This window comes from Paralichthys olivaceus, chromosome 15 (assembly GCF_024713975.1).
Source record: "Paralichthys olivaceus isolate ysfri-2021 chromosome 15, ASM2471397v2, whole genome shotgun sequence".
Classification (NCBI taxonomy): domain Eukaryota; kingdom Metazoa; phylum Chordata; class Actinopteri; order Pleuronectiformes; family Paralichthyidae; genus Paralichthys; species Paralichthys olivaceus.
The window spans coordinates 16,852,856-16,997,034 of NC_091107.1; the positions used below are offsets into that span (position 1 = coordinate 16,852,856).

The 144,179-nt window shown below is 39.8% G+C and overlaps 5 protein-coding genes across 6 annotated transcripts in view; 1 reads left to right on the forward strand and 4 right to left on the reverse strand.

Moving 5' to 3' along the window:
- Positions 1-206, reverse strand: part of vamp2 (vesicle-associated membrane protein 2) — a 6,773-nt gene extending 6,567 nt beyond the window's left edge. Inside the window, exon 1 of the mRNA XM_020086063.2 lies at positions 1-206. This exon is cut by the window's left edge and continues 76 nt beyond it. The gene's annotated coding sequence lies outside the window, so the exon portion shown is untranslated.
- Positions 207-4,507: 4,301 nt separating this feature from the next.
- mpp1 (MAGUK p55 scaffold protein 1) lies at positions 4,508-14,243 on the reverse strand. The gene is made up of 12 exons (XM_020086037.2): positions 13,853-14,243; positions 9,236-9,364; positions 9,047-9,125; positions 8,546-8,631; positions 8,397-8,465; positions 6,629-6,825; positions 6,405-6,508; positions 6,235-6,315; positions 5,896-5,976; positions 5,607-5,809; positions 5,385-5,459; positions 4,508-5,304 (listed from the first exon to the last, which is right to left on the reverse strand). Exons 1-12 carry the CDS (start codon positions 13,973-13,975, stop codon positions 5,128-5,130), a joined length of 1,404 nt encoding a protein of 467 aa, XP_019941596.1. The 5' UTR covers positions 13,976-14,243; the 3' UTR covers positions 4,508-5,127.
- A 198-nt stretch (positions 14,244-14,441) lies between these two features.
- Positions 14,442-25,698, forward strand: tmlhe (trimethyllysine hydroxylase, epsilon). The gene is made up of 10 exons (XM_020085379.2): positions 14,442-14,459; positions 17,075-17,168; positions 17,636-17,843; positions 17,906-18,248; positions 18,335-18,511; positions 23,205-23,484; positions 23,623-23,742; positions 23,901-24,137; positions 24,809-24,947; positions 25,112-25,698. The coding sequence occupies exons 4-10, from the start codon at positions 18,107-18,109 to the stop codon at positions 25,241-25,243; spliced, it is 1,227 nt and encodes a 408-aa protein (XP_019940938.2). The 5' UTR covers positions 14,442-14,459; positions 17,075-17,168; positions 17,636-17,843; positions 17,906-18,106; the 3' UTR covers positions 25,244-25,698.
- Positions 25,699-27,919: 2,221 nt separating this feature from the next.
- LOC109628411 (V-set and immunoglobulin domain-containing protein 1-like) lies at positions 27,920-34,936 on the reverse strand. Its single transcript, XM_020085494.2, has 7 exons — positions 33,930-34,936; positions 33,675-33,829; positions 31,981-32,188; positions 29,308-29,463; positions 29,100-29,216; positions 28,864-29,008; positions 27,920-28,781 (listed from the first exon to the last, which is right to left on the reverse strand). The coding sequence occupies exons 1-7, from the start codon at positions 33,973-33,975 to the stop codon at positions 28,685-28,687; spliced, it is 924 nt and encodes a 307-aa protein (XP_019941053.2). The 5' UTR covers positions 33,976-34,936; the 3' UTR covers positions 27,920-28,684.
- A 14,954-nt stretch (positions 34,937-49,890) lies between these two features.
- Positions 49,891-107,730, reverse strand: gabrb4 (gamma-aminobutyric acid type A receptor subunit beta4). 2 transcript variants are annotated; one of them, XM_020085707.2, is made up of 10 exons: positions 106,584-107,726; positions 104,697-104,791; positions 76,396-76,463; positions 74,032-74,252; positions 64,953-65,035; positions 61,569-61,706; positions 59,624-59,776; positions 58,024-58,280; positions 57,289-57,378; positions 49,891-56,991 (listed from the first exon to the last, which is right to left on the reverse strand). In XM_020085707.2, the coding sequence occupies exons 1-10, from the start codon at positions 106,661-106,663 to the stop codon at positions 56,638-56,640; spliced, it is 1,539 nt and encodes a 512-aa protein (XP_019941266.1). In that variant the 5' UTR covers positions 106,664-107,726; the 3' UTR covers positions 49,891-56,637. The 2 variants fall into 2 exon arrangements, with proteins under 2 accessions (XP_019941266.1, XP_069395642.1); XM_069539541.1 differs by lacking the exon at positions 57,289-57,378 and having other exon boundaries at positions 106,584-107,730.
- Positions 107,731-144,179: the final 36,449 nt, after the last annotated feature.

The following is a 144,179-nucleotide window of genomic DNA, read 5'->3' on the forward strand; positions in this document are numbered from 1 at the left end:
GATCTGCGCTCCTCTCAACCCTCTGGCACCCTTCGCTTGGTTATTGTGGCGTTTCCCTGCCTATATAGCCGAGGAGGAGCACTGGCTTCTATCTCCCACTGAGACGCGTCCCTTATTCGCTATTTAAAAAAATACCTCTCTCTGTTTAATTTTATTTTTTTTATCGGATCTCTCTTCCTCCTACTTCTACTGAGCGGAGCCCGGCGCTGTGATGGAGGAGGAATAAACAGGCGCCTGGATTAGCTGGACAAAGATGGCTCGGTGACGTCAATCGGGGAGAGTTTCATGTCGAAGCGGGCGGCCGCAGACTGTAAACAGCGGAGTAATGTTCGGAGCTGCGCCGCTTTTCTATCCGCACACAGTGGCAGCGGGTCTCAGGGAGTGTTCCCCCTCACACACGTTACATGTCAGGGTCGTGCTTTGGTTTTCTAAACTCCACTAAAGGAGATTATTTGTGATGGCGAGTCTGTGTGTCAACAAAATGGCGTTCCTGGAGAGGGGGTGTGGCGAGGCTCGCTGTAGGTGCCTGGTTATCATTCATAGTAAATATAGATGTAGTATAATTGACCAATATTTGTTTTCTTCCTCTGCTGTTTCAGACTGACAGTGGTCTGCATTATATTAATGCTGTAGTACATTCAAATGTGTGAGTATATGTTCTGAAGCTTTGCCCCTGGGGCCCTGGTGACCCTCACTGCTTAGACTATGATGTGATGGGGACTCTAGTTTCCCAAGCAAAGTAAAATAGAAATGTAAATACTTCATAAGTAAATGGAGGATGGGTATCAATTCTTCCCAGAAATTAGATGGGATCTGATGTGACGATCAATGGCATAATAAACTAAGACTGAACTATAAGTTTGACGTTTTTATGTCATTTTTTATGTTTTCTGAGATCGATGGCACTTTAGATTACTGATGTGTATGGTATGCAGTGTGTATGGAATATCTTGTGTCTTTTTTCTGTATATGAAGTGTACCATGCACCAAATGGAGCGCTATTCTACTCTATTCTATTATATGGGAAGTGTTGTGCTTCTCTATAATTTTGTAAGGAGGAATACAATTACAGATTAAATTGGATTGAAATTATTTCAATCTTACAAATTCTTGTTTTAAAATATTTATTGAAATTATAGAATTTAAAGAGTATGATCAGAGTATAATGACTGATTTTTCTTTTATTTATTTATTTTTTCTATGTTCTGATAAAGGTTATGCTTTGTCAAATCCGACCTGGAGAGCATCCCAGAAAACATTTGGATGTGAGCCACTTCCGGCAATGATGCGTCATTTCTTGCCTTCTTGTGGCTCAGACATAATGAATGTGAGCCTAACATTGCCAACTTGTAAAATAGCAAAAGTGGCCCAAATATCCCCCAAAACATGCAGGACTCTAAGCAACATGTCATCTGGATGTAACCTAAAGTGGCCCATGTGGTAAATTGTGACTATGGCCCAAATAGCACAAAACTAATTCGGGCCACCTTTGATATTGATATTTCTTACTTGTGGGCCAGATCTGGCAAACAAGAGTGAACTGTGTGAAGTGCCATCATTTAGTATACAGGCCAGGTGACATTGTTTCTGGGCAAAAACAATTCTACCATGTGGGATGGCATAAAAGGCCTTTGGCCTAACGATGCTAACTAGGTGACAAATTAAAGGAAACCCCAATATAAGGGGTCATAGTGAGGTGTAGCCAGTGTGCCTTAGAACAAATTCTACAAGTGTCTGCAACTTTACCGGAAAGAAACACCATTCCTCTAAAAGATGTTCCCTTATATGTTCCTTCAGTTTTATTAAATTCAAATAACTTTATCACACTGGGGGCAATTAATTTGAAACGGCCTGAAGAAAACACACACACAGACAGGAACAAGATATAAGGGAGCTTAATGAAGGATAAGAAATGAGTTAAGTTAACGACAATAAAAGAAGCTGATGAAATTATCAGCTACAAAGAAGGTAGGGGTCAACGGTCAACAGTCGATGTAAAAAAAGGATTGTTGTATTGATGATGGTGAAGAGATCTTTGTAGAACTAAAATCTCTCATAGGTGTTCATCTGGATTGAGTGGGAAGGCCATAGTGTGATTCACATCATTCTCATACTCATCAAACCAATCAGTGACGTCTCGTGCCTCATTGAGGACATTGCTCATCCTGTTTCTCCACTCAGGGTTTTCTTTTCATTGTCACCCATCTGTACATACATACATGTTCGTGTTTCTTTCTCGATTGGTTGGTGTGATCATAAAAGAATTCTGCAATGAGATAAATGTTTAAACAAGCAGCGTCTGTTGAATCAGGCTCAGGAGAGAGCCATGTGCACACCAAAGCTACCATGACACATCAACTGACACAGGCTGAAATCTTACGTGAATAAAACCAATCTATTTACACCGAACTCCAATTAAACAAGATACCTGAATGTGTATGTCCAAGTATTACTCATGTGCAGTCACATTATGGGGATTAATCTTCCTTGTGGGGACAAAAAACAAGTCTATATATTGTAAATCATTGAATCTGAGTTAGTTAAGTTATAATAATGTTTAAGGTTAGAGTTGGTCTTCAAGAAATCAATGTAAGTCAATGTAATGACCTCAGAGGCACGACTACATGTGTTCTGTGTGTGTGTACTCAGAATAGTCTGACTAAACTTGGGTGAATAGCATGTTTATTATCCTCAGGATTTGTGGAGGAGTCTGTGAATCACATGCTTCACAGCTAACAAATACCTACATGCTGATTTAGACGAGGGCCTCGAATCAGCAGTGAAACGAAGCAGCTGAATGTGAGATTATTTAAAGAGGCTTTGCCACTCTGACAACTGTGTAACATGGTTAAATGAAAACAAATACTGAATTCAAATCCTGCTTTTTTTCTTGACCTGCATGTTACAATTATAAACATCTGAGAAACTCTAAAGATGATCTGAGCCAAGCGCTGCAGTTCTACATATGTGTTCACTATCTAGATGATTATGCAAGAAACTTCATACAAAAGTGTTTATCTGAGCAGGGGAACAGATTAGCTGAAGTGTTTAATTACCAGCACTGTGGTTAATAATTAAATGAACAGCTAATCCTCAAGTAACTGTGTTGAAACTTGATTAAAAAATAGTTCAAATGTGAAAGATGAACAAAGATTTCCGAGCTTCTGTCTGACTACTGACATATTCACTCATATTTGTTTAGTTAATTATCACCTTATTTAATCCCCATTCTGGTGATGGGCTGTATAATACATTTATTGCAATTATTTACTCTGTATTTTATATTGTCAATTATTTTCCTCAGAACTGTCTGTCTTATGATAATGATTTATCATGCATGAAATAACCATGATAATAATACTGGTTAAATGCCTTATACACAAATCAAATTCACAAAATACTTAACAAAAGAAAAAATAATAATTGTGTGTGTTTCCAAAATAGCACATAGATTCAGTGTGTTAGTTCATGGGGTGAGAGTAACACATATTGTGTTCTGAGTGGCTGTGGTTGTGCAGACAGCCACATGATGGCGTCATTAGACAGCTTAGTTTCATTGCCAACACTACATGTATTTATGGGTGCTGCTTTAGAGGCTGTTCCCCACCATTAAAGTCTTTTGTCTTTTTTGTTAATTATGTGTTTAAATTCATATTGTGCTGTTTTTTAATAAGTCTAATTATCTATATGTAATTTCCTTTGATAGTTTCTCTCTAATTTAATATTTATATCTAAATGAATTAGTTGGTTATGGGAATAACTATGATAATATGTTCCTGCATCACTTGATTAAAGACCTAACACTTAAATTGCAGAGTTGTTTAATGATCATTTTGCGTCCATTAGTACATCTACCTCCTCCCTGTCTCATTTGATAATTATTTCTGAATATTAAATGTAACTAATTCATACTAATGGAATGATCTCAGATGTTTGCAACACAACATATTTTTGTACCTTCAGTTTGGTGAACACAAGAGACCATAAAAGCAGTTTTTCACCATAGAATGATATATTTTGAGTTAATAAAGAAGACATCTCCAGCCATGCAACAGGAAATTAAGGATGGAGACTCTGAACAAATCCATTGTCACATATAACCTGCAAGAATCTCTCCTCCACTGTGGACGAGGGAGGATTGGTAATGTGGAAGATACATGTACAGATCCAGGTCTTGATCTATAACTGATCAAAGCTATGAGCTTTTTTCCCTGAAAAAATGAACCCCCCACCCCAACAATTCTCCTGCTCTTAAATATTAGTGGAGAGATTTTAAGTGTGAGGAACCACAGAGGCAGCAGACAAATGTTTCTTAGCATATATCAACATTTACAGTTCAGTTACGTCTCTGGTTTAGCTCCTTATGGACACTGACGTATGTTCCTTTGTGCAACGAATGGAAGGATTTTTTTTAGTACTTGGGAAATTTTCTGTTGACATTAAACTGCCACCCCCCCCCCGAGGGCTTTGAGGAACAGGTTTCTATCTGAAAAACAGTAGACGATGCTGTTGCAACAGAGCAGGGAAATTTATTTTCTGTTTGAAAGTGCCTTTACAGTATCCCATGAGGTATACAATTTTTTATGAGATCAGACAAGAAAGGATGTCACTGACTGACTGAAAGGTTTTGTGTAAGAGGACATTGTCTCAGAATGGAGTTACACACACTGCATGGACAGACAGTTTCAGAATATCAACTTCATGGCACAGTTTAATGAGGATGAAGAGAAAGAATCCAGAATCGATGTTTTACATGACAAAATCCTTATTTAAAAGTGAGGATTTCATTCACAGTTGTGGTCCTATTTTGCATTCGCTCGCGTTCCAAGCATCACAAAAGGTGTGCGGCACCAAAACTATCCCAAAAGCCTGAAGCACAAACATATAAACCACCAAAATAAAACATCCCTGGTGAGGTTCTCCACTTTCTAAAATAAACCTTTCTACATATTGCTTATTTTTTTGGATGCACTTGTGGAAAAAATCTCTGTGACAATCAACATTAACCAAATAGTAAAACCCCAAACACGACTGGGAGATCACTAACTGAGAGGTTTCAGGTAAGTGAGAGTGATATTGCACTGCTTTTCATCAAACTAAAGGTGCTACACTGGAGCCGGACGGCCGTCAGTACACCCAAGATACAGGCACCCACTGCGGGGTGGAGGTGGCACGCTCCATGGCCTCCTCCACACCTTTGACGCTTTCATCCACGTCGTTGTTGACGAGAACCACATCAAAGAAGTGTCCGAACGTGGTCAGAATGGCGTCCGACTCTTTCTGGATCATCAGCAGGTTTTCCATCTAGGACACAAGACACAGAGGGTGAGGATGGAGTTTGGTCTTTGAGGATATTTGAGCATATTCTGATATAGGTGTAGCACCTGGGAAGCTGTGTTGGTCGGAGCGATGAACACCACAAGGGGCGCAAAATCAGCCGTCCGCAAGAGTTTCAGGGTCTACATTAAAAGATGAAGAGGAGAATTAAGTTTGAGTGTTTCCATTTGGAGCATGCGCAAAACAAAACATTTACAACCTATGGGCAGTGTTGAAAAATTCAGACTACAATGTTTCCTTTCTTTCCTGAAGACCCTGTAAATGCTGACCTGTGGTTCCACGTCCACCAAGGCGATTTTTTCCTGCTCATGGATCTTCTGGATGGTCTCGATTTTGGTGCCAAACATGTTTCCCTGGAAGCTTCCGTACTCCAGCAGCTCATTCCCAGAGATGCACTTGGTCATGGCTTCGTTGGAGATGAAATAATATTCCTGCCCGTTCTCCTCATCCTTACGCTGGGGTCTGGTGGTGTCTGTGTAGGAAATGAAAGAATAAGAAAAAGGACAGTTTGGAAACATTTGCTGCTGCTCATGTGGGTAAGCATGTGCGTCTACTTACGTGGTGCTGGGTAGGAAAATTTATCCGGGTATTTGGTCAATAGTGCATTTTTGATATGTCTCCTTCCTACACCAGGTGCACCTAAAAGGAGCATAATTTTTACTTGCAAGGACATTTTTAATCAAATATTAACTTTTGCATCTGCACAGAAATTGATATAACACCTAAAAATTATTTAAAATATTTATAATATTTACACAAAAATCATATACTATAGATATATTAGATATATTGTGAAGTTCCAAAAACATATGTTGACATTTTTCAGTGAGGATGATCAGACATTATTTTATTTTTAAGAATATGAAATTATTGATATATCCAAATTTGGAAACTCACCAATTAGCACAAGTGTTTTTCTTTTAAAAGCCGGGAGCCGAACAACCTCCTCATAAGAAATCACATCCAGTTGATCAAAAACTGTAAAAGAAGAGATTTTATGTCAGATAAAATCACATGACAGCACATCTGAGAGGAAGTGCAGTAAGAGATTCCAGTGAGACACTCACTGGAGCTGTGCTTGGCCAGGTACTTGTCTTTGCACTTCTTCTTCTTCCCAAACGGGCTGCAGGACTGACTGCCCTCTCTGGCCTTGCTCTTACTGGCCACCCTCCTGCAGCACAAACACAGATTTAGCACAAGCCGGGAACAGTTCACACAGTTCGGAGGTCTTTGGCTTGGGATGTTAAGCACTTCAGGATTAATTGTCACATTGTATGACGGAGCTGTTTACCATTCTTGGAGCTCTGGGGAAGGTATTAGTCCAGCGAAGTCCGCAGTGTTGCTCTCCACTCTGCCCTGCCACCAGTTGGGATCCTGTTTGTTGATGATCTGAATGATGTCACCAGTTTTAAACTTCAGTCCAGCCTCTTTGCATGGGATGAGGTCATCCTTGGTGGGGTCATAGTCAAACTGGGCCCTCATGTACATCTGAATTTCAGAGCAAATATTTTGAATTTAAAAGTGGAAATATCTGGTGTTTGGAACTGAAATGTATATATACCCTTCCCCATGTGATTAATAATCTCCTATTGCCAACTGTAGCTCAGCTTTAGATACAGTCACTGATAGAAATGTGTTTGTTACAGCTGAGCAAAAATTAGTTTTACTTTTTTCCATTTTTTTTTCTATCTCTGAATGAATTGGGGCATTTTCTCAAGTTATGATTTGCCTGTTAAGCCAGATTCTTGCAGGGAAAATGTTTTTTTATGAATAATTGTTGTGAAGGGATAAATGCGCCTGAATTATAACTCGAATGGAGATACAGGTTCAACATTTTGTTTTTCTTAATGGTTTAAGCCATAAAAATGGGATACATGTTGAACACATGTTCAAAACCCCAACAACTCCTGTCTAACAATGGGTTGTGTGACAATGCACAAAATATAATTTTCTATAAACATACAGTATACTCATATACCAACCGGACTTCAGTGACTGTGAAAGCATCATAGAGATTAAATACTCATCGTGGGTCTTCAGCATGTACTAACAGTATGTTTGGAATCTACAAATGTTAAATAGGAAATTCACCCTCAAACAGAATATACACGTTCATGTCAAGATCTTACACAGTTCAAATTGAAAGAGCAACTTTATCCAAGTGATAGATTCCAGGATTGAAAGTCTATTTGTGCTGCCAACTAATTTGTTGTCTTTTTAACGTTAACCAATCATTCAGCTAAAAAAGGTTTTGTTTATGGAAACCCAGGATTAGAACATTAACTGCTCTGGGTATATACATTTTATATAACGTTTATATATTATAGAGATGAGCTTGAGGACCACGTGTAAACTGTCCGCAGGGTAAATTATTAGTATTGTTAGTAGAGTTCATGAACATTTGTGGATTCGTCCAAAGTGTCTCCAGTGGTGGTTATACACAGACACGCTGTGGGAGCACTGGAGTGATCTGGGTCACCAACACTAATGTTCATAGGGGATATAAGTTTGCAAATTATATTAACTACGCCTACTGATTAATGGACTACAAGCTTTTAAGTCGACTGCTATCACTGGCCACAGCAAAAACAGAAATGAAATCAGTGATAAACTGTATTAAGACAAGTACAACATCACCAAATACAATATAATATGCAGGCACATATATTAAAGCTCTTTTAAATCCACGTTTCCTATCACATAGTAATGTCCATGTCCAGCGAGCATTTTTACGCTGCTCGTGATTGGCTGTTGGAGAGAAGGAAGTGTTGTGACCAGTTGATGGCAGAATGAAACATACTACAACAGTGTTTCAAGTCAAGCTAGCAAAACTAATGTGAGTGATGTTCTTAATTTTATAGTCACCTGGGTTGTTCATTGACTAAAAGAAGATTCACCTAATAAAGAACAAAATGCTTTTTTAAACAAAAGGTTTCAGATCAAAGAAAAGATGAAACGAAAAGCAATCAAACCCATCAACACAACGTCCCGTCTGAGTGGAACGCTAATGCAACACAATGCAAATGCACAAGTGCTTATTGTGCCACTCATGTTACTACCTCACAGGCCCGGGATCGACTCTGCTGGTTGGAAATGATCTTCATTGTGACGACACCATTGGTTTCTTTCTGTGTGTAAAAAAAATAATTACCATTAACCATAGAGCCAAAATATATTTTCTTATCTAAGTTATATGGTATCAACCTACCAGAATCTTTTGTAGCTGGTCTACAGTTTGGTTTGTTACACTTTTCCCATTGATTTCTGCTATTTCATCCCCTTCATGTAAGGACCCTGGAGAGAAGAAGAAACCACAAGTGTACAATGCAGTTGTTATAGTCCAAATATGCACTAGCAACTACTGAGGTAATCATGTTTGAGAATCATTTATAATGCAGCCACTCATCAGGATATGAGGTAGGCCTCCCCCAGTGCACACACATGCTCCTGCTAAAACTGATCTGCATCCACTGGGACAGAATATTAGAGTCGGACCATTATGGATTTATATATATAAATATTGGCAAATGATTCATAAGAAGTCCTTATTAAACCTTTACAACTAAATAATATAATTGAGATTTTATATTTTACAGTTTGCCCACAAATAACTAAAAATAAGAAGAAAAAAACACAATTAGAACCAAACTAATATATAGAACTTTCTTCAACCCACTCGCCCAAACATATAAATATGTGATTTTCATACCTTGTCTATGGATCATACCCCCATGTAGTATTCTGGCCACAGTGCACCGTTGTTTGTCGTTCAGCTTTAGGGTGACCCCCTACAGGCAAACACACAGATAGTGAGGAGGAATCAGCAAAACACAATCCTGGAAATATGCATATATTTTTTGTTGGGGCATGTAAGTGTGTATAAAGGCCGATAGTTCACCATTGGCTCTGACGGATTCTTTTCAAATGCTACTTCTTTCATCCTGGTCAGGTCTGTACCATTCATGTGTTTCGTGCTGCCGTTGGTGAAAACTTCAGCTCCCTTATTCTCATATGTTTGCATAGTTGCCTGTTAACAAAAGAAGGAGAGGAAAAAAAGATATTCAACATCTCTTATTTTATCATTATGGAAGGAACTTTGCTTTAATATCATGCTGTTAATTTAAAAAAACATTGTTCCAAAGAATCAGTCGGTTCATCTGATCAATAACACACTGGTATTTCCAATAACTGCAGTGAAACCTCTCTGCTGATGTACGCCAACAGCCATGTTTTATTTGCAGTTTCAACATATGTTCAAGGTTGAAAATTAACCCGGCGTTATAACACCTCATTAACCCCATCCAGGGATCTGGTCCACCAGGTTCATGTGGTCATGGATACCACCAGGCTCAACAGGTCATCATCGCATTAATGTAAGGAAACAGATTCTTCTTGGAAAATCTGCATGAATCAAAGTTTGGTGTGGGAATAAAACAAACAAGCAAATAGTGACTTTGTGGATTCATGTTGTACTTTCACACTGACACTAATGTAATCTGATAGCTGTGAATCCACCGTCCGCACAGTGTCAACAGAGGTTGTCTCAGTGCTCTGTAGTAAGGTAAGGTAACGAGGGATCATACAAAATAAAAAAGTCCTGGGAAGTAAATTAAGTAGATATTCTGTATGTGGACAGCACTCGTGTAACAGAACAATGAATGCACATTATCAAAAGGTTCAGAAAACAGTCACTAAAGCGACATGATGACATGCATCAGCACAAAATGTCTGCACAAAAATGACACATCAGCAGTCCTTAAGCAAAAAATAAAAAAAGAAATGCATCTTCCAGCATCAGCACTACTATAAACCAATAAATGTCATTATCGTCCTCCTCCACCTCTGCCCCACAATACTGCCCATAACAGCAGTTTGGTACAATTGTTCTTGTGTGAGTGCACTGTATAAAACTGAGGCTATAACGAAATCATGATTTAGTAAACAGTGGCAGACGATCTTGTGATCTAGCAATTTTTGTTTTCCTATTTTTGGATCACTGGAGAATCGAGACAGGCCTGAGCGTCAGAGGCATGATAGACTGCCGGGTGTTGTTCTGTGAACCATGATAGTTATTTTGCAACACTTGTGCTGTTATATGTCAGGGCTGAGACCAGGAGGAATCTTTTGGATGAGGCGAACAGATGGAATTACATCCTCACATGAAAGGGCCCTGTACGGCACTACAGATAAAAATCACGACGTAAATCCAAAGCTTGTTTTACTCGCTATCAAGGAGCAGAGCATTTAAAGCTGCTCCAGAGAAAAGAGGAAATACAGATTTGTGGATCTGTGTCAATGTTTGTAATCTCATGACTCATGTAACATAATGTGATGAGCCACAAAGCTTAGTGAGCACCTTAAAAGTAGAGCGGCTGGGGAGTCACATAGCCTAATCAATGCAAGTCAATGTAATGTCCTCTGAAGTAATTGAGACTGTGTTGGTGGGAATGTGCCCATGACAAACAGGACTAATTATATTCTCATGTAGATGATGTAATGCTCACCCTCAGCACTGTGAGCAGGTGACAAAGGTCAAATCTAAAGGTTGAATCTTATCACCCTTCACGTGTGTGATTAGATTAGCATTAGCATTAGCATTTAAAAGCCTTTTACAGTAACTGCGTCTCATCATGGCAATGAAAATGAGCCCCGTAACTTAAAGAGATAGAACACACACAGAACACTTTTCACGTGCTTTGTCACAATGTGTTCCAATCTGTGTTAACAGTCAACACGGTGTCAATAGAGCCAGGAAACCCTTTCAGAAACCTGAATACCAGTGTGAGTGTGTGTGTGTGTGTGTGTGTGTGTGTGTGTGTGTGTGTGTGTGCGTGTGGTGGGGTGGGGTATCAAGAGAATAAACAAACAAATGGATGAAAGGCAGACTGCACTGAGGAGAGAGCGGAGCGCTTCCTGCTCTGGACGTTTGCTCGTCCTTTTATCTGGGCTAGATCAAGCAGAATGTGACGCTGCATTTCAGACAGAGAATCTCTGGAGGAGATAAATACGTTACAAAAACTCGTTTATGCTCTTCTACTTGTTTCCTGAAATTTGGTTCCATCATCTAATACGACTGATTAGGTTACAGTGCAATCGCTCTCTGTCTTATCTTTCCGTCATCTTGAGGTGATTTGTTGTTCCAGTCATGAAATATTAATTATTAATCCCTTCAACCCTGTGTAGCATTTAGGGTGGATCTCCATGACAACAGGATACGATGTATTGATCACTTAAAGGAACACAAATGAAGATCAATATTGGACCTATATGGGAACTAACAGTGCAGATTAAAGCCCTAAAGGACAAACTCGAATCTTAAACAGCTACAGGCTCTTTGAATTGATCAGGAAAATGAAGTAAGACAGTTATTTATCTCATGCTGGGGCTCATGTGACTAAAGCAGGATTTGTCCAAACTTGTAAGGATTTTAATTTCAGGTCTGACAGGGTGACTGCAGTGTGGCTAAATTAATAGTCATGTACTTGTCCTTGAGTTTAAAGGAAAGAAGTGCATGTTCTATGTAGGAGTGTTTTTGGAGACAGGACAAAACCACTCTGCAGTAAACAGAGCAGAACAGGCTGAGTCTCGACCAGAATAAAGATAAAGGATCCAGAGCTACAGTGAGTCACCCCTGACCTTTCACAGGCTACAGTCTCCACTGAGAAAGAATGCATCATGTGACTTCATTTAAGACAATGATTTCACAAATCAGCATCGAGCAGAGGAACAAACTGGCTTGATCACAGCTCAAGGCTATAGAACAAAAAACAAAAGTGCTGATAACAGGAAAGGAGTTTCTTCCCTTCACCGTTTCCCTCTGTGGCTCCAGTGCTGACTGTTGAAATTCTTCGAAGTTGTTCAGCACAAAGAGTTCCCTCAGTATCACCGGCTGGCAGATCTGAGCCCGGAGGCCGTCGAGGATTTTAATTTCACCCCCATGAGAGGGGCTGCGGCTGTTTTAAACTTTGTGGGTTTTCAAGGTGTTTCCCCATGTTGAAGGCACAGTCAGTTGGCTTTTTAAAACATTATCCTTCCCTCAGCGTGAAAACAAGTTGGAACAAAGGCCTGGCACTGTGTGATGTAGTAAACAACCTGCATGGCGTCCGCTTCACTGTTGACATTAATTTTTCATCTGCAGCCCCACAGGCAGAATTAAACAGCACTGCTGAAAATGAAAATAAGTTTGTTTACATTCCAAATGTTTTCTATTATCCTGCATTACACTGCACTGTCCTGGTGGAAAAAGGCCCATTGATGAACGACGTGACAGTCACATGTTCACATGATTATTAAGGGATTAACAATTAATAGCCGATAAATTGTATGGCTCCATGCCACTGTCTTACTGACTCATTCCCCTTCCCTGACATGTGATACAGCCTACGCTTTCTCTAATCTGTCATATGACTTCCATAAGCAGTTTTTTGGAGGAAATGCAGAAGTGAAATTTGCCAATGATATGTCTACTGGACTCCAGTTGAGGCTGACTGTGTAATACTAGAGAGGTGAATGAACTAATATACAGACTTAGATGAGAAAAGACAGATCGACATGTTTATGTAGGAGTGGTAAAAAATATCTGTATTTTGTATTTAGTTATATATATATTAAGTTTTGAAGGCACATGTATTTGTTCAAGACTAAAAGGCCCTAAGATGAGACTTAATGATCTTTTTTGTACAATTTTCTCACCTGAGTACGTCTTAACCTCTGTGAAACAGACACCGAATTGCAGCAACACGAATCCTGCACTCTACTGGTTTAGGGACATTTTGTGTTCTTCTTCATTAGACAGACTTAGTGATTGTTATATGATTGTCTAGCAATATATCAATTACCAGAGAATCTGTGTATCGTGATGTTATCGTGAGCCATGTATCACTGCATGTATTGTAAATTGCTAAAGAAAGTGCAGTGTCGAGCTTGGTGCGATTTGGACAAGCAATCACGATATTTGTTTAGCATTTAGCTATATATAGTTCAAAGCTTTGTCAGTTTATGGCTATTTCCCATTGAAGTGTGGCTCATGTGGGCAGAGTGTGTTTGTTGAAGGGGAACTAAGATCAGTCTTTTTGAACTTTTTTGTTTGTTTCATCTCACCTTGTCAAACTGGCACCAAATTGAATACAAAGCGAATTAATTCACAAATCCTGCACTATACGCCTTTAGGGGCCTTTTATATTCTTCTTTAGTTAGACAGATACCTGATGTGGCTTCCAGTATTTATCGATTATCGCAGAATCGCTGTGTCGTGACATTATCATGGGCTGTGTATCGCACATCGTACCCTGTGTTCCCCTGCGATCACCCCCCCCCCTAGTTGTGAGTTGTTTGGTGGAGACAGAGCTGGGGTCTATTTTTAGAATCCAAGTCCACGAACAAACATGTCATGTGCCCCCACGATCGCCACTTCCCGGAAGCAAACATGCACACCCAAGAAAAACAAAATATGTGGGGGTGCAAAAACAAAAACCCAGGAACAGCTAGAGAGATGTAGATCGACTGCAGCACGTACCTTGTCACACTTTGGTTTGTTTTGCAGGAGCTGCTCCAGGTAGAGATCGGAGAGGGCAGTCCGCGCGCTGCTGACGGACTCCAGGATGACAGCAGGTTCGTTCTTACTGGATTTTAACGTCATCTTTTCCCCTGTTGGCCGGAAAAAAAAAGATAGAGCAGGAAAAAAAACCCACCTATGAACCCGATGTGCCCTCCGATCAAGGTCCGCAGGAGGAAGGGCCGGGGATATAATAAAAGCCTGCGGGAGAAGAAACCGCTGATAAGGGCGATGTGATAAAGTGAGTGAGAGTCCAAGGTTTGGATGAGCTGCAGGGGAGAGAGAGGAATGAGAAGACACCGCTGACAAAGCAAGTAAACATGCGACTGACTGAGAGGGCAGGCTGCTGCTGCATTCAGGGGCTCCCTGTCAGCTCCGAAATCACAGCACTCCAGCTCCACAGCGCCACCGCTTTGACCTGGTTGTATTCTCCACACAGTCCCAGGTTTGGCCCACATTTACGTGTCTGGATCAGAAAGCTGCAGCTGATTAAAAATGCTGCCGGAGTCCTCACTCACACCGAGAAATGGTTCATATCATCGCAGTTCTCCGATCATCGCACTGAGATGTAAAGTACTTTGAATGACTTTGTGCTTGAAATGTGCAATCCAAATTAACTTGCCTTGCCTTGCCTTACATCCCACATTCAACATACTGTATCACGTGCAATAATGGCAATTGGGTGGTCCACTCCTGTTTGCCAGATCAGGGCCACAAGTGAGCCATAGCAAAACCACATGTCAATTAAAGGTGACACCATTTAACGCATGGGCCAATTTTAGAACTACACCTTGCCTAGAGCACCACGTTTGCCAAAAAGGCCTGCATTTGTTTTTTGATTTGGGCCATCACTTTAGACTGACATCTAGCTGCCCCAGTGCTATGCATATTATTCTTATGTTTATTTATACTCTGTGTTCTTCATAATATATATTACAAATAAACAGAATAATAAATAGTTAAAACCAAACGTTAAAATCAGAATACAACATGTAAAACACAAGAATAGCTAAAAAGTAAAACCAAAAGGTAAAAAAAACTGATTAGTGATGGATAGACCAGATGTAATGTAAGTTTTTGGTTTTCATTAAATGTTTCTTTTTTGTTTATTGTGAAGAGCTCTGTTAGTTTTGACACACTCCAGGATTCACAGATAAAAACTGTCTATGATGTTGTTTTTCCTTGCCACATCAAATTGTATGTAGCATGGTCGTCTCTGTTTGATTTGACTTAACATCCAAATATCAAATGTCAAGCTGACAAGGAAGTCTATTCTCATTTCGAGTTAAACATAGAATAATTATCGGTAACATATGCCTGACAATGAAACATCAGCCGTATCACTAATTTGGTTTTATTTCTCATTTGAATTAATGTAATGTAATGCAAGTCATGTTGAAAAGAAACACAGAGTTCTAAACTTCCGACGGTTAATGAACGCAGCATTACCGCAGCATTTTCAGCAGAGCCACAAGGAAGCAGAAAAACAGTGACGGTGACCCAGCAGCTCACTGGGGATGAGGCTCACACACGACGCACCACTCTGCAGTGTCACTGTGCCACTGCTGCACTACTGAGACATTTAATCAATAATCACCAGTGACTATTACATGAGTGGATTTGAGCCACATGGTGACAGTGCTGCAGATTCATGGGTGTGTTAGTGCTACTTCCTCCTGCACTGGGGGCCATAATGCACATGTACACAGATGCATAACAGAGCCATTTGTATACATTTAAGAGAAGAGGTTTGAATTTAAATTTGATATGTGGACACATGTTTGAACATTTTCCAAATTGTTTCCATTTTTATTCCGTAGATCCTAAAATAAAATTCATTTTTCTCACAAAACATGCCATATTTGGCAAAGAGAGATATAGTTCAGATTTTCCGGAGAGTCCATTAGCTTATCAGAGATTTTTGCCTGAAATATATACAATATTCCCCTTTTAATTTGACTGTATATACAAATTGCAGTGTTTGCATAACCTCCTTTTTATAGGAATGATGACTTCTTAACAAACCAGACAGACGGAGGTGAAAGGTTGTTGTTACACATTTAGTCTGTTTGGAGGCTGTATAATGTTTTTGTTCTTATATTGGACTTCGTGTTCTGTTTTTGGATCTAGCTATGTGAAATAGGGTCAAGTGTGAGCTGTACAAACAGCTGAGCTCCACTGATCTCTATTATGAAACACAGGGTAATCAACGGTGAGGGGAAACAGTTGTAGTAAGGACATGACCACTGGTATTCAGATAAGACTCCAGAGGGAGCAAGTACACATTCTTCTCCCATGAGAAAGGCCAACAAAACAAATAATGGCTTCATCTTCATTTCTGCTGCTCCTGCTAATACCCATCCTTGCGGTCGTAGACCTTTGGAAATATCTCTTGATCTGTCATAAAATTGAGTTCCAGGAATATTTTTAACAGTGAAAACAAAAGCAGATCACACACAAACATCGTGACCTGATCTGCCCTCCGGGTACTCAGTGTCATGTTTCACTCTCACATCCACCAGGATTAGCTGCAGCATTTATCACTGAGGTGGAGTACCACACCCAAAAACTAACATTATAATACAGCTATGTTGTAGGTTAAAGCAATAACCTTAAAGGTACAGTGTGTAGAATTCTCCTTCCAAACATGAAAAAGAACCTGTGGTAGCTTCAGTCGTCATAAAAACTCAAAAGATGTTTAGTTTGTCCAGTCTGGAATAATGTAAAAAACATGGCGGCCTCAGTAGAGAGGACCCCCTCGATGTAAATATAAAGTATTTAGATATAAAGGGCTTTTTCTTTGGGTAAAGAAAAGTACAATTCATACAATTTAGATGAAACGAACTAGTGAAAACATCATGAGGATTATTCTACATTAAATTTATGCTAATAGATCCCTTTCACCTAAATCTTACACACTGGACCTTTAAGAGAAAAAGAGCAGACGACTAAGGCATTGCTGGCGAGAATGGTAGCAAACAATTTTGACTAAACCATGACAAATAAACTACATTTGTTACAACACACACACACACACACACACACACACACACACACACACACACACACACACACACACACACACACACACACTTTGACACTGGAAACGTCTGTTAACTCAGAATTGGTCAAACCAACCAATGTGGTTTTTGTGAAAATAAATGCATTTGTATGTTTTGCCAGGTGTGACCAGCGCTGTCCCCTTATGAGCAGATCTCTTAGGACTGATGTTACCAGCTGGTGTGAACGGGGCTGTGGAGTCACATTCCACTGTCAGGTGTGAACTGATGAATTGAGCTGTCCGTCTTTGATTAGATCACCTGAATTAGATCATTACAGGGAAAATGACACTATTCAAACTTTGTTACAGACAACAGGCAACTACATTCAGAAACCTTATTGTTATTGTGCAAGCACAACAAAATTACAAGAAGTGTCAACCCAAAATCAAATTGTGGCTGTTATAAAGATTTACACAGTTAATGTACAAATATGAAAACAAGCTGTCAAATAAAACAATACAAGCAAAAATGAATTAAATAGAGTTCTTCAATTAAATATCAGTTGACATAAATCAGGGTAACGAGGGTGCAGAGAGCAGACAATGCTCAGCAAATGATTCTGGTGATACCACTATTTACAAAAATGAAGTAATAGTAATATTTCTGCTGCATCCTAAATTTCCCTTCTATCTATCATTCTCCATTTCTTACTTTCTAACTATCGCCCTCCCTCTCTCTCCAGATAGGTGTTGCACTTTGTGGACGGTGCCTGTGCGCACCATGGTTCACAGTTGGCTGCACGTGAGGACCTCAGTCTGCAGCTCTGAGGACAGGTCGTGAGAAAGAAAGTGATCCTAGAGAATTTCTCCTCTTTACTCTGATCGGAATGATTTAACCAGCACTAAAGAAGAAAGGCACCTACTCTCCATCTCTCTCATCAAGAGGAGGAGGTGATCCGAGCTTAAGATCCGGGTGCGCACACGTGCGTCAAACGGCTCCACCGGTGACACAGATGGTCCGAGCTGTCTAACATTAAACCGCCTCACAGGAGCTGTGCAGAGTTCAGTGATCAGTATCAGTTTATCATGTAACCAGCTGAGAGGCTGCAGTGAAGCCGGGAGAGCAATACAACTTTTCCTGGAAAGGGTCGTTTCTGCGCTTGCACGCTGACTCTGGACTATATTCTCTGAGTGTGCATAGTTTTGTGTTCGGGATGTTTGTGTGGAGGCAGAGGAAGCTGCAGACTCATCTGCTGTCTGCGCTCAGAAACACACGGACGCCATTGAGGCTCAAGCTGCAGACCCGCGCCTGTGCAGCGACCCCTGCAGCTCCAGACTTGCACAGCAACCACCTCGGTGAGTGTTATATATTAAAATGCATGTGAGGCCAACTTTGCACAAACAAATCATTCACACATTCAAATTATGTATGAATCCGCCAGTGGTCAGCTATGAGGGCACCCAGATGCGTCTGAACTTCGTGTGGCTGCGGGACCACTGCCGCTCCGCCTCGTCCTACAACTCCAAAACCAACCAGAGGAACCTGGACACCGGCAGCATAGAGCTCAACATCCGCCCTGACACTGCAGCAGTGGAGGGTGGTCGCCTCGTCCTCAAGTGTAAGTTTGAGGGGAGCTGGAATATGACACAGTTGTGAAGTCACTACAAAAGTCTGGGTTACACGAGGGCAAAGCAAGCAACTTTGGCCCCCAGAGACCCCGGGGCCCCTTTTACATTTTGATCCCTTGCATTTGTTTAATGTGGATGAATCACTGCATTATTCTTAAGTTTAACTCTGCTTTCCAGACTATGTAGTTTATTATTTGCTTACATGGTGCATCCTTTTAAATAAATTCTGTTTCATTAAATATCCCCAAATGAAGAAAACAGAAACCATAGGGCCACTAGTTCTGGGAGGTTTACAATAAAAACGTTATATTCTTTATTCTTCTGTGTACATTGTGTTTGACAAACATATTTTTATATTTGAACTAATCTGACACTGCATTTGCAACACTATCAATAAGTGTCTTTAAAAAATCTATGTGACATTGACGTCATATTGCATCGCACCTCTGACAGGGTTGAGCAAGGACAGTAAGCTCTGATTGGATGGAGTATCTAAACTTCAGCAACTCCTGAAGATACTATGACCTACTCTGTAAAAAGTGTGACTGGGTAAAATTAATATTTACTCAATAAATAATAGTACATTTGACAGTATGTGTAGTTTGGACTGACTATTCAAATGCTTTTATAGAGTTTAATCAGATGTTTGTTTTTAATCATTGTTAACTTCCACCCAAGACTTTTTTTTTGTGCCACATGGATCTTAAACATCACTTGCCACACCAGGGACTGCCGTAGCCAATTTCAAAGGTAGGACCTATTTTATAAATCTTTTACCAGGTTTCTGCGGTGGATGAACATTAAAGCAGTTTAGCAAGTTTATGATGCTTAACATGGAAACTTGTGCATCCACTACAATTTGATTTAAAAATATGGCAAGGACTGAAAAATTTTGAAATATTTAGAATTTAGCATTTTGATTGAAAGTCTGTCACTGTGCTTTTGTGCACACACTTTGTGTGTTTGGTTAATCCAAAATTCACTGAGGCTCATTAACCACACAGTGTCATGTCTCTAAAAGATCCCCCATTGTTGAGACAGTGGTGGGACTAAGCACATAAAGAAAACAGGATTACGACAGATGTATGCCACTTTTTTAAAATGCCAGGTTAAGCTTGTGTTACGCTGCTTCTGTATATATATATATATATATATATATATATATATATATATATATATATATATATATATAAAGAGAGAAAGAGAGAGAGACTTTCCAAAAATGTTAGTATCATTTTCTTATCATGGTGACAAAGGTTGTAAACCTGTAACCCACAAATGTTGATTGTGTTTCATTATACCTCTAATTTGTGCCATGTTATCTGTGTATACAATCTAAATAATAATATAATTTTCTTTTCAGGTGTATGAAGAATCGTCGTCTGTAGTTTGTCAAGTATGTATCATATGCACATTTCACATACAGTGCATGTTGGGTAAAGGTTTGTACACCATACATGTATATTTTGCATTCATTTATTTTGGAAATCCACTTTTGCCCGTTAAAAAGCGGAATGGCAACCGTTTCATTGTCAGTGATGTTCTAATCACTTATTTTTCTAAAATTGAAATAAAAGCCGAAGAAATACAAATAACATTTTTCTCATACGCACTAAAGTTAAAATAAAAATGCCTTTGTTTTCTTATGCTCCTCCTTCTGTTTAGTATTTATAATTTTTGTCATGTTGCACTTCAACACTGTTGCATTATAACGTTTGGACACAGTTGTATAAAATAAATGCAGTTGTACCTACTTTTTGTCATTGTGGTCTGTGGACCAAAATTTTGTTAACTGTTGCACTAAAAAGCCATGATATTGAGTTAACTCTAAATTAGAAAATGATGGCCACAAAGTGACTGATAGAATATCATTGTAAATGTAAATGTGTTAATATAACTCAGAAGAAGGGCTGTTATTTAGTGACTCCAAATCAATTTCACGCAGATTATTAGTGACTCTAAATTAACTTCTTGCACATAATTGGTAAATCTAAATCAAATTCACCCAGTAAATTTAGACCCAGATAGATAGTAAATCTAAACAACCTTTGCTCAGATAATTAGTAAGTGTGTTTTTTGTGAAATTCATTGTGATTTACCAAATCCTACAGATGTTTTGATTTAGATTCAGTTAATTTCTTCAAATATATTTAGAATAATTTACATTTGTAGAATTTAAAATATTGTGTCATCTTGTTGCCATAAAGTCACCTTTGGTCAAAATCTTTGCAGTGTTCACAGTATGAAGTGAAGTGGAATTTTCCTCCATGTCATGATGAGATTTTATTGGGCGAAGATTGTCTCTGTTGGCAGGTGATCCTCAGGGTGTTGTCAGCAATGAAACTAAACCAGGACTGATTAAGTTGTAAACCATCATTCACGCTTTAAAGGAAAGTTATGTAATGTGTGATTGTCAACCTTTATCTGCAACTACATAATTGAAACACTTAAAATGGCTTCATGCAAGTTTTTGCTATTGCTACACAGCCACGGTTAACATTAACAGCTCTTTACTGACCAGTGTAGCAGAAATAGAGGGCACAAGAACATCGGTAGACTTAAGTCCTTGCACACATGGTTAGACTGAACAGGTCTGTCTCTGCACATATCTCTCTATGCTCCCTCATATGTCACTAATAAGGAGCTTAGACATTCTAAAATGGCTCCAGGGGGGAGATTAAGGAGACTGACAATCTGCAGGAAACTGTAACCAGTTTGTCAGGGCAAAGATGTGTGAACAAGCTGCTGTGAAAACTGTTCCTTTGTGTTCTTTGCCTTTTTCTAGTAGAAGAACAAGCTGAAATACAGTTGCCACAGCAGTCAAGAGGTGTAAGAAGAACAATACTACCTATAAAAGAGACACAGACATAGCTGCTTCTGATTTTGCACGAGGACCATATGCAGGAATTAGTGACATTGCAAGAAATCAACCTGTGTAGATGACATCCAAAATTAAAACTATTACTCACAAAACTGACAGATTTAACTTTGCCAAAGGACACGATAGGAGGCAATGAATGTTAGCAGCAAATTCATTGCAACTGATATGGGTCTCCATGGGTGTAAAAGGTGATGACACAATGAATGCAAAGTTGAATACCCAAATATTAAATTAAATGAAGACTCAAAGTCTCAAGAAGTGATTATGACCTATAGCCTAGAATGTTCCTCGAATTGGATCCAACAGAAAAACTCTCAACTGTTTTAAAGTGGAAGCTCAAGCAACAAAAACAAAAATCCCATCAGCTGGAGAGAATTATTTGAGAAGAAAGACATCTCCCCTCAGATTTCTGCAAGACTGGAATCATCCATGTCCTGGAGCATCAGTATGGAATATCATTTATGTGTGTACTTACTTTTATTGCAAATTCATTGTTTTAAAACAGTTTATTTAGTCATAGAGTACAACATTACAGATCTTATAGATACATTGGCTTCATCATTTTACAGTTGTTGACCCGGGGTGTATTCACTTTTCGCATTTAAAGTATTCTATTCTTAATTATACTTTCTATTTGACTCAAAGAAAACTGTGTTTTATTTCTTGTGCTATTGTGTCCATTAACACTGCTCAATGCATTTATTTAGGGACACAGCCACCACCCAAGTAATATCTGAAAAGGCAGATTAATGGTTGTCTTGGGTCTGAGCTACTGTTGTAGTCCAGGTGACAGAAGCTGCAGGATTCTCCTTTCAAATGATGAAACGTGCTACACACAATGCAGCACAGCACCTCCTCCTCCTCCTCCTCCTCCTAATCACCCAGATGGTGCCGACCTCACAAGCCCCTGAGCTGTTCCCCCAAGTGGCCCCAGCAGACAGAGTTGAACTAGTTTAAGTACAAAACCCTGACTAGCTGGAGCCATCCCTCATTCTGTCTCCACCAGGAGCCTGCTGCTGCTGCACGCAGAGGCAAAGAAGCCATGAGGGATTTAGCTGCCGCTTTTCAAAGTAAGAGGAGTAAATGGTCCCACAGCAGCCAGGTGTGGAAAAGGAAACAGGTGCTACAGTGTTCCCTGCCAATGAATTACACTGGCTTCACACTAAGCTCTCACACTTGCCCCGAACTGTGTGACCCCTCCACCGAGCTGGAAGATATGGTGTTGGAACATTCAATTCTTAAAATGAGAAGCGCTACATGGGAAGGAATATAATCATCACCAGAAGCTTAGGGTTAGGGTTGATAACATATCAGTGCATTCAGAGTCAGACAGCTTTGGGATGTCCAAGCTTTTGCTCCATGGGCACCAGTTTGGCTTCCATGAACTATTTTCTGAGAAGTCAACAAAATGTAAAAAGTTTAAAAGGTTAAAGAAAGTGGGAAAAATATTCTTGCAGCTGCTCAAACATTTAATGTGTTCTTCCATTACCCATACTGCAGTCTTGCATGGTAAACTTTTCAATAATCAGTATTTATATATACTCCCGCTTCCTCCCACAGTTCAAAGTCTTGTTAGTTGGTGTTAGGTTGAATGGAAATTCTAAATTGCTCATTGGTGTGAATGTGGACGTGAATGGTTGTTTGTCTCTCTCGACCTGTCCAGGATGTACCTCAGTCAGCTGGGATCGGCTCCGGCCCCTCCATGCATAAATACTGTATATTGACTTTCATAAAAAACTAATGAAGACCAGTCAAAAGCACAGTTTTAAATGCACACCATGTTTTCCATGTCTGTTTCCCAGGGCCTGATGGCCACGTGTCCAAGTACAGCCTGAGCTGGTTAGCTCAGAACAGCTATGAGAGGAAGAAGAACAGCACTGTCCAGCCACGCTTCCTTTGGAACTCAGACATGTACAAAAACGAAAACGTACCATCAGCCAAATGGGAGAGGTTTATGAGCTGTGATGACGAAGTGAAGAAGTTTCTTCAGAACTATCTTCTGTACGGCATCGCTTTTGTAGATGATGTCCCAGCTACAGTGGAGGCCACGGAGGCTGTTTCCCAGAGGGTCAGCCTCATCAGGTATCCTAGCCTCTGGTAGAGTGAAGCTCTTTCACTTGCAAAAGACATTCAGCATTAACAAAGCACAGCAGTTACAGACAACGTCTAGCGTTGTACAATTATTCCTAAAACACTTGTGTTTTGTGTGTTACTCACCAGAGAGACCACGTATGGAAGAATGTGGTGCTTTACTTCAGACCATTCCAGAGGGGACAGCGCCTACAGCCAGCTGGCCCTGGATCGCCACACTGACACCTCCTACTTTCAGGAGCCATGTGGGTAAGTGGAGGAGTGATGGACTGATGTGGGGTTTCAAAACAGCCTCAAGAGGGGTTTTTTTTTGTGTTTCACTGACATTTGATCCAAAAAAAGTTGTTATAATAGTTGTTAGAACTCTGTTTATTCTTCTTTTTTACTTGATATCACCGTTTTTGCAGAATACAGGTTTTCCACTGCCTGAAGCACGAGGGCACTGGGGGAAGGACACTACTTGTAGATGGGTTCTACGCTGCGGAGAAGTTACGGCAGCGGTCGCCTGAAAACTTTGAGCTGCTTTCCCGTGTGCCTATCAAACACGAGTACATTGAAAACACTGACAACCACCAAAACCACATGAACGGAGTCGGGCCTGTGCTAAACGTCTATCCTTGGAACGATGAAGTTTACCTGATCAGGTATGTCTGTTCTTAAATGTGATGTCATACTCACATTTGAGCAGAAGCAAATGATCATACATTTTATCACAAGATTCATGTTTGTCTTGAAATCCCACCTAATCAGCATGTTATTTTATTCATCGTAGTATTTCTCTTATCTATAATTTCATACATATTGTAACATAGCATTGTATTTCTTTCCAAATTTTTGTTTTGAATCACAAATCTAGTTGCTTTTTGTACAATATTCAGGTTTGTTAGATTTAGACAACAAAACAAACTTTGGTTTAATAAAAGATGAATTGAGTAAAGCAGATCTTTTCAAAATGTTAGAACCACAAGTTGGAAACAATTTGTGCCAAATCTCATGTGACTCATGGATGTTTTCTCAGGAGAGGCTAAAATCTGGGTGTGAATATCCACACTGGGAGCAAACAGCTTCTGCCTTAAAGGTTTTGTGACTTCATAAACTGCGGCCATGCAACATGTATGAGATTATCACTTGAGATTTAAATAATTTTACTAACTACTACTCTTTATAAGTCTCCTCGTTTGGTTATTCATTACTGTCCTGAATAAAATATATAGATTTGGTTTAGAAACTATAATGACTTTCTTTCTGGTTTTGTTTTTTGAAGGAATATTCAGTAAATAAGGATTTAAACTCAGAGTGCTTTTTCTTTTGACAGATACAACAACTATGACCGATCAGTGATTAACACAGTCCCCCATGACGTTGTCCAGAGATGGTATGAAGCACATCGAGAGTTGACAACAGAACTGAGGCGACCAGAGAACGAGCTGTGGGTGAAACTGACTCCAGGAAAAGTAAGAAAATGACACTTTTTAAAAGTCCAGTCTAAAAAAACAACACCTGTCAGTCTCACGTATTAAATATGGAGTTTTAGGGCTTTGGAATGTAAACAGAGAGATATAAGTTTAAATGCAATTCACTCTCATCTAATGATCATACCCTCTCTCTTCTTGATTAGGTGATTTTCATAGACAACTGGCGAGTCATGCATGGGAGGGAGTCATTCACTGGCTTGAGGCAGCTGTGTGGATGTTATCTGACCAGAGATGACGTCCTCAGTGCAGCACGTGGCTTTGACCTGCAGGCCTGATCCTGGACTTCACTTCACTTCTGTGCCTTGTTGTTTAGCTTTTTTAATATAAGATTACTCAGGTCTGCACTTCAGAAAATTTAGAACAGTCTAAGTCTTTCACATGGAGCAAGTTTATGTACATTTTTTGCAGGAATTGGGTATGATCAAGGATCCAGTAATCGTTTTTCACTTTCTTCAACATTTTCGTTGATTTCTCAGAGAATACTTTGTTTATCCCGAATGAATAAAACCTGGCGTATTTAGGGGACTGACATTTATGAGAGTGAAAATGAATGCAGATCCAAATAAAAAGCCAGATCTAGTGGATTTAAATGTTTCATAAGGAGATTGTTGGGCATTGATGGAGGTTTGCACTGTACTGAGTTGTCTCATATTTTTCAGTCACCTAATCATCCTCTAATTTCCACAACACTGGTGTGATATGATATTATCAATAAAGACCCTGTTATTCAGATACTTGTTCACCTGTAACACATACACTCACTGGTCAATTTATTAGGAACGCCTAGAAAAAAACAATGCAGTATAAGGACCTGGTCACACATATGCAAAGCAAATCAAATGTCATGGTTCAAGGTCCACCAAAGTTGATATCCAAGTGAAGCCTCCCTGCGAGTTCTCTCGCCACAGGAAGCTAATGCTTTGATCGCCTCCTCGCTCACACTGATTGGAAGTGAATGTAAGGCGAAGGTCCACCACTGTTTATTCAGTGATTGCATTCTGTAGTCAAAGATAATGTCACTGCTCAGTGTTCTGTGATATAGTTATAGTTAAATCAATGCCAAGCTTTCAGGCTAATCATTCACATCTTGAAAAAGATAACTAAGAGGAATAAGGGCCCACATTCATGCTAGTTCTGTAAATCTACTTATGATAACATACTAATGTTTATTTTGATATTAAGCCATGTTCACTTTAGTGTGTCACCAGTCAAACATTGGCCAGAAACACAAAAGAAGCATTTTAGTTTTTCAATGTTTGGACAAATTGGAAATTTTGACTTGATGATTGCAGCTGGTGAAAGTGTGCCACCTCCAGAGACTGATAAAATGAACTCATATATTTGGTTGTAAAGAAGACAGCGGAATCCAAAAACAGAACAGGGAAAATACTCAAAGATTAAGGAAAACACTGAGAGATTTATACAGGCATGGATAACTGAACACAGATAAAACACATTATACACGAAAGATCTCAAGAAAGTAACTTAACTGAGGAAGAGACACAAGGAAGGGTGTGTAAGAAAAGTATATTGAAAAGCAAAAGGTACATTCCACAAGAGTTCTTATAGTGGAGCAAAACGAGTCACCAAAGTTGTTTCAGCTCATCTGAAATGGGGCATAGATATTTCAGTCTGGAGATTTGTTCTAGATCCACCAGTGGACTGACGTTGGCAATGAAAATTATAGCAACATTATGGTTTTATGACAGAAAGCTGCACCCGAGAGTCCAAGGGTGCAGGTGACACTAAGGACCCCATGTTTTACAGCAGTGAGGTGTGTACAAAACAATACCTGTGATACGTGAATCGTAGCTCTCAGGTTAAATGCTAAACCTTTAATTTCACAACTGCCTGCAGATAATCACATATAGCCATTAGATGAGACTTTGTTTGCGAAATCATTTTCTGTTTCTTTAAATGTTCAGACTAAAAATCACTTATTTTAGAAATGTCACATCTATTTGCAAATCCACACAAAACATAGAGCCAATAACTTACAGTCATTCGAGACCGATAACTTCAGAATTTTTAGAACATTGCTCATCTCCACATCTTTATAGTAACACCACAAATCAAAGATGAGCCCATGTTCATTATGACAAAGTACTATTAGATCGTCCACTGCACTGATTTCTTGCTATGGTGATGATGTGATTGTCCCACTGTGTCAGTGTGAAACTGGCCCTACATTTTGCCAAACAAGCTGTTAACAGCCTCTGGTTTATTGAACACAGCTGGGGTGCAATATGGTGTTTTATACCAGTCTAAATTAGGTAGCCAATGCCTGAGCTGGAGCCTGCGTGAATCCGATTTTAAATGAAGGTGGTGGAAGCAAACAAACCATTTGGGTCCATGAAGTTATCAAGCAGAAGAAACAGAAAGAACAATCCGAGGTGCTTTTTTGTTGCTGTTTGCATACTTGCCAAATAATAAGAAAGTTTGGTTGATTTGCATCAGATCAATGGATTTAATTGTGCCACAGAAAAGGCTGTTTAATATTTGCTTCTACTAATAGGGAAATAAACAAGGTTGGAATGACTCTGTATGAAAATCTGCAGCTGTTAATATACAGTTGTTCATACCAGAGCCAGTGATTTTCCTTTGAGCCATTTATAATTGACCAAAGTGAAAATAGTGAAAAAGAATCTGAACAGTGCATCTATTGTTGACATGTTATTAGTATACTGAGCTTTACAGTTCCCACAGTTTTCTTTTTCCTTTAACTGTGAGTAGCCACACAGCTAATCCTTAAATACACCAAATAACACTTGATGTCATCCAACCCTGAACAAATGTGACAAATCCTCCCAGAGTTCTGAGGGACACCACCCTGACTGTATAAAGGCTTTGCAGTGTGAGGCTCCACTGTAACTCTGCTGCCCCCTATAGATGACACAGCACTTGGTATTGTCAGTCATGGTCACGGTGGGAGAGTTACATGACACAATGACTCAGAAAACACCACATTTTATTTTCATCAGAATCTGTAAATCCACAAAAACACTCACTTCTTCTACAGCTGCTCAATAATTTGTGTCACCAAACATGAATTAATCAAATACTAGGATCCCATTCATCCTTCCCTTCAGGGATTAGTTTGTGGCATCGATCAACTGCAAAATATTGGTTTTAACTTCAGAAATGTTATCATTAGAAAACCTATATTTGAATATTATTGTTTCTGGGTTCAAAACCAAAGATTTGCTATATATGTAAAAGTAAGATAAAAACATACAGTGAGTCTGTTGCAGACTGCTGCAGTTATTTCAGTGACAGCTCCAATAGACCTGCAGTTTTTACAGTGCAGACTCATACTCAGACCTCATCATATCAGCATTGTAAGACAAGATGTGTTTATGCGATTCATAAAATAAATTCAAATATTGGTTACGATACAGCATAGCCTACAGCTTATTTAAAAAAGGGATGCACTGATTGTCACACTTTGAAAACTAAAAAACTATGACATGAAAACATGGTGAAAAGATGCTGTCTGTTAAAAAGATCTGCGTCTGTGCTCCTGCAAAGCTTTGAGCTCCTGAAACAAATGGTGAATGTTAAACAGCAGTAAAAGACTGACTTTATGGTAAATACACAGGATGCAGTATCATGTATTTATTGAATCTGAGAATGACGTATGTTCAAGCCTGAACTTCCTGGACACCCTCTTGTTCAGATTAGTGACGTCACTCCAGTTGTTGTCAGCAGGCCTTATTTTAGGCCTCTGGCTCATCTCCCCCAGCATGGAGGTTTCCGGCTGTGGTTGCCGTGGGAACACTCTCCGTGGCTTCCTGGGCCTGGCGAGAGCTCCTCCTAGTGGACAGAGAGAGAGTTGACGTGACTCTCTTCTATTAATCACAGGGTGAAATGCAACATGATGAAGCTCAAGTCTTACTTCATCTCGTTGGCCTCTGGTGCCTTCACTGCTTTGTATCTATGCCTCTTCACCGTGTGAGCGATGAACCACACGACCAAAATGATGAGGACGCACCCAAGTAACGCACCAATCACTGCACCAGCAATCACTCCATCTCCCACTTCTGTTCAGGCATTACACAAATTGTTACGTTCATGACATTTTTTATTCTACATATAATTGAAAAATCAAACAAACCAAAAATGTAGTCTTACCAGGTGTCAGCTCTATGGTGCAGGTGGAAAACCCTACTACATTTGTGGCGTTGCACTGGTACTCCCCAAATTGAAATTGGGAGATGTTTGTGATTTTCAATATTCCAGATGGGTTTGCTGAGGGAACAAGTGCACATATGTTTGTTTACAAATAAATCAATGTGAAGCTATTTACTATATATCACAAATACACTAAGACTGTACTCACTTTGTCCCAGAACAGGCATCCTGGTCTTAGCCTGGTCCAGTTTGGTCCAGATGTACGTGGGGGTCGGGCTTCCAAGCTCACTGTGGCAGGTCAGAGTGACCAGGTGACCCGACTCAACGTCACCGTGGACGGCGCAGTAAGGAGGAGAGGGCCTCTCTGACCACCCGTGAGAAAGATACCAGGATTTACTAGGTGACTTAACATTTGGTTTTCTAAATATATATACTTTTACGTGAGTTTTTTCCAATATACTGAATATTCTCCTACATCCTTTTCACATGCTATACTCATATGCTGTATTTGTTCAGTTTTTTTGTGGTCCTCATCCCTCTCTATATGTCTATTTATACATGTATGTAAGTTCACTGAGAGCAATTCAAAAACTGAGTCAGTATCTTTGTATATGTGCACATACTCGACTAATTAAGCCAATTCTGATTTGTTTTAAATTGTTATTATTTGGCACTTGTTCAATCAGTATTAATCCCTGATATTTTGTGTTTAAACCTTCCAGGTTCAGAACTCATCAGCTTCCCCCACAGGTTTGTTAACAGAACATGTCACACTGGTGCAGCACTGAATCTGATCAGAGTTGTATTATCGGTCAGTTTATAAAATATCAGCAACACTGGTTTTGACCGTGCACTGAAATGACTGATGGAGAACGACCTTCTACAGAGAAAAGAAAGAAGAGGAGATGACGTCAGCAGAGAGACGAGGAGTGGGTGTCCTCTTCAGAGGACACTGACAGCGATCATGTGAAATTACAGGGAGTGGGAGTGGATCATTAGTTGACAATTTACACCAGGGTTGTATTAAATTGATTCATTATTACATGGAGCCACTTGAGTATTGGTGTTAGTCTGAATAGACGTCAGTTGTAGTGGTATCTATTTGGGCAGTTTTGAAATATCTGTCTCTGAGATTTTTGCATTTTCACCAGTGTAGTAAAGGTGAATGAAATTTCCTCTTTGGTGCTCACCACATCCTGATACAACACAGCAAGCTACAGGCAAAGTGAGTAGGTGCTTCTACCAAATTTGTGAACAACTCACACAATTAGATATGATTTGTGTCTTGTTATTTACGTTAGATAACTGTATTGTCCCAAGCAGCCTATTTTTTTATTTTGTTTTTATTTTATCTGTAAAGAGCAACAGCGATGTTCCTCACATCAGTGGAACACACACACACACACACACACACACACACACATACACACACATACACACAGAGTCGTGTCTCCATGGCTTCAGAGGACATTCATTGACTTGCATTTCTTTCCTGGAGATGTACCCTTACCTTAACCATAGTTATATAACCAACTATATATACTTGCCTAACCATGACCCCATATGTCTTCACTGTAAAATGCAATCATTTACATTATAGGGACTTGCGTTTTGTCCCCAAAGAAAGGCACACATGTGATTCTGATCCCCATACGTTAGGAACACCTGGTTCACACACATACCCACTGACAGGGGGAAAAACAGGAAGGAAGGAAAGAAGTGTGTTGGGCGTGGTCTCACTCTGTTCCTACTACCATATATTTTAGCGGTGTCGGCCCTACTGATTATTAGGCTTTCAGTGTTCTGACTGGACAGTTCCGCTAAACCTCAGCAGGGGGTAAATCTTGTTTGTAAATTATGATGGACTGCTCACTTGTTAAAATATTACCACGATTCTCCATAATAAGCCGGGATGAAAATCATCTGTGACTGAATGCCAATCAGCATGAGGACGATCCATACATATTCACACAGCACTTAAGTATGTGTCACATTCAGGGTGTAGAAACCATCCTGTAAACACTTACACAAAGGCCGACTCCATGAGATACAAGATGTGTGGTTAGCACACAGTGGATATATGTTCTGTATGCAGTACAAGGATGCAGTCACAGTCCCACTCTAATTTCCAAAGCTGACAATGAGGAGACTGCTACAGTAACCATGGAAACTAGTGAGGATACTGAGGCCTGAGAGGTTGTCGTGGTAACTCGGTGAATGAGAGGATTCAAACTGAATGCAATTCCCGTACCACGCTATTCAGGGACAGTGCTTTAATGAATTTGTTAATGCTACTGTGCTGATAATAGATATGGTAATCTCAGATGTGGGAAGAGAACTAAAACACTTAATTGATGTGAACATTTTTTCACTTCAGTTAAAATTGGCCTGCTGTAATTCACACTGGGGTACTAGGTTGGAAAAAAAGACCACTTTAAATGATGGCCCCTTTATGACCTATGATTTAGAAAAATCCTAGACCTTGCACTGCTCTAAAACTGTTCCAGATTCTGGGCTACAGACAAAAGGGGACAGAACTTTTGAAATAAAAGTTCTGAGGCTCTGGAGTGCCTGCTGGGATGCGGTAGGCTGAGTCAGTAGCTTCCTATAAATCTAAGCTTAAAACGTATTTTGATAAAGTAAAGTATTGTGTTCCCAGATTTGAGCCCATTTTGTTGTTTTTCTCCTTTTATTTGTTATTACGTATTCTTACTTGTGTGGCTTTTATCTGTGAAGCACTTTGTGAAGGGCTGCATAAATAAAGTCATTATTATTATTGGCTGATACTCTCTTCTCCCTTAAGATCTTCCTTGGGGTTTTTCCATCGACGCTGCGAGTTATACTAACATCACAAAAGGTCATGAGAGGTCATGAAACTCACCAAGAACGTTCACAGCGATATTGGCCTGAGACTTTCCGTCCACATCAGGGAAGTTGTGAACCTCACAGCTGTAGACTCCACTGTCTGATGGCTGCATGTTGCGTATTGTTATCGAGGCGTTTTTGTTCGTGCCTGGCGAAGAGGGAGGCTGGATTCTGCCCTCGTACGCTCTGGGAATGACATCCTTTCCTGACTGATAGTAATAGACCTGAGGGAAAACAACACTTATTGTGGCAAATCACAATAACTGACTCTTTGCAGACTTAGTACCCTGAAGTGTTAATTTAGTCCAAGGAAAAGGTCTTATTGTCATAGGATTGGCTTGTTCGGGACTGTCTGGTGCTCTGATCAACTTAATCTGTTTTTAACATCAGCTGATCAAAGTGACAGTGATGCAGCTCTTAGATAAACATACAGATTCAGAGATCTGGGATTTTCTATTCTTTACTTTATTCTTTTAGGTGCACATAATTCAGGCAATGGCAGATAAATAAAATTGGTATTACCCAAACAGAGGTTTGTCCCTTATCAATAAAGCAAGTTTTAAAAAGTGGTAATTTGCATATTCTCAGCTATTTGCTCAGTAATAATAATCAAAAGGTACAAACCTTAATTCCATCCAGTAGATGGTACAATTTTGTTTGAAATGTAAGTTGACTGTGTTTCAGAACGTTAGTCATTAGTCACATTGTTACGATAATTCAAAACCAGCCCTTATCTGATCTCTCAGTCATAGGTTTGTTGTCTCAGCGAGGCGTGCCTCCTGACTGGTAGAGAGGAAAAGTGCACCAAGGTGTGTTTTAATAGATAATTCAATCTTTTTGAATAAATAAATGAATATCTTGCAAAATAATAATATAATAACTTAAGTTGTATAGTACTTCTCAAAACATAGTTGCTCTACAAATAAAAACACAGAGGAAAGAATAAATAAGAGAATAAAAACATTAAATGTGTGACAGAAATTTAAGCACAAGCTTCTATTCCAGTGATGAAAACTAAAATGAAGTAAAACCAGGGAATGCTGTAAGATAATGAGTTTTCAGATGAGAGTCCACCCAGTGTACATCCAGCTGGAGTGTTGCTTTACAATAACTAGAATAGCACTCAGTAAAGTGCATACCTCTGCCTGAAATTCAGTTGAGCTTCACCAATTGCACACAGTCATAGATATCAGTTCTCTACATGTGCCTGATTATTTCATGCATTATTCTCTGGGAAATCAGGGAAAATAATAAAAAGTCTCCCAAAGTTAAAGTAAGTGAAAAAGAAAGACTTGGATCCGCTTCTTTGTTCTGATGTGCACCAAAAGTTCAGGGATCTTCCTTACCTCCCTTCACCATGTATCAAGAAAATCAATGAAAATATGACCTCCTTCACAGATTGTTTAACAACAACATGCCACATTTTAGTTGAAAGCATTGATTTTGTCCTGAGCTTGTCTTTTTATATCGCTCAAAACCAAAATACACTCATAAAGCAAACACTCTGAGCTTCTCAACTTCAACTAGATGAACAGAGGTAAGTTTTCAATATGAAATACCCTGATTATTCACTTTTTATCATTGAAGAATCTGATTAAACACGACATTGAAGCATCCAAAACCCTTGTTTTATAGACATTTTACATTTGAGCACATTAAACCTGCCTAATTTAATGCTACGCCCTGATCTGAGCAGCACCGTGTATATACCTGCTTTAGGGAGGCTGATGACACAAAGTCCCACTGGATGGTGAGGCTGGTGGTTTCAGGAATAGTCACAAACACACACTGGAGGAGGACACTTCCACCCACTGTAACGTTGATGGATTTGTGCGGCGTACTGACTGTGATCAGCTCACCCCGTCCTGCAAAACAACAAGCTCGTCAGGTTCCAGGTAAATCCAAAACCAAACACGCTTTACTAAAATCTCCTTGATCAGGAGGAAGAAGCAGAGATGTTGTTACCTATGATGCTTGCAAGAACCAACAAGCCCAACATGGAGGACGTCATCGTTCACAAAATGTTGGAGCAAACTCGCAGAGCTTCTTCCGAACTGAACTCTCCGTGGTCTTGTATCTCAAGGCAGCACCGAAAGTGAGAAAGAAAAAACGTTACAGTATCACAGGCAAGGTTACAGAATGCGTAATGGACTGAAACTGCCCGCGTTGATAACACACTGTTTGCATATGCATGTTTGCCAGACTGGGTGTGTGTTGTTTTTCAAAAACTGCCCATTTGGCTGTTAATAATTTTGAATTTCGGGCGGTGGCTGATGAAATAAACTCACCTGTTTAGTTAATACAATCAATACAGTCTGTATTTGAAATCACATCAATTGGCACAACAGTCAGTCGGCCTTGCGTGTGTGATGTTGTTGACTTAATGTGACAGGTTAGGACCACAGTGTGTTGTGACAATGATAGTTCATTCATTTTTCAGCACTTTGGCAGCATGTTCACTCCTCCTCCCATTGTCTTGTAAGTCCTCCTGGGTCAGGAGGCAAAGAAATTAATGCACATTTAATCTCCACCTGGCTGCTATCGCTCGCCACAAGGAAGTGTAAGCCAAAGCTCTGCAACACGCTGCTTATCACCGGGGAGTTCACTCCCTGGTGCTGCGTGCTTAATAAAGGCCATTTCCCCTTTGTCTTTTCTTTTTCCCTTCGCACGGCACAGAGCACAATGCTGAAGGAGCTGAGGGAGTGAATCACACATGATTAATTGTCTATAATTACCAGACGCTGACATAAGTGATTAACAATGTGTAAAATGTTGATCAGGGGTGACTGGAGGGGCGAGAGGGGGGTGATGTGGGAAGTGGAGGGAGGCCTGTAGAGCTAATTATCCACAGGACACGTATTTGATAGGTTAGGAAGTGAGGCCATCTCAGTGTCTCAGGACTTTGTCTGAACAGAGCAACATGTGTTGGCAGCTGTGGACAGAGCTGCGGAGCGGAACAACAGAGGGCCGCACTTTAATTTCCCTCCGGGGATGAATAAAGTACTCTATCTATCTATCTATCTATCTATCTATCTATCTATCTATCTATCTATCTATCTATCTAAAGAAACGCCATCAACATGAGTTACTGATCCGCAAGGAAACAATTCTGAAGATTCAAGTGTGAGTAAATGAGGATGATGGAGAAGGAGGGTGGAAACACTGCAGGGGGTTCATGGATGACCAGAGGAAAATATGGAGTGTTACTGAGTTACACGTGATAACAAAACCCAGCTGACATGGTACACCCGGGAGAGGTCACCAGTGTATCGCAGAGCCAACACACGAGAGAAACAACCATTCACGCTCACATTCACCCAAACGGACAATTAATCTGTTTGTTCCTTGGACTGTGGGAGGAAGTCAGAGTACCCAGAGAAAACCAAACAGACACAGAGAGATCATGGAAACACCACACACTAAGACCCGAGCAAACACAGAAACCAATAAACTGCCTCCTGTGCGTCGACCCTGGCAACCACTGGACCTCTGTGCCACCCTATATACAAGTCAAAAGTATAATAAAGTAAAAATAAAAACGTGTTTTTAAACAAATACTGCCAGTGCTGAGGTGCAATGTCCTCCATCACATCTTAGTTTAGGATTTAAACATGCTGATATTTGCTCATTAGTATTAAAGGTCCAGTGTGTAAGATTTAGGTGAAAGGAATCTATTGGCAGAAATTTAATGAAGAATAATCCTCATGATGTTTTCAATAGTTCGTTTCATTTAAATTGTACAAATTGTAGTTTTCTTTACCCCAGAAAAAGGCCCTTTATATTTGAATACTTAATATTTACATGGGGGGGGGGGGGGTCCTCTTTACGGAGGCCGCCATGTTTTTTACATTAGTCCAGACTGGACAAACGAAGCATCTTTTGAGTTTTTATGACAACTGAAGCTACCACAGGTTCTTTTTCATGTTTGGAAGGAGAGGGTGAGGTGAGGGGTGTTCAGCTGCAACATGCAACTTCAACACTCGATATCACAAAATTCTACACACTGTAACTTCAAGAGCAAAGTATGAAAATGTCATTCATTTCGCAGATATTTGGTCGTAAACCAAAGCATTGGGCTTATATAACTTTGACCTGAAAATGGTGCTGAAAAAAAAGTGAAAGGATCCTGTTAGATTGGGTACTGTGTGTGAATGTTCCGAATTCAATTAAAATCTCAATGTCCTGAAAAATGATTTCAATCTATTGACAACAAAGAACAAATCAGAGGATCACTAACATCATTAAGGATCCTCCTCTGGGGATTGTGAAAGTCTAAACAAAATTTTCAACCAACACATCCAAGACTTCTAATGCACCAGTCACATCACTTGGCTGACAGGCTGCTCAGAATCTCTATAATAACGAACAATCTTCAAATAGTTAAGTTGACAGTTGCCATTCACAGACTGAAGCACTTCTCAGCATGAGCTATATTTAATCTTAATTATATTCCAATCACATTAATGGCTCCTCGGTTTCTATGATGGATGTGAGTGGAGGGTCAATGATGCGCCCGCCGCACAAACACGGAGAGCTGTCTCAGGCAGTGATGTGGAGGCTGCTGGTTGTGGAGCTATGGCCTGCTCAAATCTCAAGCCTCCAGCTGGTCTCAGTGCATTGCCTCCTCACACAGGCTAATTCGTCCACCCACAACAACCTGCATTTCCCTGTCCGCAGACTGAGAGGAGGTGTGAACCAGAGCTGGTGCACATTTGAGATGTGGTGTATTCTTTTTTTTCTTTCTCCTGCTTGGAGATACCATAATCGATTATTTATCAATTGATCTTTGTAGCAGTCAGTGGACTGAGCTGGTAGCAGTATGGTTTTGTTGAGATGCTGAATCTTCTGTGGTTGCTGAGGAAGGCAGGGATGCAGTTCAGGAGTTGGCCAGCAGATGACAGGCCAGGCTGTCAGATGTTGTGCGTCTCTTTGTGAATGTGTTGTGTGCTCTTTATATACAGTCTATGGTTGTGTGTCAAGGAGGCGGCCGGTGGCACCACAGCCCAGAGCACCACACTCAATGCTTCAGAAAAGCTCGCTCCTCCTCCACTTCACCCAACTGCCTCAGGAAAAAACACATATAGGGCAGACATTTAGCACGACTTCACTTATTGTCCCTGCAGCTACTAAGCAATCACACTCCCATATGCACAAAGAACAAACACACACAACTACAAACTGTGGTGTGAAACATCATCTGACCCTGCATAAAAGAAAAGGTCCCCTATGCATCGCATTTGCTTTTCTTGGCACTAAAAACCAAACACGGTGACACGGAACTATCATCGCACATCGACATCAAACATAAGCAGGAAACTGTGCTCTCACAAAGATTGACACAATTGTACCAATAAACCTTTGAAAGAAGGAAAAGTGGGACACGGAGTCGGAGGCAACATCTCCTGATACTTGTTTGTATCATCTCTGAAATTCAGAGTCTGTCATTGCAGAAGGTGACCCATCACGACCTGTCTGAGGAGGAGAGCACGAGACGAGGGGCTGAGGAAGTTGGCATCAGCAAACCATCGAAGTGACAGCGTCGCACAGTAAAACAGGAACACATTTATGTTGTTGACTCTTTCCCAAGACACACAGTGTTCCCATATAGTCTTTATGTTAATGGTTTGTGTACATTTTTCTTTAGGTGACTGACTTCAGTCCAGGGAAAATGCCAAACAATAAAAAGATTTAAAGATAATTTTACATGTTTGACTTATGATCTTCTTAAAAAGTGGAGTTGTATCCATGGCGAACAGATGTTTTTTGGGGGGGGCTTTTCTCCTTTCTGCAGTGGTGTCTCGGTGACTTGAGATGAGATCTTTTGTGCTGGTTGATATTCATTTCATGGGATAATGCAAATGTTGGAGGTCACTGATAAGCTCAAACAGAGCCAGCGTTAGCCACACTCTCAATTAATAGTGAAAATTGACTTTGACACCAGTGGCATGTGTACACATATTCTAAGTAACGTTTGTCAAACAATATCCAGTGCTCACATTTACTCTATGAACATGTATGTGACTATAATCTCACCTTTAACCGAACCTTCTTTGCTGTACACTGGGATTTTATAACCGACGCCCCTGGGGGGTTTGGATTTAGCAGTTCAGCCGTGGCCACATTGCACAAAAGAGATTTGTCTTAATATTTTATTAGACACATTATGTTTGCACTCTCCTCCGTCTCTCTTCTCTCTCTATTCAACCCCCAAACAAGAACTCCATGGCAACAAAGACCAACATTCTGTAAAAAGGAGAATAGACGGACACACAGTACTACAGGAGGGTCGTGGCTTGACATTTTTATCATGTCAGAGATGCTTGTGGGATGGAAGATTCTTGTTTGGGGCAAACTGCTGACAGATATAAATGTTTATTGACTAAATAATTGATGGTTTTAGTCGACATTATCTCAGTCAGTTATGCATATCTATACCTGAATCGATAGTGATGCTGAGAGTCAAAGCTTAGGTGTTGTTAACGTTAGCTTTGATTTAAATACTGGACTGTTTTTAAGGATTGCACGAGCATAGCAATCATTGTTATTGACCTTCTTTTTTATCATTTGCATAAGTACAAATATTCCTTTAAAGACTGTGTGTTAATCTTAATTCTTGGCTTAGAACCAGTAAAGAAAATGTATTCAGGCGACTGAAAGCACAAGCAGCCGTTCTGAGGCACAACGCCAAAGCAGCAGCTTTTTGACCACTTTTTCCCCCACATATGTAACAGCCATCAATTTCTGACCCATGTTAATGCACCCTTTCAATATTTTATATTTTTATATGGAGTGCTGACAATAGAACACGGAAATGGAAGGCAGATTTTGCTGAGCTACTTCACCGGCTGTGTTTCCTTCTCCTCAACAGAGCTATGCACTCCAACGGAGAAAGAGCCAGCGATGAAAATACAGGCAAACTCACAAATGACAAATCTTTTAGCCACACTGAACATAAAGCTGCTGTATTTTCACATATTCTGTGATGCACAAGTGTAATGTATACAATTTGATCCCTATTGAATAAGTTGGACACATATTGTTTATATACCTCAGCTCCTCTCAAGGTGAACTCGCTTAACGACATAATCAACTGTCGAAGTGACTGGAGGAGGCGACTGAGAGTAAATTAAAAGAAATCAATTAGGAGAGATGAACCTGTGCATTAAATCTGCCTGCTATCAGAGGGAGGACACACAGGAGAGGATCATTACACAGGTCACAGCTACGAGAGGAGGCTAAGCATGATGAGATACAACACACAGCAACACACAACTAAAATGTGAATGACCACATCAATCAATCAAATACATGTTGAGAACATGGAAGATGGAGGTTGGAGATCTTCAGCGTCTTCTTCTTGGTAAATAATGTGTGGTCAGATTTGATTAAAATACAAAGTTAGAGGTAGAGTAAGATATACTAACTGTTTAATACTGTTTGTGTGGGCAACTGGCTGCGCTGTGAAGGTTATTGTTAACATACTTGCTTCAGTACACGTCTTCTTGGAAGAGTCCACTAGAGAGTGCACCACAGACCTCAGGCTAAAGATTGTAGTGCGCGTCTCTCTTTAATCTATGACTCAGATCAAGTCTTTCTGCCGCTTCTTAGTTTGCATGCAGTAAACAAAGATGGCGACACTCTAGGAGATAAACAGTTAGCTAATGTCAAGATCAAGACAGAAAAGACAACATTGGTCAGTGTTATGGACCCCAAAATCAGACACGTCATGGAAACAGCGAGTTTACCTCTCTGGTTCTGCCATTGCGATGCCAACATTTCTGTCGTTTATGCCGTGTCAATGAAAACGTGCCCTTTCACCCTGTCAAGGACTTGCAACTGCCCCGTCCTTAATACGATTTTAAGGTCTTGACCTTCTATGTAAAGAGCCTTGAGATAATGTATATGATGATTTGATGCTATACAAATAAAAATGAATGGAAATTGAATTGAATTGAATCTTTCAGGTCAAGAAGCTCACCGAAGAGTTAGAGGAGATTAAATACAAGGCCAAAAGGGAGTCTGTGAGTAACCTGAAGTTCATTGGTGAGCTGTACAAACTTAAAATGCTCACAGATCGCATCATGTGCGACTGCATTATCAAGCTGCTCATGGACAATGATGAGGTCTCCCTGGAGTGCCTGTGCACCCTGATGACTGTCATCGACAAGGACCTAGACCTTGGGAACAGCAAGGTACAACACTCACAGTTACATATAGAGGAAGTGTGTGGTAGTGAGGAAATTAAGTTCATAAGCATATTCAGTACATGCATATTAGTTCTAATAATTGTGTAGCTGGATTAAGTTTTAATTTGTGCTTGTCTTCAGACTCATTTGGAAGAGTATTTTGATCGGATGAAGCTGATCGTAGCGGTGAAGAATACCAGCAACAGGATCTGCTTTATGTTGCAGGATGTGCTTGATCTTCGACTTGTAAGTTACAGAAGCAACACAAACCACAGATTTACGTAAGGATATGCACTGGCAATCATGAGACAACTAAAGCAAAGTACTTATGAACAGAACCAATCAGATCACAATGATTGATACAAGTCCATCAGTGCTGAGACCTGCTTTCAAAATTGTTATGCAAAGAAAATGAAAATGTCAGAACATATTCACTGATCCACTGTGTGGACCACTATCAGCAAAATCTGACAAAGAATGTATTAGTTCAGCAGAATCAACAGAGCATTGCACCATATTACTTGGAAATATGATTCTATGTCACATTGTGCTGATCATCAAACACTATCCTGTTTACTGAAGGATCAGTGGGTTTAATCATTCCTTACATTATTTGTCCTATCTTGTTCTCATTTTAGCCTTTTGTGTTCATGACTGTAGGTCTTATGTTGAAGAAGTTATCAGTCCCTTATTAATTCACATTTTATTTACATTTCACATAACTCATTTGCTTATTTCGGCTCTTCTAAGAAAGTATATATTTTCCAATGTCTAATATTCCTTGCTTGGGTCGATCTTGTCAAAAGTGGAACTGTTGGTAAAATATTTATCATTAATCACCTGTGTCCTGCACTCTCCATCTCTCTCCCTTCCACCCATTACAGAACAAGCGGGTGCCCCAGCACAAGGAGCAGGGCCCCAAGACCATTAGTGAGATCCGCAAAGAGACTAATCTGGAGGGCCGGTGGTTCAACCAGCAGCACCAAGCCTCCCCACCGCCCTCCAACCCCACTAAGCTCAGCGTGAGGGAGGAACAGCTTGACAAGAAGTCCAGCGCCATCATCGAGGAGTACCTGAACATCAATGACATGAAGGTACGCTGATGAGCAGTTGTTAGAAGAATGAAATGAGACCTTTAGCACCACTGTCCCTCACAGTTCTTTACCTCACTCATTTCCTGTGGCTGCTTCACAATAAAAGTCCCTGTGTAGTTTGCTGGGTGAACAATTTTAATGTGAAGTGGTAGCAGCACTTTGCCTTCTCTCAGTAATAGTTACAGTTATGACCGTTACACTGAAGTTTCTGCAAACATCATCATTTATCTCTGTCTGTGTGATCACCTCCTGTTGGGGGTGTCCATTGTCTAGATTCTATGTAATATAATGATCAGTGGATGTATTTATGAATCAATCAGTAACTATGTGTACCTTCTCATCAGAGCCATGAGCGGGCAGGCATAATGTGGAAGGAGGACGGCCTCCGGTGGAAAGACTTCCTGCCCGAGGATGAAGATGTCCACAAGTTTGTGACAGAAAAGGCGAGGGGTCGCTCTCTAGCTTCGTCACCAACTGAAAGATGGTCTGAAATTTCAACTATACTTTTGAGATATTGACAGGTTTAGAAACTAGTACGAGTGAAAGTGGAATATTGGAGGAAACGTCAGTTCCTTGGAAACTAAAATAGAGAAGAAACTGAAGATGGGTCATGATTTAAACTCTGTGCCATTTTCTTTATGGTCAACTCAAAGTTGACAGTTAGGTTTTGTTTTATATGGTGAATTAAAAGTGGGGGGAGTGGAGGAACCAGGAGGTGCAAGACATGTTGAACACTATGCCTCTATGTCTATAGAATGTGGAGTTCACTCTGGACAAGGAGACGAAGGAGAGTCAGGAGAAGAAGCTGAGCTCTGCAGAGCAGAAAAAGGAGCTGGACACATTGATTCAGGACAAGGCCGACAACCACACCATCTCTGACTGGATTGAGGTTTGTTCCTCCAGTTCAATTTCAATCTACAATCTGTTGTTGTTCTGGCTGAAAGTTTCCTCTGCATGAGAGGACTGCAGCTGTTTTCTACGTGTTAGTTAATAAACATGTTTGTGTGTAGAACAACCTCGATGAGCAGCAGACCTCCTCCAACACGTTCATCAGAACTCTGACGACCTGCATCTGCCATTCAACAATCATCGGTAAGTCAAGTTCTTCACTTTCCTTCTGAGAGAATATTGATAACAGACTAAATATGATGAGGTGATGGTCCTGACAGTGTTTAATGAAGCTTTCCTTATTTTTACCTCAGCTGGCGAAAACTACTACATTGTGGACCACGATCTGATCAGACAGCGAGCCACACTGCTGCAGAAATACCTGCAGGATGAGGAGAAGCAGCTGCAGGCTCTCTCCGCTCCTGCAGGCCCTGATGGTGCAGATGGATCACCCTAGCCATGAGTCTACTCATATTTATACTTCACTTTCAAACGCCATGAATCTGTTTCTGTGCACAATGTCTGTGTTTTAGTTTACTGCAGAAATGACACACAGGTCAGATGTCTCTTCTCGTTCAGCTCTTAGGTCTGAGTCTGAAATGATTCTAATTGTCTGAAATATCTTGTCTCCCTCCCTCCATCAGAGCTGCTGCGGATGTTCTTTGACTGTCTTTACGACTTCGACGTGATCACAGTCAGGACGTACTACAAGTGGGAGTTAAACAAGGACATGTGCCCCATCAGGACAGTTAGCAACCCAGGGTTCAAAATACTGGTGAAGACGATGGACAAGCGGTACGTGTTGCCATCCCGCAAACACTTCAGCAGAGTGGCACTGCCTGCTTTGTATGATAAATGTTGCGCTGAAGTTGAAAAAGATATCTCCACTGCCAATCAATGAATAATCGTGTTTATTAATCGTGATTTCAATATCAATCAAAATAATCGTGTTTATTATTTTTTCCAAAATCGTCCAGCCCTACTGAAACTGACATCAAATTCTCATTTCCATCTGTTTCATCCATTCCATCTCTTTTTTCCTGTGAACTGTCAGCTGTGGGTTCACTATCTCTGAAAAACTGGGTGCTCTTTTATGATTTTTTTTTAATGATAAATGGGATACAAGAATAAAAGATGATGAACACATGCAGCAGGGCCTGAGTTAGTGTTTGTCTCTGATCCAGTTTCCTTTATCAGTCTGAAAAGCTGAAACACAATGTTTGCATTTGGCTTTAGTTAAAATAAATATCGAATAATTCACTCATGAAATCATGTGGCCTTTCAAATCCTTTCAATAATGGTAAAGCAATAGGAACTTTGCTTTATGATAATAAAAGTAAAACTAAAACAACGACTGGAACATTTTGGTGTTTACGCTGAGTAAATGTGTGTGACGCTGTTGTATCAGTTTAACAGCAAATACGTGCAGAGCGATTCAGAACCTTTAAATCCCTCACGTCAGCTTTAAAGTACGACCTTTGACCTTCCAGTGGAGGAAGGTCATCTCAGCTGTCAGTCAACGACGGCCAAGCTTTTAAAAGCACACAGACGTTTTTACCGGAGCCGAACGAACAAACCTTTGCACATACGATTTAGTTTAAATGAGCTGGTTTTCACTGTGACCAGAGACATTTGATTTAAAACAACTTTACAATTCAAGTCTGGCACTGATACGGCTGCTGTTTAAACAGATCCCATGATTATGCAGGATTAAGATCTGTCACATTTCATGTGCAAAAAGAAGCATCATTGTGTGCAAGACATTTAGAAACTTAAATGTGGTGCTATGTGAACAGATATATAATATTCATACTAAATCATGACTCGTTGTTCAGGAGCAGAAACGCTGTGTGAGGGGAACTGATGCGGTTTGAGTGAAAATCTGATTTTCATATTCAGTTTAATTTCACATTCTGAGGTGGTAATTTTCTTCAATGTTCATCGTGTCATCAAGTTTCCTTCAGCATCACAATGTCTAGTGACAGCTCATCACTGGGTTCAACTGATCACAGTCAATTCAGCTGCTTTAACGACAAAAAACAACAACAGCAAGATGGCCGGCAGTTCAACCAGCAGTTAGACCGACGGGATGGTCGACAGTATGATCAGTGCCACGGTAGCTTCAGTCAGGAGAATAAGGAGCACAGTGAGCAGGGAGGGACTATCACATCTCCTCCTCCTCACCCCAAAACAACCCTCCCCACCACCCTCCCTACAACGTCACTTAACTCAAAAGTTGAATCCAGTTAATAAACTATTGAAATAAAAATAAAAACTTACTTGAGGTCCTTGACTTTGCTGGAGCACAGGAAATAAGTGCAAGCACAGAGTTTGAGCAGAGGCAGAGCAAGTTTAAGTGTAAACAGGAGCTATTTGAGTGCAAGGGCAGAGTTTTGACGAAAGGTAATGTACATTCTAAACATTAATTCAACAAGTCATGCGCTTGAACTGAAAGACCACGCTCTTGATTAAAGATATGAAAAAAACTCCATACAGTTCTGCATCATTAAAAATGTTTGAGTTGTGAATGCACAACAATGCAGTGAAGTTCATACATGACAAGCCGTTTGTAAAAGCAGGCTGGACATTTTTTTTATTTTTTTTAATGTAACATCCAAATATGTTTTCACAAAATTTGCTAATAATTCTAAATATATTTGTGGATTTCTATTTCTGTTTCATAGAGGAGAAAGAACAAAAGCAATATTATTCTTAGCAATGACAATTCCGAAGTGTTGACAAGATCCATCAGTCTTTGAGTGCTTGGAAATGCCGTGTATATGTGTTCCTCTAAGGTTAGAGGGTAAGTTCATGGAGAGGATTAGATGAGAACAACCTTGGCAGATTTCTGGCAAGACTGCTTCCATCATTGTATCAATGAGAGTACTCTGACTCACCTTGACAACAAATTAGTCATCAAATATACAAAGCCAAGCTAAATGTTGGGTGCCACTGTAATTATCAAGGCTTCATAGATTATTTCTCTTGTACCAGCATTGACGCATTGGCAAAGTCATTTGTTCTTGATCTATCTACAGCTCTGTAGGAATCGGATGAAGACCCTGGGGTAAAGACCGTCAGGGTTGGTTGGCCAGACCTTAATGAAGAAGCCCCCAAAACCCACAGACGGGGCTGGATCAGAAACTGATGCAGACTCTGTTATAGTGACAATGTCTGCAACAAACAACATTTAATATCTGCTCTGATGCTAAACATCTTGTCGGACAGAGATACTTTACTATCAAGACTTATACTGAGATATTCCAAATTGTGGAAGGGCATGGGGATTGCTCTCTAAGAAGTACAAGGCTTTTAACAGTTGAAGAGAAAATAGCTTAGCACATCTGGCTACCATATGTGAACAATATTTATACCAAAACAGTGTCATTTTCAGGGGGAAGTGACAAAGTAACCTGGCTGGATCAGGTGAGTCCTGAACCATCCCTAATGCTGCTATAGGTTTAGACTGCTGGGGGAACTCCCATCATGCACTGGGCACTTCTCCACTTCTCTCTGTCTCTCTGCCCCCCCACATTCATTTATTTATTTTAATACATGTCAATGACTATTTCACTTTGTCCTCCCATAGTCTCTCTCTCTCTTTTTCTCTCTCATTTCTGATATATCTCACCCCGGAACTTCAGGACAACAACTTTTACCATTATTACTATTTTTAATTACAATATTTCAGTAATTAATTATTACATGAATTGTGCCTGTTATCAATAATAATTAATAGTCTTTACACTGTCATTTACATTTTAACTTGTCAGATCTGATCACATCTATCACTTTTTCTTCTCTTCCCTCTTTTCCATCCCTGTCCCCTCTCCTCCCCTTTTTCTTTGCAACCGGTCGAGGCAGATAAGCGCCCATGCTGAGTCTGGTTCTAGAGGTTTCTCCCTGTTAATGAGGGAGTTTTTCCCTCCACAGTCTCAAAGTGCTGCTCATTGTTGAACTGTTGGTTTCTCTATTTAATGTGTCACATTAATTTTGGAGGATGTGCACAACTTGTGCACCAAACGGATGCAGGATACATGAGGAAGCCATCACAACAAGTACACTGCAGGCCAAAAAAGCAGCCAGTGGTCCGTTGTGGTGGGGAATCTGACTTGGAGGCTGAGATTTTGAGGATCAGTCACAAAATTGTTCAACCCAAATGTGGCCAGATTGTATACTGACATTAAACAGATGTATGTTAATCTATTTCACCTCCTACCTCCTAGTTTATATTGGACATTAAAGCAGAGCAGATCACATTTTGTTTTACAGATGCTCCATGCGATTCAGCCACAGCTACATTATCTCTGCTGGTGATGCTGCAGTAATCTCGTATTCCCAACAAGCTGCTTCACAATAACTTTTTACGACCCACTTGCCCATTACCAAAATTGATTCTGTCTGAGTATTAAGATCCCCTCGTTATCTGTTGGGCCTTTTTTATTCTGTGTGCGATCAATACTTGACCTCTGACCTTGAAGCAGTCCCATTAATATGTGTAAATTCTGGCATAAACCAGCCTCTTCAAACCTCAATCGGAAGAGTAATTGTTGTCATTGATCAGTTGTTTGACAGTGAAGATTTTCTAATAATGACGCTCTGGCTCCTATCATTTGATTTGGTTCAGCCCAAAACTGGCAAAAGAAAAGAGTTGATGAGCAAAATGAATTCAAATACATCAATGAACAAACATGAGATAAAACATTTGCAGTATTTTCATATTTTAATTATGTTCTTTAAAACATTTCATTTTACTTAAATGTACCATTGCTTCCATTTACTACCTCAGCCAAGCAGGTTATGTTTTCAGCTGCGTTTGTTTGTTTCTTAGCAGGATTATACTAAATTACTATTATTAGAATATGGTACAGATCCATATCAGGACGTGGATCCAGGAATGTTTGTCCTCTTTCTTTAACATTGTGAGATATGAGTGTTCAACATTTTCATTGATTTCTCATTAAATAATTCATGGCGCTTCATCAGGCATGTTAAAATGACCTACACTTCAACTCATTTCGAGTCGAACATGAATGTCGAGGCTTGCGGACACTTTGATGACACCACATGAGCCGTATGGAGGCATGTTATGTTTTTTTCTGTTGTTTTATTACGTCTGGAGTGTAGGTCGCCATTGACTTCAGTTGTATTAGATTTGGCTGCAAGAACGTTTACCCCTGAGACTGCAGAAGTGTTTTGTGGACTCAAACATTTCCCCCACCCCTCCATCGGCATAGTGGTGAGTAGATAATCAGTGCATCATATTTTTTCAGCGAACTATCTGTTTAACCCTAACAATTTAAATACCATCTGACTTAATGATGTATCTGTTTTAATGTTATATTTCTATATCTATTCTCAATATAATCGCCATCATCTTGGGCTGAGTTCTCTGACTTCACATTTACTGTGAAGTACAGTGGAACATACTACAATATTTAGCTACTGTATACACTGGAAATTTAGAGAATGATTCTTCCCTCTCTTTACTGTGCTGCTGCATGTGCCTTTTCTTGCCATCATTCATTATTTATAGTAAAACAGCTATGTCTCAAAAAAGAACTGATATGGAGCAGAAAAAGGGAAGTAAGGAAAAACAAGTACGATGTAGCTATTAGTTTAATGGCTGCTAAGATGCTGTTTTGCATCTCAGAGGTGGAGTCTACAACTGCTGTCCATTACAGTAAAAGCTTAACTAAAAATGTCTTTCTTTTGCTATTTGCTTTCGATAAAATTAAACAATACTATATAAAATATATATAATCATTTTAAGATTTAGATTTCTTGAACTTGAACTCAAAGCACATGACTTTTAATCTCAGTGACAACATCATTTGGCAGTTTGAGCCAATTAAAAAATGTGATACTGTTTGAGAATCACAACAAACTTCATCACCCCATTGACCACAGGCTGCTCCAATGGGTAGTGAGAGGTGAAGTACATGCATGGGAGGTCTCCAAAATATCACAGCTGGGCGTACACATGGAGACACACCACGACGTACACAGTCACAACCTGCATATCTTTGGAATGTGGAAGGTTGCCATTGAACCCAGAGGACAGGCCCAAGGGGAACATGCAAACTCCATATTAAGGATCAGCGGTGCCAGAAGTAGTTTGGTCTTTATTCCTTGCCTGAGCTTAATAAAAACAAACTGAACAATATTATTCATTATTCATAAACCTTTTTTAACTGAAAAGATTTGGACTGAATTCCATGGGAAAGAGAGGTGGGGGGGGGGGGGGGGGGGGGCAGGGACAGTTGTGTAACCATCACATTTGAGCTCTGTCAGACTGGTTGTTGTAATGAAACTATTAATAAAAATCTTCAGTTGAACCTTGGCCAAACCTGAGGGTACGCTGAGGCTAAAGGTAATTCTGACTGGCTACTGGCTTGTATGGCAGTGCTTTGAAAGCCATAGATATGAACACACATGCCCCCCCAATTTCATTTAATGTTGCAAATCCTTACACAGCTGTGCATGTGGCGTTTGCATGCATGTGCACTATTGACACATGAGGCCTCAGGTCGTTCTCCTGATGACAGTGAAGTATTAGTGTCAGGGGATGTGACTGCTCAAAAATCATTAGTGAAGCCGGGAACTGATGACTATTTAAAAGTCATTGATGCACAATTAACAACACGCTCTCCTACGTGTCGAACAAGAGTTTGGTTACAGGGCTTATAAAAACCCAATCAGTATTTTTTATTACCAAATAAATTATACGTGAGCTGATATTAAAATATAATTAAAGAGTCTGACATGTCAAGAACAGGCATCCATTCATTTTCCAAACTGCATATCATGTAAAGGCAAGGCCTGGAATGCATCCCAGCATGCATTGGATTGGACGTGAATCATGGACGTGTTGCCACTCCATCACAGAGCTAACAAATGTGTAGACAGGCTCATTCACACTCACATTCACACCTACAGGCAATTTAGAGTTGGACCTGACCTGCATGTGTTTGGAGTGTGGGAGGAAAGTGGAGCACCTGGAGGACACACAGTCATATGTAGTTGTCAGCTGTTACTCGCCTGCTTTCCAGGAGTGTCTGTATACATTGTATTCACGTAAACCTTAAACAGCCTCATTAGGCTGAACTGTGTGATTTGACTGTGAAATAAAAGAAATCAATAGCTTCCATTCCTGTCTTTTAAATTCAGATGGCGATTATTTCATATTCGTCGGACCACAAATTGTGCTTTTAATCAGGGTTGACTCCAGCTTGCATCAGACAGGTCATGCCCCACTAATCACCTTCTGCTTTAAATCCATAAAATCAATCAAATCAAATCAATTAGCTGATTCTGACAGCAATACATTATTTTCTAACGCTTGGAGGAGAATGCGGAGAACAATATTTAAAACGTCTTACTGGATCATTACAGTTTCTCTCTGCTCCAGGTGCTGTACAGTCACATTTCCATGCTGTTCATTTCACCTTCACCACCTGAACATACGCTGTTTTAAACCCTGAGTGCATTGTGGGAATAAAAAGTACAAATGTGCTACCATATATAGCGTCATGTCCTCAACCAGAGGACAAAAAGTCCCAGCTAAAAGTTTTCAACTGTATTTGTCCTTCTGACAAAACAATTCATTATCAAGTGCTTTTATAGATGCAGAATTCAACCTGCCCCAGACAGCCCGACCTGTTACACTAAATCATTTTATATTTGCCAACAGTTTGAAAAAACTGTTTAATAGTTCCTGAATTGAAAAAGGGGCAAATATTACACTTGTCAGCAGGAGTCACTTTGCGTCTTTATTCAGGAAATAGGGTATGAAAGGAGGTATATTCTCATAAATGCGCAATGTTTTGTAATCAAATCAAAAGAAGACACTCGAGTTTTCTTGAATTTTTGTTTTTTCTGGACTGTGTTCATATCCGACAGTCCTTATCAAAAGCAAGACACCAACTAAGAGGTGAGAGCTCTGACAACAACCTGGAATAGCAATGGTGAAATACCTGATTTTATCCTCTCATTTTGCAACAACATATGCTATTTACCTTTTGGGGACTAATATCTGAAAATAAATCAATAAAAGTCAAAGGAAACAATGTCACATATTAGTCCACAAAGGGCAAATGAAAAGACATTAGCTTTCTTTACTGTATAAGCCTTTATTTGTAAAAAGTCTGTTGTTTGAATGATAACCCTTTTTATACCACATACTTGAACACCTTGTATTTGTAAAAAACACATTTTGTTCAAACACCTAAAAAAGCTGATTGACACTATAACATTAATTTGCACTGACAAAAAAAATACAACTTCATACTACACAAAATGTTGATTCCATGAGTACTGATACCCCGAATGAAATCAAACACCTTATTAAACAACTGAATCAAATAAGCGCCCAATGTGAACAAAACAATTACAGTACAAAAAACCAAATGCATTTTTCTTCCAGTGCCAGTATATCAGATGAGTTACATTTCCTTCATATGATAAAACAACAACAACAGTAAGAATAACAATGCATAACAAATGCAACAAATACAGTAAAATCAGAAATGAACACAGAAATTAATAAAATCATTTACTAATTTCAACTGAACAATAAATGGGTTGTTGGTTTTGTGGGTTTCTTTCTTTTCGTTCAATTCGATTTTTTTGTCTTTAAAAAGCGTTGGGGATGTCTTTCTTTTACCTACTGGTCAAACACGAGGTCGTCTCCCTGCTCAACTCTTTCAAAGAGAAAGGAATACTGATGTGTGACTGGGAATCACTTCTTGCAGGTATCATCGCACAGTAATCAACAACAGACCGTAACCAGAGGCAACTTATGAAAGAGAAAATACAGGGAACACCCACTCAGTGTGCAATCGCATGGCTTACGTTGAGATGCTACTGGTCAGCATCCTTTACATCCTTTGTAGTTGAAGGGCGACTGATGTTGATGCGTATGCTGAACCTGATAAAAGCTACAGCATGCACTCGGTGCATCTATCCCAAACTGCGTGATGTACAGTTAATACATTTTCAGACGTACATACTCGTGATTCGAGTGAATCTCACCGATGTACGTTCCACGGTTACATTTTTCCTCCAGTTTTTTTAAACAAACAGTTTTGTTTCACAAGGTTTATAGAGCTGGCTGTAAAACAAGTGCAATTTGAGCATGTAAACACTGGATCTATCTTTTTCCTGGCCGTGGAGATGAATCAGATGGCGTGGAGTAAAAATATAGGAAAATAAACCTTTCAAAACTCAGGTCATGCAAAACAAAACCTACAAGGTACACAGAATAATGAATGCACCAACCAAAGTCCTTCCAACAAGTGAGGAGGCTGTCAGCTGTGTACTGGTGGTTTGGTGGATGAACTTGGCTTGCATGGTTGTGGTCCACTCTTTTGATGTCAGCCTCACAGAACAGTTTTGTGTTCACAGCCCATTATGAATATCTTTTTATATTTTTGGGAATGGTGTAATCGTGGATGTAAAGCCCCAATGCTAAGACTAGAGACAAAGATGTGGTTTATACATTTGTGCAGTTCAGATCCCAGCCGCTAATAATGGCAAAATGAGGAACAGCATCCAACATGGAGCATTCCACAAAAAGAAAGTTAGGCCACTGAAACACGCTACAATACTGGGTTTAATTTAGTTGCACAGAACCAAAGAACATTTGTGAAACAGTTCTTTGCATTTACCCAGGAAAATATTTTCTCGCAATACCCTCACACACAGGGAGCTACGCATATTTACTTCTGGGACCTGGTCTGCACAAGTTTCTGTTGTCAGAAGCTGCACTTGGTAACGTGGTCAAGGGCACACATGCATTACTGTCTTAATGAGGAACAGGAAAAAACACCGCCCTCGCCTTCTTAAGGCAACCCTGCTCCTCTAGCCTCTGTAAGCCAGCTAGTCAAACATGCCCTTTGATTTGTCCGTTAGATAAACAGACAACTGTGTGATTCATTGATAGCTGAGGTAAACGCTGCGGTTATGCCGTGCTGAAACCCTATGGTTGGTTCAGACGTGAAAAACGGAGAACGCTCAACAAGAGGATTTGATCCAAGATGGCACCATTCCATTTGCTGAGAGTGAACCAAGGCAATACTGTACTTCCTGTGAATCATCAGCAGCAATAGCCTGTTAGCCTATTACGAGCCACCAGGGACTCCTTCACCTCGGGAGGACTTTGTGTTGACTTCTCCATTACTCTGCTCACACCATGTATTTCTTGTGTCTCATTTTTTAGGTTTCGTTTGCAGAAGTATGCCAATGCTAGAGAAGCTGTCCATGCCATTAGCAGTGAGGCTAGCTGGTATTACGAACTGCCATGTTTTTGTTCATGCATTAAGAACTATTTAAGTGAAAGATATCATATTTACAGTACAATTCACATGTAATTACACATATACACTAGAGGCAAGAAAATTCACATTGAAATCAGTTCAACACTTTTTTTCCCCTCCTCTTCCTCTACTCCTCAAAACACGTGTGTCAATAACGAAAATGTCTTTTCTCTTTCGTATATAAGCAAAGATCCGAAAGAAAAAGTGTGGAACGGAACATCCTCACAGCTTTTTGGGATGAATGTGCTGATTCCATGTCCAGAAAGCAGGAAAATACATGTTCTGAGTGAAATGAGTGGTGGATTTATTTACTGCAAGCATGCAAGGGCTGCTAATGATTCTCCTCTTAGTGTGTGTCTGGAGTTCATTTAAGATATGCATCAACTATTTCAAAAGAAATAGATCAATAAATATATAAATAAAATTTAAAAAGCCATTTTGTATTAATTACTGGGAATAAACCAACCTCAATGAGAATTTGAACCTTGCATTAGTTTAGGTAATAAAATAAGTACTGTAAGTGCATTTCACTGAAAGCACAGAGTAGATGGATTAGGCTTCTTTCTAGTTCAACACTTTTTGTGCTTTTCCTGCACTGGAACTGATAGTATCATATCCTCATTGTCTGACAGAGCCATCATATTTCCTTTAAACAGACTGACGAGCTGTTGGTATGCAAACCTGCATGAAATTATCAAAAAACAACAACAAAAATTACTTTGTAAAGTATGTTATTTCTATAAACTTGCATCATCATCCACTAACTCTCAACACCTTTCTTTTTTTTATTTCTTTAAAAAATCTTAAAGGACAATGCTACCTGAAACATGAATGTGAATGAATCACCATCAAAAACAGCCTGAATGCCCCTGACTCAGGTGCTACAGTCTAACATTATTCACCTTTATACCGACCAGAAATGAAGTAATGTAAGCTGTTCCTTTATCTGATCACAAGAACAAGCAGCCGATCATGTCTCGTTATGATGTCACTGGAGCGTCTCACATTTGTTAATTCTTTTTCAAGCTAGAATTGCAGCATACATATCCCAGTGATTTATAATGATATGAGTTAAAGGGGAACTCCGCACACATTTCACACATCGAAGTCTGTCCACAGGAGATTTAATAAAACTCCCACCCTCACTTGAGTAAGCGTTGGCTGAAGTCTACAAGTGTGACGATGAGAAAAAGAAAAAAAATCCCTGGGGGGTGGACTCAGTCAAACAAAGTGAGTTTACTGGGCCCCTGGAGCCCACTCCTCATCCCTGCTTGAGGCTACATTAGCCACCTATAGCATAACAAACCTCGACTGAACTGTAGGATGTTAAGTTGGATTGTGGGTACTGAAGGCAACAGATTTTGACATAAAAGGACATGTGGAGTAATACAAAATAGAGCATATCTCCTGTTCTGCTGCAAATTTGATCCTTTTTGTTTTAAATGATCCACTTCTGAATCAAATAACTCTTTTTTTAAACAAGGTGCAAACGACTGCATGTTGAAACAACTGGTTTTTAAGTTCATTGCATTTCAGCCTTAACTCACTTCCATTTGGCCACTTTAGAAATATTCACCAACAGCATAATTCTGAATATGTATTTTCTATTTAACACAATAATCTTCAGAGCCTGGAGGTGATAAAACCCAGGAGCCATTTTCTCACAAGATCTGCTTCTGATTTCACTCATTGTGGCTTTGTTTTGACTCACTGTTACTTTTCCCATGAATAACAACAAATTCTTCACATTTCGGACAAATCACTACGTTTTGGTCATAAGTTTGGACTCACAGTCGACAGAGAGACATAAACATGATATTCAGCTCAGTATGTCTTTCTTTTACTTTCACCATCTCCCCTGTATATTGTATGGATTACGCGGTGATGTGTTTTTTCTTCTTTTTTTTTTTTCTTCTATGGAATATGACGATGATGCATAAAATTGAAACAAAAAGAAATAGTAAACTCGGATCACAGCTTGGGCCACATCACTGTACAAACTTCACCACAACTTACGGAGACAAATTGGTTTCTGATCATTATTCCTTCTCGAAGACGTCTTATGCATACTGCACCCAGAAGGAGGGGGGGGTCTATTTCTCATGATAAATTGATACTTCTGCTTCGCCATCTTCAACTCGTTACCCCGGGCCTCTTCCATCTTTCTCTTGTCTCTACGTGTTTGTATACAGTACATACGCCAATTTTCCCTCTTGTCTTTGCCTTTTGCATATTTCCTGGCCGCTGCACTGCGTTCGTATTCTAATAAGTCAATCACTTTGCCGCTGGAGGAATCAACGCTTGATTTGGTTGTGTAGGTTCCTGCTCGGGGACGGTTGCTCCCAGTAGAGCCTGTTTGCACCTGAAGTGAAGATGACACAGAGGAAGATGCTGATCTGCACTTCAGCTGCACCTAAACGGGCAGGGGAGGATCTTATTTGTATTTATTTATTTATTTATTTTGCTCTTTCCTATTGTCCTTACATTGCCCCTCTGCCGCAGCTGTCTTGTGTTTATAACTTTGGTTGGTGGCTTTATCCAATCTGATTTTTAAAAAAATAAATCAAAGTGTGGTCATTTCCCTTTGCAAATGAACCTGAGCATTGAAACTGTGTGTGTGTGTATTTGAGAGCGAAACAAAACAATAATACTTATGGATTATAGGCCTCCGGGTCGACATTTGAATTCATGGCTATTTATCATTTTTTTTCCCTCCAAGGATCACTGCATCATTCCTGATCAGGCTGATGTTTCTGATCCTCGGGCTTCAGAGCATATGCGGGACGGCACTGACTGAATTTGAGTGAGACGTCGAATCCTTCCTCCCCCACGTCTTCTGCCCGTCACTAACCTCGATCAAACACAATTGCCTGAAACTGTGACTCCAACACTGAGGAAATGCTCGACGAACAAATAAATACTATACTGGCCAAACTTTGGGCAGATATCATTTTTTGAATATACATGTTCTCACATTGTCACTGTGGAATAATCTCAAACGAATCACAAAAGCAATTCCCCCCCTTTTTAGCAAACACAAAGCAGAATATGACATCGATGAACTCAGCATCTAAAGAGCATGTGAATCAATCAATAGGAGGAAAGAAACAGTACAAGTATACCTTCATGAGAATACTGAATGATAAAATGTACAGAATACGTTTTTTTTCTTCAAACAATCAAAATGAGTAATGCATACCTTAGACTCTTTTATCTCATAATGCCCTAGCTCTAGAACATGTTCCGATACTCTCTGAAATCACAGTATTTTTCAAGACAAAATCATATCTACAATAATCAGCATTTGTTTTTAACCATAATGAAAAAAAGGACCCGCAGCCCCCCAACCCCCGAGGACATGTTTCTAAAAATAACATGAGAAGAGAAAGGAATACAAGTTTGCGTATACTCCGGGCCCTCCAACGGAGACCATTAGGCCAGAGCTGATGTCTGATAAAGAGAACGATACCACTTCAAAAAACCCAAGGAACAACACACAATCCAAACAAGGTTGCTGTACATAGTAGAACCGGAGATTTCCGTGCATGATATCCATGAGTGATGGGAGGGGTTTTGTGTGTGTGTGTGTGTGTGTGTGTGTGTGTGTGTGTGAGGGGGGTGGGTGGGATGTGAGTTGAGTGAGAGCGGCGAGGTCAGGGAGGGCGGTTGGGGCGGTGTCAAGGATCTCACTCAGCTGATGCCTGAACAGACGAGCCACCACTGATTTCATGAGCTGCAGAGGAGGATTCTCGATGACAATAAGTTTTCAATAAAAAGTCGATGGGACTCTGAGACATCTTTTCTCTCTCTAGAGCGTTCACTTTCTCTTTTTTCCTGTTTTCTTTTTTAGCAAAAATATCATGCAGTCTGTAGTTCCAAAAACCCCTGGGGGGATCTCGTGTTTGTTTATTTGTTTGTTCGTCTGTTTGTTTGTTTCAGGAGGAAAAAGAAACTCAAAGCCTTGAAATTCTTCAGTCACAATTATTCTTAAACATTCAAGTCATCCTATTAATATTTTGTACAGCAGAAAGGTCCTTCAGATTTCACACGTGTATATATAAATATAATATATAGAAATATGCATATACATATGTTCAACTTGTATATGTGTATACATATTTTGGAACTGTATCAAAGCCAATTTAATGTGCTCTCAAAATATGGCCCATGATTCCTAGTGGGATGCACATCAATTCACATAGTACAACCAGTAGATTAGGTTGAAAAATCCAAAGGTGATGGGGAAAATGACCCGGGACCACTTGTCAATGGTGCTAACATCTGACAGGTTTGGGATTTTCAACTTGAGCTTGGAGGAGCGTCGTCGTAGCCGACAGTTGGCCCGGCTCCGCATGGCGCTCCGGTCCAGCGAGTGGTGGCTGAAGCCATCTCTGGGCGCCATGGGCTTCCTGAATTGGACCCCGGAGCTGTCGAAGGACATGACCGAATTCCGAGAGTCACTGACGCTGCTCCCCACGTCAGAAGGCATCACTTCGTTGTTCATCTCCAGCGTGGTGAGGAGGATGTTTCCGTAAGCATCCACCTGCGAGGGGGGGGGGGGGACACGGAGAGTCAGTGGGGCGGAAATATTGAGCAGCAGCCCCAGTTTCCCATCAACTATAAGACTTATACTAACCCCCACCCATCCTCCAAGCTGTCAAGCTAAAGCAAAATGCAGGGATGATATGAAATGTCATTTCTTGCATGCAACAGAAATAGTTAACTTCTTTTAACAGACAACTATTATTGAGTTTTTAAATAAGTGGCACAAATAAATTAATCATCTGACTTTATTGTGAGGCCCTGGCCTACAGCTGATATAATTGCTAAATACATGTACCCCAACTTTTCTTTGTTCCTCGAGATACAGATTTCTTCGCTGTGTAAATGACCTGAAGGTGTTGGTTTGAAACGGCACGGAAATGGAGTCCTTGCAATGTGAAAGAAAAATGAAGAGAACATTAAAACGGCTATGTAACACTGGCAAGTAAGCACATTTTCTAAGAATTTACTCAATGGACATAAAGTTAACAAGAGCAAGTTTGATAAAAGCATTTAGCACTTCACTCACAAAAAAAACAGAGTGGGGGGTTTCATTCAGTCTGACTGCTTCAGCATCTGCCACCAACAAATTGTGAAAATACCAATTCACGTCCTGCATTTTCAGGTTTTGTCTAATTTTGTTCTGACTCTTGTTAAACTGGAAGGAGGAAGAGTAAGAGTGAATGAAGCCTACAGCATAAACATAGACAACAACCTAAATAAGAAATGAGAATGTTTACACCACTGTTGAGTTCAATGAATCGCTATCTCAATGAAAAAGGCTAAGCTCAGTAAAAAGCTTTCAGTGCTTGAGGGAGAAGCAATGGATAATGAGTGGTGAATGCATATTGGGCTGTGGTGGCATCAGTATGCTCCTGGAAGATTACTGCAGGGAAATAACTGTATATATGTCTTTGGTCAAAATGACTACTTCTAGAAATCTTATGTGCACAACACGGTTGTTTTCTACTTGAACCCTGACTGACAAAACACAACAAGTAGTGAAAGAGAGGCAGCAGACGAGGTTGCAAACCTGTTCCCTCAGGCGCTTCTCTTCGTATCTTGTGCGCTCGTTGTTGGCTTTGTTCAGCCGCTCATTGATTTTCTTCTGTTGCGCAGGGCCCCGGCCAAAGAACACGTAATTTACAAAGGCATATTCAAGCAGGGCCAGGAACACAAACACAAAACAGCCCATGAGGTAGACGTCGATGGCTTTCACATACGGAATCTTTGGGAGAGTCTCCCTAAGGTGGGTGTTAATTGTTGTCATGGTAAGCACCGTTGTCACACCTGAGCACAGCAGCACACACGCAAACAAAGGATTTAGCATCAGACAGAAATTACAATGTATTCACACTTTTACATGTGATCAGCATTACTGTAGTTTAGTGACAGAAGAAGAGTTCAGTTTATTTTAGTTCTTTCAAAGTCACAATGCTACAACCGAGTGTTAGGGGCACGCTAAAGAAAGTGTATTATTCGATTTTGGGAATAAAGTAAATATTATGAGAAAAAATTTGTAATACTACCAAAATAAAGTCCTAATAATCTTAGGAAAAACACGCAATTTTGAAGATACTTTTTTCTATGAGAATAAAGTCATAATCAAAGGCTATGAGTAATTCTAGAGGGGCAATATCATAAGATCATACTGTCATACACATATGATAAGATCAAAGTGTATTCGGAAGAAACAACCCAAAAGACTGAAAGCAAAGTTCCTCTTTCATTGTGGAGGAAATGTTTGGTAGTGGTCGAATCTGTATTGTTCGTTACATCTGCGTGATATTTAAAAGAATTTCATAGTTTCACAATGAGATTTGTTCAAGATTTTGGATTCAGAAGGAGGAAAACTCTGGGTAGCTCTTCTTACGACTTATTTCCAATAAAATCTTTTCTTATCTCTTTTCCTTTATCGTAACATTACAAGTTTTTTTTCTCATTTACGACTTTAAACTCATAATATTTAATCTCATAACAACTTTATCCTCGTAATCTCAATCTCATCATTTTTTCATCAATGGCCATACATACTGTACATATGTATATACTTACTTTGTAACATTAAACTACATTTAAGGTTAAGTCTTGCATCGAGGTTCAGAAGCATAACCAGCAAATATGGACTACACATATGGCCCATGCTTGTTTCTATCATCGGTTTTACAAATAAATTATTACTCCTGATTTATTTGCATGTAATTTTGAATTTGTATTTAGCTTTATTTCAGACTCTTAGGTCCATATCAGTATAAAAATGAAATAACAAAAGAATAACAGAGCAATATAGTCAATTGTGTTTAGCATACAAAACCTGAATCTGTAGAGTAACTAGTACCCAGAGGTATGATATGTAATGTATGAATTGCTAGAAATTGCTAATACATGTATAAATAGGTAAATACAGTCCCTGAGTAAATGTACTCAGTGACTCTACAGTCTACCTCTGCTGTAAAGGTATTTTATGTCATTTGATAATTCTCTATCGTTAGGTATTTATATTCATGTTGATTGTTTGATGAGTTGCTGTCCAACTCCACCGTATTATCAAATAAAACCAAAATATATGAAGAGGTCAAAAAGTAAATGTGGTCAGAGTGAAGTCTAAAAACAAAGTGGTGGATGTGTCTTACCCAGGGCCACCCGAGCTGCAGAGGCATCATAATTGATCCAGAAGGAGACCCAGGAGAGAATGGTGATCAGGATAGAGGGCATGTACGTCTGCAGGATGAAATATCCAATGTTCCTCTTAATCCTGAAACTTAGCGAAAGCCTTGGATATGAACCTGGGAGGAGAAAGGATGGAGTGATAGCTTAGAAAAGAGCAGCACACAGGAGCAGTCAGCCTTCAGAAAGCCTTTGCACGTGGTTAAACAAGTAGTTTTGTTGCCCAAACTTTTGCCAGGAAGGTTCTCAGGCACAAAGCCCTGAAGGCAAATTTCTCCCAACAGCGGGGCAGGAGTGAAAACATCAGGGAGAAAGGGGAAACGTTGGCACAACATAAGAGTTCCAAAGTCTGCACTTTGACAACGCGCAGGGGTAGTCATTTCTCCATTTGTTCAGATGGAGCACTTAATTTCCCCAAAGCGATGGATTCCTTTCCAGGGACAAGTTCGATTCCAATTAAACATGGCAGAAAGTCGCAAACACGGCAGATTTTTCTGCAACCCCCTATCTCAGCAGGCAGCTCCAGCATCCCTCCGAGAATTGTCACAGAGAGCTGCTCTGCTTCCCTTTTTGCACTTTCTCTGTCCTCTAAACATAAAACTAAAAGCACGTTTAGAGGCGCATGATTGCAACGCATGCCGTTACGCTAACAGGGAGGAAAACATGCGGTATGTGGTGGTGTATTCCACAGGAATACATCAGCTGGTTGTGCCAAATCATTAATTGGTCTTTTGTTTGCACTTTAATTAAAACAATCACAACAATGCAATGCTGATGCAAAAAGCAATATAAGCATCAAGGCTGGGTCGCTCCCCTTCAGCTACACTGAGATATTTATGAGGTTGGAAACTATACAAATTGCTCTAAATAATAGTTAAGTTCTATTTTGTGTATTCTATCCTCAGTTTTACGTACAATTTGTCACCACAGGAAAAAAGGGTTGAGATAAGTGTGATGGTTTTAATCTAAAAGGCTATTTGCTATGGGGAACACACAATGATGAATGACCTCATCATCTCCAGGTTCCTGTAAATCTTTTAATGAATCAATACCTTAGCATACATACTTCATCAAGTCCCAGACAAACGTCTTAGATCACCCAAGTACTTTGCAGAATAATGGCTGCCACACATGGTCACAAACACCAGGATCACACCTAAATCTGACTTTTGCCTTATTTTAAAGGCTTTTAATGACATTTATTCCTCATTGATCTAAAGTTAAAGTGAGATGATACATTTAGAAATGAATAAATAAACAAATGTAGAAATCAAGAAATAAATGAATAAAGGTAGAAATACAGAAATAGACTTTTTCATTGGAGATTGTAATTATAATTCATTTATCTACTTATGTTTTATCAGTTTCTTTATACTTAAGGTATTCTTAATTCTTTGCCTGTCGTAGGATAAATCACATATAATTGTATCAAAATGAATCATATACACATGTGGTGTTGGCATGTTAAGTTAAATTAAGTCACGAGAACACAGTGAAGCAGCGGCAGTGCAAACCCAATTTCTCTCATTTATGGTGTTTTATTATTTTAGCCATCATAGTTCTTACTCTCATAGAAACACTGATGATGAAATAAACATAACAGTGAACAACCTCTATTACTGTCCGAATGAAGACAAGCTTGTGAGTCAGCATTTGGTGCTTAAGTTGCACTCTCTTTTTTTTCCTTTTTACAAAATATGTGGAAATGGCCACCTACAATCTGCTGCACTGAGAAGGAAATTGTCTTTCCACATGAGCCGAATATAATCACATTCCCCACAGTGACGATGACGTGCTTACTGGGGCCCACAGCCACAGCGGTGACACTGAGGCATACGTGTTTATGTGTCAGAGTCATTTTGAAAACCTTCGGCCTAATTACAGTTCAGAAATGTTGCATGTCAGTATTACCTGTAGTAAACCGCACCTCCCTGGACACCAGGCGGATGTCCACAATGGAGAACTGAGGTAACTCTAACTTGTCGACACCCGTCACGGCGTTGTCTCCTCCTTGCCAGAAGAACACGATGTCATCTGTGGTGTATCCATCTGTGTCGGTCAGGGCACGTTCAGAGGAGAGAGCAGAATAACACGTGGAGCGTCAGAGTAGTGAAGACACAACCGTTAAAGTTTCTATTTTAAGTCTGTTGCAAGAGTTTGGATAATGAGTGCGGGGTCGCTCTGACACATTAAATACATGTTTCTCTCTAATGCCATCTTGAATTAAAGTCATTCAACCTTTTGTTTGCAATATTTTCTTACTTTGGGTAAAAATAGAAAAAAAATATGATTCTAGCAGCCCATGCTCATTACTTGAAGCAACTGTCCGTTTGACATGCACACATGGATATAAAGAGTCCGGACATTTTGAAAATCTGCACTTTGCAATGTGTTTGTAAAAATCTCTGTGGACGAGGGGGTTCAAATGCAGAGGAAAGAGTTAATTCAAAAAACAGGGCATAGAAGTGCCCTTTTAAAAATCTGCATGCCCTTTGGGTTAAAGAACAGGAACTGTGTGTTAGACATAGGTCGGTTGTGTTTAACTGAGTGAAGTACATTTTTTAAAACGATATAAGTGCTCAAAGATATGCAATGCCACTGCTATCATGAATTTTAATGCAACCAACATGTGAAGCTACACATTCATATGCTATAATTTGTCATAGTTTTAATTTAATCTCCATACTTCATTAGATTCAATTTGGAATTTATCAAATGAGAGTTGCATTAGATAGTGTGAGGAGAAAAGATTAAGGTAGAAATGTTTGGAGGAATGATTCTGTTGTTTCCAGGAGAACTGCAATCCTGCTGAGGACTATAATCTGTCGGCTCTCCACTGACTAGCCTCCTATGGAACCACAGTATATCACTACATGCATTACTTACAGCATGAATATTCATTTACATGTGTCAGTTTGTGAGGTGCTCCCACACACTCTCAGCTGGCAGTGCAATTGAAAGTGACCACGGCAGCAGATTTATGCCAACAGGCCAGTGTGCATTCACTGCAGAGCAATCTCTCAGTCCGGGGAGTGTTACTACATTTCACATTCTGTGAGCGCATGTCCAGACCTGGATGGCATTAAACTCACTAAGGGACCAGGATTCATTACCATTAAATCTCTCTAGGAGGTTATAGGGTAAGGAAATGTGACATTGTCCATGACATTGAAACAACTGCCTGCCTAATCTATCACACTGATGGCTAATGTGCACACGACCAGTGCAGAGCGTTCCCCCTGAACATAAACAGCAGATATTCTTGCAACTTTCTAATTCAATGTGCATCCATATTTCATTGCTTACTAATGTCCCCCAGGTTAAACACGCTACAGTTTTATCCTGAACAGCAACAACCACAAATATCTGGTGTATTGAGCAAGTGGGTTGATTGATGAGCCGGTCAATGAAAATGATCAAGCAAATACAATTTTTAATTACACCACGAGCACTTTTTTCCTCCTGGATAATGATTTATCTAAATTAAAGCATTTGAAAAAAAAAGATGTGAAACAACTGTCAATTAAATTAAATTATATAAAATGTAAAGTCCGCATTTTTCCACATTTGTTTACAACCCATAATGAGCTCTGAGACCACTCCAGTAGCTCTGGGGGGATTTTTTTTAATATGAGAGAAAGACCCTAATGATGTCATCAGGGATATGTCAACTTGGGATAAAGGATTACACATTTATGACAGAAAGCTTGTGCTACAAACTAAAGGTGTGGTGTGTAAAAATAAAAAGGGGCATTTACCACATAGGAGAGTCTCAACAGTGGATTGCAACATGCATTGTGGGAACTTTAAAAGCCACTGTTTCTGAAGCTTGACCCATATTTGAGACTATGACGCCCTGTCCACACAAATATGGATATTTTGCAAAACAAACACACAAAAATGTTTTTTTTAAGGCACTGAAAGTGAGTTTTTACAAAGGTCTTCCACAGTGCAGATTAAAAAACAATCTGGTCTCTGTTAATGTGTACATGTAAAAAGGAGTGTTTGGGAAATGCTGCTTACTTTAATCATGCCCACTGTAGCCTTGGGTTATGAGCATGCCCAAGAAAAATACCGATGTCCCTGCGTGGTTATAGCACTGCTAGGTGTTATTACAAGTTAGCAGCTAACCTAATTCAGTGGCCACATCCTTTTTAAAGGTTACTTCAAATACGGCCAACAAATAGTCCTTTCATTCCTGAGAAGTGAAAGCTCCAATGGTAGGATCCTTCCCAGTCCAACCTATCCCAGGATTCATTGCACTTCAGTGACAAACTGTTTGTCAAAGGTGACGAGACGTCTGATGCTTGAGTATTAGGCTTCAACTCAACTGAACAGACATGTTAAAAAAAACAAGGGTTACCAAGGTGTCCATCTTCAGCTCTGTTGCTAGGTAACAGCAATAAGGGCGGTATGAGCTGCCAATCAGGGAAAGCCTCTGTAGACCAGATTGTCTCATTTGAGTTTGGCCTTCCTGGTCTAGACCTCGTCGTCCTAAGGATGAAGTCCCTGAATTATAATATTGGCCACAGCGTTCTTCTCTGGTATTCGACGGATTGTTGATATAGGCTTTATCGCCACCTGTTTGCCAGGAATGATTGTTTGAGCATTTGAAGTCAATTTCGTGTTCTGGATGGAGTTTCTTTGTAAAACAAAGGTTGTGTGGATACAGACCTTTTTTTTAAATGGAGAATATATCCATTCAGCTGTAGTGTAGACAGGGATTCAGTCAATCTTGGCCTCTGAAACCTCTGTATTTCTGTGGATACTATCATACTGACCACTTCCTTTTTTATTTCCAATTACATATTTGATATTTAGGTGATAGTTACGAATGATTCATTAAAATGATGGATGTGGTGGGTGCAACCTCATATTGCATTAAACATATTCAGACAATGCATCACCGCTGTGATTTCGGAGTTAAGAGCATTTTCGAAGGTCAAGTGAGGTTACAAGTATTAATGGTATCAGTTTGTCTTCACTATACAGAGATCCAGAGGTGGCTCTGTCACACTGAGGGTGTGGCAATCAATGCACATCATCAAGCACTATATGAGTTCTTGTCATCAAGTGCAGAGGTAAAATATCTGATAAATGTCTCACTAAAGAAAACATTACTTACATGTCATGTTTAATGGTGATTTTAAGGTATTGATCAAATACTGTAACAGTAATCAGCTTTCTGCCAATTATTCTTTTTTTAGCGGGAGGTGGCTTGAAGTTCAGTATAATCTTTTCTTTTCAATAGACCAAATAAAAAATACACAACGCAGGTTCTTTTGAATTACTCACAGCTTTCAATTTCCAGGGTGCAGTTCTGTTCATCAAGAGGGTACCTCCTCAGGTCCATCATGCAGGCAGCAGTAGTGGTTATTCTGAGAACAAAAGACAAAACATATACTTAGATGATATCACAAGAACACAAATACCATATGTACTTGTTTTTTTACACAAACCAATGAGAAGCTTAAGCGAGAGAGACATGATATGCAACACAACATATGACACAATATGATCGTCCACCACCGTGTCCATTACTCATGCAACACTTTAAATGTTTTCATCCTGCGGTTGTTGGCTGGAAATGTTAAAATGTTGCCACATGTATCTCGGTGCACATCATCCATATTCTTTAACCTCTCACACTTTTTAACTTTCCAAGGGTCACAGTAGCTGGAGACTCTCCCTGTGCACATATGGCAGACGGCAGAGAGACATAAACCACTGCTCTCTTATGTTTATATATTTGGCTTTTTGAGTCGACTTTTTTTTTTTTTTTCCAGAGACTCTTAAACATGTTTTATTATCATAACTTACTCTGGAGATGTCATTTCTTTTTATGCGGATCACCAAATGCTCAGCTGCCGTGTGCGATTTCTCAGTGCAGGTTATTTATTGCAAGTTCTGAGATATGCATTTCTGCCAGGTAGCTTGTATGCATAGCAGTTTATTATTGCCGATAAATCCATTCGCCTCGCAAACGGCTTTAGCTACAAATTATACATGTAGGGGTCTTTGGCATTTAACTTGCATATTTACCAGTGCAGCACATTTTAGTAATTACATTTCTGTGGTTCATACCAGCTGCTATGTGTTCATCACACCAGCTTCCATTCACTCACTGCCTTCCTGTGTAAATGAAATGGATAAATTCATTTCCAGCTCATCGTTGATGTTGTCAGAATGCACCCGGAAAGTTTGATGTGCACGGTGTGTGCACGTTAGAGCAAGTTTTACCCTTTCAAGCCTATTTCCCAGTTTGGATAGATTATTAATCATGTTTTAGTCAAAGACACAATAACACAGCCATCTACACTACCTAGAATTAGTATAATAAGCCTTGGAAATGTACTGCATGAACACAGAGTTTGTAAATTGGTCATGGTGGACTGAACAGAGTGCTGTCGCTGGGTAATTGGAAAACAAAATATGCTCCACTCACGCTGATTGGACCAGATTAACACACAAGCGTGTGAATGAGGGGCCTCTGGGCTCGTGATTGCAGAAGGCACCAGAAGGGTAAAGAAATTAATACATAAACAAAATGGGTGACAGGTATGTATTTATTATTCACAATGACACCGAGCTGCAATCTGCTGCACAAGCATTAAGCTGCTACCTGCATTCTGCTCTGCTCTACTGTACCGCAACTCCCTGCTGCATGTCTGTACAGCAGCAATCACCCATACACACTGTGCCTAATTACATTCATAGGAAAGGTTACATGATGGCAATGATTTTCAAGACAAAAAGTTGAATGGAAAGATCTGTTTTCCATAATGATTCTTCTCTGTGCGGTATGTCCACTGTAATAGAAATAAACAAATTTCCTTTAAAACCCTGTTTAACTACAAGCCAGAAACGCATTCTTTTAAACTTTCTATTTCCACAAACCTAAATCAAGATTCAGATTCAAGATTCAAGACTTTACTGTCATGTGCACAACAATTACATTTAGCAGTCTCTGGCTTGGGTCACAGGCTCCCTTCTAGCCATGCTCAAAATATTACACAAGCAGAAAAAAAAAAAAAGAAAAAGAATATTAAAAAAAATCATCAGATATTTCAAGCTGGTTCACTTTACATAGGCGATATATATACGATTTTAAACAATGAATATAGATGCCCAAAACAAATTTTTCTAAATATATTGGACAAATGGTGTCCTGAGCAAAGTATATCAGATTTGATCCCAGCTTCTCTGTGCTTTCTTTTGGTAGCCTGTCGAGGAGCAGGCACATGTTAGTGTATGTGCATGTGACAGATTATGGCACAGCTACATTAAAAATGCTAACCATGAGAGTGAGTGAGCGGAGCCCTGATATCAATTTAAAAAACATACATTTACAAAGCAACTACTGATTCATTTCATGAGACTGCACAGCAGACTTGAACTAATCATTTCTGTGAGAAATCTATGTATTGCTATTGAGGTTTATTTTTTAAATAATCAATGACAGTGGATATATAGCCTAATATTTTAATTATAAGTGTAATGAAAACTTGAATTCTTGCATAATTATTGGCATACATGTATATGTATATTATGATTTAAACCCCAGACAGTGTGAAATAAAGCATATAATAGTGAGCAAATAAAATAATAAACAATGTTATCAATAATTGCATCACATAAGATAATGTATTATTCATAGGGAGTTCAACACTAAACACTTTTAAGGCTCCAACTGTCATTACAGTCCGATTCAAATCTTGCTAAATCCTGATTGGCGCATATGTGACATCAGCTTTCTCCAGCAGAGTCTATTTAAGATTCAAACAAACAAATTAAAAATCAAAACTTTGTTGTTGAACAAATAATTCATTCTGACCGTAGTTTTATATTCGTAAGAAGAAAACTCGGGCCCGAAAAGTGTTTAACAAATTTTGGTTTTACCTTAAAAACTGAAGAAAATAAAGAAACATGGAGGATATTTCAATGAGCCACTTAAAACCTTAAGCTTCCTGTACACAGAAGATGTCAGGAGTTACAGTTATACCCCTGGTACAATAGCACAGTGATGGAGTCAAATCCTGGCTGAGGCAACAGCTCGGAATAATGGACAGAAATGAATTCTTTACCCTTCTGTACCCTGGCGGAGAAAGAAAAACGTCACTACAAATAAAACTGACTTTATATATGACACTTAACAAGTCAGAAGAGAATCATCATTGAGTCGGCACAAGTTGGGAACAGCTCACGGTGAGGGCCTGGGATCTGAAAATGTCAGCAGATGTAACTCAGCAACTTCCAGTCCCACCAGAGATGATCAGAAGCAGCTTCAGACCTGAGCAGGCACTGCAGTGCAACACTCAGCACTCTCTTCATTGTGTGCATTTCAACATGATATGCAATACGAGTTGTTTTTTTTGGTTATCTTACTAGATTTGTCTGTATCACTAAGATCTGCATAGGGAAATACACATTTCACAAAACCTTTGTGAGAATTGTTACATGTACATAACGTGCAAAACAAAGAGGCGGGAAAAACGTTTACATTTACAATGAAATTTGCCGTCAATTCATTTTTACTGGCTACGCTTGGCTCCACTGACCGTGCATCAGGCCAGAATAACACACAACTAAAAGCAACCTGGAGGTGGATCCCAAAGGCCCAGTACTACAGACAGGGAGATTTTCAGATATGTGAGCAATAGTTTTGACACCTACACAGTCGACTCTGTGAGGACGCGTGCTTACCAAACAGAGATCATTGTACTATCACAAAATAAACACTGTGGTTTAATAAATAGAGGAATATAAGAGAGCAGATTTGCAGGAACTGGAAGAGAGAAAACACCATCTGGTGAAAGCTTAGCTCAAAAAAAGCCCTCAATACTCTCAGGACCCTGTGCACGACAAAATTGGATAGTCAGCTCGTGAACAGTGATTCAGCCTCTCATGTCGTTGGCAAGTTGGGAAAAACCTGCTCTATCATGCACACCAGGCTCTACACTTTCTACTGACACAGACTATTATTGATGTTTGGAATGACTTTCTTTGTTTGCAACGCCCAAACTCTCTCCTGCACCACTCAGCATTCTTCAGAACCAGCCTCCTCCTTCCTCTCCACATAAGAAAGAAGCACGAGGTGGAAATCTATCTACACTATATGTCACATATTCAGAAAATTATAACATAAGCAAGGTTTCCAAAAACAGGATTAAGCTTATGATGGTGGTTAGCTTTTGAGATTTGATTTTGAGCACAAAGTTCCCACACAAGGCACTATCACACCTCCATCGTTTGATTTGCACGTTTTAATTTGATATTTTTTTATTTTGTTGTTTGATATTATATTTGTACAGTTCAAAATACACAAAGGTAATGGGAAACCTTGACATTACACCAACAGGAGCTTTTGTGACATCACATTTCATAGGCATTAATGTGGAGCCAGACCCTTTACAGCTTTAACAACTTCCACTCTTCTGGGAAGCTTTCTACAAGATTGTGAAGTGTGTTAATGAGAATTTTTGCCCATTCATCCAGAAGAGCATTTGTGAGGTCAGACACTAATGTTGGACGAGAGGGCCTAGCTCGCAGTCTCCGTTCTAGTTCATCCCAAAGGTGTTTGATGGGGTTGAGATCAGGGCTCTTTGCGGGCCAGTCAAGTTCTTCTACACCAAACTCACCCAACCATGCTTTTATGGACCTTGTTTTTTGTACTGGGGCAGAGTCATGCTGGAACAGAAAAAGAACCTGCTCCAAATTGTTCCCACAAAGTTGGAGGCTTAGAATCATCCAGAATGTCTTGGCAAGCAAAGGCATTAGCTAGGGGGGCCTAGTCCAACTATTGGCAATGGGACTGAATGAAACACCTGAATTTAATGATAAGGAACATGGGGGGTGGGGGTCGGGGGGCACAAAGCACTACAATCAATGGCCATGCCCAGGGATGTGCACATTGCAATCCATATATTATACATTACACCATGGCAACAAACAACTGTCATTTTCTGTGCAAAGAATCACTGTTGAGTTTTTACAAAAGAGGAAATGATGTCTTTACAAACAATGCAAGGTATTTGTTTGAGAAAGTTGTTTTGGCTAAAATCAACAGTGAGTAGCATCATCATCACAACTACCATCTGACATCAGACAGCTCACCAAAAAGGACACATTAGACAGGTTAGAGTGATATGTTCAATAAATATGTATGGCCTGTGACAGATGTTATTAAAGATTGACAAAAGGTCCCCTTCCCTGCTTTAAATAATCCTGGTCCAAAAATAAGACAAAAAAGTGGATGCAATCTGATGACTTAACCACAGAACAAAGAGTGCAGGTACAGAGAAGACACCTTTCAACACCCGACACAAGATCAGTGGGTAAGAACATGAAGACACAGTTGTAAAGCAGAGACAATGCGAGCTTGTACTTTAAATGAACACAAAAATAGAATTGGTTGATCAACACCAATCAGCACGGCTCAGATCAAAATCGATGTAAGCAGCAGGAAACAAGGTAAATAAAGGCTACATAAAAAAAGACAAACACCAGCATCAGCACATTACACAGTGAGTGAATAGGTGAGAGCACATCATGAGGTGCAGCCGGGTGTGAAATGTGATTGTCCACAGTTTGCATTCTACTGTGCTCAAGTGCAGCACAGGGGATAGATTCGAACAGGCGCTCTTTACAAGGAAACGCATTTAAGACCTCGAGCAGTCAGACACGAAGGGAGCACCATGGAAATGAACTGAGAATACAACATCTATTGTTAAAGTTCCATTTTTGGTCTGGAGGAAAATGTCCACACAACCCTCGGGTAAAGTCAAACATTCCGCGAAGGCGATGTAATTACATGCTTACAGGAGGCTTGTAGAGGTCCTGGAATCACCAACGCATGTAGAATTTTCACTGCTTGCAATTACGGTTTGACACCATCTGCCATATGCTGTCACTGTAGAGAGCGATGATAAACCTCTGTGAGTGTTTGAAGGTGAGATGGTGGAGGAATGGCTGATGCCAACGTGCAATGCATCACATCTAGCTTTTAGTCCCATGTAAGCACAGAGGTGAAAACACAGGTGTAATGCAATTCTCTTGCGATCCTATGACACTCGTGCCTGCTTGGTGTTTCTAGAGCTCCAGGGAGAGCTGCGTGTGCTGAGGTGTGCCAAGTGGAGCAGCTGGGAATGTTTATTCAGACCAGGTGATGTATTGGTATCACTTTGGCATGAAATGGATCCTGTTTCTTCCTGCTTCATTTAATGGAGCCATGCAAATGTTTGGTTTTTTGGCCAGTACAAAGTTAAAAACTGGTACATGTTTAAAGGCAGAGTTTAACTTACAGGGTTTATTCTTGAAATAACATTTTCTACTGATTGTAGTTAATATGAGGTATAATATGCTTTTTCAGTTTTCCCTTTCCTAGTGTGTTTTTTTCTAGGTTTTTGTATATATAGAAGGGTTAGGATTCTAAAGTTGTGATGCCATATGCAGTGGTGGATCTGGATTTTCTTAATCAGGTGCCACAGTTTACACAGAGTTGCCAATTTGCACGAGAGCTGCTTCAGTATGCTGCACATTTAGGTCATTACTTGTTTATTGTTAGCTCTATGACCAAAGCCACACATCATTGAATATCTTTTGAAAATTGTTCCGTAAAAAAAGACTACTGACAGGAAGGGGCTCTTCAGATTTAAGCTTTAGGCAGTTCCCCTCTGGCCCTGCCCCTGAATCCCCTCCTGGTCACATGACATCTAGATAGTCTGGCACGCCCCCTTACAAAGCAGGAACAGAGGCTGAAATTTCCTACTGCTTCCCCCTGGAAGCAGTTGACCAATCACAACAGAGTGGGGTCCGCCAGCCAATCAGAGCAGACTGAGCTTTATCAGGAGGGCGGCCTTAAAGAGACAGGAGCTACAACCAAGTGTTTCTGACAGAGGCTGAGAAGAGGAGCTGCAGCAATGGACATTATTAGAGCATGTAAACCTTATCGTTAAGTAATAACCCAAATAAAATGATGTACCTGAATATGAGCAGAATATGTGTTGTTTAAATTAATCCGAGGCCTGATGTTTCTCACGATTGCACCATGCTGCTCCAGGATCGCTCTTAGTTATCTGGTCAGCAGTGAAAATTAGTTTGCCACACCCATGTGTAGTTATGACAGTGGGTAAAAAAGAAAAAATATTTAGGAGAAATTTTAGTTCTCCGACATTTACAGCTTCGACAGCAGTGAGGCTGCATTTTTATTGTGTTGGTAATAGTCTTCTGAAGAGTCATAAAAAGTTATGCCATCATATCTTCTTTTGTGTCAGCACCAATTCAGTAATTCAGAGTTTCTGAATACTGATTATTGCATTAATAATTCATCCCCTCATATGATCTAAACACTCATTTTCTTTTATTCACAGAACAAAACACATTCCCAGCTCCTTTGCTGCCATCAAACTACTTTAGTTTAATGAATTGTGTTAGGAAAAAGCAGCAATGCTTTCTGAGTTTGAACAAACCTCAGGACGCGTTCTTACTTTCAGTCCCTCCATGCACATTTACTGTTGATTGAATTGTCTAGTTTGTCACAGTCATCTGGGACATTAAGGTGGCGGACATCTCAAACCTTTTTATAGCCTTTCTGGGTCAGTGAATGTTAGATTAAATATTCCTCACACTCCTTCCAGCGCCTTGTTTTTCTTCTGGAGTCAAACTTAGAAGTTTGTAGTGTAATAAATTCATAAATCAAACAAGCCTGTTCATTGTTGCCAAAAATAAAAATGTCATGATTCATCATGCCACAGAACAAAATGGCAAATAGAAGACGTGTTGATCTTGTGTTTTTGGTGCCACATTTAATCATTGTTTTGTTGTTTTAGTTGTTGTTTTACTGCCAAATGACAGAGACCAATTAAATTAGAAGAGCTGTTTAGTTAAAAGTAATCATACTGGGTCTTCAGCTGTCTCCTGCTGAAAAATATGACCATTCCTTGTGGGAATGTTATTCCTGGTCAAAAATTCATATCGAGTATTTGTTAGCTTTACTAAATACTTGTGTGCCATCCATTGGTTTATGATCACAGGGTGAGATGCATGGATGAAATACTTTACTTGTATATCTATATTTTCAATTGGTGGCCTGATACATGCCTTGCATCATTTAGTGATTCCAAAGGTAATATTTAAATAGACACGACAAACCCATTCTTTCTTTAAAACTGTTCCAGATTAGAGGCAGCGAAACAGACCAGACCAGTTGCCAGACAGTTGCTCTGAACAAGCATTCTCACTCACATCAACACCTTTACACTGTGTATTTGGACTTCTAGAGCAAACAGGAGACATATGGAATATGACGCAGTTAGTTATATTTAACCAAGACCCTAAATTTTACTGAACAGCGACTATAGCGTCTGCACCTAACAATAATGGGATAATGCTTAGTACTATAATGTGGTGTGACAGTAGCACAAGTGGAGGAGAGTCATAAAGTCAGTGGACCCAGAGTTTGCATTAGCTGCCAGATACTGGTCATATACCGGACCAAGTAAAGCTGCAGCAGCAGAACCTGAGAGGACTGAGCTGAGCTGAGCTGTGCTGCCTTTTACTGCTCATGAATCATCATTTGAGTTGTTACAGGAAGAATGTATGAGTTCTTACTTAAAAAGTCACATAAGCTGCTTTGAGACATGCAATGAATTCCATAGATTCTCCACACTTTCTCGTGTGTGTGTGTGTGTGTGTCTGTCTAAAATTAAAAAAACTAAAAGAAAACAAATATCTCTGGGTGAACAAGCGGTGCCACTAGAAGATATCGATGATAAGAGCTGACAACGGTGTCTATGTTGTAAAGAAGATCACGCTATCTCTGGAGAGAAATTAACGCTTCCTGTCACTGCCTGCTCAACCCAGTTGCATCAACTCTCGCCTGAATAAGAAAATATGTTGCGGTTTGTGCCGCTGCATTGTGCATGTGTGAAAAGAAACCTATGTCCTAACTTAACCTAAGTCCGAACTTTATCCATAAGTCATGTCTGAAAATGGCTATAGTATCAATTTAAAGCTGGGGTTGATAATTGCCTAAAAGCAAGCAAGAGGCTTCAATTTGAAAATATGCAAACAATAGCCTACATCCCACCCCCTTCCATTGGACCTCTTTCCAAGGCTATGCCACCATCACATGAACACGCATTGCCTGACAACTGCTAAAATAACTTTTCTTTGGCTCCCTTGCTAACGTCCTGCTGTTGTTTCCAATATTGACCAATATTCAGTCGGGATGAAATGATTGGTCTTGTTTATTACAATCCTGCGAGGGGCACATGTTAAAATGATAGGTGCTGATGTAAACCACTGGATCACCCATACAGAGTGTATGTCATCAATGCACATGATAGATAGATTGCAGAGTCTCTGCTGCTCTTACCTCAGCCCATATAAGACGGTGCCATCGGGGTGCAGTCGGATCATACGGTTTTTTACTGTCACACCATGAAGAAAAGACTTCTTGTCATTAAGGAAGTAGGTGTCAGGGAGCCACAGCTGGTCTGCTACACGGTTGTCCAGAGTCAGGTTTAGGTTCAGCTCACCATAAGCCAAACGCTTATCTCGCCAGCTCTGCTGGAAATACATTGTGATGGTGTAGTCCTGGGGAGAAGGGAAAACTTGTATGAAGTCACGGACAAGAAAAAACAATTTAGAAAAGAAATGCTTTTCTGTTTTGTGTTGATCTTATTGTTTCCTGCCAGTGCCTGATGAAACTAGACACAGAGATTGACCTCATCAGAAACAGTAAACATGGTTTATCAAACTGAGAGGAACTTATGAACGGTTCACAGGAAAAAACTAAAGGTTTACAATTGATATCAGGCATAAAAACACAGTGAACAGATGGAACCATACGTTATCTGGAAAACAAGGTGCAACATACAAAAAGACGACAAAGTAAAAAAACCTTGATTCAGTGCTTTACCATAAAGAAGTGGAGAAAAGAGGAAAAGGCAACTTTGATAAGACTATGTCAGCAACAAATAAATGCATCTACAACTAGCCTTTCCATGCAATAAGGGAAACTAAACTACTCAGCATTTGTGGAATAGGACATGGGCAGCAAACCAACAAATACAGCTGTACTAGTGCTCCTGCACAATACTGTATCTAACAGGAAAAGCACTGAAGTGAAGGTGTAATGTCTGCAGGCTAATACATCACTGCCCCTGTAGTCAAAGCACTGGACTGCTCACAGTGCGAGTCACGAGAAGCACTTATTAGTGTCACTGACTTCATGCAAAACCTCTGCAGTTAAAAAATGATGCAGAGATTTAAATATTGTTGTGGACAGTTTCAGGCATGTTGCCTCACACTATCAACATAATATAAATGTATATATTGGTGGTCGAGCTAAATGTCGCCAGTGTTTCTCTTTTTTATTATCAAATACTGACCTTGATACTTTGATCATATTGTTATGGTATTAGAAATTAATTGTTCAGCCACACTTCACATGTTTGAGCAGTATCCACATTTGAAGGCATCTTGTGTCCCTTATGTCCTGAAGTATTATTAATCATACATCGCATTGTACTGAAAAATGTCCCATGTCAACAAATGAATGAACACCAAGCTCTTAATTAGCACTAAGCCATAATACCAATAAATAAATCTATCAACCCTGTCATCGTAGTTTTATCATTAACAATGAATTATTTCAAATACAGTTGGAGAAATCGGAACCAGTCTGACAAAAAGATAACCGACCAATTTTTGATATCTGATCCCTCATCATATTTAAAGCAAACATCAGTAGCCTAACCTAATACACTAATTATGTTCAGCTATATTCCCACTCTGCATCTTTAGTCTATAAATGGAGGGAGAAATGTGGGAGGAGTGAGCTGCTGAGTGACTGACACGGTGAGTGAAATAAAGAGAGGGCTAATAGACATAGAGTGACGTCATCGCTCAGACTACTGCCTTATTGCCTTCCTCCCTCCTCAGCCTGCATTGCTGACTGCTACCAAATCTGGGCCACACCAGAAGAGTATGTGCTGCGTTTTTGGCAAAACAGTGGAGGCATACTGTCACTGAATTAACAATAAGTAATAAAAAGAAGAGTAAAAAAAAAAAAAAATCAAATAAACCCTTCTTTTTATCGTGTAGGGTTTTAATTTAGTAAAAATGTCACATACTTTGGCAATCAAACCCTTGAAGGGCTCTATGTCAGAATGCAAAAGTCCAAGTCGGTTGCTGTGGAGTTTTTCCTGACAAGCCCCTAGTAAAACCAAGGATAATGTCTGAGTGAGCTTATGTGAGAATACAGCAGGATATTATCTGGAGGATTCATAGCGAGTGATCGGATGTGTTGATGAGGAGGTGCTTGAGAAAAGGAACCATATAAGAAGTAATCAACAAATTTGTCTGCTTGGAAAGACAACAAGTTTCAAAATCTTTTGGTGATGTGAGCCGACGGTGGTGTCAATGTGCTGTAAACTGTTATGTCCTGCATGCTGCACCATCCCTCGCCTGAACACTCGGGAGATTGTGTTGTTGTGAACGCATTGAGCTGACATTTTCCAGAGTACATGTCTGAAAAAGAAAGAAACACAACTTGCAGCATTTGTGAGTAAGAAGCCAGCGAGGGATCATATTTTTGTCGGGCAAGGTGGCTGAATGGAGGTGTGTGACGAATGCAGCAGAGAGAAGCCCGCAGTGTGTGGACACATTTGAGACGAAAAAAGGAAGCCTATCAGTACGAACACAAAAAAAACAAAACGAAGAGACCAAAACTTACCATGTTTACTTCTGAGATGGAGTCGATGCTTGCTATGTTGATGCTCATTCCTACGATGACTGGAGGACCTGAAGGAGCACAAAAAACCCACATGTCAACGCAAGAGAAAAAAATTTGATTACATACATATATTGTAGTTAGAAAGCACTTAAAGTTTCAGTGTTAAGATTAAGGTGAAAGGGATTTTTGGCAGAAATTGAATATAAAATAATCCCAGTGATGTTTTCACTGGTGTATAATCATCTAAATTGTATGAATTGTTGTTTTCTTTACCATAGAATGGTCCTTTATATTTAAATACTTTATATTTTCATTAAGGGGGGTCGTCTCTGTGGGGGCCGCAACATTTTTTGTACAGTTGTCCAAACTGGACAAGTTCACCACAGGTTCTCCTTCATGTTGGGAAGGTTGAGATGAGGAGTATTCAGCTGCAACATGACACTTGACCTCTAGATATCACTAAATGCTACACACTGAACCTTTAAGTCTGCACCAAGCAAAGTAATAGTGGCGAAGTAGTGATGATGAAAATTGGATTTCACCTGCAACTTGTCAAAAAGTGAAATTTAATGACAATTTAATAATGCAGCTCTTCTTAATGTCTAAAAGACGATGCGGAACATCTGCTGGGAAAAGCAGTGGGAGGAGAAAAACTAAACAGGAGGGAATTATGGAAGCAGAATAGAGAAGATATAGCCTGAAATTAATATGAATAAAGTTATGTTAACTGCTTAAAAGCTGATGCAAACATCATGGAGGACAGTGAATGTGTTGTTTATCAGAAAAGTGTTAATTTCAAATGACTGAGACTGTGTGAAGGAAAAAGGATCACTTTATCGCAGTGACTTTGTCTCGAGTGAGATCTCTAAGTTGTGGTTACACTTTGTGACAGTGAGGGTCAGACAAGAATAACTGCATGCTGTAGGATATGAGCATTAACTGAAGATAACACATATGCAGTGAGTGTCAGTGGGTGGATATCCAACCACCACTACTACATGCAGGAGTCAAGGAGCCACTCAGGGAACTGGATGTCCCAGATCCTTTCCCTGGATTCTGTCCTTTGGGTATAACACATAATCTTAAATCCATTTTCACTGGTCAAAAAACACCTGCTAACATTTGGCTTTTGTGTGCAATGGAAATGAATACAATCTGTATTTACTCTCTAGTCAAATGACACAGTTTCAACTGGCTGTAGCTCTGATCGACAGTGATGGAAACATGACACCTGGGTGGTCGTGTTATTTGGCAAGACAGTGAGGGGAGAGAGCTTCTGTTTTCAAACTGTTAGCGTTTGTGACATCAAACGTGCCGCACTGGCCCAAATAAACAGAACGGCAAATTACTCTACTGGCAATGGAGAAGGAGTCAATTCCTTCTTTCAAGTGTATTTCCCACATTTGGAGTCAAAGAGGTACTAAAGAAAAAATGGGCCCCTATTTGACTTATCTGACCAAACTAAATTGAGATAAAAACATTGGTTGGGAAAAACTTGACTGAACTGAACTTTATGAAAAAAAGAATCTAACTAAATGTAAGTGGAGAGGATGAAAATGCCAAATAATGAGAAATAACTAACCATATATTTATCTATTTTAGGTAAAAGAGGGGTGGTCAATTTAAGTTCAGGTCATTTCTTTGTGGCTACACTGCTAACCTGCTTTTAATTCCAACTAAATTATTAAAGACAGTAAATACAGTATTTTTAAGTTCTGAACTCAGGTTTTAATTAAAAACTATTTGATAAGGATATTTGGTGCAAGACTCAAACCTATACATTCCACACATTCCCATCAGCGCTGCAATATCTCCAGTGTAAAGATGGTGCACAGTTTGCCAGTGACACAGCAGATTCCAATCTATTCCTACTGCTCAGACGCTGTATGTGAAGCCGGAAGTAAAGATCAGTTACTCTGAGAAATTTATGAAACAACACTGAGAAAACGCACTCATCCATAATAATGTCTGGGATAGCGATTCATGTAAAGGAACAAGAGGAGCAAACCTGCCTCATTTACATGATTACGGTACACACTGCAGACATGTAAACAGCAACGCACATCGTCTCGCTTACATGTACACAAAACACTTAGCGCGCTTCAATATTCAGACAACTTTAGATTTACAAGGATTGTCCATTCACAGGGCCCGAGCACTCACAGCCGCTGCAGCCAGTAATCAACGGCTTTAGACCATGGTGTCAAACACGCACAAACTGTCTCAATTTCCCCATAAAACCTACTGAAAATTCTGATTTATTCTCCATTTATGTTGTTTGTTCAAATAAGGAAAATATGTTCCTTCTGAGGAAAGAAAAGAAAATCTGATTGAACTCAGTAGAGTACATACTTCTGCAAAGGCCCAACAGTCCCTTTATGAAACCACATCTAAATTCACTAAATCCAGATTTTTATTTTGTCCTGCACCAAATTGCACAAACTAGTAAATGTCAGTCCCTTAAACATGCTTGATCTTTTATCAAGATCCATTAACTATTCTCTGAGACATCGTTGAAAATATTGAAAAATGCCCTAACAATGTTAAAGAAAAAAACTAATTATGGATCCACGTCAAAATTTAATGAGTACTTCCTTGGGTCATGTCCCACCCCTCTACAAAATTCCATGGAAAATTTTGGTGGTTTTTGCATTATCCTGCTAACAAACAAATAAACACAGATGACAAGATAACCTCCGTGGCAGCAGTGATGAAATAAGCAGAAGAAAAATGCATACTTAACATCTGTGCGTACAATATAGTTAAAATAATTGCTGTGATAAATTACCATTTACTAGGGTATTCCCTCAGCCTTGAGCTCACCCAGAGTTTATTAATTTTGTTGGTGTCAGCGCTTTTCAGATTAGGTTTTATCCAAACAAACTCTGTAATATTTGCATCGCACTGCAACCACAGTTTCTCTCTGGCCAATACAGACGGTAATGCTGAAGAGGCTCGATGCAGAACTGCAGGGAGGGCTGAAGACTCGAGTGCTGTACACCCCAGCCACTCACCTTGTGTCGACAATGATTCACAGTTTTTTATTATTGCAAATTCTTCTCATTCTACACAGTTTTAGTCCTTAACAGCTTCCCCATTTCCCCTTCCTCTTCAGAACTATCAGAGCAGGAAATATGAATTGCTGACGCAGAAGCAGCAGAAACAGCTCAGTGATTGGCTCATGTGGCGATGCTGAATCAGTACATCCACACAGTGTTCCATGGTAGTATAGTGACAACGCCATTAGCATAAGGGTCATAAACAACACAGAAAACAGCTCCACTACAGTATGTACTTTACTGCATGTCATCAAATTCAAGAGGGACAGAACCTATGGAGCTGTGATTGCAGTGCGGTTTATGTGTATTTGAATTTCTCCTTTTTCCGTCTTCTCTGTCCGTTGCTCCTTCCTTTTCACGGACTTTCACAAATTAAGAATAAAACTAAAGATGCTGGGAACGATACAAGTGCTCTAGTTGGTTGTGAGTCCTATTTGTATTTGAACATCAGTTTATGTCACGGCCTCACTCTCTACACTAAACAGTATTTGTACAGTGTGATTAGCAGTTTCTGTTAAGTATATTCACAGAGTTCTAATGAAGCCTTAGATATATTTTCAAGGTGTAATTAGCACTGTGTCACACTGGAATCAGCATTTCTTAGTTTTTGGAACAATGTGATATGGTTTGCACGCTTGATGCGAAAACAGCAGGATGAGGTAGAGGCAGTTATGGACCACTGTGACTCACACAGGACTGGGTGATTCATTTCCACACTCAGCGGATGCACGTACTGCACGGCCTCACAAAACAGACAGAATAAAATAAAATAAAATAAAAACCAGCGTCTTCTTTAACCGGACCAGATCTGTAAATTCTCCAATGGATCCTCTCAAAGTATTTGCTTAGTTTTGATATGCAAAAACAAATAGAAAAGCATGTTGATGGTTAGTGTACACAGCAGGAGTCATGGTGATGTTGATAGGTTGCAGACGTGCACAGTACAGAGCCCATGAAAACTGATGAGTTATAAAAATTCCTAATATAACCCTAGTATGTCCAAATACCATCGAAACCAAGATGAGCTGCACTTTACCCTCACTAACGATAATGTTTTTCACTGTAATAACAGCACAGATCCACTAATTCACTGGAGCTCATTGTATATCCGGTTGTATAAAATGAGGAATGAGCATGGTTTTAAGGAAACATTTTTCACAAACGTGTCATTGTACAGTGCAGGAGTATATTCCCACCCTCTGAAACTAATAGAGCTGAATGGAAGTATAATAGGATGTGAAACCCCCCCCCACACACACAATCTGCAGTCGTAAAGCACACTGACCCGGCACAACGGTGAAGCCAAGGTTATCGTCGAATAAGGCTGGAACATATTTTTCAACAAACGTTTGCATACTCCAACAGGCTCAGAACGGCCTCCTGCAGGGCGCGCTGCCAGGGTCTGATCCTGCATCGCAACCTGTGCACTCCTCAGTCTGTGTCTGAACTGTTCTCCATAAATCCCATCGCACGACATGATGAAGAGTCTCTCACCTCAAGCACCGTTCCAATGAATGCACATTTAAAAACCCCTCACCACACTTGCATCAAACATATTAATGCGTGGAACCATCTGGAAGCTATTGTGATGCAGCTTGCAAATGAAATAGTATTGGCACACACGCATGTGCTAAACCCCACCTGGGCTCAAAACATTGTTGAATGCTTGGTAAACCCCCGTGGCAGCTGTGTGATGAGCAGTTAATGCAGAGGTTAACAAGTGGACATGTTACAAGTTAGTTGGGTTCTCAACAAATAATTTATTTATCATTAGTGTCTGTTCTAAACTTGCCCGTTTGGAATCTGTTGTTTTCTTGTCCTGTGTTAATGCTCTGGAGCTACTTCAGAATTATTCCTTGACATTAGTGTGTCCTCCTCAATCAGTTCTACAATATACTGTCACTTTTTATTGTTTGTATCCTGGACGTTGTCTATGGCGCAGAGTGGAGTAAGAAAAACGTTGTGTTCATTCTACCTGGTTCAACTGCAATGAAGATTTTTCCTAAAATGAAATTTGCTTTATTAGTTTTCATCTGTGTGGTTTATGTAAACATTTGAATTGGTGATATGTTTCCATAGACTGCATGTTGAATATTTCACAGGTGAATTAAGCAATTGACACAATCTTAAAAGCCAAGTGCACAATTTTTTAAATAAAAGCTCCTTAATTTAGCTTAAAAAAATATCAACAAAATAAAGGTTGTTCTTTTACTTTGAAGACAAATCGCCAAAGAGGAAGTGATTCTATGAATGTTAGTGCAGTGACAGAAATCAGCACCCGACATCCCTGAATGTCTGTGTCACTTTGAAATGGTGGAATAAAAACAATCAAATGGTCAAAATGATCCGTGGTTATTCTGACCCACAGTATGACCCAGTTAGTGACCACTGCTGTAGCTCATCCGCAGACTGACGGCACACTGTCCTGCCCCCACTGACCGCTGCAGAGCACTTGTCTGTTCAGTTTATGAATATTGACGGGACTGCATGTCCAGATCGCACCACATTCAAGACTCTGATCCCCTGGACGATTAACAATACACATGTAAAGTGTGAAGTCGATAAGATTAATGGTTCCCAAGATATGTCTCCCACATAGAGACAGACATTTGTCAAAATAACTAGATGAATGAGACGATATTTGTGAGCTTTGCTCCAAACTAAAACTGTGTACTGTCTTGTGCTATCCCTGTGATGCTGAGGCATTAGTGTCAGGAAAAATACAGTACCTCTGCAACCTGAAGGCATACCGCCATGATTGTACTCATCTGAGAAGTCACGGAGAATGTAATAAAAGATTTCTAGTGTAAAACTCTGTTGGAATGGACACTGACGATAACATCAGATAATGAACAGAAACTTAAAGCTACAATTAAATCTACTACTAGTGTTACCATACACCCTGGTTCATCTACTGTAAATGGCTCAAACAACACTTTTTTGGAAATGGGTTCCTTCCTGGAGATGTTGGTTAATTAAGATGTTTCCCTTCAAGTACTGGTAGTAAAATATTAACCATGCAGCAAACCACTTGACTGAAAAGACCCATCTATCCTTTCTCTTATATCCTGTTATCCCCACCCCCCCACCCCCACTGCCTGCACTACCACTGAACGCCCCGAAGCTTTGTCATATTCCCCGACCCATCTCTTTCTAAAAAAAAAAAAAGGAAAAAACACAGGAAAATGTAGGGCCATTTCCTATTGCACTTTGTGAAGGCAACCAGTAACAGTTTTCCCTCGAGATGTCAAAGTACATTCGTTCACAAGATGAAAACAGAACGCACTGAATCTCTCCCTCTCTCTCTCTCCCTGCATATGTTGACCCTGCTTTAGTGATACAGGAGCACTCACCTTGTCACCACAGCATTCTCAAAATAAAACCCGACCTGTACTTGCACTTCAAACTCTGTGAGCAGTACAACACTTATCTAAGAACAACTTGGAGTAAAATATTGTGAAATAATTGATTTGGTGTTCATAAAAAAACATTAAAAAAACATTGCCATGAAAATGCTTTATTTTTATCCATTGAATACTTTTTTTATTTTATGAATACTTTAAAAACAATACAATACTGGAAAGTGTCTGAATATATATATAGATATAGTTTTCTAGTTTATTAAAGGTTGAATATTGAGAAGAGTTAAAGACATTCTGAAGTCCTGAGGTAAACCATATATCTGCAAATAAAAAACATATCAGTGTTCCACTACATCTGTGTAAACTGTATGTGGTACATTAAAACAGAATAGACAAAGAAACAGCATGCACTGATCTTGATTGCATGGAGGGCCCCCAAAAAACATTGGTTAGATCATCCTTCCATCCATCACTAGAGAATCACAACGGGGTTGGAAATAATCCTAGCTGACAAAAGTAAGGTTGCACCCAGGACAGGTCACCAGTGCACCGTAGGTTTTCACACTTAGAGAAACACCTATTTAGAGTTACGAATGAACCTAAGCGGCATGTGTTTCGACTTCAGGAGGAAGTCGGAGTACCTGGAGAAAACCCACACAAACACAGGGAGAACATGCCTCCACACAGTGTTGGTATTTTCCTTCTGAACAACCACCTTCAGGGGTTCCACGCATATTTTTGTGGAGAGAAGACCCCATTAAAGTTTGGAATAGATCCGGATGGTCGGATCCAGGAATTCATTTTCTAATAAAAGAGATTATGCATCAGGTTAGAAGCTGAAACATTTCTATTATAAATTCAATCTCCCCCTTTTACAATTTCTGCTCCACTAGGTAAATAAATGAATGATGATAAATAACTTAGCTGATGGAGAATGTGGTATTACCATCATCTATAGCACTATGGTGTTTAAGTGAGGGCAGCTCTGATGTCACAAAGTATGTCGAGCCTTCTGGGTTGTCATGGGCCTAACGCCTCTCATTTTAATGGGAAATACCCTTTATTAATATTAACATACCTGCACAGTGAGACTAAATGCTGGAACATTTACATGACATGGTGCCTCAGTGGTGCTGCCCGTCTGATGATCCCTGGGAAAGCTCCTCATGATTACATCATTCTCACAACACCTCAGCTGTGTGTGAACGTTTGGCCTGGATCGCGGCTCAAGGAATTATTAGCAATCACGATAGCCGCTGTGTTCAAAAACCAGCCAGTCATGCATCTCGCTGTGCTTATCATTTTCTCACTCCTTGTTGACAGTTTCTTTTTCTCTATTCAGCCGAGCTGTCCCCCTCCTTTACTTATTATCTGTGTATATGCCGTCCTCTCAGCTCCAACAATGTGTCGCCACGTTCAGCTTCCAGTCTGACAGTCTTATCTCGCCTCGGGGCAAACAAGCTAAACTGATTTAGAGGGCGGCGAGGCTGCTCTATTTAATGATTTCTTTGGTAATGGCATTTCATTTCAAAACAATATACGCTGGTGCAGGGAAGTGGTCGTAGTTTAAAAGACGTATCCTGACTTCCACTGAGGGCAGCACAGATGTGTCACTGAGAGCGCAGCCTCTGGCAGCGCGGGAGCTCCTGACTGGTAATCAGGGTTTTCTAAGGGCACGGTCACACAAATGCGAAAGCGAAGTGGATATCGCAAGTCAAAGTTCACCAGAGTTGAGAAGACATGCTGCGATTAGCCTCGCCACAGGAAGCTAATGTTCTATTCGTCTCCTTGCTGGCACTGATTGGAAGTGAACCGGAGGTGAAGGTTCACCACTAAAACATTCCTGTATGTGTGACCGGACCTTAGTTTGGGCTAACCTATTACAATCCTGGACATTTGATATTCAACATCTTCAAATCACAAGGCATGTGTTGCAGAAATTTAGATTTAAGAATCTTACTTGCTTACTGGTATTAGCATCAATTCACTAGATTTTAAATACTTGTTACTTACTTGTTACATACTTGATGCTTGATGCTTATCCTATAGATTTTATTTTGGGTTATATTCACCCGCCATGGACACCACATATTAGAAAATGGCCTGAAAAACTGTTTAAACCTTATATTAATAATCTTGCTTTTAATAAACTCGACCATGTCTTTGGATTGTTGTACTATTGAACTGCATTTCATGCAATAAGAGAATAGAGTTTATTATTATTAATATGAACACTGTTACCAGCCTTGTGAAATATAAAAGACTAGTAATTTTGGATAATTGTGGTTGATGTGAGTATGGGTATCTATGTACCAGGGACTGTGAAAAAGGAGAAAGTCATGTTTGCATAAATCCTTCATCAGACACCGAATGTTAAAAATATTACATTGACAGCATACGTGTGCATGTGACTGAGGCTGAGACTGACACAGAGACAGCATGCAGAAAGAGGGAGAGCTTTTCAACACACATTTTAACCCCACGACATGTCGGGAAACAAAATAAATGTGCACTGAAAAAGCAGTTTTTAATTAAAAAAAGGATTGATCAGTCTGATATCTGAATGCGCCCACAAGAGGGCAACATAAGGATATCCCCTCACAATCTCCATTCTCCACTGCTTATAAATTGGATATTTTAATAAATGAGGCAGAATAAATTACCAGCAAACAGGTGCTGAGATTAGGAGCCGAGTTAACTCTTCTGGCAGATCTGGGTTGATTCTGTACCGGTGCCAAGGAAAATGAGTTTCCAGCTGATGAGTCGACGTCTCAGTGCACAGTGCACAGTGTCATCTCATGAAATCTGATTAAAGAGGCTCCTTAAGGAGGCTCGACAGTCAAACGTATGGTTTGTATAGCATGTGCACTGAAAGGAGAGGTACTGTGCTCTTTCCACGCAACAGTGAAATCTTTCCTGATGTTTACATCTCGTGTAAATGTGGAGTTTAAATATTCATTATGACACACCTTACAGTCCAGAGTGTGCACATATCAAACTGGAAACATTTCATTAAAATCCAGGATAGCGTTGTCATAGTAATCCACAGATCCTGTCATTCGTAAAGCTCCCGAAAAACTAATTTTCAGGACAGCAAAGAAAATACCACTTTGCCTCTTATATAAAAACTCAGATAATCAACCCATTGCCTAGCAACAGAGGGTTCCATAGCAACTGTGCAGCATTTTCCCTACAGTACTGCAAGAGAAGCATGATGATTTATCCAGTCGAGTCTGTGTTTGGTTTTGCTTTCAATGGCCACCGCTCTCACGAAGCCCCCTTTGCAAAATACATTTTAAAAAAGAACAATATGTTACGTCGCGCTGAAATTCTTTCCTCTGCGTTAAACACAAAGGTATCATTAATTATTTCCATCTTGGAAGAGAGCAACAGAAACAAAGGCGGAAAATCCTCACAAAAGCAAAGCTTATGAGACCGAAGCGTATGATCGACATCGACTGAACGAATACAGGAGAAGCTGGAATGACACCTTCAAATTCAACAAACAGTGTTTGTGGCAGGTTTAACGAATTCAACACGAGTATTGTTCAGTTCTGCAGTTCATTATCCTGTCTGAGTTCTGTGATCACTCATAACAACACAGCTACCTTTGTCTCTGATCATTTGTATTTGAGTTCAGAGGGATTCGGTGCAGTCAAGAATGAACATAGACAATAATAACAATAAAAAAGCTTGTTAATTACACTTATGTATGAGGCCATGTTTATTGTCATGACGTTATTCCATTACCATTCATTAGGTACATGAACACAGCATACCTCAACATATGGCAGGCTAATGCATTAGCCTACATATATAGAAAAAGCATTCACTGTAATAATGAGTATATGCCATCTAAAGGCTGGTTATGTAAAATAGAAATCTGTCAGATTAGGTGATTATCACTAATTCGTTGTGGACTATAGGTTAACTAGGTTAAAGGAACTCATCGCAGAACACTGAGGTAGTGAACGTGGATGTTGCTTTTATGAATGAATCTATTTAGGTCACTACAGGGAACTACTGTGTTGGCCGAATTTATTCATGCTGCACCCTCAAGACCTGAAACATCCCCAGGTTCTCACAAAACCAGAGTACGAACTGAGTTCATTGCACAATTCAGGAATCACAAAACACATTTTAATATCAACTTCACTTTTAAAATCACAAACAATAGGTCTAATGGCAGTTTCGGACCATTACCACAGATGCAGAGTGATGAATGTGGTTTACTGTGACCCGAGACTCCGAATACAACGGGCCACCACCAGCAATTTATAATATAATGCATTTTCTATAGGTGACATGCTCCAGCTCAAGGTTGTGGGCAGCTGGAGCCTACATCCCAGCATGCATTGGGTGCAATGGACAGGCTGCTCGTCTATCACAGGGATAACTCACATACAGACAGGCAATTTAGAGTTTCCATGATTACCTACGGCCTAACGTCTTTGGACTGTGGGAGGAAACTGGAGCACTCAGAGGAAACTCACACAGACATGAACATGCAAACTTCGAATAGGAAGATTCCACTTTTGAACAGATTGAAGCCCAAGACTTTCTTTCTAACCACTGAGGCACCACGCTCATGCATAACATACAAGAAAAGAAGTGTTTAAAAAACTTTGTAAACTTCTTCAGGCTGATACATTATGTCTGAGTAGTTGTCTCTGCTCCTCTTTAACTTTTGGAAACCACTTTCAAAATAAAAGTCTTTATTTCGTTATTGCGATCATGATTGATCTGTGTTGTTTTTTTGGCTTTGCTATAAAACTTGGACTGTTGGGCCCTGGCAAACCTGCTCTGAATGCCATTATAGTTTACAGTGTTACAGATATTTACTGCACACAGCCACTTGCTTTATTGTAATAATGTGTTTTGTTGTATTTGTATGTTGATCATTGAACAGTACTTTGCTGATTATCTTCTATTCTCCAATATATATTATGGTATTTTTACCCTTGTATTTTTTTTATTATTACATGTATTCATTGCCCCCTTCAAAATGAAATCTCAGTCACACTGGGATTCTCCTGATTAAATAAAGGTCACATGACATCACTGCAGCGTTCGCTATTGTCAGAGAATAATATTCTAAGTGAAAAATTGCTTGCACTAACACTGCCGACCAGCCGTGAGAATACAGTATGCTGTTGAGGCAACTATGGATAAAGAAACAACATGGTAAGATCACTGTTTGCTGGAAAATAAAGGGAAATCATTAAAGCAGCTCCGGCATATAGAAGGAAAAAGAGACAGAAGAGGAGGCAAAATAAAATGATGAGGTAAAGCAGGAGAGCAGAGGCAGTACATCACAGGAAGTCAGAGAGACAGGGGATAAAGTAAAGGTGGCCTCATCTTATCGTCCTATCCTGTCACAAACCTTGGACCTGATATATGAAACCTAATTAGATTCCACACTAAAAGCTGCACATGAACAATGCCCCCTACTTGCATACACAGACTTTGTCAGTGAATTATGAAACACTGCACATATTACCAGTGGACTTTCCGACTCATAAATCACAATCCCGAGAGGAGCGTTATTAAAGGAGCTCCAAAAGGATAAAGAGTGAATTAGAAGGTTTAGTTTAATCTAACAACTTACTGATTTTAGTTCAATTGCATGTTCTTAGAATAAAAATCAGTTTTAAATGTATAGAGTTGAGGAAATTGTAATGTTTAAGATACAAAATAATCAGTCCGCTCTTTCTATGAAAATATCTAGACATGGAAGTAAATCAAAAATGTATTTTAAGGTCAAACAGTAGCTTCAACCTATAAGTACTTTAGATTTAGACAGACACCCATTGGAATTTAAATATCTCAAGAGACGTATAGAGCTGGATTTGAATTTGCTTATGATTTTAAAAGAAAAGAAATCTTAAGATTGTTTTTAATCTATAATAAAATAAAATATTATTCTGTAAAAAAAAAGGTGTCTATTGTTGCATATCAACAAAAACATTAATGCCTAAACCGATTCATACCGGTTGATACTATCAAATGATACATGTCAGACTCTAACAAAAAGGCAGCCTGAAAATGCATGGCACTTGAGGACAAAGTGTACCCAGTGCAAGATTTTATCCTGCAGCCATTAGGGAACTATTGGCTAAAGAAGTGTATGATTCATTTAATAGTCCTTTTATGCTCCAACTTATAATTTATTCACTTTTAACCTAATTTATTCAGCAAGTCACAGATTGACTGTGTTAATTATTGCCATTATGACCGTGAGCTTTTATAATCTTGAAGTGAACATTTTTGAGGATAAAAAAAAAACTGGGCAAGCAGGAAAAGCTAAAGATGTTTGTCGATGCTGTCTATTCTTTTTCCTCTGAAAAGCAGACGTCTTTGTCTCTTTTAACCGATGCCGTGTCCATGCTAATCTCCTGAGTCACCTTACATGTGCAGTAAATCCTCGGTGGCACGCCATGTATTTGTACGTCCTGCTGAAGCTGGCTGCATAATTATATTAACCTATGGTAATTATGTGCAGATCCTCCTCAATGATCATGGCTAATACGGTCTCAGGAGAGTAGGACAGTAGGACTCATGAATTAGCTCTTTATTAAAACATTAATAAATTAAACTGTGACCACTACACAAGCTTCTGGTTGTTTTTACTGTTTTGTTCAAGCAGTTGGGACCAATGCAGCAACTAAAGCATGTTTTAAGGATAGAGACAACCAGACCTTTCAATGTGAAAGAGTGGAGTGCCGTAAAAGCTTAAGGCAGCAACAGTGAACTGCAACATAAGGCTTAAGACCTCTCCATGTCATACCTCATCTCTTTCCCCTCATTTCCTGTCATCTCATAAAGACCCACTGGAAATCTAAATATTATAAAACTGAATTTTCAGTGTTGATTTTACGAGCAATATAATATCTTCTGGCCTGCAAATTTCATCATCAACATCATAGAAAATGGCCCCCAAAAAAAACAAAACAAATAAATCAGCTCAAGTGAAGCTGTCTTTACAATAAAGGTGCAGGATGCACATAAATCAGAATCAGAAAATACTTTATTGATCCCAGGGGGAAATTGGGTTTGTTACAATTGCTCCATCTAAACGGTAGAAACACAGTACATAAGATTAAAAATATAAAATAAAATATGAAATATATACATATATATTTCTATCATATGCAGCATCCTCTTGTCGGACACCGCTGTCAGAGAGTCTGGCTCCACCCCTACAACGTTACTAGCCTTGCGGATCAGTTTGTTGAGTCTGATGGCATCCGCAACCCTCATTTTGCCCCCCCAGCATGCAACAGCAAACAGGGGAGCACTGGCCACCACAGTCTCATAAAACATCCTCAGGATAGTCCGGCTGATGTTGAAGGACCTCAGTCTCCTCAGGAAATAAATGGTGGCTCTGGCCCTTCATGTAAAGGGCATCAGTGTTCTTGGCCTAGTCCAGCTTATGGTCTATCAAAACTCCCAGGTATTTGTAAAGTAGACAAGAGTTATGAGAAAGTTGTGTGCGAAACCAAAACAAGTGTTCCTCACTTATTAGACCTATTTATTTCCTACTTAATACCCTTTGCTTCTCCTGCACTGCCATCTACAGTTTAGAGTTAATTTATTTGCACATGAAATGATGATACATCAAAGAAGGAGAGAAAGTCACATTCGCGGTGAGGTAAAAAAAAAAAAAAAAAAAAGAAGCCGGATAACATCTCACCTCAAACGAAACAAAGCAAAGGCAAGGAGACGAACAAAAGTCATAAATGACAGCCTCAAAGACAGGGGAAAAATAGCATTTCAAAAACAAAACGCATAAATGTAAAGATAGGAAAACAAAACACACTTGCGCAGAGAAAGTGAGAAAAAAAAGTGGAATCAGACAGAAAAGTGACAGCGTGGGTTCAAAGATTCAAAAGAAGAAAGATGGTGATGGAGAGAAATAGAGGTGTGTTGTGCTACTACAGGAAAACATCAGTCAGTTATACGAACGTCTATATTCGAACTGTAGAGGTTTGAGACCTCATAGACAAAATGGACGGATCTGTTTCATGGACTTGTCTGCGTTTAATGGAGAGCGGACAATATAAATGAGCACTTTGCAGGTTGTAAATGAAAGAAGTCTGGTAGACTTTCCAGTTCATAAATGAATATACAGTATAGGTATCCTGTAAAAGGATAGAATGTCTGAATATTTTTAGAGGATCTGATTATCTACCACTTCAGACTACGTTTAACAGTGATAACTCAATGAGAGAACAACCAAAGACAGACACCTTCTTTACTTCTGGGGATGAGTACTTCAAGCTTGCACAATACACTGGATCTATGCAAAACTAGAATGCACCCAGTCGGGTGCAAACCTCCACATATTCTCTGAAGAAATCAGGCCATTTACTGAAACTGAACTTTTTTTTGAAAGGTTGAAATCCAATGAAAAAATGTTTTGCATGATTTAAACAAAAGTATAAAGAAAAAAAATTAAAATCTCATTGTGTTTGAGTTTTCTCCTCTCTAATGTTTCTCCAAGACATTTTTGTGTTTCAGATTACTCACTGTTCTCTTGGTGCATCAGTTTGGTGTACGATGAAAAAAAAAAAGTTCTGAAATGTCGAAACTTGACAGATTTATTTATCGGAGTTAAGGTACAACAACCCACTTTCCAGGCATTTGCCCACACATATGCAAACTTTTGAGTCACATGATTTTTGGCAGCGTTGTCCTGCAGCTTTGATCTGAAACTCCAAAACTGATGGTCTGAAAAAAAGATGGGATCCTGGAGGAGGGGGCATTTTCTATTGTTTGCTCTCTACAGTCACATGTTGAATACTGAGTTATACAACATATAATAAATAATACAGCAATGGATGGTTACTTATACATCAAACAACTAAAGTTTGACTGAAGTTTCACCACTAAAACCACTTCAACTTGAACACCACTGATTCCCTGCACTGACACTGAGTTAGTCAGTGATTACGTTGGTAAGTAATTGAGTGAGTTATTGAGTGGTACAGTTATTGAGTTGGTAGGTTAGTAAGTTACTTTCACAAAGATGCAAAACAGTTGCATATAAATAATTAAAACACAAAATGGTTTTAAGGATATTTTCTAACCCAGATCACCACGGAGTGCAGTATCATGATTGTACCACGGCTTATTCAGATGCCAAAGTGCTGTTGTCATGGCAACCTGTCATCAAGGAGCATCTTAACTGCTGACTAGAACATATAGTCTACCGTTGGTCTGAGGCGTCCTGCTATATCACTTGAATGGATATCTGTGGTATCTACCAGAAAATATTTGTATGTCCATAAATAAATAATTGATTTGTTGAAGACTGGGTTAAATTATCAAACAACACAAACACTTTCCTGTACATGATGGATTAAAATGACTAAAAGCTTCCGTTCCTAATACGCAAAATGTTGTTAATGGTGAGACATCTGATTGTGCTACAGCTTTTACACAGCAGTACAATTTTAGATATAGCAACACATAATATTCAACATGAGTTACTACGACTAAATTAATCGATAATAATAATTTAAAAAGCACTGATTTTAAATACATAACTATAAGCCTACAATAAATTGTATATATCGTACATATCGTTGATGACAATATGTACACTGTACCAACTTGTTTTTTCTCTTTGGCCCCATATGATGCTCACGTCATCTTTTTGTGGAAACGTGTTTTCATAGTGGTAATTTCAAGCCCACCCCCCCGGCAGCGAAGGGTTGCCGCATCTATCTCCCGATGCTGTAAATGACATTTCTTTCCTTGTTTATCTATGTGAAACAATTGGATAGCCGCTGCATTTTGCCCTTGGCCAGCTTCTCCCTGCCAAGGACACGCCTCCCATCAATCACCGCAGGTTCAAAAAGTGAGTCACTGGGGATGGAAGGAGAAGAAATTGGGGGGAGAAAAAATAAAGCCCCGTGTGCAGGATGCGTCACCAGCATCTGACCTGGGGTTTTTATGCTTTTCAGTCCACTGCGATGCATTCTGCTGCAATTCTCTCAGCATTTTTCTCCATCATTTCAAAGTTGCTGAAAACAACACTTTGAATGGGAAGATGAAGTATGTCCTTTCTGCTGCATGCCATCTCTCAGCACCCTTGCCCCCTCCTCTGTCTGCCTACATGCACACCTCATTTAATTCAAATAGAAAATCTAAGTGAAGAGAAAGGAGGGGGGTGGGGAGCGTGCAGCTCGAGCATTTTTTCCTGTGTTTGCTCCGTAATAAATCACTGGGCGTTCTCTCTTCATCAGGATAGATATCACTTGTACATGCCCCAACATCCATCCCGGGATTCTGACAACGCACTCCTGTTTGTGCTGAATGGGCATTACTTTGAGACTGAATTACGATGGCCTGCACTATCAGCCCATATGCAAAGCAGCCCACCATTTGACATGTGGCAGCACACAGACTAAGAGATTGTCCTCCGTATTGCTAAAGTGTCCACTGGTCCTGATAGAACTGCTTTCATATATCATTGAATAGCTGCGGCTGCCAAACGCAGGCTGCAGCTGATCTCCTGCGTAAGATTATCGTGCGAGGAAGTGGGCTCCACAAACAGCTGCACACGAGCAGCGCATGTACACCATTGAGTCGATTATCTCACAGGGCACAAACGATATTATAAGATCAGTTACACTTACATTACATCCAGTATAATACATTGGAAACTGGATATAAGGTGCTGCGGCGCCTGCTTTTGCTCACATGTCCGGGCTCTCCCACTCTTTCATATTCGGTCAATTAAGTGTCTATTCTGCTCACCAGTCTCACTGCAACTGATCTCCAGTTTCACGGCTGCATTTACTGCTTTTCCATTACAAACAAGATCAGACTGCAGCTGGGACTCATTTGGGTCAATGGAAAATGAGATCAGTTTAGCCCAGGTGGTGTAAACAGCAGACAGGGACAGGTGACCACACTCTGATGACATGGCTGCAGGCTGAACTGGCACCGAGCTGCATCAGACTGGTGAATGTGAATGCAGCCGGTAGCCACGAGATCAGGTGATTACAGTTATGGCCACAAGCTGCCATACAAATAGAGTCTGACTCTCACATTCCTGTGGTCCTGGCATCGATTGGGGCTTTTTTAGTGGTTGGCATTGTTAAACAGCAAATTGTACAGTAACGCTCCTTCAGTTGGAATCCTCAGTGGCTCACGACAGATTACTTCATAGCTCATTGTGATAAATACACAGACCAGCCATGACTGGGCTTTCAAAGACAGAGGTCTCTCGACATACTGCCCAACTAGGTGCACATGAGCTGAGGTTACCAATGTATACAGATACAATTTAATATTTTGTATATTCTAATGTTATTGAAAGATGCAATAAAAACAATAAACTTGCCTAATCCCCAAAGAATCGATGTTTTCATCTGTGTCCATTTGTTTGCTTGTAACCAAGTTTGCACATTTCCCTTGATTTCTCAAAGAACAATTGATGAAACTTGATTTCTAGGGAACTCATATGTATGAGTTTGTGCAGATCGGAAAAAAATATAAGATCTAAATTTAAATGTGGTCTCATTAAGGGACTATTGGACCTTGGTGGAGGTATGCACTCTACAAACTGTCATTCTAGGTATATCAGATTTTCTTTTATTCCTCAAAGGCGACCTATTTTCTCCATTCGAACGCACAACATTAATGTAGATCCCCTAAACATCACTTTATCAATAAAATTAAAATTTATTTCAGGAAGGCACCATGTTTAATTTGTCTTGGTTTTAGGGCTAAAACAATTCATAGCCATATATTGACAGCTTAATGAGATCAAAACAAACACGTGTCTAAAGGAGATGAGCTCATGGGTTGTCTGTCAAGTAGCTTCTTACGACCCATCGTTAGGTTTTACTGTTGGGTACAATCGAGTGACCTCAGTAGCTATACTGGGAGGAGGATGTCAGGTGATTTAGTGCATGACAGCAACAGGAGGAATGGGACTTTTTCTTTTAGCCTAAACAAAAACTGGTCTTCAACAACTAACAATAGACAGGACTTCAGAGACATACTGGATATTTACATTAAGCTTTTATCAACAACTTAATAGAGGTGAGAACAACTATGAAACTAAATAATGTATCCAACAACCCGTAAAGCTATCAGGGACTCTCACACTCACCTTTTCAATCTTTTTTGTTTTATTCTCAGTGGACCGATACAACTGCAATGTCACATTGCTGTGGCGCTACAGTTCTAGGAAAGGACGTGTTCTTTCCTGTCCTTTCTCTATAAAAAGTTTTCTCAGGTGAACATTCATCAATACAGCTCGTACAGACACATTCCTCCATATGAGCATGCATCTCTTTTAAATTTACCCAAAACAATCACTGAGATTGTCATAGGCAACGTCTGCAGGGCCAGCTACTGCGATAGGCAACACTTCATAGGTTTACCCAGTGCAGCACCTTCTGTTAGACTTTTACAGGCTCTCCAGTTTCTCTGTCGTCCTGTTTATGTACATATACAGCTTGCTCGGCAAAAGTCATTTTCTCTCCGCTGCACAATTGACAAAATACCATTTAAGACACACTAAGCCTGTATCACTGCTTATTATATCAGACAAGGACAAAATAAGGAATGAGAGTAGCTGAGGAAGGCATCACAGGACTGTATTTGTGCTGATAATCTAAATTATGCTCCATGTTCAGTGTAGGAAGGAAAGAAAGACAAAGTAAATGCTGAGATAATCAACAACCACAGCAAATGAGCTGAATAGCATGAAACGGACCAATACAGATGCAACTATACCGGAGCAGGGTATGGAAACACTATACACAACTTCCTGTATATAACATTATCATTGACTGCATATTAATAACTAGTAATTCACTTGAGTCCACTTAATCTTCCAGAGATAAATACATATCAAGAAAACAGTGTTTGATGCTTTTGCAAACTTTTACTTAATAGAAGAATAAAGTGAGTAAAAAAATTCTTGCATGATTACAACATTATTCTACTAAAATTACAACATTTTACTTGTAATTTTGCAACTTTAATTTTTGTAATATGTCTCTAATCTTGTTCTACCTCAACATGGCCCCAATACTCAGATAACTAATAAACAGATTCTAAAATGTTTTACATATTTCATTGCATGTGCATATTGTCTATTAATCCTTGTCTTGTTTAAGAATATGCAATGCGCTGGGTTGGTTATTTAAAAAGAGATTCTCTCCATCCCTACAAGCTCATCCAAGAGTCATAATTTGAAGAGCTTGCCTCGGAATACCCCCTGGATCCTCTTCATTACCACCCCTTATTAAACATATTTGTAATGCTATGAACCACACATGTACTACTTACTTGCATAAAAGTATCGTACAAATCTCCCAGCACGGCACATTTATTTTGTATGTATGCATAACAATCTGCAGTGCAGAGTGTGCACAAAGCAGATTTGAACACATTTGTGTTATCTGCACTCGGGGGCTCAGCGGGGAGACTGGCATGTTCGCAGCATTTGTGATATGTCACCCTTCATGCTTTGTTAATGGGGGAAGCTGAGACCATAAAACGCATTCCTGTGATGATGACAGCTTGATTTGAAATATGTCCCCCAGAAGGACAAATGTGTGAATGAGGTGAGAGCTGAGCTGGGTTCTTTAATAGCTTCCGTCTGACTGGACATAACATTTGTTTTCTGATTTTTCTCGGATCAACACAGTGAATTTCTTTCGCCACAGTTCTGAGCAAGTCTACACACTGGTGATCACTATTCAACATGTCTGCGGTTTGCGTGCACAGATCAGTAAAGGTGACAGAAGCAGTGTCAGACCACCCTGCCCTCTTACCAGACGGACAGCACAAACCCTACTCAGCTCAGTCCAACCCTCTGGTACACAGGCAAATAAATAATCCCTTCCAAGATCACATGTAGAAACAGATATTTGATCATTCAACAATTGGCATATTTAACTGGCATAAGTAAAAGATGTCACCACTGTTGTGTTAAACAGGTAATCCAGTGATTGACAAAAGTCTCTCCATGTACAGATGCATTTTATTCACTACTGCTGATATTTTTTGGAACATATATTTTCTCCATTGCCGTTGTTTCTGATGCATGCTTATTGCAAAGTTAACTGGGACATGAGTGTTTCCCAAACACACAGTTTTGCATGTGCACGTGGATACACAGAAATCACAGAGAGACCGAAACACTGAGGGGAAAAAAGACGTTAGTGTGTAGTGTGCATTAGTGTGGACAGGGTGACAGATAATGAGAAGAGAAGACACCAGAATAAATGTCAAATGTATCCAAACCAGAATTTTAAATATCATGTTACAGATAACACTTAACGTGCTACAGGTGATTATGCAAAAGAAGCACATCTGCCTAGAAAAAAAAATGTTCACACACAAGTTGATGCTTGTAAGTGTGATATTTGTAGATATATTGAGAATAATTATTAATTAAATCTTCTGAAACTGATTTAGCTCGGTCATATACTTCATTACTCTACCTAATAAAATGATCCAGATAGATTTAATGGGTCATCACTTTCATGTGAGCTACTTCATCATACAGCATCATGTATGTACTGGGGACATGTTACTGAGAAATGGGAGTTATCCTCCTAAGAAACTGCACATGTTCACAATCCTGAAACGGTGTATTCCTCTCTCTGTGAGGGAGACTGTGATATTAAAACCCAAGCCCACGGGTCATCTGTGTCATTTAAACCCAAAGTACGGGTTGTAAGATCATTGTAAGTTATGATGGAGCGTTCAGGTGATGTGGTATAGAGAGCGACAAATTCCATGTTAAAATAAGGTTGGGGTGGATAAATGGGTTTAAAAACCACAGGATTTGTAACCATGACGATAAAGGCCACCCAACCATAAGGAAGAACTAACCCAAACTGCTTTTTCTAAATGTGTCCATGGTTCATTTATTTCATTTTGCACATTGCCTATGTTATCCTTGTAACTATTCCCTTCTGAGTAGATATTAGTCAATATCTCATACTTTTTGTTGCCTTTGTGTTATTTAGAAATGGAGAACATAATCTGTATGACTTCTGGTTTGAGATTGATCAGCGATGAAATTATCTTATTCTCTGATTGAAGCTGGTGTAAATTCATCATAATGCTCCAGAATAGATATAACTCATATGGTTAAGCAGGTTGAGGACTTGTTAGTGTAACATACTGCCAAACTAGGTTCATGCATATTTCTAGTTCTGGTAATTCTAATTCTACTTTTCATACTGAAACTTACCACAAGTTTTTCAAACCTTAACCAAGTGCTCTTGATACCTAAGCCCAACCACAGACGCATCTCTGGATGTAAACCCTGGTGGGACACTAGTGTGGTTTGTACATCCACCCACCCCAACCTCGCAACTCTGCTATCGTTAATAAATGCAGCACTCCAAAAATATATTGCCTCTGCATGTTGAAAAATTATGCAAAATGGGTACCCAGTGTTGAGAGGTAATGGCAAGAGGTCCTGACTATTCATCTATGTGTGACGAGTTGTGCTGTGAGAATCTGTTTTGACAGAATACGCCACCAACCAACACCAGACATGAATTAACAATAATGCACCTTTTCCACAGGTCAAAAAACAACTAACACCGACGAACATCCAGCTTTTGTCTGTAATGGGAATAGATACAATCGGCTTTCACTTAAGTCAAATGACTCAGCAGTAGACGGCTTTTTACTGGCTCCAATCGGCAGTGATGGAAACAAGCCACCCAGGTGAAGGTGCTGATTTGTCCATCTTTATTTTGGCTGTCCAGAAAGTGTCATTGCCCTTTTTCCACCATGATGTTATAACATGCTATGAACTTCTGGTTGTTGACACGTAAATAGACAAGAGCATACTTTTAGTTTTTTACATCTTGTGAACAGTGTACAACAGCTATTTTTCCCTACCTCTCACACAAGATGCATGCCACTCCCAAAGATTTGGTTTTGGACATGTTTGTGACATGTCCCATGAATCATTGGGGGAACAGAAAGGAAAACTCTTCTGCCAATGGTAAAGGATTCTATCGCCTTTGTTGCTGGATTTACCCGTTTAAAAAAAACTACATTTACCCACTTATTTTGGTGTCAAAGAGGTAAGAGACATGATTAACTCAACAGCAGGAGATTTACAGATGAGATCACGAATGTCCAGTGTAACAGAAAACCTGGCAGATGCTGGAGGCTGAAATGATCGGTGTTGATTGTATAAAAGTTCTTAGAGCATGAACTATCTGCATCTAGTCTCTTGGAAAGACCTTCACCTTCTTATGCCCTCTCTCACTGTTTGAGCTCATTGCTAAAACATCAGGCGCATGGTGAAAAGGAGCAATGTCCACGTAATGAATGCAGGATATGTTACTGCTTGTTGTCACAGGGCCATCAAACCACTTTGTGTGAACATTTCCAGGGACAGATGAGGAATACCTGCTTAATGAATAAAGATGCAACATCTAGCTCAGTCCATAGGCAGTTTAGCACAGTCAAAGCAAGTAAAGGAGGTTCTGGAGAATTTCTTTGATTTGGCAACAGTTTTGAGTTTATTTTTCTATGTCGGGCCACCAGACATGGACCAACAGACAGGCAAGGATTTTCATCAGAGAGGTACTCAGATGATTAGAGTACATTTCCTCCACGATCTGTGATTAGGCGGAGGAGGACACAACAATTCTGGTCTCTTACAGGCTATATCAATCTTTCAGATCATTTTTGTGGCAACAGAGGACACATAAAACCGGATGCAATTCTTCTCTATCCGCCGTCTAACCATGTTCAGTTTCTGACAGAATTCATGAGGCAAACCTAATGGGTTATCCGTGCCAGCCATCTTTTTTTGGAAGAGCTGCATTGACATCATAGTAGGAAGCATTGAAGGAATAGCCTATATCCATGTTGGCATCATAATTAACGAGCAGCTGAGTTGACTGGAAGACCATCATTACTTTAAATATCCCTCACATTTCACATTGGCTGTAGTACTCCTACATCCCAAAGTGTAGTAGGTTATACTGCCATAAAATAATGCATTAAAATGTAGTTCAAAAAAGACAGGAGGCTTTAGACAGGTGGCCTCTTTTGATGGCTTTGATTTTATCTTTCACTGGGCACAGGCCAACTGAAATAATTGGAAGTATGTCACAGTAGGTTCTCTTCCTCCTATCACAGCATTTCAAACTTTTATATCAAATGACTCCCACATCAAAAATGACTGTAAGAACAGAGTAGCCTGTTATATTATTTGTGATTTACAGTCAAATTGTTCACTCACCATCTTCCAAACACCCGGGTTGCATCACAAAGGGCATCCAGAAAAGAAAAAAAACTATGCCAAATCAAAAATGGAGGTGAGGATCCACTGTGACGACACCTCAGCAGTGATTCAAACTGGGCCAACGTTGGCGCTAACCTAAAAAAGAAACTCTCTTAACCAGTTGTGCAATGCACTGTTGAATCTTAATTTATGTAATGCATCATTCATGTCATGTGGGGGTTGTGGTCTATGATTCAGCTCACTCAACTTGTTGTGAGGTTTCAACCCAGTGTTATAATCTAAGAGGAAAAACTAAATCTGCCATTCATAACGGATGCATTAATTGAGAAAAAGATTTCAAAAAGCCACAATTTTCTCTGCATTTATTTTTACTAAACAATAATTGCAAGAAAATTTCAACTCAGCTCCCCATCCCAAATGATGGGATAGCCGTCATTTGCATTTGTCTGCCAATTCAGATCTTTATTTCTTGAATTCCAGTTTGGTTCTCAGATCAATGGAAAAAGCAGGTCTGAACAGAATGACTGTATAGGGGTCTTTTTATCTGCATCCACTGGTGGTAAGGCCACCACACATCAGTTAAATCCCACGACAACACTATTGGCCACCTTTTTCTCACCATTCCGTTTCAACCACAGGATTTTCCCACTGGTGCACACCACTGACAAATGTGGGGTGCTGGCCAGGCGGTTATGGGAGCACAGTCAGAGTCCAGCATTGTGGTAAATTAAAACCCTCTTTGTTGAATCTCGAGAGCTGAAGGTCGTCAGCAGTTGTGTCACGACAGAAGTAGCTGACTGATGTAGGAAATATCAAGGCATGATGGACTACAGCTCCCTGGCCTGAGGGTAAAGCACAGCTACTCTCTGCCTGGGACACTCACTCTATAAAACTTGCTCTACCCACTCCGGTGCATTCAAAGGCAGCTACACAACAGTGGCTTATACAGCATTGTACATATTAGTACAATTTTTTTTAATCAAGAACCAGGTATAAAATAAGTAAATTTACAACAATTTAAGTGATACAGGTAGAAGATTTGTTTTAATTCATTTGTTGTTTGATGTGATACTTATGATTCCTTGTCTTTCTCTGTTACAGTTGGTAATAAAACTATAACGTCCATATATCCACCATCTATGCATCCTTCATCCAAGTTTGAGTCTATAATTAATGCACAGTTTAATAAATTGTGGGCAAGATGTAGGTTTTTCACTGTGTTATTATATGAACAGTAACACTGTAAAGCAAAGTAAAGTATTTTCTGTATCTGTTCCTGGTCACATGTAGTTCTCGGGAAGCAGAGAGGGTCATCCACTAATGACCGTTGTATGGATGTGTGTGTGTCTGGGTGAATGTGATTTGGAATGTAAAGCGCTTTGAGAAGTAAATAAAACTGAAAGTAACACATAATAGGCCCATTCTCTATTTAAAGTTATTTAGACACGGTTTTCTAAATTAAGGCACAATTCAAAATACAAAAAAGACACACAAACAATTTTGCTGTTGCAGAACTCAGGGCTACATATAGCTACATTAATGGGGCAAAATAATGTTTGAAACATTGACTTGTTTGTTCTGCATTTAAGTTATATTTCTTACTTTTTGAAAGGACTGAGTCTTACAAGCTGATATCTTTCCATTTGACAAGTCTGTAAATAGAAATGCCTTCAGTGTGAAATGTTCAAAAGAACTGTTTGAGCATTAGGCTTGTTTCAGCAAACAAACAGCTAATTTCAGAAACACAGTGAACTAGAGATGTACTCAGAGAGATGCTACACCCACTCTGTATGTACTCTTAAGTTTTCATATGTGCCACATTGCTCAATAATTCCAACACATGTCTTTGAAGGAATATGAAAAATGCTAATTCCCTTTATTCCCTAGTTTTCCACGTCATCACTTGCAACTTATAAATTGCTTAATTTCACTGAAGAACATGTGTAAATATGTATTAATACAATGTGGAACTGAATAAATGCATATGTGCTATCATTGTATTGTATCCCACACATTAGCATTAGACTAAATCTCTGATCCTATGATGTGACCTTGACTGTTGACAGATTTGAAAGAGAATCGATAACACAGGTCCTGACCCTGTTCCCAACCAATTTGACCAAGTTTAATCTAAAATGGATTAAAACAACCCAAGTAATCGCTGTGAAAATCAGACAGACAGAACAGACACACGCGATTGATTTCCATACACCAGACCTCTACCTCGTAAGACATTTCTTTGCTTGCTCTCATTTCCTCCCACTGAATCTTGAAACAACTCTGGAATGGCAGCGCTCCAAAACCCAGAAAGAAGACGTAACCTCAACCACAACATATTTTTTACAATGGCAAACGTCAAGCTAACATGTTTTGACACATCAGTCTTCATCAGAGCATCTGTTTTTGGCAGAGCATCCAACCAGAGGAAGGTTATATGAGGAGGCGCACCTGCTATATGTTCTTCAATGCTTGCTCTCATCCTCATCAAGAATAGTGAAGTCACAGGACTGACAGGCTGCTGCCTGCAGACGACTTACACAGATACTGGTTTATCAACAACATTTACATTAAAACTGTTTATTTTAATAGTTATCAGATTATGTCTACACAGTGTAGATGTATGTAACAACTAATTTAGAACAATGAATATTTTAAACATACTGTGTTAGTTAGCAGAGATAATGCGAAGTGCCAGTGAGAATAAGGATAGGTGAATTTCTTGATGCAACGTGTAATCACAACATGATTTTGTTTAATGTTGTCCAGTCTGTGAAAGCAAAGCTGCATAGCAGATTCACATATTTTGGAAGTGAGTCATGCTGCATCGTCCCTATTAACCATTCATTACAGTTTATATTCTCAATAAGCTGAATTTACTTTTCTAGTTTTTACAATTAATTCAATCAAAACAAATGTTTCTTAAAAATAATATTGAGCAATTGTAAGATTTTAAGTAATTGTGGCAAAACAATGGGAGGATCGTACATTTTGCCAGCATGGGGTTTTCAGCGTGTCTGTATATTTTCAAATACTGTAGATTTTTTGGCCATGCAGCACAATAGCAGGAGCACATTTAAATGGCGACACTTTATTCTGTTGTTTAGTCTTGTGAAATTAACATCACCCTTCGTTAACGTGCCTCAGTAGCGAAAAGCTGCCTTTGTTCTTGTTTTCCAAGCAACAACTGTATATGTGGCCTTAAGCTTTTGCAAAGTTTTTGAACCCACGTGCACAGCAGGAAAAATAAAGCTGGTGCTGAAATTAATAGGTACAACCTTGTATACTGTACTGGATTAGAGCTGTCACTCTGGCTGTCAGTCACTGTTGACGTTATCAGTGAGTGGCCTTGCACAGGTCAAACCTCAGATGCTGTAAATCAAAACTATAAAATGGGAATCACCCCTTTTTTCTGATCTTCTATGTTGTACAAGTATAAAACTTAAATTTTTACCCAATGTTTGATTTAACATCAGTATCCCTGTAATTAAAAGTTGTTAGCAACAGTGTGACACTCTATACTATACTTTATACTATTTCTATACTGCTTAATGTGTATTGCGGTTAAATGGAGCCTATTATTTTCAATTCAATCTCTTTAATTTTGAGATGTTTTGCCTGATTCACAGTTTTAAAAAAACTCTTTATTTATGTCAAACTGCTTGTTATCCAGCGCCTCAGCTGAGCCTTTGACTGTAACAAGTACTATTCGCTCAGGCCTCCTTAAGAGGGCTCCTATAAAGTCTACTATTCTTGGACTGGCGGAGCACCCGGAAGCCTGCCGAGGGGCTTGTGAGCGCCGCCTCATCTTCTTCATGGTGCGGAGGTTCTGAGAGCAAACTCTAAAACTAAGTTACAAGGAGTGGTAACTGATTAAAAGAACGTAACTAATTGGAAACAGCAACATCTCATGTTTGAGCCCAAATCTGATCGAGTATATGAGAGGAGACAGTAAGATCGAACATCCAGAGCAATAAAAATTACAGCATGATGTCTTTGTTTGGTGAATATTATCCACAGTACCTGGTTCATAATCCATATATAAAAATGTCAGGAAATGCAAATGCTAAAGTTGCTTGTAAAATGTCTTTTTAGAAAAAATTTGAAATATAGAAAATTTGAAAAAGCATAATCAGTCCAGTGTATATATATATATATATATATATATATATATATATATATATATATAATACATAATTGGTCCCCTCTGACTAGCTTCAGTAAAACAATCTACCCAAATGACATAAACCAAGACGTCTCTCCTTCCACACTTCTTTTTTTAGCAATTATCAAAATACCAGTATTCTAATGAGCGGATGTAAAAGATGCACAATTTCCAAAGCATTCCCTGGTCTGAAAATCATTACAATCCCAACCTCTGATATTAATATTTGGCTGCTCTGCTCATCTCCAACATGTGAAAGGATGCATGGTAAGGACCCGGTAGCAATAAATCCAAACCTACTCCCAATATTTTACCTCAGGAAAACTCTTCGACAGATTCCAGGGGGAGTGACTCATAAATTCTGTATAGTTGTTAACAAACCATAACTTGTTAACACCCTCAACAACAGAGCTTGAGCCCCCCACCCCCCACAAAGTAACAGATGCGCTCACAACACATACCTCCAAAGTCAGGCCTCAAACGGATGTCATATCCCTTCAGCAATTTGTCCACGGTGGCCTTGGCCACAGACATTCCGGTGCTTCCAGTGGAGGAGCTGGGGGCAGAAAGCACACGTGTAAGAGCCATTTTAAACACATAGACATTTTGTTTTCTCTACTGCACACCTACTGTAATGATGAAGCCTGAAAAAATATTAGTATGGCACTTGCTCTCAAATGCTACCTTTGCAGAGGAAGCTCTAACATCAAGATGGTGATGCTTTGACAAAGGGAAAGAGGACATGTGCCCCCACGCTTTCCAGTTCATGTAAAACAAGCAGTTTTGTCATAGCTTGCATCAATTTCACATATTTCACTCTCAGCCTTTGTCAACTGCAGTTTTAATCTTGCACTCTTGGTTGTCACCACCTGACAGCGATAGCACATTTTTTGTTAAAACCGGGCATCGTTTTGAAAGCACATTGATTCTTGTGTTGCCATGAAAAAAGCTTAAAAATATACGTTATCCTCTCATGGCCCAACCTACAGTACATCCAGATAATCAGTTGAGGGGGTGTGTTAATAATACACCTGTCCATACTTTATAGATGTAGCCCCTGACACGTTAATATATTTTAAAAAGCTCAGGGTCACAGCGGAGGCCTCGCTGGTCTGAGTGTGGACACAGACTATCCCCAGGAGGAGCGTATGGCCTGCAACAGTCTGACTGACGCCTATAACATCGGTGCCATGACCTGCGTCACCTGACCGGGTGCAGCTCCACAGCTGAGGTTCCTTGTTGTAGGGAGGGTGTTGGATGAAAGTAAGGGGGAAGAAGTGGGTTAAATTGCTCCCCTGATAGGAGCACTAGCCCTCGGCTCCGCCAGGGAAGCACTGTTCAATTAGCTCACAGGCCGCGCAGCTGTTCATCAAGCTGGCCAGCGCTAGGACTTGTGGGCCTGACACCTGAGAGCATCATTACGAGAGAACAGCACTGACACCCAAAACACATCAGGAGATTACACCCCCTCCTCTGTTATCTGTTATTGGGGAGGGGGTAGTATGATAATGGGATCGAAATGTCAAAAAAGAGTGCGACCCAGTGCACGGCCAGCACTTAAATCTCATCACTGACGCTGTAGGTTACTGCAGGCGGGGATGAGCAGGCCACTGGGGGATTCATACGCTTATCAGTGGCTTCATCAGGCAAACAATAAAAGGGATTGATCAGGAGATTGTGACTGTGATGATGATCACAAAGGCTCATGCAGTAAATCACACTGTAAACATCACAGGGGCCTGTTCAGGGAGAGCCTATTTAGTGAAAGGTGACATGTTGATACCCAGGCTGTCTGATGAGGATGAGGATGATGAAGATGAAGAGGATGATGATGATTATGGTGGCATGCTGGGATGATTTTTTGGATTGTGATCATTTTATTTGGTTAATCTATAGAATGGGCAGTTGAGATGATAACATAGACAAGATTATTACTGTGCCTTTACACGTGATGGAACATATGTGGGTTTACAGGCCGTGTGGCTGCAACCATACATCACTGCTCCATCAATCGATAATCGAATGATCCAATCATCTCATCATGACGCCTGTCTGGGGACTGTCATTTTAAGCAGGATCTCACTGACCAGTACATGCATGCATTTTTGATATCGGGAGTAGGTTACGATTCACAATAGGGCTCGATGCCTTGCACGCGCATGTTTTTACGCTCGCGCGCGCCACAGCTCGGTCTAATAGGGCATATATCGGCAGTGATGCCCCTAATAAGAAGGCCCGGGTACCCCGTTAATGCGATCTGCCCGATCTCAGCCTCTGATTGACCGGTTATCACGTCTATTGGTGTGACAGGTTTTTCTCAATTTTTCCCCCCAGCGACGTTTTCTTACCTTTGAACAAAGCAAACGAAGGACAAAGCCGCCAGAGCAGAGAAAATTCCACATAATTGATCTTCTTGACGACCCAACATCTCCACTAATCCTTCAGATATAGTTTCTATAATCCAACCAGTCCCGTGGTTCCTCCCAGAAAATGCCCAAAGTAAAAACTGGCAATAAAAAAAATGATAATTGCCTATTTAAAAAAATGTCCAACTACCCTACATCTATACGCATGCGGTGTCTTCATTGAAATAAGCTTCTTGATTTATTTCTTTTTGTTATAAAAGAAAAAATAAATAATCTGGTAAACTGGCCCCCGCTGTTTTTCCCCAGCTATGGAAATCCGTGCAGGTCACAGAGCCCCTCGACCAACACCAGAAGATCAGACATCTTGCTCAGAGAGGAAAAAAAAGCAGCTCACACAATAGTTTTAAAAAGTGATGACAAGTCTTCTGTCCCCTTTGAAAAAGAAAACACAAGCATGAATGAGTGACTGAGCAGCAGCCTCCCGGTGGATCAGATCGGCGGGTGAAATTTGCCGGTCCAAATCTGCAGGAGAGGCATGGTTCCAGCGGTGCCGCGGCGCCAGTCTGTTCCACAACGTGATTCCGTTCACAGATACGTGTCTGAACTGGAAACGCTGGTCTGCCGAAGAAGAAGAAGAAGAAGAAGGGGAGCGGTGGGTTTAAAAAAAAAAGAAAAATGAAATCTTCATTCCCTTCTTTCTTTGTTTTCCTCTTCTTCTCCCCCCACCTCCACCGAAGCTGCTGCTTGCTTGCTTGCTGCTGCTGCTGCTGATGATGTAGATCAGCGCAAAGTCACTGAGGGGAAAATGCACATTGAAAAAGCTCTGGGTAATATCTGATGCAGACGTCAGCGCAGGCTATATCACTCCTCTGGTGGAGAGAGAGGAACAAAAATGAGATGCCAAAGAAATATGGATGGCCCCTCTGATACGCAGGACGCGTGTATCACAGGTTTCATATCAGAGATGCTAAGCCCGTCTGGAGGGGTCCACGCGCCTGCATGCGCTGTCCGGCATCCAAAGGGCGTTTAATGCTGTCCGCTCCTCCGCTGCTCCGAACATTGTCCAAAGAGACATGATCGGGGGAATCTCTCTCTATTTCCCTCCTCCTCCTGTTTTTTTTTTTTCTTCCTGATTGTTTATTGGAATTACAATAGGCTGATGTTCAGTTTTGGGGGAGAAGGGGTAGTGGTGGTGGTGGAGGGGGGGGACACCTAAGGTGAATTCCTTGGCGACAGCCTGTCCATGCGCTCAATTGTCTGTCTATTCTCCGTGAACACACATATTAGCATGCTGCAAGTGTGTGTCGGTGTGTTTTCGTGCATTTCATCCACTTTAGCAAATCTTTTTTACGCACGCATTTTTACGCACAATATCTTATCCATTCAAATGTAAAATAAAAGGTGTGATTGCTTTTCTTTGTTAACCATAAGCATCCTTACTGGAATATTGCGAACACCCGCACGTCACACAATTCAAGAATCACACGAGCCCTGTGTTTTATACAGAGGAGGAGGTTTTCTTCAGGGATCTCTGTGCTGTCCAGTTGCTAAGCAACCCCAGCCAGCACTGATGCAGTTGTGGTGATTCGAAGGCTATGCGCAAAGGCTCATTTAAAGGAGTAGACCCGATGCTGTCACCGCCGTGGTGTCAGTGGGACAAAAGCAGACATGCAGCCGAGGCATCACACAACCATTTCTGCTATGATGGCTTTACAATAATACATGTTAAAAAAATAGAAATGTGGCCTGTCAGGGGACATCACACTCTCTACTTTCTGCTTCATCATCATTGTCCTCCTCCTCATCCTCCTTATCATCACCATCATTGTCAGGGCCACAAGCACTGTGACACACCACCCAGTCAATCAGTCTATAGCCTCACTTAATGTTGAGCCCAACAGACATTTGTTGCTATTGGATATTCACTGCTGCCCTCCATATAAACCCAAAAATTCAGTGTGTCCCTCCTGTAGAGTTATTGTCACAGCACCTAACATTACCTGTTTCTTTAATGTCACTTTAATGTTAATATCAAACAAAAAGGAAATTAATCATAATTGTGTGTTTTGGCTTGGGACAAAACGTGGCTCATGACCCTATTAACAGTGCTTCTCTTTGCAATAATTGCAATCACATGCAGTCAGTCAAAGGGCAACGCCAGGACAGGCTGTGACCTGGCACCCAAGGGTGAGCACTTAACATCACATGCCCTGCAACATTCAGAGAGGCCCAGACACTTCACACTTGTTGCATCACAGGAGAGAGCAGTTATATGACACCTGTGCTTTAATGGCTTTTATACAGATGATTTTAAATCGTGAAGAAAGTTTTAGGAACTACATCATCAGTTTTGTGAGAGTTCATTTCTGACCTTGGAAACAGTAGTTTGAGAAGAGAGAGTCCACATAGTCTTCTATATTTCAAAGTGGACACACTGACTGCAAGGACTTTCTCTGTCTTTAACTTTTGATTATTACTTTTTTTACTATAAAAATGAAAAATAGTAGAAAATAAAGGATCATTGAGGAGTATTCTTTCAGATACATGGGACAACATTATTGCATTACAAAGCATTATGTCAGATTTTACAAAAAGCTGATGAGTTTTCTTTCACTTAATCCAAATGTTGTCTTCACTGTGCATTATAACATACCTACAGTATGGTTAAAGTATCATGAAACATGACCCTGCAACAGTACATGTTCAATACCACTCAACCTGGTCTACTAATAAAGGAAAAGTGAACTAACTAATTAACTAAATAAAATAATGTTAATGTAGCAGCTCTGGGGTGCTGGCTAAACATGACACACCATTTGTTACCATGATTTTGGCACAACCTATAGATGTGTGATGTTGCTGACATCTGAATGGTTTTCATAGCTTAGAATGTCCCAGATGGTGGATTAATAGTGGGGGTACAACTTATTTTACCTTGTGATTCAGGGATGTAAATGCAAATTATCCATCAGGTGATCTGAGAATAAATTGACTTAAAGGTACAGTGTGTAGAATTTTGTGAGATCTAGTGTTGAAATTGCATGTTGCAGTTAAATACCCCTCACCTCACCCTCCCCTTCTAAACATAAAATAACCTGTGGTAGCTTCAGTTGTCATAAAACCCCAAAGGTGTTTAGTTCGTCCAGTCTGGACTATTGTAAAAAACATGGCAGCCTCCGTAGAGAGGACCCCCTCAATGTAAATATAAAGTATTTAAATATAAAGGACCTTTTCTGGGGTAAAGAAAACTACAATTCATACAATTTAGATGAAACGAACTAGTGAAAACATCATGAGGATTATTCTACATTCAATTTCTGCCAATAGATCCCTTTCACCTAAATCTTACACACTGGACCTTAAAAGGACCAATGTGTAACATTTTTGTGGAATCTATTAGAATGAATGAAACATTAATTAAATGAACATTAATTTTCAAGAATCATTAAGTTTTTGTTAAAAGGAGCCCTTCTTTTCTACATAGGAAGCATACCCTCTTTCATGACGTCCACCATGTTGCACTGCTATGTTTCTACAGGTGCCCAGAAGGGAAATAAACTAAAACTGGTGTTTAAGAGGGACTTTTACTCTTACATGAAGGCTGCTGTAGGTTCTCCTGCACGCTTGGAGAGGAAGGGGTAAAGGGACAGGTATTCAGTTGGGATGTCACTAAATCTTACACACTGGTCTTTTAATGTATTCTTATTTTCTAATCAGTCTATTCCAGTGTTGGTGCGTACAGGCTAGAAAAAAAAACACACTTGTCTATGTATGTATTCTTTGAAAGCAGTTCATCTCCCATAGGTAATGTTGGTGAGAATCACAGTTGAGTGTATTATTGAGTTGCAACCTGTGTGATCACATGCTACGATGATCCTAAGCATGCTCCGTCTCCACTTTCCTCTATATGGTTGGATGCACTCACAATACTGTTCCCATTCACAGGATTCCCTGATTACTGCAATTAAATCTAATTGGCTTCTATGACAAGGATATCCAAGCCCCAGAGATGTACATGTACCATGCTCTTTTTTTTTGTTCCACTCATATGTTGCATAACACATGTGAGTTACTGGGTCACCCTTGCTCCTCTGATATAAATAGTATCACATGGTTAATGCATTGGTGCCTTCCAGTCACTCTCTTGCTGTTCATATCTGTCAAATACCCCTCGGCTGGAGGTAACAGATGACACGTTTAACAGATTTAACTGAGATTTTTCAACATTTTTTTATCCTTTTTTCATGTAACTTCACTTTCAGTCTCTAACTTAAGTGGATTTACAGTATGTGTTTTTTGTTTTTTTTTGAAAGGGGGATGTTGACTTAATGAGCGTTCACTTAACATTAATGTGCTGTGGGATTTTCTTCGCTCCCTCTGATTAGAGAACACTATCAAGGCTTCTCATGAAGACGTTCAGTTTCATTTACAGCAGCGTGGTCTAAAACAATGAGGAGAGGTGACAGCTTGAGTTCACGTTTGGTCAGTCGCACTGGGAAAGGTTGTCCTCCTTTACTAGTTTAGTTTAATCACATCGGTTTCACCACTGTCTCACCGCAGTGTGGAGAAGCAGAACAGGAGATCTCCCTGGAGAGGCTGCGATTGAAATGTTGGCCTGATTCAGGTCTGATCTCTGTCTCTTACTGTATTTCCTTTTTTACTTATAGAGACTCAGACTAGGTGGGAGGAGTGGGTGACCTCACCAATACAATGTAAACCACTCAGGGCCTCTGACATGCTGCTTCTACGGCAAGACTGCCCCACTGCTTTAGATGCAGGCCTCAATTTATAGGTAAACGTCTTCTCTTGGAAGTAGATGAAGATAGATGGAAGAAATAATGATAAATAATTTAAAAAATACCTCAGAAGAAACCAAAACATAGGCAGTGAGGCGTATAATCTGCCGTCAGACTCATTGATTAATTCAGACTGAGTTGTAAAAGCCTTAAAAACTCATTGAACATTAATAAAGTTAAAAGACTATTTAACTTAAAATAAACAATTTACTAAAAACAGGGGTTAAAGCAAGAAAAGATTTGTGACATATGCGCTGAGCCTTTTCGCCACTGTTGTGTCTCCTTCTCTTGTCTGTCTCTTCTTGTTACAGCACTCAATGATGAGAAATAATTAAAAATAAGAACTGCCTTCAAATGCATTAAAGCTAAAACCTGTTTTGAAAAATGTCAGGAGTAGAAGAAGTACAGATACCTGAAAAGTACACTTAGGTACAGCAACAAAGTATTCGTACTTCATTACTGGCCACCACTGGCAAGCAGTGAGCAGTTTGACAGCAGGTGTATGTATGTGTGTATGGATGGATGGATGGATGGAGCATGTATGTACGGTAGGACTTGGTTTTATGGTAATCCACTGTTCAGTGTGGTGTCTTACAATGTGATCACACTGGCAGGTCAAAGCAGCGCCGCCTGAGAGCTCACTTCCCCACTGTGTAACAGTGCAGCTGACGAGCTTTGAGAAAATGAAGGTTCAACTTCAATGCACATTACGCCACTCACTCACTGCAGTGATGAGATTGGAGGCTTTGAAAACACACAGATCTGAAGCACCACCTCGACGCTGGCTACCAGGCAATTGTTGCTACGCTACCGCAGCAAGCCCAATCAAAGTGCAACGTGTTGCTCGTTGAGGCTTGTTCCACATACTTGTGAGGAGCGCTGTTTCGACTCAAAGCCACAGATGGCACACAAGATATGAGGAGAGTGCAGGCGAATGCTGCCACTTTGCTTCACCTCAGGTTTCTGCAGGGAAAATAACAATCATGTAAACAAGCCGGAATGATGTAGCACATGAATTATATCCACTATTGATTATTATACTGTATGCGGTCAAGTATATATGCTAGAGGAGGGCAGATCGAAATCCTGTTTTGGATTTATGACATCAGACTGCACACGTATTCATGATTATTTAGCATTGTCGTAAAAATGAAAGACATTAGACTTCAACATTTACTGCTGCAAGTTCATGCTTGGTTGTTCTCATGTGGGATCGCTCACAGCAACGCAACAAATGTTCAAGTATAATGGGAAATTAATGAACACGTGCTGATTGGCCATAAACAAGGAAACCATGGCCCTTGGTGGAAATCAGGAAAATGGTACATATATTCTCAAAAGATCAATAATGTTGACATGAGGTGCTTATCCACAGGGGATCCGAATAATCAGACTGAGCAACGAGATATGTTGCTTTACCCTTTGTGAAATTATTCTTCTTTTTTTAGTGCAATTATCTGTAATAGAGCTCACCAGAAGTAAAAATCTCATTCACTGTCTAAATAAAGATTGTCAGCTGTAATGTAATAACCATCCAAGGTAGATTTGCTGTAAGATTGTGAAACATGGTTCCATGCACTTGTAAAAGCCACAAGTCTAAATGATATCAACTATGGTTTAAGAGAAACATGTTTTATTCACAATGTCAAGGAGAAGTACAATACTACCCACAATCCTCAGGTGTAATAGTGATGTCTCTGATTGGATTTGGTCGCCCGCGTGATGAGTTCTTTTCTCACATTTGTTTTTTTTCTCTGAATAAAATGTTTTATGGTCACGATTCATCTCGTGGCTGGCCGTCCTGGTTCCAGGTTTAAAACTCTTTTCATAAATTTACTCCTGGAACCAGATCTGTTCTCAAAGAAGGCGGTCACTGTAAGGTTCCATACAGAGTCCATATACAGCGACTAGCTTAACACAGAGTCTGCCTGTTCATCCCTTAAGGTGATTAGAAAACTATCTTTGACACCCCGCAGGCTAACGCACAACCAACTGACCTGAAACACTCATTCGTCCTCCCACCAGAGAAATGCTCACAAACATGGCACATGGCTTGCCGCCTCTGAAATTAACATGGATGAAGCGCAACACTTAATGCTAAATAGGTTCGCTACTGATGAAGGACAAACACTAATTCGAATCTGTAATTCTGGCCCTTACCTCACCCATGTCCCTCTGCAGCTCTCAGTGCGTTTCATGTATGGGACATTTGGCGTGGTGCATATTTAACCAGGGCCCCCCTCCCTGTGGCCTTTTATTGATACAATCCAAATGAATAATTAGGCGTTTGTAAAGGTCTGACATGAGGTTAATCTTACCGATGGTTTATCAATATCAAAACAGCACATCTGTGACGCGTATGTCATCCAAAGTCTTCACTTAGTAACAGCATTACCTCTTTCTCCCTCTTGGGAGTGAGTGCATGTAAGTGTGCTTGTTTGTGTACTAAGTGGATCCTATCTGCATGTGTGTGTCATATATTCCTCTTTGCTCTTGGACTCTGTGTGTATTTTATATTACATTTATGCCTGATTTGAGCGTGCCATTGATTTATCTTCTGTCACGACTTGAGGCTGGGAGGTGGAGGCTTCATTTGGTCATCCTGTTGTTCCTCTGGCAATGGGGTGACTCGTGTAATGTCCTTATTTGCATTCAGTGTCCTCAATTCAGTTTTCCTTACATTCAAATGTCAGAGCCTGATGCAACAGCCCGGTTGCCTTGATAACACAGACAATGGATGTCAACACCAAAGAGCAAACATGGATTCACCAGTGTGCATCAGAAAATGTGTGTTGTTTCATAAATAGTAGCATCTCGTCAAAAATAGCACCGTAGCATCCCTTCCTCTTTTCCAATCTGTATTCTACGTGGGATTTCTACACAGAACTCCTACGAGAAAGGGTTAATGAATTCCTCACACAGATAGATATTGCCATGGAAACAGCTGCGTGACTGCTTGCAGCTTGTATACACACAGGAAAAAAAACAATGGTGCCAAAGGTATTTTAAAATTCAGTGAGCAGAGGCTTTCCAGTCCACATAGCTGCATTTAAGATTTTTTTTAACAAGCACACAGCCACAAAGAGTGAGGAGTGGCCACCTTGCTCCTTCACCCCATGTCCTCCTCCTCCCTCTCTCTCTCTCTCTCTCTCTCTCTTTCTTTCTCAAATTGTGATTGGCATTGGAGATGCATTTGAAATCACCATGGAGTTTATGTATTCAAAAAATATAAGGTCTGGAAGTGGTGGATGGGAAATAATACTCTGCTCTGTCATTTCCTTTGGAATAACAAAATACCCACACAGACATGAAAATACACACACAAAAATACCCACACACTCTAACACAATTCCAGCAGAGAATAATTAATTCACAATATGATACAGACCTTAGGCAATGTGCCTCACGGTTGAGCTGAAAATGAAGGAATAGATTAAGGGACGTGATGCAGCTTACACTCTCAAATACAGATATGTACAAATACACAAAACTATGCATGGCTGCGCACACACTAAATGCAATAATAATTTGTCCCTTAAGATCATACAATCCTGCCTGTGTTTTCAAAACAGGTGGTGCCGCACTGGTGGGGTGCCATCCCTCTCGGCACAGAAACATTCAGCCATTAGCCGTCCTTCCAATAGCAAGTCAATAGTCTCACACTCTCACTGCCCAAATGGACATTTATGCTTGACTCTGCAAATATGAGTCTATAGGTTGGTTCCTGCTGCATTCACTGCCTGCACTCAGTTGCCGGAGCAAAATAACTGTATTTAGATTCATAAATATTTTGAGATGCATTGAAAAAGCTTTTAAAGTCCATAGAGAGGAGCCGGCACAGTGATGCAAGGAACCGTAGGTGCAGCGGGCGCCGAGCGAGGGGTGTTCAGTAAACAGACAAAGAGGGGAGATAAACAGGGACAAGCAGCGACATTAAAAGCACAGTGATGTCTCGTGACTTGCAGGAATCTAATGTGCGTGGCGCTTTCGCTCCATGTTGGACTAAAAGGCTGTCATGCACTCAAGCTTGTTGTTTTCTTTTCCCTCCTCCAATCAGAAACAAGAGCAGCTAGGGAGCTCTCCCAGGAACTGAACCATATTCCATCAGCATGTGTCCTGTCCATTGCACTGGATGTTGAGTGTGTAGCACGCTCCAATTTTTTAGATAAATTCACAATATTGTAACAACAATAATCTTTGTGCATTGCGTTAAACAATTCTGTTGTGGGAGAAAGGAAGATCTTTCGAGGGATTTGTTTTTTGGTGTTGCAGTGTCACTGCACTGTTATAAACTTCTCTATCAGAGTGATGCTTCTTCTGTCTGTGATATTGCATTTGACAAAATGAGAATTAAAGCTAAACATGAAACAATGAAATCAAGCGGCCACAGACGCACACAATAACACCAAGTGTTCACATGCACTCGACAAAAATGTCACAGGTCGCAGCTCATGTGGGATCAGTCAATTCATAATTTCAGCTCAGACGTGTGCATCAGCCTATTGTGTTAAGTTTTCCAGCCACACTCACCCGGGTTAATTAAAAAGAGACGGACTTCACCAATCCCCTCGTCGCACAGCAGGACGAACTGTGGTCAAGTGTAATTACACAGCTGAAAGCAGATCATAACTGGATAATCATTTTTTTAGCAATTCCTTTTGGGATCCAATTCTCCACTGGGAATTTTTAATTGACGAGATAGCTCACAGCTGCCAGGAGTTACAAGATTAGGTGACTATCATAGCTCATCACACGGGCACCGAGAAGTAAGTCATAAAGCAAATTAGTGGGAGGCTCTGTGACTTTGTCAGGCAGGTAAAGATATTATCTGATTTGCTAAATGAGCTGTGGATGGACACCATCATTCTTTATAGCTAGATGTTATGCAGCAAGCTCTAATAGTGACATGCAGTCGAGACATTAAAGGCACATTTCTTAGGCTTTTTCAGTATAAATGATTAATATTTCCAAGAAATAAAATTCAGAGGTCTGTGACCAGAATGTCATGTCTCTAATACAATCAGTGCTGACAGTGTGCGGAAACTCAATCTTTTATTTGAGAGAAATCTACAAAATACACTAGGATCCCTTTCTCAGACTTCTGGATCGCACTGTATAATATTGTGTTGTGAGTGTTCTCCAAAACACTGAGCACAGTAAGGATGCAATCGTGTCTCATAAAAATCCTGTTTCTGTACAGCTATATAAATAAACTGCAAAAACAAATATGTTGTGTATGAAACAGGATAACGTGTTCTGTTAGCATAATGACAATATTAATTTTTAATGTATATATTTATCAAATACATGAAAAGGTCACTGAAAGTATCACAGACAATGCATTTGTTTTCCACCAAAAATATTTGATCTTGTGGTACAATATCCAAACTTAAGTTTAGACATGTTTTTTTTTACCTCTGCATGTTTGTTTGTCTCTCTGGTAGGTAACAAGACGACAGAAAAACTATTGGAAGGATTTTCAAAAAACTTGGTGGAAGTTGGGGAAGAAAGTTCTAAATTAGTGCAGATCTGGATCGGGGTCGGATCCAGGATTTTTTTTCCCACTCTCTTTAACTCTGTAAGTTAAGGTGTTCTTCAGACTTTTTGTTGATTTCTCAACAATTTCAAGAAGAATTCATGTCACTTTTAATAATCAGGCATATTCAGGGGACTGATTTCTATAAGTGTTAGCATTCTAGTGCAGCTTAATTTAATTCAAGGGGACTGTTGGGCCTTGGCGGAGGTATGAGCTCTACTGAGTGCCATTCTAGTTTACAAAAGTCTGTGGCCACTTTCCCATTCAATTGAATGGGAACTGTATTTGTTGACTAAAACCACTGTCTTTCCCCAACCATAGTGCTTCTGTTAGCTAAACCTAACCCTGTTTGAACCCACCCTAACTGCTGTTAATAAATTCTTCAAAAATAACTTATCTTTACATTAACCAGTGATTACTGAACATGGGAAACAAGGAGTAACCATAGGCGTACCAGCCATAGTACACCTGAATGACAACAAGCTATTTCTATCTCCAAGTGAGGAAGTGGAATATTCCTCAGTCATATAATCCAATCATTACTGAAGCGTACTTCGTGGAGGAGAGCCAATAAGAACAAATGGAAAGGTTAAAGCTGTTATGTTGATATTTAAGGTGTATTGATTGAGTCACATTGAGAGTCCATACATTCAGAAATATGCATGAAAATATTCCATCTCAAAAGTTGCTGGTAGCAGTTAAACATCAACATATACATTTTTTTCTATTTAGATGATGTAAACAACACCATCTTAATAAACTTAATCGGCAAACTAATGGTTTGATCGATGATTTGTAAATTGTCAGACATATTTACCTCTGACTTGTGATCTTGCACGTTTGAATTTCTTCTCTAATCCATGACTTGAATTCTAGCTCTGCCTGCAGACGGCTTTCTATGGAGGACATGGCTCTATTGGAAATTATTACACTGGACATTATAGTAGTTGCCAAAACATACAATTCACATTTATCACTGTTGCTGTGTGCTTTACATTTTCTCTAAACTGAATGGAACTTTCAAATCTCAATTAAAATGCTCGAGATGCAGCAACAATCATATATATTGTTTTTGTTCATCTTCATCAAAAAGGAAAAGCACGTATCAAACTTTCCATGTTCATCACTGAAACAATAGCTATGATTTATCATTTAGGGTCTCGGATGAAATCTCAGCTTCTGGTGAGTTGTGTTGATTCACTGGTATTGATCAATAATCCTGTCAGCCCACTGCAGATATATTATATTCATTTTTTGCGGTGGGGCAGTAAAATCTTACTTATTACCCCTTTACAGTAATGTGGAGCTGTTATTTATCGCAGACATTATTTAGCCTGATATTCAGTTTTGAATCAGCTGTGGTTGTAAACTGAGCCGCTGTGATATCACCACACCTCTTTTATTATAAATATCTGCACGTGGCATACAATCCTGAAAATAAACAAATTAAAATACATTTAACTTAACAAAACTGTTTTTTTTAAAGGAATACAGATAAAGAGTATAAATGTTCCACTAAAGTCCAATGGCACTGAAATTGATGGGTTGTAAAAGCTATCTACAATTTTTTAAGTAGCTGGTCAGCAGCAAATGGAAAGAAAAGTGCTGTCTTCAGGTTTTTGAATGTGAACCAGTCAGTATATTTATTGTTTGTAAAGTATACCTCTAAAAAATGTTGTGTGTGAACTTTACTTTGTGGATTTATTATCTATATTATTAAACAATAAAACAAATACAGTGCAGTATAGCACATTTGAGACTGTCTCATCATCATGGGATACAGTTCTGAAAGGTTTAGGTTTCCTAGGTAAAGCACAGGGAGTCACATGAAGGTGAAGTTAGCCAGATTTACCGGTATGTCTTCGTCCATGAAGAATTCTCTTTAGTTTAAAGAGATACTGAACATTAAAATAAGTTTTTTGAGCTGTTAACTAAATTATATGAATCTATGTTCTTTCTTCTTTCTGATTAAATACATTAATGCTGTTTTTAGAATCATGTTTCTTACCAAATTATTTCAATAAAAGTGTTCCAAACTGGCTTGGACATCACAAGACCGATGCTTATGTCAACTTTAACAAGATCTCTGCCCTATGACATTTATATATATTTGACAGTTCTCTTGAAGTGTGTCTGTTGCTGTCGGGGTTGTTGCTCTTAGCAAGATAACCTAGATAACTTAGTGTTAGCAAGCTGCATGGCATTTTGTGTGTGGGTAGGTAGGTGTCTCTCAGCCCTGCTTCCCTGAACTAAGGTTTTGGGGAGAAGTTGTACTTAAACTGAAAAATACTGTACCCAATCAAACATAAATCTCACCTTTGTGCCACTTGTTGCAGTTTGTTTTGTGGTGTTGACCCTTGTGACTATTTGGGGGTAAAAAAACAGACCCAAGACCTTTAGTTTTCACCATCCAACAAACACTAGAGTGTATGTTTGGCTTCCTCACCTCAGAAAATAATAATAGCCCATCATGGCTTGACCCATCATAATGAAGTAAAAGATTGCACTTGAAAACGTACAATCCATGCTGAGCTTTTCTATCCGTGTTGGAGACGAGACAATCCCAAATAAAACAAAGTGCACTTAATTTTCAGTACACTGCATGTGAATCCGTGTAAATCAACAACTCTAAAGCCCTCACTGAAACTTCTGCCACTTATTCTTTATTCCCTTATTTGTTTGAGGCTCATTTGTTCTCATGCATATGGATCCCATCGCCTGTCATTTTAATCTATTTTCTAGAATAATACCTAAGTAAGTAAAATATATGTTGATTTGTAGATAAGTGTACTTGAAAAAAATCCCTTCACTAGAAGAGACAGGTTGATCTTAATATTGTGACTTCCGTTTATTAATTTAAATGATTTAAAAGTGAGGTAGAGGTATTTCATGCTTCAGGTCATGTCTTCAGACACACCTATTTGCTGACCTTTAGACCCTCACCCAGACCTAAACAGCAGATTTCAGCCAATCTGTCAGCGTGACCAATTCTGTCAACATGTCCACTCCTGTTGACACACTTACCAGCTTCTGTCAAAGTAGCCATGTTTCAGTGCTGCCGCTATAGCTGCACAGCTGCAGAGGAGCATAGAGGTTCTGTAGCAAAGAAATCCTTTTTGTAATTCTTAAAGTCTTTAGTCTAAAATAAAGGCATGTAAATGTAAATTGCCCACTGGAGGTATTTTGAAAATTCCAACAAGATCTCAATGATCATCTCAGGAGCCTAAATATGTAACTGACTATGTTGCTTCAGTTCATTTTTAGCCTTCAATCTTAATTTTTATCAAAGCTGAAGTTCAGGTCCATATGAACCTCTGATTTCATATGCATTCCTGTGGCCTGGCTTGCTTCTCCATTAATACACAAAGCGCCAACATTGTCCCTTCTGCATTACATATACAATTTTTGCTTTTTCCAATAAACCCATCACTGGGTACTCCCAAGGATGCAGTTAAGCATGTCTTGGCTGAGATCTTAATGGAGACTCTTGAATCTCCTACAGAAACTGTGCAAGCTCAATATTTGCCCCCCCCTCAAGGTTGACTGTCTGGTAGCAGGCAAACCTTTGTAAATCTGTAGCCACTCTTCTGGCGAGATAAATGACTGTGCCCACACACTCAGAGCCAGAACAATGAGCTTAGCCGCTTGCATCCAGACTCGCTCCAGTACATTATGTTACTGGCTGACCTGTGCCAAAGGTTGGTCACAGGACAGGGAGACCAAGTCCAGGACGGCCATTGTAATCCAGAACCTGTTTAAGAGAACTATCAGTTTTAATGGGAAAGGGAGTAACAGAGACCAGCTGTGGGCCACAGGTTTATGTATAATGACCCACAATAACCATCAAGTGTTGTGCAGTGCAGTAGAGTCCAGGGTGCCTTTCAGCCAAGCCATGGACATAGTCCAAAACAGATATGACAGTTCAGAGGCCATCCATCCAGGTTGATTGTTAAATGAAGCACTATTAAAAGGTACTTGACCTCAGCTGTCACAATGCACCACAGACAGCTTCTGCAAATGTCCCCCACTTGTGAAGCCTCTTGGCTTTTCCCAGCTACTAGTGTCTGCCAACCCGACCACCACAAACATGCATTCATGATGGTTGTGCCAGCGCTGTCACTGAAAGCAATCAATACTAGCATAACAAAATCATCTACTAGCAAGCTGCATTTGTAAATCCAGCCTATCATGTTAATCTTTTTCACTGTGCACGTCCTATAACTCATGCGAACAGCCTCAAATTAAACCACAGATCAAATGAATATCAATGAAAATCCAATGAATGTGATAAACTTGCCTTCAGCCCTTCGGCAAGTTTATCATATTCATTGGATTTTTTTCCACTCACACCTGGATCTTAGCCCTCTAACCTTACAGGATGACTGGTTACCAAATGCTGTCAATAAGTTGTTCAATCATTAAGCGTTCCAGTCGATAACATGTAACATCACTTCACAAGCTGGATTCTAAATGGCCAATTAGCCTTATGGAAATCATTGCATGCTTTTTGAGCAACCTTTGTTGATCAAATCTGGAAAGTCAAAGGGCTGAGTCAAACTACCCTTAGAAAAGTATTTGAAAATTGGGGTCTTTTTAGGTGTCTATATTTACAGGTCCATCTCTTTATTATCTATACATAGGTTTTATCTGCACCATTATCAGCAAGTGCAATTGCTGACATCCTGGACCTTAGATCCCAGTAGCTCACCGTGATGTACAACAGTATGCTGCGTATCTCTCATATTTTAGCCGTGTGATTCCATCAGCAGTGGGAATGGCACCGGCGTCAGTTTCAAAGAGGAAGTGCCCCTGCTGGAGAAACAGGAGATCAGGGTGGTTCTCCTGGCAGAGAGACAGTGCTGGTTTTACAGCAAATCGTTTTAGTGCCAAACATTATTTTGTCTGGAGGTCTCATTCAAATACAAAAACTGATTCAGAGAATTAAAATATTTTTAATGTGGTGGATGGTTCTTCACATACAGTGGCTGTAGGAAAGGTAATGGACAGCCTTGGTCAGTGATCCAAAGCACACTCAAAATGACACTCATGTAGAGGAAATCCACACAACAGAGTGCAAATTAAAAGAACAAGCAAGGACACAGTCTTTTCCAGTACAGATATTATTGATTTAGAAATGACCACTCATACTCCAGAAGTGAATAATTTACAGTGATACTGTAATCCATCTAGCAGACTGCAACCATGAGTTTTCTCACAGTGGGGTCAAGTATTGGGTCCATTTGTTTACTTCAGAAACAGCATCAGTTTTTTTTATTTCACATGAACCAAGTGGCATTGCTGTGGGCTCTTGAGGCCCACTCCCACCACCCATCCAATTCCCTGTGCTGTGCTGTGTATTTACTCATCATATACCAGCAGTGCCTCGAGCTAAGCTACTGCTAGAATGGCAACATGCTCATGATGACAATACTAGCATGCTAATGTTAACAAGTAGGGTGTTTACTTCACTTAGTTTAGTGGCTAATTATCATTAAATAAAGAAACAAATGTGAATATCATAGTATTTGCCAGCATTTTTCAAACAACAAGAAGACAAATTCAGATTTTGATGGTAAAGTTCTTGACGTTCAACCTCAGGCCAACAGGAATACTTTTAAAGCAAATATTAAATAGTTTTTGATAACAACAACACTATATACAACACTATATAGCGAGTATACACCGGTTTTTCAAACAAGTGGAAAACCGGCTAAAAAAGGACATTAACTCAGTTCCCTATAGTAGTAGAGGAGTTTGCCTGTCTGCTTTCCCCCCCAGTGCATCATGTTTGACTTCACACATGCACCATACATTCTGATACTCTCTCACCTTGTTGTCTTGCCAAATTATTGCTTTTGTCAGCTGGGTGTCATGTTGAGATTTTAGTGGGTGTTAGTGGGGGGTTTTTTACCAGTGGAAATGGGGCTACAAGCATGGCTAAAAACCTTTGGATTATACAGTGCCCCTACTCTTGTCATTATTTTTATATTGCTCATATAGGCAGTGCGACTGGAAGGCTTCCATATGATTAAGATCACTGTACAAGCCAAACCACTAAAGCGTGTCGTCTGGCTCATTCAAATCCCAGTGCTTCCAGATCACCACTTAATCTCTCCTGGCATAATCAGATGATAGTGAAATAACTGAGGCTAGCATTGTCTGCCCATTTGACACTATGCTAACTACGCTAAGGGCCCTCACATTTACCACCAACATATGCACATTTGTAGTGGCATACTGCCACTTCCACTTAGTTTGTTGACACGTTTTATAGATTTTTGGTTGTCTGCTCATTCTCTTCATTTGCATAGATAATGAATTGCCGTGCTAACAGAATTACGTGATTACTTTGAGATTTTTGTGAGATTTGTATAGTTTCGAGTCCATGTGTGATTTTATCTGTTACGAATGTATCTACTTCTGTATATTTGCAGTATATTTAGCGTTGAAATACAGGAACAGTTCAACACAGGGAGAGAGAACCATATGTTCTCTACAATGTGTAACAGAGGTATAAAATAAGATGAGGTCAATGCCATTTTAGTCATGAGCAGTCAGCAAGCACTGTGCTGTTCATGGGTCATTGGCCCCACTGATTGTGATGAGATCAATATATGGATACGCTGGGTGAGGTAGAGGCTGGATGTTAAACATGTCTTTAGTTGGCCTTAAAAATGGCACCGTTTGATTCAGTAATGTCAGTAAAGACAATAATATAGCTCTTATTTGCTAAGTATTAATCATCATAATTATTAATTATATTACTCATCTGCATGAATGCATTCAGTTTATTATCAGGCCTACAGTGCATAAAGATGATCAATACAAATTAATAATTCAATATTCCTTGTCTCACTGGCCTTTAAAAGCTTATACAACACAGTAATACATTTGAAACATTTTGGTTGTCTATATTTTCTCTGTGTGACATGTTAACCCATTATTATGCTGTATTGTAATGTTAGACAACCTTAAATTGTTCATGGTGATTATAACTCGGTAAATTGGACTTTGATGTTGATGATACATCTACATGACACAGACATTTGTTTCCTGTGTGAAACCCAAAATCGTGACATTTATTTTTATGTCCTTCATCAAAACTGGGTTCCTAGATTTACAATTTAGAGCTTTTGTCACTAAAGACAAAATTAGATGAGCTGATGCAGAATGCAATAAAAAAAAGCACAGAGACCAAAATGATAGAGAACTAGATATTTGTGTGGCTCTGGTTCAGAAGGAAACCTTGCAGACCTGCATTCTAAAGGGCACAGATGGATGACACAAGCTGTTGATGCCTCTGCTCTAATAGACTTTTCTATATTCACATCATAGTGCAACGATTCACCACACATCCGTTGCACAGTCTGACACAGATTAAGACCAAGATTTCATCAGACCCATCTTGCAAAGCGTCACATGCAATAAATGTATACAATCATTGTTTAGAGATTGGAAAAAAATATAAAATGCACTGGGTTCACTGCCAAACACAACCCGGGTTTGTATAGGAAATGCTAATTTAATCTAGTAATATGTTCGATCTCATGGAATCTTTCTTTCAGCTGATTATCATCTGCATAGCAAGAAATAACGCGATTATAGGAATAATGTCATATTTACAAATGTCCTTATGAAGTTTTATGATGAATTAGCTTCTCGAACAGGTGACTCCCTGCTTTCTAACAAATGCATGGTGTGATGAATCATTCCCCATGCCATTCTCCAAACCCGCCCCAAGACTGAGCACAGAATCTGCACCAGTAGCTTGGATAAGGTTAAGTTAACTAAAAATATATTCATTGAGTCTGCACCTTTTTGGGTTGTGTCTGCTTGACCTTTGTTATAATACATCACTTTGGAAGATTTTTGTAAATACGACCGGAAATGATGAATAAACACTGACAGTTTATTCATTATTCCATTATACCATTATTCAACTTTTTTTCCCTGGCACAAATAAATTCAATCCCTCTTTTGCATGTATTTACTCAGGATAAGAAGACTGAGAGGAGATAGTATTTTTAGAAATACTGGACTTCATTCAGTCACACAGTCGGGGGACAAACAAGTACACCCACAGTCTAATGCACTTCCTACCAGGGACCAACTCAAGGTTTAATAAATTGCCAGGAGGAGTCATTTCCAGGAGCATCACTGCAGATATACAATTACACATTTCTTCTGTCTAATGGAAACTTTTTGTTAAATATCGGACATTTGTGTTCATTCATATAAATCTTCCTATTTTCCCTAATATCGTGTAGATTTTGTTCTGATCCTATAGTGATCTCCAAATCACACATGCTCCCAACAGGAACAGCTGCGGAGCCCACACCAGGGGAGAGGAGGTGTGTGTGTGTGTGTTTGTGTATGCGTGTGTGTGTGTGAGTGCATGTGAGTGTTTGTGTGGTAGGGTTCAGCCAAGGGACCTGAGCTGTCTCAAAACAGCTGCGCTCCTCTTTTAGAGAGGTAGCCTCACCAAAAGGAGATGGGGACAAATGAATCAGGCGAAACACATATTAGTTTATCATTGTCTGAAATATAAAAAAGGAGCTAATGTAAAGCTAGTTCTAAAATGCACAAAATGATTGAAATCATGCCACATAAATGTATATTGCAGCATCTGACTCAATCAGTTGTTAAATAATTTAATGCTATAATTGTGCACAAAATGCTCCTATAATTACAATCAATATTACAAATAAGCACATGACAGACTGACTGTATTCTGTCTCTCCCTCTCTGAGATGGTCAGTGTTGAATTAAGTGCACTTGAAGCCTGATTATGCATTCTTCCGTAACGTGGCCTTCAGTGGCCACTAATTTAGAAACAGAATCTTCCCCAGGGCTTCTTTCTGCTTTGCTTGGTATATGTATATAAATATATATATGTGTATGCAGTCCCATATAGATGATTCATGTCATACTCCGGAGCCACGAGGTTGTGAACTCATGGGCTGGTCCTGCTGGGTCAGGGTTTGGACCTCCATATTTCTCCTGGCAGGCTGTGCCTTCTGCACTAAACCAACCCCAGAAAGTAGCGGTCATTACTGCAGGCAAACCGAGCCCTTCTCATGTGGTGTCAAACCAAATGTAAACTAATCTGTCAACCTAAATGTGCACAGCTCAGTATTCTGCATGTCTAAGGGACCCGAGGGGAGAAACTCATATACTGTACAGTATCAAGCAAAGACAAGACCACAGCTGACCAAAGGCCCTGGAAAGCAAATGGATTGTGCAGCAAGAGAGAGGGTAGAATCAGAGATTAGAGAATCAGAGATTTGGAGGAAGTTATAGTGCAGGTTATGGGGTCAGGGAAGGTTATGGGTCAAGATGAGACATTTATTATTCCAGTCATACTAAAAACTGTGATTTGACAACACTAATGATATCACCCTGATACATGTGTTTTATGTTATAGCAATAATTATTTAATGTCTTATTACCTCCACCAAACTTTGTGCAAGGATGTGGTATAGATCCATTTGATTTTGATGAGGGTTTGAATCAGAGGGCAGATCCAGGAATTATTTTTCACTCTCTTTAACATTGCAGGAATAGGTCTTCTTTTTAACATTTTGAATGTTTTCCCCGGTAAAATGTATGGATCTGTAAAAAAATCTGGTATATTTGGGGAATTGATTTCTATAAGTGTGCGAAATTCTCTGTATCTTGATTGAATTTAAAGAGGCTGTTAGGCCATGGTGGAGAAATGTGCTCTCCTGAGTGCAATTCAATTTAATCGTGATACAAAAACAGCATTGTGAGAATTATATTCCTCTCAAGACATTTTATGTCAATTATATTTGTTGTCTTTGTGGCCTACTTCTCTCATAAATACATTTTGAAATGTGTTAGGAATGGCCAGCATCACCTATCCCTTGGGTATCTCATGTGGATGTGCGTAAAATGTGGCACATTTGTGGCTCCTGATCTCATCTGACAGAGCTGAGAAAAAATGGTGGTGGCAAAACAGTGCTGATTTGTGCAGATGTGGACTGTCCTCAGGGAGCCTTTCTCCACGCGCTTCATTGATTTCCAAACTGAGGGTAACTGTGGAACCAGAGGTCAGACCCCAGTGCCCCTGCACACACACTCACCCTTTTACAGGAATAGGATGTACACAGTGAGCATCCAACTAAGTGTAATATCACATTGTACACACATGTCACCACTCATGTCCACTGGTAATCTGGTTCAGTGAATGAGCAGCAGCTTTTAATACGAGGAGGAAATTTCTAGCAAGACACAAAGAGACAGATGTGATTCCAATAAGTAACCCTTGACATCCTCTGGTTAGTTGTGTAGTAGTCCAGTAAAGCTATCGGCCTCTCCTCTTCTGGTAAAGAGAATTAGAAGACACTACATCATTCGACCCATGCTGTCAGCCCAGAAGTGGCGTGTGACTGTGTCCCTGCACATTCATCATGCCATTACTGCTGAGGGGTAGCAGGCAGGGCCAAGGAATGAAAGAAAAAAAACAGACAGAAAACATGTCATTTCTAGGACATTTGTAATTGATTTTAGTCGTCAATGCTAAAACATCAAGTACTGTTCACTGGACCAGGATTTTAATAACATGGCGTATTCCATCATTGTCATTTCTCCTTTAAAAATCATCAATCTGTTTGTCAAGTTGCATAAAAAGCTAACAGCGTAATGCTTTTTTTCTGCATTCAGCAACATTCCTGAAATACTGTATATGCAAAGAAAAAATTACGCAATCTTTTAAAAATAGGTCTCTGCTGCACAGTAAAGCAATTCTAGAATGGGGGGATTTTTACCAAGAAATGATAATTACTTTTATTATCATTTCTGTTTTAGAAGATCTGTTTTTGTTTAAGAAAAAAAATGCAGTGCTGACTTGCCCCCTTGTCTTACCACTGTAGTTGCTCTTGTACAATCAGAGCCTGAAAGACAGGACTGATTTATGAATCTACCTCCTCCTGCCTGGAGGAATTGATAGACCTCTCGTGACACACCGCATCTCATACCCGCCATTGATTGCAATGTATTTCAGGGTGGGGGGCTGTGACCTTAGATACAATTGTGGATTGCCTGACTGTCACTCACACGCAGCCCTCATTCAACCTATAAGACCAGCGTAACACCAGCATAACCCCAATGAGATCCCCTATCACGTTCAGCAAAAAATTATTATTCATACAAACAATATTTAATTAAATATTTCAAAAAATACCTATTGGAAGATCAAACCTGCAATGACTTACTTGTAAAATTTTGCTCTTTCATTCTCTGTCCTCCTCTTTAATGTTTATTTATGTTTGCTGTTGTTTTGTCTTGCTGACTGTTTCCATATATGTTTAATCTAATCTAACTCATATGTTCTGAAATAACTAAAATGAAAATGTTTACGTCTTTATCACTGTTGAACAGCACACAGCTATAACACATACTGAGTCAAGCCTTTGAATAAAAAAGAAAAAGAAAAAATGAAAGAAACTATTAAAAAAATGAAAATTAAAAATGTGAATCTGTCAATTCATTAGAGACAGAAAGACTTCGAGATCTCAATTGCTGATTAAACTGACTGAAAAAGATGGACAAACTTATCATATGTTTTATATGAAAACTCTGACGCTGCATACAAAAACACCATAGCGGCAAAATAAATGGATTGGAGTAAACATGTACAGTGTTTCCCTCTGGAATAGAAATGAAAAACAAAGTAAAAGTATCTTAAATTGTTCTTGAGTAAACGTACTTGACTTCCCAGCGCTGCTACAGCAAGACAATATGAACAAACTGGGAGCAGCTGCAAATAAATGGCTTTTGTTATGATGAAAAATGGAGCATGAGGACATATGGTGCTGCAATGAAACTAAACAATCCTCGCAAATGAAGTAAAGTGTGAAGTCCAGACAGATGGAGCAGAACGACTGTATATATATAAAGATACTGTATCTTTATATATAAATACAGTCAGTGGGCTGGCCTCAAGAACCTGTCAGAGATTCACTTAGACACAGAGCTCATGGAAAAATTCTCCTCTAAATCAGAAAGTGCAGTCTGTGTTATATATCCAGTCTCTATGCATTCTAATCATATGCAGTACAAATGTCTATTTATAACTGCCTGTGTTTACCTGTGCTGGTGTGTGTGTGAGTGTGAGGGTGTGTGTGTGTGTGTGTGTGTGTGTGTGTGTGTGCAGCGAGCTCCATGTGTTTTCCATAATGAAACCTGCTTGAAACATTGCAGCTTTGCACTATTTGCGCCTGTATGTATGTTTGCGTTGGCATGTGTGAGTCGTCTCTGGAAGTGTGACCGGTGAGGCCTCCTCCTGGCCCCGCTGGGTCCACCTGCTCCCTCGCTGGCAGGTGACACAGAGGGGGCAGACCGTTGCCATTGGAAACGGACAGACCAGTGAAAGCGTTTCTTTTAGGGGCAATCTGGAGGACCATGGGTGAGCACTTAGTTCCTTGGGGCTGCCGGCATCTGTTGGCGCTTGTGGACTGGCACAAAATGGCGACACGTAATTAACTTCATTATCTCACCTGGCATTGTTAGTCTGGGCGCTAGCATATTCTTTTATCCTCTAACGGCGTGCAGAACCAAATGTACTAAAAAAGAAAGGTTGTGCATCAGTCTCAGTGGTAACTTTCTTATTTATTAATGTCTCCAGATTATGTTACATTGGAGTTCCTCTGAGCCCCCACCCCCTTCATGTTGCTGTAATAACTGACTCTCTGTGCTTTTCGCCCTCTCTATGTGGGTTTTTGTGCACGGAATTCCATTCCTGAGCCCAGGAGGTTTTCACTGACAGAATACGTTTTCGCTACCTGGGAGGAATCCTGCACGTGCAATCAAATGCATGTCCTGTTTTTTGAATAAATGGTTCAAAAGGTTTTGATGAAGAGATGACTAATGGCTGGGAAATCCAGGATGGAATAAATGCAGATGCTGGATTGATTGCGTCGCTTCTGACAGGATTTCAAATGTGCATCGTGAATTTTTTTGACTGACACAATTCAAATGATTTTTTTGCAGCAGAAAATAAATGCAATTGCAAGTACAAAGTGGAAAAAATGAAACATGCTCTGTAATAATCAAATCATACAGAAAGCATCAGTGTTTGTTTCAAAAGAGGGTGCCATACTGCAGTTATTGTCTGAGGAAGATGCCAGTAAATTTGCATTTCTCAGCAGGATCCAGTAGGGAGGGGGGGAAAATGGGGAAACCCCCTTGAACCGAACAAAGCCCACAGAGGTTTTCGGTCTCATGAAAGTGGGCCTCACAGTGGTGGCAAAACGAATGGCATCCAGAAGTGTGTCTCACGAGCGAGGCGTGGGTTAGCACGGCATTACTCCACAACAGCATGCCCATTGGTTCAGAGAGGAAAAGACAGCTCAATCCGCTCCTGGGGAGGGGGAGGGGGCTGGAGGGGTGGACAGCGTGGAGAGATGAGGATCCACGGGAAGCAGGCGTCCATGGAAAAAAAAAAAACAAGACCTCCACAGAGCATCCGGAGAGGAAACGGCGTGAAATATGAAGCTGAACAAATCTGATGATAAGATAAGAGCGACAAAGGTGTATCACATAGTGGGAAATATATATCAGACAATAAAAGCTTGCAATATAGTTGCCATGGAGATGAGCAAGTCTCCCAAGCCTCGTCATTTCTCTGACTCCTCCCGTGAACGTTGGGATAAAAATAGACATGGGCAGAGAACAAAGAGCTATTTAAAAAAAAAAAAAGACAAGATGAGTGAAGAAAATAGGTTGTGGAAAAATTGGGACATGTGTATAGAGGTCCATATGTGGGTCTATGTATATAGGTGTGTGTGTGTATGTGTTTTAATAGATGTGTGTGTCTGTGTTTGACAATCACGTATGAAATGGTGTGAAGTCACCATGCAACCATGTTTCTCTGTCAAATGGTGGAGCAGAGTGAGTGACAGACACACACCCTGGTTGTGTGGGCAAGGAAATCCCATCATAGCATCCGGCGATTCGGTGTTATCAAAAAAAAAAAAAAAACTGAGGAGCAACATGATGGGCTGACTGTGTCTTTACAAGCAATTATCACCACATTCACTGATAGGAAATAACAACAATAATGATTATTATTATAATTAAAATGAAAATGATTGTGTTGACATCACAATGTATTGTGTGACAAACATTGTATTAGATATGATATAAAATATCGAATCATTTTCTTACAAGTTCCTTACGACACAGAATTTGTTTTTACTAGCATTTGCCTATGAAGTGTGTGTGAGCGAGGGAAAGGTGACAAACTTTACAGTAGAAGCATGGATGGAAGGGATGCAAACTATTCTCCCATAATGCATTGTACAGAGGAAGTCACTCTCATCTTACTCCGGCCTCTACACTGAGAAAGGATTACTCTACATTACTCACTGTATGTGTTTTACTGGCTTCATTAAAGTGAAGCTGCTTAAAACAACTCATTATGAGGTTCATTTCTATGATGAAGAATTAGGGTCAGTTCAAGAAAAACATAAAATAAACTCAGAATCGACCACTATTAAACATTTCCTCCTTAGCTAATGAGGCCATTTCCTCCAAGTCTGTGTGGTTCCTTTCAAGGAATAGACACAGTTTCTTTTTTATTTCCTAAAAATAAAATAAAGACTCTGATACTTATGAAAATGTAGAGCTGATGAGCCAAAAGACAAAGCATTTTGTTATTAGTACGTATTTTTTCTTGTTAAATGATGACTTTATTGTCGAGTTCTCAATGAGTTTGTCAGTGGCTCTAATACACGTATATTTGTTATACTTGTACAGAAGTTGAAATGAAACAAGAACCGTAATATTGAATAATAGCATATAATACTTTTATGTAAATAAATCTTGTTGCTGTCAGAATAAAGATGCTTCAGACGGCAAACTGCTTGAGAGGCTCTTTTACTGATACAGTAATATAATTATTCATATCAACTTATTCAATAGTTTTCTAATGTTAATAATGGTACATTTCTGAATTAGAGATTAAAACATCCTTTAAATTCCTGTGCATTCATTTCCACTACCTTCCTCACTGCTACACACCTGGGATCAGAGAATGAGACCTCGACCACTGATTCAAATCCCTTGGTAGAAATACAGAGAATATAATGGACGTGTAGTTGTTATGTGTGTGTATGAAACGTTGCTGGTTCAGACTGTAGTAAAAACTGTTTGTACAAGTGTACAGCGTGACTCGTTGACTGAAGGAAACCACAGTCATCAGAGATACAGATTGTAAATGGGGTGACACAGTCATTAAGATAAAGCAGTGTGGTTTGGTGACTCTTTGAAAAGGAACACCAGAACATTCATCTGAGGTCTGCAGGAGGGAAGTGGGTTTGTTCTGTGGACTCAGGGGAGGAGAAAACCCAGAGAGAGAGAGAGAAGCCAGAAAGTGGCAGCTGACCCTGGCTTTAAAAGGACAACTGCTAATGGGACGACACATCTGCTGCTCGTGTTTTCCTGCCCACCGCCCGTTCCAATGCCAACCTCTGGACTTCTGTTTGGCTCCTAACCATCTCATAGCACTGTTTACACCAACATCCTCACACGGCAATTTCTGGTGCGTGAAATCAAATGGCAAATGATCAGATTAGTCACAAAGTATTGTACTTAAGTCTAAAGTATGATTACTTGACTGCGTCCATTTTTACTTTATCGTACTTAAATGTAATATAGGCCTTTTCATGCTATATCAACTTATTGCTTTTATTTTGCTGACAGTTCCTCACTATATACTGTGATGAAAGTCCCAGAGTATATAGTTCAATATGCCCAACACTGTGAGCTAAACATGGACCACCACAGTATTGTTTTCATGTTGATATATTAATAATTTAAAAGCAAAAAGACCACTGAGCCCTTTTACTTTTGATCCTTAAGTACATTTTACATTTTTAAACACATCACTTTTACTTTGAATGTTTTTTTTTTTCTATTTCTGACAAAAAATGACCTCCTGAATTGTTTTGAATTAAAAACTTCTGCATCATTGTGATTGTTTTATTGGGGATGTTGTGCTTTAATTATCTGTAGCAACATTTTAAAAGAGCCGATGAAGTGGGACATCTGTGAAATTGAAGAAAATAACAATAAATCCTAATATAATAAAAAACAATGTATATTTTTAATTTTCAACGTGATCCAAGCAACCTTCCATCCTCCTTCTTAACCTCCATTAATTCACTCATTCATCTGATGCTCAAACTGACGAGCAGAGGGAGAAATTGTCTGTAGTGATGATGCGGTTTTCCCATTAAGAAGTTAGGGGCACTGTCCCCTCGGACCTCTCTAATTTCCAAAGTGCAGAGCATCACTCTCCTCCACAGCGTGTATAACAGCCTCTTTTCTTTTGCACTGGATTTATAGCTGCCATCAGTTACTTGTCTGCATGCCAGACACCAGAGTTATGGTGATTACGGTGATGCAAGCCCCCTCTCCACTTCCTCATTCCTCCGTCCTCCCGCCTGGATGAGCAGCACATGGATCAAACCTGCCTTTGCAGCACCATCTGGTGACCACTGCTGTGACTCAGGAAGCCTTCTTACAGATGAATGAGGGGGGAGGAAAAATAGAAATTCAACTCCAATACTCATGTTTTTTTTTCTCTCTTCTTGTAATACCACTTTGCTCCTCTGGATGGTGTCTCAACCCTGTGTCCTTCCTCCTCCATGATGATGTGGAGGGCCTCGTAACTCTCACACAGTCAAACAAATCAAGAATTCTTACACGTTTCTGCTTCTCAGTTTGCCCCCTTGCTCTTTAAGCTATTACTCATTCCCACATATGGATGAGCTCCTCGTGGAGTGATTTGTGTTGGCCCTCGCTCGGCCCCTGTTATTATTTCCCCTCCATCCCACAGCTCTGATTTAAGCTGCTGAGCAGGGTCATTCTGCCACAGCTGGAGGGACTAATGTTTTCGGTCAGAAGCCACATATAAAGAAATCGGTATCTATGAACTGTATATAGCTTTAAATATAACTTTACTTTGGTCCTATTGTTTCCAGTAGCGGTACAAAAAGAAATCCATGTTTAAGAGAAGTACTTAAATAATTAGATTAGTCCAGTTCTTTGACCTTTAATCACATACTAAACTTATTTCAATTCCATGTTTCACACTCTGTTCAAACAGCTGTAATTTTCAGTGATGATATTATTGGGGCTGACTCTGACCTTTGACCTCTCTGAGCGGAGCAGAGCAGTTGTCACTTGATTACGCCCAGTATGAGTTTACCACCTTGCTAACCCAATAATAAACCAATATGTTCTGATCCTCTGTGAGTCAAGGTTTTGCTCTGTTCCCCCTCAGAGACTGTACTCGTGACAACGTACTGCTTTTCATCTTTATTTTCAGCAAGATAAAATTAGCATCACGCTATCTCTCCTGTATCATGCAGCACAAAGAATCCTAAAAATAAAATGAAGGTCGGTTCAAAACTTTGATTCTGTTCTTGGACAACAGACAAAAAAAATCCATAATTTAACAAACGTCATAACTGACAGATCAGAAAGTAAAAACAGTAAATGTCCTGCATTAAAAATCCTTATGAAGTTTACTATCAGCAATATACATCTAATAAGATACTGCAGACTGAAACTTTTTTGAGCAATAAATTAAATGACATGATTGTTATTTGATTAAACATATTAATGCTGGTTTGAATATCACATTTATGACCAAATGTATTAAATATGTTGTGTTTGAAACCATATCCGACTTTGCAGGACCCATGCTTACGCAGAGTCAACAGTTTGGGACGTCATAAAATAAATATATATTTGAAAAAGGTAACACTTTCATAAAACCACCTCGTTTGCCATTCAGAGATGTCCACCACCCTCTCCTGTCCCTCCCTGTCCTCAGCTGTCTCAGCACCGGCTGCCTGTGCCTGTGGTTTAAACAGCTCTTTGGACGACTGTGATCTTGGCCGTCAGATAAGACTGCATGCGACATTTCTGTCACAAGAGTGTGTGTGTTACTACAGGAGACGTAGCTAGACAACCAAGATAACTTAGCTTTAGCAAGTTAATGTCAAATGTGTGTGTTTAAGATGTATGTGTGTTTGTGTGTCTGTGTGTGAGCTCGGGGGGGGCACTTTATTCAAAATGTAGGGGTGAAGTTGCACAGTAAGTTTCAATGGTAAATGTGCTACTCCATTTATATTTAAAATGGACGGAGAGGCACCTATTTATAGCTGCACAGGTTAAATGATTGACAATGCGTTGTATTATGTGCTTATCATATTTTCCTAAATGTAAATGTTTGTCAGTATGGAGCAAAAGTTAGAATGATTGGCTCTGAATTGTATTCAAATAAAAATATAAAACTCAGGAATAGTATTTGAGTAAAAGTACTCTTATCAATCCATCCACCAGGCGAACATAGCTGCTGCTGAATCTGATAAACAAAATGTATCTATTATACTTTATTATTATTATTATACAGAATGCATCACTATGAACTGATAATGTAGATGTTCCACTGGGGTTTAAACGTTTGTTTGTCTACCTTCTGCAGCTGAATCATATCTGAGTAATATTCTAAACAACATATTTGGCTGACAATTCTTACACATGAGATCAAACTGTTACTGTAAAGCACAAGATATCCTGGTTTGTCTTTGTACAAAATATAATTATTTGAGCTCTTGTACAAAACCAACTCAACAACAGATACGTGACTGTAGAGGGATGATGCAAAGAACAAATAAACTGATTTACTCTTTCATTCTGAGGATTGTGAATCAGAGACTACGAATCAGAGGAAACTTATTTTGTGCCGTGACCAGAGACATAAAAGAGAGATATTGAAAACTTCCGATTTGAATAGTGATTGTGACTTGTGACCTTAATGTGCTGCGGAGGACATAAACAAGTCCACTGTCGTAAAGTGTTTCACAGGGATCTCCTTCATAATAATAAAAGAGCCCTTCCAGTTGAGTCAAGGGTAAAATTTTATTTATATAAATTCACAGGAACGGGCACAGGTAACAAAGAATGTTTTTTTTCTGGAGAAAAGTTAAAACAGTTGTACAGTGTTTTTAACATCTTAATCAGCTTAGATGAAGTCTAGTCAGCCGACAGTTGCTTTATTGTGAAAGCCTACGACACCACCTGTCACTCCTCCACCTCCACTCAAACGAAGGTGAACTAGCTAGTGCATCAAAGGGGATGATATAAAGACAAGAATAGCCAGAAGTGAATACGTTCTCAGTGGCTTTGCTCCTTTTAAAAAGTGCGAAAAAGTCTTTTTTGCCGCAAGCTTAGTACATCATAAGTACAAGTAAACATATTAACGACGCAGGAGAACAGGAGCTGCAACAATTCACAGATACTTTTCCAAGAACAAAACTCAACGACCAAAACAGGAGGACAAGGAGGCCATAACCCATTTGATGTAAAGGACTGTAGTATGTAGCATGTGTTTAATCACAGGTGACGGGTTGGGCAGAGGGTCATATGTTAATTGTGCAGGCGGATCTGGATTTGATTTTGAGATGATTGCTAGTAACCATAAAAATGATCTCTGTTCACACAAGCGTTTTGGCTCTGAGTTTTAATCCTCATCCATACTAACACGTCTGAAAATGCATACCATGTGACCACTCGTGTGCAGTGGGCATGTATGTGCAGGTGAACACAGGAAGCATTGGGTTGTCAGTTGCAGATTGCTCAGATATCAGCTCTTTTACACATGTGAAGAGTTGTATCATTGTAAAATGCAGAATTTAACAGCACAACAGCTGTTAGCAAACACAACAGGGTCAGCAATAGTTCTAATAGATTATCCATTTCGCCCCTCACTGTTTCTCAAGGCTAATGCAGGATGTTTTCTTCCAGGAGATGGTCATGTGACAGGAGCCTGACAAATCAGCGAAGGCTAGGTCTTGTCCAGCAAAAAGAGTCGAGCAGCGCTTCTACAACTTGAAGCATCTATAAAACTCCAGAGCAGTGTGGACACCAGGCGTATCAGAGTTGATGCATTTCAAACAAAAGCATCATAATGTGGATGTAGCCTAAGTTCAGCTCTGATTAAAACTGTGCACACTAGGCTGATACACAAAGGGCAGCAGCAGTATTATTGGTTCTTGTCTCTAGCTTACTGTCTCTGCAAGTGATTATGACTACATAAAAAAAATGCTGCCTCCTTACCACTGACAGAATTATATTTCATGCTGAAGAGTTTGACTAAAAACTGCATCAATACAGCCCGATTCACGAGAACACCCTCATCTCAGAGAATGTAACTATTCATACGTCTCCCCCAGCTTACATTGCAAAAAGCCACCTTGTCGCTCCTCTCATCACTCTAATTTCCCTGGGGCCTTTATGTATGAGGACGTTTTTAGAGATGGGTACCAGCTACACACATACACTACACCCATCCCGACAATCCGCTGCCATCATTTACTTCCTCACGTTGCTGCAGAGTATGTACATCTGTGATAAAAGCCTGTCCTTTTTCTACAGTTTGGTATTCCCAGCTGCAGCCTCACTTCGTCATATTGGTTATGATGGCAAGTCACTCGGAGTGCAGTCTGTACTTGCTCTCTTTACGAAGGACACACACCATTAAAAAGCAACGTATAAACCTGTCATTCTCTCCAGAGACCTTTTCTTGGTAGGTAGATGCATTATTTGTGGCGCTTTTTTTTTGCACCCCAGTACTTGGGAGGTCCTCCATATTTTCTGCCGTTAGCCTGCATATGGCACTCTAATCAGCTAAAGGGATGCGTGATTTACATTCACTGTCAGCGCTCCCCTCCTCTATCACCACTCCAGACAAGGTCACTTTGCACCCGAATGCAACAGATAGCCTGTCCACTCATTCTTATGACACATTGGCTGTTAACCTAAGGGGACTCTTCTATTTTGTACTTTGTCCCAAGAGACGTGCAAACATATCTTTACACATGTCATCTGGGACTCAAACTCCAACTGCAGCCAATTTTTTATGCACATTGTCCAAATACAGCCACTTAGAAGCAGATCATAAAATAGTGAGCAAACGTTATCGCATTTATTCCTAATGATTGGATCAACATTTGCAGTATATTTTCTTATCATACATGTTATGACAGGTATGTGATGTTTTAAGGATAGCTACAACAAAAATGTACAAATGTTTCCACTGTGATCAGAGATATGAGCTGAAGTTAGCGCCATAGCTGGGGAGCAAGACGTGAATGTGTCATAGATAGTGAATAATAAAAAGATATAAATCTTCCACCATGAAAGTTGTATGCAACATGAACAGGTGCCAGATATTTTTAGACTGTCTCTCGTGTAAAGCAGTCTGAGATTTGCTCGTAGTCGAATGCAAATCAAATAGTTTAATTCAAAATAACACAGAGTTACTAAGCCTTAGTAGTTTAATATGACATGTAGTGTAAAGGGCTTTGAGTGGTGGTAAAGATAAAAGCACTTAAATGCAATCCAGGTTATACATTATAATATTTTACCCAGGTTAACTTTAGGAAGCCGTGATCAACAGACATTTGGTATTTTTAATAGAAATGAATCATCAAAATAGTTCAGTAAACTACTTGGTCAGTTTGAGTGTTCCAGCTCCAAAAAAGACCATAGCGGACAACATATCACATTAATTGTCCTCACTCAAATCAGGATGCAAGGATAAATTGAAGTATCCCTGGAAGCCCGGATTGATTTCATTCTTTGTACTTTTCTTACACTGAAAATATGTCGAAATGTCTTGAAACATAAAAGCTGCAGAATGTATAAAGTTAAAACCTATTTGCACTAGTTTTCAAGGTATCGTTGACTAAATCACAGCACAAGAATATCCATCATATTGTCTCAAAAGCAGAAGAGAAAGACCGCACAAAGAGCTGCCGTCAAATCAGCTGTCCAAAAGAAAGGAGGGAGCAGGCTACATGAAAGCTGTTTCCCTAATTCATTTGGGATGTTAGGTGCTGACAGCAAAGACAATTCCTGCAGCTGCAGGCGGTGATTTCATCAAGTGCTCTGGTGCTCTATACGAGAGCCCAAATAACAAGGCAACACAAACAGCAATCACAGATTAAAGTGTCCCAATGAAAAAGCCCCTGAAAGACAATCCACCGGAGTGGACCAGAGACTGTGGCACTATGGTGACTGAGAGCTTTAAGAACAAACTCACCTCTAAACACTGTTAAATGAAAAAAGAAACTGGGTCACAAGAATCTGACACATCAACGTGAGAAAAGGAATAGAATATATAGTAGAACTGTAGCACAAGGGCCCAAACACATTGAAAAAGCTTCAGCTTTGCCTCAGTCTTGCAGGGCGTCCCATCAAAGCTCAGCATTTAAGCCGTTTTAAATTATCATGTGTGTTCGGCTCCTGCCAGAACACTGAGGATTGCGATACAGCAATAAAGAGCAAGAAAGAGGAGCAGGATAAAGTGGGGAAAGGGAGACGTATGAAGAAGCGTGAGTCTGTACGGTAGTGTGAGAAGGAAAAATAGGCCAAGGCTAATCCTCAACATTACAGCTCAGCATATGATTTAGTGGGCGCTGGAGTAATTGCAAAACCAAGTCAAATACCATTAAGTCATACAAATAATATTGTTTTCCTGCTTGAATCTTTCTCATTCTCACCTACGGACCTGTGCTATCTTTAAACACTGCCAAATCTACAGCTTACGTGAACTCCGGAAAATATTTCTGTTAACATATCATGTTGATCCTTGGTAAGTGAATCAAGAAAAACAAATTAAGGATTTTTCAAATGTTGTTTATCATGAAAAATGACACGCAAAATGCTTCAAAACTATACAAAAATATGATTGTTGCAGCTTTAGGGTGCTTTCACACCTGCCTTGTTTGGTCCAGAACTTTTTTCAGTTTTCTAAAAAACATCTGAAAAGACCAAGCAACAAGCCAAGCATCATATAAAAGAAACATCTCTCTTAGTACCTGTATTAATGGGATGGCAGTGGCTCTTAACAGAAAATGCATATTTTAAGTATCATTTTCTAACCCCTATGTTAACTGATTTAAAACCCTAACTTCCATCCATCCATTATTTATACCTCTTACCAGGTCAGGACAAGGCTGGAGCCAATCCCAACTGTCATTGGGCGACAGTGCACAGGTCACCAGCGTATACAAAGGCCAACATTCAGAGGTGTCCAATCATTTATACTGACATTAACAGCTATACAGTTAATTTAGGGTCAAATATACCAGCACTGCATGTCACATCACAGACATGATGAGAACATACAAACTTTCTACAGAGGGTAAGAACTTGATTCAAACCAATAACCTCCTTGCTGTGAGGCAATAGTGCCTACAACTGCACTGTGCCACCTGAAACTCTTAAGAGAATATAATTCATATTCTATTATTAACATATTGTTAAAGCATCAGCCTGGACTTTCTTCACAGAATCACTGTTTATTTCTAGCCTCTCTCCTGGGTTCCAGCTATTGGCAAGCTGAGGGGTTGTTCCAGTTAGATAAAAAGAAAATGCCCAACATGTAGTCTCACAATCAGGAACGCCGCTGAGAGTTGTGCACGCATGGGTGGGATGATAACCCAATCTTGTGATGTAAAAGACAGGAGGCTTGCTTTTTAAGAAAGAGCAATTTATAATATGTGATCACGTCGCGAGATACAAGACGAGGTGTCAGAATCTAAATTTTACTTGGAGCCTCGCTGCCTTATCAAGCTGTGCACTCTGTTCCTGGGAAAACACCAGAGCGTGGCTGGACTTCAGATGGGAAAGTCAGTGCTCAGCGGCTCCACTACTTATCGGAAAGTAGAAATCAAGAAGTAAATATTAGAGTGTGGAGAGTTCATACCCTGAGTTATCTGCCCTGTCTCCTGTAAATTAGATTAAGCACTCACACACTCACTGATCACACACTTTCACCCAGCTCCAGTTCATTATTTCAGTTTCCAGAGGCTGTTCTTGGAATAAACATCTGAAAATGGTGGCAAATAACATTTTAGGGTCACGATCAATATAAGCTTTCTTTGTAATATAAAAAAATGAGAAATCGCATGATGACACTGGGTGTATGAATACAATTCAAAGAGATGAAGTACTTATTGACCAGTGAACCATCCATTCATGTTGAGGGTCACAGGGGGAGCTGGAGCCAATCCCAGCTGACTGGATGCGAGGTAAACCCTGGACAGGTCGCCCAAGTATAAAGTAAAGTATCATAGGGCCAACATACCGAGAAAAACAACTATTCACACAATCTGCATGTCTTTGACAGTGAGAGGAAAAAGGTAACCAGAGAAAACCAACACAGAAACAGTTTGAACACGCAAACTCCACACAGAAAGCCGAACAGAGATTCAAACTGGGAACCTTCTTGCTTTTAGGTGCTTACCACTGTACCACCATGTCGCCTCCAGTGAACCATCTATTGGTGATCAGTGAACAGAGAGGCTGAATTCACATGTGTTCTAAATGCATAATACATGAGCATGCAAAGGAAAGTTGACAAAGAATACAAGATAAAACAATAAAACCACTGTTTTGAAGTAAAGAACTGAAGAGAAACTGAAACGCTGGACTTTGCAGCACCCTGGGGTGCACACACCCTGACATTGCACACAGGCTCACAAGGAATTCAAAGGTGTGAAATGTACTGTCTGTAATAATGTAGTGAGGCTTACATGGGTGTTGGTTCGGAGTACAGTAGCTAGATGATGTGCTAATTCCAGGAGGTGGAGTGAGTTGTGGCTCAGAGCGCATTGGGGAGAGAGTTGGAGGAATCTTGACACGAAGAGATGAAAGCAAGATAAAGCTCTCATGAGGTCAGCGAGGGATAATCAAGGAGAATGAGAAAGACTGAGGTGCCTTCTTCACTTGATCATTAAGACAGAGATTTGAAGGGGTGTCCTGGCGGCTTAGCTCACTAGAGCGTGCACCATGGCAGCAGCATCGCCGGGTCAAAGTAGTCTGGGGCAATTTGCATGCCTCACTCCCTCTGTCCATCTTGTCACAAATGTTAGGCCCGAAAATACGGATTCATAATTATTGTTGTGAAATTAAGATTCTTAATTGAAACAGACAGAAACAAGTACCTGTGTAAGGGAAGGGCTGAACATATACCCCTTATAAAGTTGGATTAAATCAGCTGTTAACTTACCACTGTAATTTGTAATAATAAATGATGAATTGTGGTAAGAATAACCATGTGAGTGGCACAATCACTGTCAAGCTCACAGTATTTATATCGCAGCACGGCTGAGGAGGCAGCACTGATGAGGTTAAAGCACTTGTGTTGTATGCACCACACTATGTCAGCCTTTGGTCTGAATAGGAAAAGGAAAAATGATGGTGATACAAAGAGCGGTTATGTTGTATCTTTATTCATTGAGCCTGCTATCTATCCTCAGTCTATTCATCCATACATCAAACGCACTTGTCACATGAATTAAGAGGTTCTTCAACAGAAATACAATTGTCAAATGTTAAATTGAAACCTGATTTTTATGTATTTACATCAATACAAAAAGTTTTTCATTACCTCTGCCAAGGAGGTGATGTTTTTACCCCTGTCCGTTTGTTGGTTTGTGTGCAAGATTACACAAAAACTACTGAATGGATTTTAACAAAACTTGCTGGGTGTTTTGGTGCTGATCCGGGAGCAGATGCATACTGATTTTTCGTACTTTCTTTAACATAGCAGACCGAGCATTTGTTAACATTTTACAAGAAAATAATGAATTGATGTTATTATAAATATTGTAATATGTAAATATTTTCTCGTAGAAGAGCTTACAACCGTGGGAGCTCATGAGTGAGGTTCTGTGTTTAAGGAAGGTGGCACATTGAGCTAAATGCTAACATCACCATGCTAATTCGCTCACATTGGTAAATGATATATATTCTGCATTTAATACAGCGCTTTAGTCTCGATGACCACTCAAATGGTTTTACGGCCCAGTTTAACCATTCATACACACACTCATCCATATACAGTGTATATATATACACACACAGTATATACACTTGCAGTCATTCTTACTTTTCTGCTTCCAGTGTGGGGTTAATAAGACCAGTCTTGACTACGTGAGTGCATGCCACAGGGAACACTCCCCACTGTGATACCTCTAAGCTCATTCCCTCCTCCACAAATGTTTTCCAAGAAAATCTGATCATTAGTAGGAGATGTCTTCGAGGTCCAAGTCTGCATTTCTCACCTCGACATTACTGCTCCACGGCCCAGCGGTGGAGGATGAAATTTATGGCAAACTAGCTCGCTACACAGTTTCTCTCCCACTCTGTGCCCAGAGCAAACACAGGATTATTTTCTGCAATCCTCAATGTGTTATTCAAAATTGAGTCCAACTGTGTGACGGCCACCTCATTATAAATATATACATTCATCAGAGTCAGAGGACGGAGTCCTTAAATGTCGGCCATGTGAACAGCATCAACAAAGTAACTGTGAAAACCTGACACTGTTTGTTGGTAATTGTCCCTTCTGGGATTGTATAAAGCGAAATAATAGCTGTAGTGTGCTTTGTTGGACCCAGACAGTGTTATTAGCTAAAAGCTCTCTCCACAGTAAACAGAAGATCTCCACGCTGTGAAGTACTGCAATCAGACAGATTAAAACATTGTGATCTACTAAAACAAAAGAAGGAGCCGGATCAAACTGCAGTCTGTAAAACTACAGCGGCGACATGAGGTGTTGTATAATTCTGCAGCTTTAGATGACGTTTCTTCAAAGCAGATCCTCAAACACAGAAACCAACATAGGCAGAGCTGGCCTTTTAAACAGTGGACCTGTTTTATTAGTATGAACATATTGAGGGAACAGTTAAACATTTTGAAAAATAGGCTTTTTGATTTCTTACTTGTCAAAAATAAGATGAGATTCAATAAATCCAGGTTTTGTGAAGCTTCTATTTGCTGCTGAAAGTAGTTGATCAACAAGAAAAATTGAGTTTTCAAATATAGATTAATCATTTGTCAGATAAGATAAGATAAGATAATTATTTATTGATCCTCCAAAGAGGAAATTAAATAATTGGCACAGCAGCGCAAGGAAGTGACAGCTAGAAATACTGCATACGCCATGAAAATATCTAGAATAAATACAATATTATGATGTTTTTGTCATTTTGTCCAGTGAGTCAATCCTATTTATGAAGCTGTATATTTACTGTACAGTTTTATATCGGACCGAATTATTCAGTATTTTTTGAAAACTAAATCAAAACGTCTCAAACAAAAAAAAAATATTAATAACACAAAGAGAAGAAAAACCCAGAC

Bases quoted from the DNA above. Each gene is read 5' to 3' on its own strand.
- gabrb4 (XM_020085707.2), bottom strand. From the start codon at position 106,663: ATGTTGGGTCGTCAAGAAGATCAATTATGTGGAATTTTCTCTGCTCTG. The intron at 76,464-104,696 runs GTATGTGTTGTG...GTGCTCCTTCAG, and splicing joins TTTGAGGCCTGACTTTGGAG to GTCCTCCAGTCATCGTAGGA. The intron at 56,992-57,288 runs GTACATGTATTT...CCCCCCTCGCAG, and splicing joins AGGAACAAAGAAAAGTTGGG to GTGGATGCTTACGGAAACAT.
- LOC109628411 (XM_020085494.2), bottom strand. From the start codon at position 33,975: ATGACGTCCTCCATGTTGGGCTTGTTGGTTCTTGCAAGCATCATAG. The intron at 33,830-33,929 runs GTAACAACATCT...GTTGTTTTGCAG, and splicing joins GGTTCTTGCAAGCATCATAG to GACGGGGTGAGCTGATCACA. The intron at 29,217-29,307 runs GTGAGTACAGTC...TTGTTCCCTCAG, and splicing joins GATGCCTGTTCTGGGACAAA to CAAACCCATCTGGAATATTG.
- mpp1 (XM_020086037.2), bottom strand. From the start codon at position 13,975: ATGACGTTAAAATCCAGTAAGAACGAACCTGCTGTCATCCTGGAGTCC. The intron at 6,826-8,396 runs GTAGTAACATGA...TCTGAAATTCAG, and splicing joins GTCGATCCCGGGCCTGTGAG to ATGTACATGAGGGCCCAGTT. The intron at 6,316-6,404 runs GTGAGTGTCTCA...CTTCTTTTACAG, and splicing joins CCTGGCCAAGCACAGCTCCA to TTTTTGATCAACTGGATGTG.
- tmlhe (XM_020085379.2), top strand. From the start codon at position 18,107: ATGTTTGTGTGGAGGCAGAGGAAGCTGCAGACTCATCTGCTGTCTGCG. The intron at 18,249-18,334 runs GTGAGTGTTATA...TGAATCCGCCAG, and splicing joins CTTGCACAGCAACCACCTCG to TGGTCAGCTATGAGGGCACC. The intron at 23,485-23,622 runs GTATCCTAGCCT...GTTACTCACCAG, and splicing joins CAGAGGGTCAGCCTCATCAG to AGAGACCACGTATGGAAGAA.